This window comes from Fistularia commersonii, chromosome 15 (genome assembly GCF_037954325.1).
Source record: "Fistularia commersonii isolate RoL2024-O1a breed Wild chromosome 15, RoL_Fcom_v1.0, whole genome shotgun sequence".
NCBI classification, from domain to species: domain Eukaryota; kingdom Metazoa; phylum Chordata; class Actinopteri; order Syngnathiformes; family Fistulariidae; genus Fistularia; species Fistularia commersonii.
This window is the reverse complement of record NC_141298.1, coordinates 11,880,710-12,017,500: the sequence shown is the minus strand read 5'-3', so window position 1 is coordinate 12,017,500 and position 136,791 is coordinate 11,880,710. Positions and strand designations below refer to the sequence as shown.

Genomic DNA, 136,791 nt, shown 5'->3' with positions numbered 1-136,791 from the left:
TATGAGTTGACAGTAGCAGTTAGTATTACCGTTGGTAAGTAGCATTGATTAGCAAGATTAGTGAGTGGTAGTACTAGTATTAGTTTGGAGAAGGGGTTAGTAGCATGAGTAGTTAGTAGTTTTAGTAGTAATGGTAGTTGTAGTTAGTTGCATTAGTAACAGTAGTTAAAAGCATGAGTTGGTAGCATTGGTTAGTAGTAGAAGGGGTAGTAGTAGCAGTATTTAGTTGCATCAGTTAGTCGTAGTATCAGTTGATAGTATTAGTTTGTGGTAGTATTGGTTAGCGGCATTAAGTAGCGAGATTAGTTTGTGACAGCAGTAGCATTAGTTAGTGGTATTAGTATGAACTGCCCTCCATGTGTCCACATGTTGACATGAGCCCCGCCCCCCCAGTGGGCTGGTCCCCCCCCCCCTCCGGTGATCAGACAGGGCCCCGTCAACCAGAGCGTCGCCGTGGACGACACGGCGATGCTGGGCTGCCGCACGGCCGGCACGCCGCCGCCCGCCGTCCACTGGAGGAAGGACGGCGTCCCCGTGTCCTTGCTGGACCCTCGCACGTCCCTGTCCGAGACCGGCGCGCTGCAGATCCTCCACGCCAAGGTAGGGGGCGCCGGACGCCGTCGGCGGCGCCGGCGTTCACATGCCAGCTAACCCGTGTATGCCCCGCCTCCTTCCCGCCAGCTCGGAGACACGGGCTCGTACACCTGCGTGGCGTCCGGCCCCGGCGGCGAGGCGTCCTGGACGGCGTTCCTGCGAGTGGAAGGTCAGTCCGCGGGAGCTCCCGGGTCAGCGCTAGCTTAGCACGACGCGGTCGCTGATTGGACGGTGTCGCCGCAGAGTTCGTGGAGGTCGTCCCGGAGACGCAGCCCTCCGACGCTGGCCGGGTTCCCGCCGCCCCGTCCAAACCGGAGGTCAGCGACGTGGGGAGGACCTCCCTCACGCTGACGTGGAGCGCCGGCGCCGGAGAGGAACCTTCCTGGTACCTGATCGAGGCCTTCAGGTGCGTAGCCCCGCCCCCCCGCCGCGCTCCGGACAGGAAGTTGGCGAGCGTGACGCCGTCCCCGCTCTTCCCCCCGCAGCCAGGCGCTGGGCAGCCGCTGGAGCACCGTGGCAGAACGTGTCAGAACATCCACCTTCCAGCTGAAGGACCTGCAACCCTCCACCCTCTACATGTTCATGGTGCGCGCCGCCGCAGGGGGCGGAGTCAGCGACCCCAGCGACATCTCAGACCCCGTCACCACCCTGGGTCAGTACTACTCACTAGTACTACTCATACTACCAATACTACTCACACCACTAATACTAACAATACCACGAATACAAGACTGATATTACTGATACTGTCAAAACTACTAATTCTAATACGACCAATACAACAATAGTACTAAAACTACAATACTGCTGAAGCTATTAATACTACTACTACTAATACTACCAATACCACTAATACTACCTGTACTACCAATACTTCTGATACAGCTAATACTGTCAATGCTGCCAATACTACTGATACTAATAATAACAATACTACAAAAAGTACAATTCTACTGATGCTACTAATACCGATACCACTAATACTACCAAATACAACTAATATTAGTAATACTACTGGTACCAATGCTACTAATACTACTTAATACAACTAATATTGGTAATACTACTATTACCAATGCTACTAATATTACGACTGCGACTACGACTACTAATACTGATACAACTACTCCTACTACTACTTATACTCATACTAATACTAGTACTAATACTGCTGCCACTACTACTACTTATACTATTGCTTTCACTATCACCAATACTTTTACAAGTACAGTTACTATTACTTTTTTATAAGTATGATTATTGCTACTGATACTAATACTTTTACTGTAACTGTTACTGTAGTGTTTACGTTTAAACAAAAATAAATTTACGTTTGATTTACGTTTAAAATTTTAAACAAAGTACCTTCTCCACCTTCCTTTGTTCCTTCCTCCCTCCATCCACCCATCCCTCCATCTGCAGCACCAGACAGTGCCTCCACCCTGCAGGGCATGGACCCACGTCACATCCAGAAGGCGCTGGCCGACGTGGTGATCCACCTCAGCACGCCGACGCCGCTGTCCTCCTCTGCCGTCCGCGTGCAGTGGACGGTAATAACACTGTAATAAGCGTGTAACAACACTGTAATAAGCGCGTAATAGCGTTGTAATAAGCGTGTAATTACACTGTTATACCGGTGTCATCGAGCGTGTAATAGCTGTGTAGGTCCCGGTAACGGCACCCTGTGACCCGCCACAGGTGGAGCGCCATTCCCCATACGTGCAGGGTTTCAGGCTGCTGTACCGGCCGTGGGCGGAGCGCGGGCAGCCTGACGGCCGCTGGATCTCCACGGACGTCCGGCCGCCACTGGGGGACGGCGTGGTGGTGGGACACCTCCGCCGAGGCTCCGCCTACCAGTTCAAGGTCCGCCCCTTCTTCGACGAGTTCCAGGGCGCCGACAGCGACGCCAAGGTGGTTCGGACGTTGGATGAAGGTGGGCGTTGCCACGGTGACGAGGAGGATCTCGTTTATTTTTTTTCCGGTGAAACACGCTGTAATCTGATTGGCTGCCGCGCTGCATGGGAAGAGTGATGTCACAGCTCCCTCTGCTGGACAGGCAGGGCAACTGCAGCAACCCAAATGTCAGAAAATGCAAATTTTCTGACATTGATACGGGATGTTTGCGTGCTGACATGATGTATCCGCCTGTCATCCAACACTGATATCTCCCGGATGCCGGCGCCGTTACCGCCGCCGCCGCTGAGCAGACTTCTCTCTTCCCACTTCCTGTTTGCCCCCCCCAGCCCCCGGCAGCGCCCCGCAGGACGTGACGGTGACCAAGATGGACGCCAATGGGACGGCCATCCTCGTCGCCTGGAAAGCGCCTCTGGAACCGGAAGGGGGCGGAGTCATCCAGGAGTACAAGGTGACAGATGCTGATTGGTCGCCACAGAAGCATCCCATAATACTCGCCGGCAACGTTTCCTTTTCATTCACCCTTTGAAAAGGGTGATGGCCTTAGCAAGATTAGCAGATAGTAAGCTAATTAGCATAAGGCTCATTATATTTCACAGATTTTGAACCTCCCCTTTATGGAGTTGGTGCAGTCCAACACACACACACACACACACACACACACACACACACACACACATACACACACATTTTCAAATGAAGTATTTTATTTTCAAAGGTCAAAGGTTAACTCCTGATGTTAGATCACCATCCTGCCTTTGTGATGTGAAATTAGGCTCCGCCCCTCCTCATCTTCCACACACACACACACACACACACACTAGAAAAGCAGTAATCCATTAAAGAAAAAGTATTTATTTTGAAAGGTGGGCTATAATTCTTGATAATCGCTATCTTCTTGTCATCATCTGACACTAGGCTCCGCCTCCTGCCCATCTTCCACACACACACACACACACACATGCACACATGCACACACACACATGTGTAAGAAAAGCAACTACATAGTATGAACAAAATATTTTGTTTTGAAAGGTCAGGTGTAACTCCAGATATTAGACGTCGCCGTCTTCTCGCCATCACCTGACAATAGGCTCCGCCTCCTGCTCACCCCCCCCCTTCCCAAAACAGGTGTGGTGCCTCGGCAACGAGAGCCGTTACCACGTCAACCAGTCGGTGGACGGCTCCACCTTCTCGCTGCTGCTCCCGGCCCTGGCGCCGGGGATCCGCTACAGCGTGGAGGTCGCCGCCAGCAACGGCGCCGGGCCCGGGGCCAGGAGCGACGCCGCCCTCTTCCAGCTGGGTGAAAACGGCCATTTTGATTTTTATACTCTTTATATCCGACTTTGTTTTCATTTAAAAGTGTCAGAAGATGAACGTGCGTGCGCGCGTGCGTGCGTGCTCAGACTCCGCAGGCCAGATGATGGACATCGGCGAGGAGGAGATGGAGATGGAGGAGGACGAAGACGACACGCTGACCCAGATCTCGGCGGTGGTGAAGCAGCCGGCGTTCATCGCCGGCATCGGCGCCACCTGCTGGCTGGTGCTGATGATCTTCAGCGTTTGGCTCTACAGGCACCGCAAGAGGAGGAGAGGCCTGAGCAGCACCTACACCGGCATACGCAAAGGTGTGTGTGTGTGAGTGTGAATGAGTGAATGCGTCCTCCTCCTCCCTCTCACTCTCAGATATTTCCATGAGTATTGCAGCACTGGATACTCACAAATACTACCTACAAGTACTAAAGTACTCCTGAAATAACCTTCTCCTCTGTCTGCCCCACAGTGCCCTCCTTCACCTTCACACCCACAGGTGAGTACTCTTATATTATTATTATTGATAATAATAATGATGATACAATGTTTAATAATTAGAATCAAAACACCATGAATAACAACAATAATAGTAATAAAGGTACCAATAATAACAATAATAATAATGATAATACAATACAAAATAATAATCAAATGCCGTAAACAACAACAATGATAATAATAATAATAATAATAATAATAATGATAATAATGATGATAATGATAATAATAGCAATAATAATAATAATAATGATAATAAGGCTAACAATAAGACTAATCATAGTACTAATAATAAAATGATAACAATACAATACATAATAACAATCAAAATGCCATGTATAACAATAATAACAACAATAATAATAATAATAATAACAATAATAATAATATAATAATAATATATAATAGTAATAATAATAATAACCCAAATAATAACATAAATACATAATTGTTGAAAATATAGTTAATTAATAAATATAACGACAATAATATGGTTAAAATACCATTGATAATGGCAAAGATTGTAATAATAATAATGGCGATGATAAAGACAGATTAAACGCCACCCTTCACGCCAAAACAACAGCAACTGTATCAACATCAAATTTATTCTTATTTTCTTGATAACCCCCTCCTCCTCTTCCTCCTCCTCCAGTTGCGTACCAGCGAGGAGAGATGGCGTGCAGCGGCGGCGGCGGCAGGTGAGCCCCTCCCCTTCCTCCCGCGTTGCGTTGCAGTGCCTCCCGTATCCGCCGGAGGGCAGCGTCTCCCCGCGCTGACGTTCCCCGTTGCAGGCCGGGCCTCCTGGGCGCCGCCGAGCCCCTCAACCGGCTGTGGGCGGCGGAGAGCTGGCCCGCCGCCGGCCCCGCCCACAAGGACTGCGCCATCGGCTGCTGTAACCACGGCAACGGAACCAGCGACAGCAACATGACCACCTACAGCCGCCCAGGTGGGTCGAGGAAGGGCGGCGGGGCTACTCTTGCGGGACCGCTCGCTGACCGTGTGTGTGTGTGTGTGTGTGTGTCAGCGGACTGCATCGCCAGCTACGGGAAGCACGGCGAGGGCAAGGCGGCGTCCTCGGACGGCGACGTCTACAGCGACGTCAGCCTCGCCGGCAAGCTCAACGAGATCAAGACCTTCGGCGGCCTGTGCTACGGCGGCGAGCCGGGCGGCGCCTACGAGCCGGTCCCCTACGCCACCACGCAGCTCATCCAGGCCGCCATCAAAAGCAAGGCGGCGGGCGGCGTTCTGGAGCCACTGGACGGGCCGTGGAAGCAGCCGCCCGACCCTCCTCCCATCCCCGAGGAGGTGGCGGCGCAGATGCAGTACAGCATCATGGAGCAGAGCCTTCTGGGTAAAGGTAAAGTGGGCGGGGCTTGCGTCCGACCGCCGCCATGTTGCCGCCGTCCGTCTTGGTTCCACCTTTCCTCCGCCCGCAGAGCACCTTCAGGCCGCCGACGGGCTCCTCCACGCCAAGACGGCCGCCTTCCCCCACGGCACCGCCGGCTCGCACCACAGCTCCGACAGGGGCAGCACCGGCACCTCTGGTAACCATGGCGACCACGTACATATCTAGATTAGGGAAATACGGCCGGCGTTGACCCGTCCCGGTTTCCCCGCCGTGGGTTCTCCTCCCAGGGAGCCAGAGCCATCAGAGGAAGGGACCCCGCGTCCAGAGGACGCCAAAACACAACGCCGCCAACGCCGCTTGGGGGGAACCTGCGTCACCTCCTCACGCCACCGCCGCCGCCGCCACTGCCTGGAACTATGATGAATACACTCTCGCCAGGGACAAGAGGTGTGTTTGTGTGTGTGTGTGTTGAGCGTACAATGTGGTCATAGCAAGTGAATCCGCAGTGCATTTGGATATGTGCTGGAAGAAAGAGTGTAAACATTATTATAAATATGATTACAGATGTGAATATGAACATTGCAATAGAACAGTGGCAGTGCAATAAAACATTCGAGTGAAGTTTGGTGTGCAGGTGCAAGGATGAGTGCAATTCAAGTGGGCAGTAGACTTTACATGTGCATTAAATGTATTTAGTGTGATTTCAATGCAAAACAGTGTAATAACAGTGTAATAGCAGCATAATAACAGCGTAATAACAATGTTATGCAGCATTTGAGTGAAGTTTGGTGTCCACCTCACAAGGTGCAGGTGCAAGGGTGAGTGCAAATTAAGTGGGCAGTGGACTTTACATGTGCTTTAAATGAAAAGAATGTCATAACAATTCAAAACAGTGTAATAACAGTATAATAGCAGCATAATAACAGTGTAATAACAATGTTATGCAGTGCACGGCATGAGCGAGCCCATCATGACCGTGAAATGTCCATGTCCTGTCAGTTTTGACCCGCAGAGGAGGGCGGAGGGATGCCCGACGCCGCCCGTCAGAGGCCCGGCGTCGGCCTCCGTCTCCGCATCCTACAGCCACCCGCCGAGCGAGAGGCCCCGCCCCCTTTCCCCCGCCCACACCTACAGCTGCATCCCCCTCTGCGCCGACCTGGAAGAGGACGGAGACGACGGCGAGAAAGACGCCGGCCGCCGCCCTGCGCTCCTGGGCCCGGCGGCCACGCCGGCCTCCAGCGCGGGTGACCTGAACGGGTCGGCGGCGAACAGCTGGGGCTCGGCGTCGGAGGACGACGTGTCGTCGGGGCGCTCCAGCATCGTCAGCACGTCCGAGGGGTCTTTCTTCACCGACGGGGACTTCAACCAGGCGGCGGCCCCGTGCGCCCGCGGGTACCCCGAGGAACCAGGTGAGCCGCCGCGACCCCGTCCAATCGCTGAGAAGAACGCAAAGAAGAACGGTTGTGTGTGGGCGGTGCTTCCAGGCCGGCGTCCCAGCAGCCCCATGTCCACCGACAGCAACATGAGCCCCGCCGTCACTCACAAACGGCCACGCCGACACAAACACGACCCTCACAAAGACGGCTGCAATGACGGTGAGCGCCGTGATGATTTCCGCTTTTCCAGACGTTACGGGAATGACGGCCGCCCTTTGTATTTTTTTCAAGCTTTATTATTTTTTGCGCTATTGATTCATTATTTTTAGCTGTTATTCGATACGGCTAGATAGTAAAGATAATAATAATGGTTTATTTCAGGCGCCTTCCTCAACAGTTATAGATAAGATATAGTAAAAACAATTAAAGCGGTCATAGTAAAAGTGAATAAATGTGACAGCCGAGTCTGACAAGAAAAAAAAAATAACAGTAAAATTAAAAAAATGATAGAATAAACCTAGTGGACAAAACCCTCGGTGCACCATCCGCTCATTAACAAAAAAAAAAAAAAAAAAAGAAAACAAGATGGCGGTAAATTGTTAAAGTCCTTGTCCCTCTGCCTCAGACTCCTTCATGCCGCTGAGCTTCGCCGGCGGCCCGACGGCTCACGCCGACCACAGGGTCCGGGGCGCCACGTTGCCCCGCGTGGGCTCGGTGTTGGCCCGGGGCCGGCGGGGAAGCACCGGGACCCACCGGGTCCGGGAGGGAACGCCGGAGGATTCGGCGGCGGCGGCGGAGAGGGCGGGCAGGAGGAGCCGGCAGCGCTCAGGTCCGCGCCCATTGTTGGTTGTTGTTAGCTAGTCTGGCGGCGGCGCTCACCGCGTTCTCCTCTCAGCAGACGGCGGGGAGGTTCTTCTCTACAGCCGCCCGGCGTTTCCGTCGGGACAGAGGCCGCCGGACCGGCCCGGGACCTCCAGTGGAGACCCCAGGACCCCCAGGGGGAAGAGGTGAACCTCCATCTGGATTAGCAGCTGTTAGCATTGACCGTTAGCGTGCATAACAAACCGTCTAGATGGTATTATTAATGTGCCCTTCGGTTAAGGTGAAACCCCTTCACGAAAAATGACCTAAGCAAGCTTCCACTTGGTTAGCCTCACTGCTTCTCGGACAACCAGCCGGTCAGCTTTGCACGCTACGCTCTTTCAAAAGCATCACCTCGGTTATTACGAGGTTAGCTTAGCGTGCTACACGATTAACCAGGAGGGTTTTGAGTCGACACGTTTGCCGACCTTCATGCTACACAGGAAGGCTAGCCTGGTTCCTAATAGAAGATGCAATCAGCTGACGCTAACTCCAGTTAGCCTGGTAGCACTATTAGCTTCTCAAGCAACGGTTTCATAGAAGCAGTCGCAAGAGCTAGCGCTACACTTGCTCTGAAGCTGTCAATTTCCTGTCCAGCGGCACCATGCTAAGCACTAGCCTGGCTAACACGCTGCCATTCTTTGTCTCCGCAGTTCCTGAGGAGCTAAAAGCGAAAAGGACGACGGGGAAAAAGACGCTAGTGGAGGAAAAGCCTACAGTGCCGCCCCGTCCCTGTCGGGTTTGACCTGTTTTTTTCTACTTCAACTTTTGGTGTTGGGAAGCGAGAAGAAAGGAAGGACCGTCTTCAAGGTCCTCCTCCGCCGGCGCGCCGGGGGGGGCGGGAACCTTCGCCGACGGCCGCGCATCCACGGGAAACGTCGTTGTTTTTGTTTTTCTTTTTTTACTGTAATTGATATCGATCGGATCTCCTCGGCTTCCTTGGCGGAGGAGCTCCAGGAAGCAGGAGGAGAAGGACACGGCAGCGTTAATGTCTCCGAAGTGATGTACATCTCTGTCTGGTTCGTTTGTTTGTTCTGGTTACAAAAGCACAATCACTTAACTTTATTATTATTGTATGGGACCCCCCCTTGGGTCTGGAGGGGGGTGGCCATCTTGGGGGGGGGCGTTGTGATGTCGGGGTTGAACGTGGACGGTGATTGTGCGTTCGCTTGTTGTTCCTTTGAGCTGCTTTCCATTGAGATGTCTTGTTGTGTGTTTTTTGAATTTGCATGCAGACCCTCCCCCACCCACTCCTCCACCCCCGCCGCAGGAGGAACCCTGGTTCTGGACCCGCTCCATTAGTTTGGGTCCTGTCCAAACCCAAACAAGGATGTTCTCATACCCGAAATTGGCTACTGTGTCGGGTTTCCACCAAATAAACACTTGAGTCAACCCAGAACTTTCTGGAGCTACAACTGGAGCCCCAATCGGAACCTTGCCGTCCAGGTGGCAACTGGACTCGTCCTCGTCCCTGGAGAACCTCCAACTCCGGTTCGAGAGAGCGATGCCCCGAATAGTCCCTTGGGGCACGTATGGCTTGGAGGAACTTTAGAGGAGGCTATCTTTGTCCACCTGGAAGGACAATCGCTCAACAGCCAATCAGAGCTCAGATCAGAACTGACTCAACCTCCGGGTCATGTGACCCACACCAAGCAGGTGACGTGGTGAAGTCTAGGAGCCACGACTGACCTTGTTGACCCCCATCGGTACCCTGAATACTCAAAGTGTCCCGGAGTCTAGGGTCATACGAGTCTAGCGGCCACTAGATCTCACCAGAACCCGGGTTCCGCAGGCGGGTCTCTGTCGGGTCCGGACTCAGAGCGGGTTCTCGATAAACCTCAATGGTCCCTTCAAGATCTTACGTGGTGTTCCCCTGAATGGAGTCCACCCCGTAGATGTTCCTTCACATCCCTTCTCCTTGCAGGTTCTTTTCACGCAGGAAGGTTCCACAAAACTAAAGCACAAAAACAACCTCACGTCTCCGTGTCCTTTGTTTCTGGTTTTCTTCATCGAGGGAACGGGCGGGAAGGATAGGTTACCCAGGACCCGAGGGTGTGGAGGTGATTCCGTCGACTGTTCCGATCGGCTCCCCAACTTCTTGGAGAAGTTCTACACTTGATCGGAGGGAAAATATATGAAATCCTCAGGCTGTTCTCTTCAGAGGTCTCCATGCACAATCATCTGCCTCCATCTAACCCTCTCCCCTCACACCTACTAACTTCCTGGCCTCTTTCCCTCCATCCATAAACCTCCTCTCTGGTCTTCATCCAGAGCTCCCCATCCCTCCTCTGTCCATGTCCAAACCTTGCGGTGACTTCATCTCCTGAACCTCTACCATGTGATTGATCTCTGATGGACCCCATCGTCCTCACTCCCAAAGAGGAACCGCCAACATCTTCATCTCTGCTGCTTCCAGCTCTGCCTCCTCTTTCTCAGAGTTGGTTCAGACTTGACCATTCAGAACTTGTGGAAATGCAGGTTGTCATGTTGGCTCAGGAAAGTCCCAGTAACGAGGTTCTCAATGTTCTTCTGCCTGGGTTCTCGTCTTCCTTCCGCAGTCCAAACGAAGACTAAGTTGTCTGCAGGTGTGAATGATGATTGACAGCTGACCTGCCCAGGTTAAACCCCGCCCCTCACAATGATAGCTGTGTTTGGCTCCACTGCCCAACATAATGAAAGCTCTCATGAACATCAAGACTCCGAGCAGAAGTCCATACCAGCTCCTTAGGTGGAGAACCCCCATGCTAACCGCTAACCGCTAACTGCATGGGAACAAGAGGAAGGAACTGTCTCTTTGAGATGGAGAACCTGAAGTGTCCGGTTCCATTTGGGAACCAGGATCCGTGAGCAGGAGCTGTGGAACCCAGAGCTCTTATCGGCGTCTTCACCGTCCGCTGAACCACGAAACCCCTCCGCCTTTCCCCGCCGACAGGGTGAACCTCCATCAAGGTGGACCCGCCGGGGCGGCACCGATCCACGGGTCCGTCAGGGTCGACGAGTCCCCGATGATCCCAAACCCTTCCGGGTCAGGTGCGCATTTGGGATATAATCTTTTTTTTCGGTCACTGGTTGGAAACATTCTAAGCCACTCTGAGGGCAGGGACCTTCTAGAGCCCTTCCAGAGAAGTTTTAGAACATCACCAGTGATCAATTAAATATCGGATAGCTATCACAGGGTCTGCTGTCAGTCACAGACTCACCTGTCAATCAGCAGGGTCAGCTGTCAATCAGCAGGGTCAGCTGTCAATCACAGGGTCAGCTGTCACTCACATGGAGGCATGTAACCTCCTATGGACGATGGAAGGGCTTCAATGAACCAACTGTTTTTGGACTGCGGTAGGAAGAACCTGTAGAGAACACAATGATAGAACCCAAGGAGGTATGGTGGAGAGCACATTGAGGACCCAGGCGGAGAACATGGAGACCCTATGCTGAGAGACCCCGGTCCATCAGGGGATGAGAAGCTGGAACTTCCTCATCTTGAGTAGATGAGAAGGTCGGCTCATCTCCACCTCAGCCCCCCCCAAAAAACATCTGATAACATCTGGGATGACTAGACACTAAAGAGAAGCTACACTCTGCTAGCATCTGTTTTTGCCGCCGTTCCAAAAACCAGACGTCAGCAGCAAAAGGAGGTTCTGGTATTCTTCTGTGGATCCTCAACCTGGAGGTCCAACCACTGATCACACCATGTGTCCAATTCTTATGTCACACGTATGGTCATTTCAAAGGTGGCTAATTTTGAGCTAATCGTTTTGCTTCGTTCAAGTAGCCGAGATGCTAGCTGGCCTGTTAGCGGAGGAAGGTTCTAGCGGTCTTCCAGACCGAATGGAGGCCCCGCCCCCTCGGAGGCTGCTCCCTGCTAACATAATTTTAATAAATATTGAATGCTACATTAGCGGAAATCGATGAAGTGCTGCGGAAGCGGGAAACACGGACGTCCGTGGCAGGGTGGGGACTCGACCTCGCCGTCCACGCCATCATGGGGAGGCCGCCATCTTGTTCTGGCTCTGCCAGGCGGAGAGCGGGGCGCGGAGAACCCGAGCGTGTCATCCGTAGCTTCCGGGTGAGTTAGCGGGCAGCGCAAAAACAAATTGGTTTTCAAAACATCTCCGCCCGCAACGGCGGGTCACCGACAACACCGGCGACCCTCTGCTTCCAGAACCAGCGTGTGTGTTTGTGTGTGTGTGTGTGTGTGTTCTCAAATGAAAACCTTCAGAGCTCCTCCTTCCGTCTGGAGATCATGGAGGAGTCTATGCTCGCCATCCTCGTGTCCTCAAACGAGCACTTCCTGGTTCCAGTTTGACTTCATCAAAACGGCGTTTGTTTCCAAAGCCTCAGGAGGCAGATGATCCTCATGTCCTCAGGCGAGGACTTCCTGATCGGTCCTGTGAGGTCGCCCAATCAAACAGCAGAACTTAATAAATAAGGTACTATTGTTTTTTTTTTTTTTTAAAGAGTGAAAGTTCATTGTTTTGGTTGATCTTTGCTTCTCACATCGCCGCCGGTGGCTGTGATTCCACGGAAGCGCCACTAGATAGCAGCAGAAGGGTCCGCCGGTGTGGGAGTTCAGCAAGATGAGGACCAGAAGGTCCTCATGTGGAGATGTTTGACCCACACTGCCATACACCAACGGCTCCCAGCAACCCTGGAGCACCTTCTATAATCTGCAATCCGAAATTTGAAGTTAGTGTTCCGTCATCTGTGATCTAAAATTTGAAATCCGTAATCCATGTAAAGCTCAAATTTGTAATCTGTAAATCAGAAACAGTGAGTCGAGATTTTTAATCTGTCATTTGAAATTCGTCCTTTGTAATCTGCAACCTGAGACTGAAATGTTTTTTTTACGGTACGATCCATAATCTGTAATCTGTAACGTAAAATTTGTAATCTGTAATCAGAAAAAGAGATCCGATATTTGCAATCTGTGATCTGTAATCATAGACAGTGATCTGAAAGGTTTTCATGCACAATCCATAATCTGTAATCCAAAATGTGATTGAAAATTTGTAATCTGTAATCAGAAATAGTGAGCAGAGATTTACAACCTGTCATCCTTTATCTAAAATCTAAAATTTTAAAATTTGTAATCTGTAATCAATAATCTGAAATTTGAAATCTGTGAGCTGTACTCAGAGACTGTGAATGGAACTTTGTAATGCACAATCGTAATCTGTAATTTGTAATCTAAAATTTGTAATCTATAATCAGAGCCAGTGAGCTGACATTTGTAATCTGTAATCTAAATTTTGTAACCTGTAATCTGTTGGGTTCTAAGTGAAGCCAACCTGACCGTCCCAATCACCGGGCGAATTTCAGTGTTTACCGAAGCCACGGGACAGGTGTGTGTGTGTGTGAGAGCCAGTGACTGACACACACACACACACACACACACACACACACACACACACACATACACACACACACACACACCATCTGTTACCTCCCGGACTGAGCAGGTAATGGCGCGGACGGAACCCGGCGACCTTGACGCCGTCCCGTTGGCGTGATCAACGGCGAGCCGGAGATTGATGGCAGCCCCCCCTCCCCCCCCCCCCCCGGCCGCCTTCTCGTTTTTTTCTTTTTTTTCTTTTCGGGATCCGAGGTTGCTGTGGAAACGTGTCTTCACTGGATGCCAACCTTGGGTTCTTATCAGGTTCCACATCCGGCGGCGCCCTTATCGCCTCGGGTTCCTGTTGCGCGTCAGATTCAGGCGGATTCTCTGGTGCCACGGCAACGGGACGACGGGTTCCATGTTCCGCCCATTCAGGAAATCAGAACCACAATCATTAATTTTTCTTTATAAAATGTAGGATTATCTCGAGAGTCTGCTAGTGAGGCCCCAAAGGTGCGGCGGAGAGGCCGAGCTTTAGCATCTGTGTCGATGATTACGCTAACAGCCTGAAGAGGTAATAGAGGTGTTATAAATGTGTAATAACACAGGTATTAACGCTTTATAATTCAAGGATTTTTTTTTTTTTACCCTGCCTCAGAACCAGAGCTAATACCAGCGCTTGCATTTTGGCTGTTGCCGGAGTGATTTATTCCCCACGACCGAGTGTGTCACGGCCATTAGCGGCGTTAGCACCAAGGTTTCACACTCACGTCCTTAAGGTTCACCTTGATGCTACCAGGCTAACAGTTTCCTGCAAAACCCATTCATTATGTGCTCCTCGCCGCCGCTGACTTCCTCTCGTCCAATCACGACGAGCGTTTTTTTTCCCGCTCAAACCGTCGTTTTTGTCCCCCCCCCCTAAATAAATGAAAACAAGCGTTGCCCTCCAGCGCTAAGGGCTATCGAGACTGAAGTAGGAGGCCAGCGTTGGTGGTGGGGAGGAAGGGGGGGGTGGTTGCCATAACAACCACCCAGCGGTGGTGGTGTCCCGCTGACGGATGAGATCCATCTAGTTTGAGCTAATGGTTTTCTCTTTTAAGCCCCGCCCCCCTCGCCGCCCCACTCCACCAATCACCCGATCCGGCTGGGTTTCGATCCGCCGCTAAGAACCAGTTACATTTGGGGTCGATGGCCCGCGATGCCGCATGGAGAACCTTATCGATCGGGATTGATCGGGATTGACGAGCCGGCCGGTGAAGCACCTGAGGCCGGTTGGGGGCGGGGCCAGAGTGATTTGCATATATATATAAAATATATTTTAAAAAAAATCTTGATTGAGCTCTTTGTTTATTGTTTTCAGCGCCCCCCCCCCCCCCCCAAGGTCACATGACCAAACTATCCAACTTCCTGTCAGCGGCGGGAGGTAAAGAGGCTATTTGAACGTTTTGTCAGGTAACGATCAGGAAAGGCGCTGCAGCGGGAAGAGATCAATACAAGGTCGGGAGATTTAGAACCCAAAACAAAAATGTTACTAGAAAATAAATGGATTGAAATGAATTAACATAAAATAAATAAAAATGAGTAGGTTGATTAACAATACATAGGGAGAAATTACATAAAATTTAGGTTAATAATTTAAAAAGCAGTCTGAAAAGTCATAAATGATGTAAACAGGGTTGAAATTGAATCATAAAACATCATCATATTAATCATAATTATACTGACAATATTTTGAAATGGAATACAATGTACTGTTATAAAAATATAATAAAATACAAGAAAACTATTTAAAAATAATGAAAAATGAAATATAATTCTGATGACAATTTAATGAAATAAAATATTCCTGTACTAAAACGAAATAAACATCTACTACAATAAAAGACAAGTATTGTAACATAAACCAAAACAGTATGAGGTGTTATGAATATGATTTCAATGACAATGCTACTGATTAAATTAAAATCAACTGTTAAAAAATATCAAAAAAATATCATAAAGCGAAAAGGTAATTAAAAATTATTTGAAAAAATATACATGTACCAAATTAAAATTGAATATGTATGTTACTGCAAGACTTTTTTATAGAAAATAAAGTAAAGATAGAAGAAAATAACACTACAGCAGCAACGATCAAAATACAATATAAGTATTATTACAATAAAGCTAACTATTCTAAATGTGTAGTAAAATAAATGAATAAAATGAAATAAAATGTTAAGATTTTAATTGAATAAATCATCCTGAACTTTATAAAATGAAATGACATTATAAAACTGATCATCAAATGAAATAGATTTGAATAAAATTAACATACAAAATAATAAAATTAAAAGATATGATTAAAATAATAAAATATGATATAGCTATTTCAAAATAAAATACGACAAAAAATAAAAAGAACAATTGAATGAAATTTAATATAAAAAATGTAAAATATTAATTAATTAAAATATCATAAAGATATACCGACATAAAATGTATCACAAAAATACATTATAATAAAAAGTAAAATATCAATAAAACAACGGGGCATGTAAATATTAAATTCCATACGGTTAATTGCAATGACTTTTAAAATATACAATAAAATGTGATTCAGCGATTACAAAATAAATATTATAAAAACTGAAAAAATTATATTGAATTAAATGAGCAATATATATACCAAAAATAAAATATATCACAAAGGGACGACATAAAAAAAAGGCAAATAAAAAAAAATCAAATGATATTTAAATATCAACTACCAATTAAAATAAATACTATCTAATTATTGCAAAAAAATTATAGAATAAATTAAAACCCCCTCCGCCCCCTCCCCGGGCAGCAGGGCGTAGAGGAGGGGCTGCACCGCCTCCTCCTCCTCCTCCGCCGCCGCCGCCGCCGCACCGGGCACGCAGCTCTCCATCCCGCAACTTGTCCCGCACGGCGATGGACGCACTTCCCCGGTGAACCGGGACCCGGCGGAGCGGAGCGAGAAGAAGAAGAAGAAAGAGAAAAGAAGAAGCGGAAGAAGAGGAAGGAGAAGAAGAAGAAGAAGAAGAAGAAGAAGAAGAAGAAAAAGAAGGGGAAGGAGACGCGGTTTGCGTGCGGGGGTGGGATGAGGTGATGCCTCCGCACAAAACCGCACGGCGCGGCGGCGGATCCCGCACGGCGTGAGAGGACCAGATCCATTGATTGATAGATTGATTGATTGCTCACCCCCCCTCCCCACTGAAGGAGGGATTGATGGACGGATAGAGAGAGAGGGGGAGGACGGAGGGGGGTCAATATGCCAGCATGGATCCGCTACAATATTTACTCCTCTGTGGACTTTTCTTCTGTGGAACCCACGGTGAGTCCTCCACTCCACCCCACTCCACCCCAACGCTTGTGACAACGTGAATTACCACGCATGAGGCGTCACGTCACGTGGTTCCAGAGTGAATGTGAAGAAGCAATATCTGCAGAGGCTTTCATGGGTTTATGTAGCCAGAAGGTGTCCATCCATCCATCCATCCATCCATCCATCCATCCATCCATCCATGACCCCTCCCCTCCTCCAGCCCGGGTTGTGAACTTTCCAGATCCTCCATCCGCTCCGTGCTGGTGTTGCCCCTCTGAGGAGGAACTTCTCCCCTGACAGGGTGAACCCGGTGTCTTCTGGACGCCTTCATCACTCTGTACCCTGAGTTCTGATTCAGGATCAATGAATGTGACGGTTGGAACCCGAAGGAGATCCCATGATGTTCTGAGGAACCCGGCGCAGGTTCTGAAGGTTGGAGGTCCATACCAGACACACCTCCACCTTCACACCTCCAGCAGAACTATTATAGCTATGGATGGATGAATGGATGTGTGGAAAGATGGATGGATGGATGGATGGATGGATGGATGGATGGATGGATCGATGGATCGATCGATCGATAGCTCTATTGATCGAATGGTGGGTGCATGGATGGGTGTAGCAATGGATGGATGGATCTAGGGTTGGATGACTGGATGGATGGATGGATGGATGGATGGATCAAAGGGTGGGTGCATGGATCGATGTAGCAATGGATGGATGGATGTAGGGTTGCATGGATGGATGGATGGATGGATGATGGATGGATGGATGGATCGATAGCTCCATTGATCGAATGGTGGGTACATAGATGGGTGTAGCAATGGATGGATGGATCTAAGATTGTATGACAGGATGGATGGATGGATGGATGGATGGATGGATGGATGGATGGATGGATGGCTGCGTGGATGAAACTGTTTTTTTCTTTGGTTTTTTATGTGATGATCATTGTGAAGTCCCTCCAGAATCTTCCAGGGTTCTCCATGTCCTCCTGCCTTGCTCCTCTCCAGGTTCTCCACCCTCCAAAGTCCAACACCCACAAGTCCATGAATTGCCCACAGGTGTGAAAGCGGTGCTGATTGACAGCAGACTCACTCATTTAAGCCCCGCCCTTCTATTCTCAAACCAGCCGCTATAGGCTCTGCCCGCCTAACCGCCATGAAGCCCACCATACCCAAACCTGAACCTCCATCAACCTGGAGCCGGTGGTCGGGCACCACCCTCTGTTTAATTACAGGGGAGGGATAGAGGGAGGGGTAACAGATCCACTGGAGGGGCAACGGATTGACAGGAAGCCCCAGGACCTCCTTGATGTTACATGACAGGCGCAGGAGCAGCCGCTGAGCCAGCACGCCGCTCGCCATTTAAATAATCTCATTTAAATTCCTGTTGTCTGTCAGCGCACCAGGCCGAGCAGAATGGGGGAGGCCGGGGAGAGATTACCGCAATAATCCGACAATTATGAAAGACCGGAGGGGTCGGACGTTAAACGACCGCACGCTATCGTACGCACCTGAGTGCAAACATGGCCGACAAACGGTGAGCCGTCGTCGCACTTTCCACCATTGTTGTAGTCCGGTCGGGCCTTTCCTCCGGCCCCTCCCCCCGTTACTGTCGTCTTCCTGTTTTGCCACGGCTTCTTGTGTCCCGCCTCCTGTTTCTGATTGGCTGTTGGCTACGTGATGGACAGGTTTGATTGACAGCTCTTGATGTCGGGGCCTGACTAGCCACGCCCACTGTTCCAGAATAGACACACCCCTTGCCTGCAACAAGCCACGCCCACTGCTTCTAATTGGCCACTTGCAACAATCCAATCAGGAAATGATTGGAAAATTCAAATTTTAAAAAAAAAAAAAAAAAGAAAAACTATTGATCCAGCGAGGGAAAATCAATGACAATAATCAATATGTGTGTGGATGTGTAACAGTTGCGTATGTTTTTTTATTTATTTATCTTATCCTGCGGTCAGAGGGGGCGGAGTCAAGCCCAGCTATGTCTGAACTGGAGGCGGGGCTTTACCTGGACTTGGACAATCTGTCAATCACACCCAACCATTCAGTCTTCAGTGAACCTGCTGACTGTGGGACTAAGGCGGAGAACATGGAGAACCCAGTGGATGTGAAGTCCACAAACGTTCTTTCAACAACACTCCCCACCCTACGGGAGGGCGAAAGCCGTCACCCTGAACGCGGCTGTCAGGGACGTCGCCCGGCGGGCGGCGCTCATGTCTCGGATTCCACCTGAACGCACCGCCAGCCCTCATCTGATCGGAGAAGTGAAATTAAACTGTCGCTGGGAGCGGGTAATTATCGGTAATCGCTATCGGTTCTGGTGTAATCTCACCACCTCCCCCCCTCCCGACCGCTGTGGTCCACCCCCCTACCCCCCAACTCCCCTGCCGCCCCCCCATCTTGAGACAAACATCTCCAATAACGGCGACGCTTGATGGAAGCTGTTAACAACTGAGCTAATGAGATGTAATGACTCCTGCGTGACAGAGTAAATATTACAGCTTGGGCGCGTGCACGGCGAGCAGCCGCCGCTGTCGACCTCACGCATATTAACCCCCCCATGTGGAGGACTGTTCCAGAATGGTGTTCTGTTTTGGTATGGGGTCAAAAAAAACAAAAACAAAAAAATAACATGCTTCTTCTTCGCTAATTTTTCACAAAGCTAGACAGGAAGGAGGCGGGAATCAAACGCCTCCGCGTGGACACCTCGCCGGCGCCAAGGGCCCCGGGGGTCAGAAACCCGTTTATCGTACAGGTCCTTGATTCCTAGTAACCCTTTATTACAGCAGGATGTGAGGAATTGGGCGTTTCAATGGATATCAGTCGCAAAGTCGTAACTGTCTGAGCGAGTGGGAAGAAGAGGAGGATCCTCCCCGTCAATCTAGAGTTCTTGTGAATTTCCAGGTTGTCGTAGTAGCAGTTCCCCATATATTTTTAAGCGCCATTTTCTTTTTTATTTACTTGCTTTTTTAAACATTTGATCCAATTATTTCTAGACAATTTTTTCTTTTTTTTTGAGGTTGGAGCTTCCAGGCAGAAAGTCTGGAGGAAGACCAGAGATGAGGTTTAGGGATGGAGGAGAAGAAGACAGGAAGCTGGTTTGATGGAGGCAGCTGATTGGCTGCGGGTTAGATGGAGGCATCTGATTGGCTGTGGGTTAGATGGAGTCAAATAATTGACTGTGGATTAAATGGTAAATCATCTGTAGGTGTAAAAAAGTGTGTTTGTTGGAGCCTTACTTGAATAAATAATATCACAGAGTTGTTCACACTTGTTTTATTGCTAACAACAAAGGATCATTAATTAAACAGCACAAATTATTCATCTTTGTCCGGTTCAGACAAGGTTCACCGTGCAATTACCTGGAGAATACCACCGCAAAATGCCTCACACTACTATGCAATTTATTCATCCCGTAACCGGGAGGTGAACTCTCTCCCGTTCTGGCTCCACGTCATCTCTTGCTCCTCATCTTCACTGAATGGTTCATTTAGCACTGAGGCTAATGGCGTCCCCCCCTTTCACCTCCCCCTCCCCCACAGGGTCTCGTCTCCGGCAGGAGGACTCCCCGCCCCGTATCGTGGAGCACCCCTCCGACCTCATCGTGTCCAAGGGCGAACCGGCGACGCTCAACTGCAAGGCGGAGGGCCGCCCGGCGCCCACGGTGGAGTGGTACAAGGACGGAGAGCACGTGGAGACGGATCGCGACAACCCCCGCTCGCACCGCATGCTGCTGCCCAGCGGCTCGCTCTTCTTCCTGCGCATCGTCCACGGGAGGCGGAGCAAACCCGACGACGGCAGCTACGTGTGCGTGGCTCGCAACTACCTGGGCGAAGCCGTCAGCAGGAACGCGTCGCTGGAGGTTGCACGTAAGTCTTACTTTTCCGTTTAGCGCCTTAAAGCATCACATGAGTTCTTGCAGAAAGGGCAAGCGAGTGTCGCAAATCCACGTGAAAAGACAGAACCTGGTTGTCCAGTTCTACCTTTCCACGTCGAGCCCTATTTCAGATGATACACGAGCGAGCAGCGGCGAGGAAAAACACCACTCAATGTGGGCGCCCTTCTGCCTCGACCGGTCGGGGACGCACACAGATCTTCTATTTCTTCGAAAACCAGTAGTGCTAATATTTACACGCTAATAGCTGAAATGCTACAATAGCTTTAATAGCTAAAACAGAAATAACAATGGCTGTTAGTCAAGCCGCACCCCAGGAGCAGATGTGAGGTTACCGTCATACGCTGATGACGCGGCCCGAGTGCAGGAAGGATAGGAACGAGAGGTGTGCATCATGGGGTATCCTTCGGCGAGAGTAAGCCAATGGCAGCAGGTCCTGGAAAAGCGGATTGCATTAATAAAATAAAACAACTTTGCATTTTTAGATTGTACTTTTTACTGTATATACAGGGATATCCTGCTGTTGCTGACTACTCCCACGTAGTCCTGCGCCTGTTTATATTTAGCTTCCGTGCATGACAGGAGAGGCGCGAATCGGGTGATGTCATGTTACGATTACATGCGCCGACGGTGTGTTTAAGGTGTGTTGGAAAAAGTGGAGTTTGTCTCAAATTAAGCGTGACATTTAATGTTGTGGTGCCAAAGGATCCCCCCTCTCCTGTTCCCCCCTGCATAAGAAGTCATCTGTCATAATACGAGTGGCATCACCTAGTCACTCAACCTGCAACCCTGTGCGAGTGTGTGCGTGTGTATGTGCATGCACACTGCACGTGCACGCATGTGTGTGAATATGTTTTCAGCCAGTTAGTGAGACCTGTTTAGATGACCTGTTTGAGCAGAGTATGGGCAGAACTGTGAATAGCTTCAGGGAGGGAAAGAAGTGTGTGTTCATGTGTGTGTGTGTGTGTGTGTGTGTGTGTGTGTGTGTGTGTGTGTGTGTGTGCATGGGGGGGGTTAACCCGGCTAACTCCCCTCCACTGTTTGGATTTGGAAAAGATGCATCCTGCTCCCAGCCAGTTCTCTGCCTGTGTGGGAGAGGCGCTCAGGGCTATCCACATTTCCATTATGTGCTAAACTGAGCTGATTCCTTGCCATGAACAAGATGCACACACGCTTGGACGGACACACACACACACACACACACACACACACACGCACACACACACTGTCTCCTCTGCTCCATGTTTTTTTTTCTTTTTCGCACTCTTGGTGAAACGTGGACGCCGCACACAAGTCGCAACCTCGGGATTCCTGGCAATCGGCGCGTTCATGCTTGAGTTCGACCACCCCCCGCCGTCCGAAGCCGCGGTGATGTGTTTCCAAGGGACCCGCCGACCCGAGCTTTATCGGCCCCGGTCTGACATACATGGATATAAACCCTGATACCAACACACACACACACACACACACACACCTTATTATTTCTGTTGTGATGTAAAATAAGATAAGATAAGATAAAAACCCCTGAGGGAAGATTTGTTTGTTATAACAGCAGCGGCGTCCAACATTGCTGGAAAAAGACAGCACAAATACAGACTGGTAGCACAAAATAACAAAAACATACATGTAGAATTATGAATCTGTGTTTTGGAGTCGGATTTGCAATAAATGCATCTCTACAGGGGGAAAGAGGAAATAATGCTCAGGTGGATGGGGAAGATAATAATAACCGTTTGCACTTGATACAAAGAGGGAATACGGTTCTCATAGCAAATAGCAATTTTGTCATCTGGGTGATGTTTTTAAACTGGGTTTAATTAAGTTTTCAATCCCATGACGAGTTTTAATACTAAGGTCTGGATCATCCCAATTGCAGTTGTTGCATTTGCAGTTTCCTATTCCTGCCAGAAGGGGGCGATAGCGAACATGAAGGCTAGTTGTCACCCGCCATAGAGTAACCGGAGAAGAAGTCGATAATAACGATTCAGGTGTAATTTGTGGTGAAAATATCTTTTTATTCAAAACCCGGGTTGTTTTTCTTTACACAAAAGTGGCGGTAAATGTCACGTCTCTGGCTAGAATGTTGTGAAATTAAACAATGTGCGCATACTGGACAGGAACAGGAAGAGAGAGCGGGGCTAATGGCTAGCAGGTTATTGCTAGCTGGCAGCTCATGCATGGCTAACCGGCCGCTAGCAAACCGATATGCTGCTCATGATGGCGGTTCAGATGGCAAAGAGGGACTATATTCGAGCTCCCGGGCTTATCAGGAGGGACTGGCGCCGTCCTGGAGACCCCACCTGGAGCCTTCGTTACCGACTGGCCGAGAGAGGGACCCCACTAGCGGCGAGAACGTCCAGCAGCACACCGTGAAGGTACTTTTCTGAACTTGGACTTTAGCTAATATTTGCTGCGTCACTCGGTACGTTTAGCGCCTGACTTCAGCTAACGTGGGTTTTTGCACTCTTGATTCACAAAGTTTAAACGAACATTTATGTTTTAGTTCTTTGTATAACAATATTTATGGTGTAGACTCGTGTACTACAGACCCATTATAACGAAAGTAATGTAATTCCTAACTAAATGCCAATGCTATTCATCAGTATCAAGTTACAAAGGGGCCTGTTGGGAGTTGTGAATAAATATATCATCGTAAAACTCAAATTCAGACAAATTGTCACCCACAAACCAAACAGAAGTTCAGAAGTTCAGCTGAGAGTGTGTTTTAAACTTAAGAAACAAGATGGCTTAAATGTTTTTGTGTATTATCGTGGTGGAAAATTATCTAAGCTGGTCAGATGTGCAGGTGCAGTCTCATCCATGGAACCAGAGAAACTTCCTCGTCCAATTTCCGCTTTAGCATTTTTATAATCCTTTTTATATTTTGAACGATATTTCGTGTCCAGTCAGTCTCTCCCGGAGTGATGTTACTATTATTGTTAATTTTGTTATTATTTTCTAAGTACATCAATAACTTGTAGTTCTATAGTTTGACCACCAGGGGCTGTTGGCTTCCCCACCCGGCTCTTCCGGCCTCAGGGTTTTATTTACTAGAGCGACAAAGTGAAACTATCAAGGCTAAATCTCTACAAAATGGTGAAATCTCGGCATACAAGGGACTAAATTATCCCACTGAGGAGTTGTTATTGTTAATAAGAGCTGCGAGAGCCGGCACAAATATCATTAATACAGACGCAACAGTCTTAGAGCCAGCGGGGAATCTTTCCAAACAATAACATGGGAAAAAAAGGAGCAGAAACAACAGCTGTGTTTTTCTGATATTTAATTACCAAAGTCGCTTGTGTTCCTTTGTAATTATCGTACATCTGAAAAGCAAAGGATCGCCGTGGTGTGTTGAACGAACAGCTGGGGTTCTAGAGGGTAATGTTGATTGGTGGCGTCAGCCCCGATGTCTGATGAGTGGGTTACGACACCGGCGTTGGCCCTGATCGGTTCCATCTGTATTCACGGGTGGATATAAGCCGCGCTGGATCTGATGGCTTCGCCAAGATGGACTGGTTCGCCTCAGCTTTGTAGCTGTCTTGGGATCTGTTTTCTTTCTTTTTTTTTTTTTATTTCTACCCTGTTCATGGGGAAATCATGAAATAGTAGGGGAAAACAGAGATAAGAGGTCTAAACCTAATGGAGACTCAGTTGAGACATTATCTGAGATCTATGGGTCTTCTGGGCGACCGACTCTCTCTTTGTCTCACTGTCTCTACCACATTTTATTTCTATTGTCTGCTTTTACTGCCCCCCTCCCGATTCCCTCCGAACAGCAACTCTATAATGGAAATGTATGCCCTTTAATGTGTGCGCTCGCTCGTGCGTCTGTTTGGATAGACCTTAATGCGCTCGATGCAAATTGCTTTTATACGGCGAGTCCGTCCATCGTCGTGTTTGATATTCGTGTTTGCATCCTTGCCTGTACCAGCCCCTGTAGTTTTCGCACGTACTAGCGTTGTGTGAGACGCTAGTCGAGTAATGCACGCAAAGGACACTGGAGAAGCAAATGAGAGCGGCGACGCCATGGCCGCTCCGCCGATTCGCTCGGCTGAATGGAGGCCGGCGACACGAACGCCACCACGGCTGTCAGAGTCGTTGTGTGAGGATTTTCCGCTCCTCCTTAAAATACTATAAAGCTCATTGGTGTTAGGTTGCTGGAAAACGGTTCATGTCTCAGAGATCATTATTATTTCTTCTTTATTGCCTTGAATTCAAATGCAGGGACTGTTGTTATTACGTTGTTTTAGAATATATATGACCAGCCTTAATGTTCCCCCGGACGCCAGCGCTTGAGTACCTGCTCGAAAGGCTCTCTTAGCGCATGGTGTCTTTGCTTTGGCGGCATAATGACTTTGTAAGCTTTGCGGTTTAGCGGCTATAAATCCAAACAGCCCCCGCTGCATCATTGCTCCCATCGTATATTTTTCAGCGCTTTAGCGGCTCCGTTCAAATATTTGGCTCGCTCTGTCTGCGCCGCGCCGTCTTCGCCCATGCAGATGGTGTCAGTGGGTCAGTGCATCTGCAGGTTATCTTTCATCAAGTTAATAAATAATAATAATAATAAAAAAACGACAGAGTGGGCAAGGCAGCCCCCTCCCCCTCCTGTCTGTAATTTTTGAATGCGGTGGCTACAGGGATGCATAATCACATGATTTCTTTGGGGGGTTGCGGGGATCCTTGCAGAAATGCTGAGCCCAGCTCAAAGGGCTCCGTTTGCTTAGTCCGCACACATCCTTAAATCTTCTAATGGGCTCCAGCATTGTACCTCAGCCAGCGGCTCAGAAAATGTAGCTAAATAGAGGGGCGGGCCCCTCGGGTGCATTTGTGCCGCACCGGCTCAATTTTGGTGGTTCGTCATGCATTTTATGAGCTTTTCCTCTGACAGACATGCGGAGGGGGACGTGATTCTGCCGGCGCCAGGCGGAACACTTCAGCTGGCCGCCGTTGAAAGGTGTCAGCTGATAATGCGAGTGGAATCGAACCCGGACCCCTCGCAGTTCCCTCACGTCCTCTGTCCATGACCCTAAAATATACCAAATGAAAGCAACGTGTAAACCCTAATTCAAATCAAAATGGAAAAATTCCTGTCAGCTGCAGGTCGCATTAACGAAGGGACCTTTTAATAGCTGGTTGTCATGGTAACACCGCCATCAAATTCAGGGGCCGATTGTTTTTTTCTTTTTTTTTTTTTTTTTTTCCCATTTTGTGTCCCGGCCAGTGATTCAGAAAATGAAGCTGAACACAGGCTCGGGCCCCGGGGAGCCTCTGTGTTGGATTGTTACCCATTCTGGTTCTGGTTCTGTCAGCGTTAGTCTGGATGGAATCCGGAAGGACGTTCTTCAGCCCGAGTGAAGCAGGAGTCCTTCATCTCCAACAGCTTGAAATAGCAAATTAGACCAAAAAAAATACTAAAATGCTCTGTTCCTCTCATGTTCGACCGATGCAAACGAACCAAAGCAAAAACAATAGCCCCAAATTAAATGTTCGGTCGGACGTGTCAGAGTTCCCGTCGGTTGAGTCACTTTATGTCGCTGTTGTCACGGTGACTGTGTTATCCAGCTCTAATGCGAGCGCAGCGAACCCCACGTCAGAACAAATCTTGCAGGTGGCGTCGTCACATTTCCATAACTAAACATGAAACCCGATCAATGCGCCTCATCCGACACCTGAGCAGAATTTATCTGTTTCTGAATATGTTCAGGTGCGAGGTGGGATTCATCTCAGGATCAAAAGATGGAGAGGAATAATGATATGTAAAGTATAAGTCATAACGATGAGCTACAGCATCCTGATTAAATCAGTGCCAGATTTGTTGTCTGAGATTTTATCTTGAAAGCAAACAATTTGATTAATTATTTTCTAAAAATAAAAAATAATAAAACACTAGGTGAACGGCTGGAATGTCGATAAGCCCCTAGCCCACCCTACGAGGTAGCTGAGATGAGTAGATAATTAATGAATTCTAAGAATATGACCAGTACTTTGCTGGTACAACAGCAAAATTTCAATGCCAGTTGCCTTTCCGTAGCTGAAGATTGCATGAACTTGCATACAGCCTCTTGTCCACTCCATTCCCTGCAGACTCGATTCAGCTGCCCGATGGCGTTGCGTGAAGGTTGTGGCTCCTTCCGCCGTGGAACGTCTCCTTCCAGGATGTATCGATCACTTCAACCCGCATATGAAACCACGTTTGACTCTGACTGGAAATGAGGAAAGTCGAAAAAGGCTTGTGGTGCTTCTGGAAAATACCCCCCCCCCGACTCCGCCGTCCTTGCCTCTATTTCCCGAACGGTCTTATTTGTTGCATATTTGACACCGGCGATAAAAATCATCCATTTCTCTGGGAAACGAGGCCGCGTCTATTTGTTATTACAAGGCCTCCCAATATTTTCCGCCCGACGGAACCAGACTCTCGGTGTGTGTTGATGCCGCTGCAGAATGAGTGTTTTTACACACTTTCTCTTAAGCTGCCATCACCTGCTGACAGGGCTCTGGGCCGGGTTCTCGCCCACGACAAGCAATTGGTCGGACCTGCGGGCCACCGGCAGGCTGGCACTAATCATCATCGGGGGAGGAAGCTGATGGAATTAGAACAACCCCCTCGAACTGCCATGAGAAGGGGGAGGAAGAGACCGGAGAGTTCATTAGGAACAAACTCTCAATGAGGCCGTCGCCGCAGATTACAGCTTTGTCCCGTTCAGCGTTTAAACTGTCCATCAAAGTTTAAAACAGGGGGAATTTTCAGCTAATATATATGTTTATTTCTATTTTTGCCAAATTGGTACTATATGTTCCTACTTGCCAGTGAATTATCCCAACCGACAAGACTTAAAGTAAGTCCCCTTGTTTAAGCTAGAAAATTATTTTAACAAGATGCATTTTTACTACAATATCTAACATTTTTAGATTGTAGTTTGACCCTTTTCGGTCCAATTCATTACTCCCCATGAAATAGCCAAAACCTACGCTAAGAATTTTGATCATGTTCTTGAAAAGATGTTCTTTTCGTTTATCCTGGTAATTTTGGCAGCATGTGTTGAACCCTCCCCCCCCCAGTCAGCCTTCCCTCAGAGCCGGCCGGCACCGCAGACCGCGTGGTAAACAACATTAGCCTAATTGGCATCATTTGAGAGTCGACGCCTCGCCACACACTCCGGGGTGTGAAACCGCATTCCCTCACAAAAAGAGGAGAGGGAAAAAAAAAAGAAATAAAAATAAAGCCTGGTATTTCTGCCCACCTCCCATGTTTTTGCTCCTGGCTGCGGTGCAGTGCGGGTAGTGGATTAGAAAGCCTCGGCGCATTTTGTCGGCGCTTCCAATATATATATCCTGGCCAGGGCTTTCTGAGTAGGGATTTTCTTTTCTTTTCTTTTTTTTCCCTGCTGCTGCAATAACTGAAAAATGAGGCTGCGGTCGGCCGTCGCGAAGCACCTGTCTGCCGCCAACGGTCGGATTCGCGAAGTGTTGCACGACCACTTAAGGTTCTGAAGCTCTTCTGTCGGGAATTGTTCTCTGGTGTTCTGGGAAGTGCCGACTTGCCATTAATCGTGCTTTTCACCGGTGCCTGGTGACAACACCCGAAGTTAAGTGGCTGCCAGCTTTCCCTGTGCGTGCGTGTGCGGGCGTGTGTGTTCCAAGGCGGATTGTCATTGACCACGTCGCACCATCTGTTGTCGGTCTGACAGGCCTCTGGTTTCCTCATCCCTCGGTTTTAACTCGCATGCGCCCCCATCTCGGATGGTGAGGTTCGCGAGCCCAGATGATCAGACCTGATCTTCTTGGCTGCTGAGGAGTTGAATTTATCCAGGGATTGACCTGGCAGCTGGATCCGAAACCTCTCTGCGCTCCATGCATGAACTGAAAGGTATATAAGGAAATTTATCATGAGTGTGTTCGCAAAGCGTGGGTGTGAAGTATGATTTTTGTCCCCCCGCACACACAGAATGTCATCATTTGCAAATACAGTGGAACCTTGACCAGTGAGTGCACTGAATTTGGAGCTTTCCGAGATCCGAGTTGTCACTCAGTGGATATTTTTGCTTTGTGATCAGAACTCAGATCTGAGTGAGAAGTGGGTGGGATGAGCCTTTTGACATCAACACGGCCGGCGCTGTCCGTGAAGTGGTGTTGAAAGACAGTGGGGAAAACCGCCTTCTGCTTGTTAGCCCAGAGAAGTGAGGCTTGCGTGTCACGGAATCGTCCGTGATGAGATGGAAAAGTTGTTGGTGAGATACAGTGACTGAGAGCATCGTTTGTGAGAAGGCGGGAGACATTAAAAGGGGATTTTGTTCGGCGGACGGCGGGAACGTGGACGGACGAGCCGTCAGAAGATTCACTCAAAGCCGGTTGGGGACGGGTTGATTGTTTTAACAAGAGGAGCTGCTTCACTGTGCTGAGCCTCCATGTTCTCCAGGTTCCCCGTCTTCCTCCCTCTGTCCAAAAACAATTGGTAGGTCCACAGAACACTCTACGACAGAGTGAACGATGGAGGTGTATTTCAGTGATTGGCAGGTGACCGTCCTAGGTTAAACCCCGCCCCTTGGCCTGATGGCAGCTGTGACTAATGAACAAATGAGTAATGTGTGTGGATCAGGGCATGGTCGACCTCCACGTCCCGCTTGTTCCACAGCTCTAGTCAGGACGAAGAAAACATTTCATTTTATCCGAAGCGCTCATCCTTACCAGCCGAACGCGTCCCTCTCGGAGCTGATTCACGGGATTGTGTTGTCACGGTAACACGATTTTGGACGAGCGCTTCGTTAAGAAGCAGTCAGTGCGTCATTACTTTATATTGAAGAAAGTTCCCCTTCCTTATCGACCAAATGTGACTCCGAACTGCTGCTTCAGGACCTTTTTCTTTTATGTACTCAATACCCCGCCTCGCGGATCGACCCGGCCGCTCTATCCTGTATCCTCCGTCCGCCTGCCTCACCAGCAGCCCCATCAAAGAACGCAGATCCCCCCCACAACCTCCTCCTTCACATTCCAGGAGCAACACGAGGTTCTGTCTGAGCAGCATCAGCTGCACCTACTACTCAGGGAAGCAGCTGTTTGCACCAATTGTGCCGCCACTGTTGTCCGTGTGTGTGTGTGTGTGTGTGTGTGTGTGAAGGGGGGGGGTCATTGTTGTCGGCAAGTGTTGTTGAAATATCTGGATGTTTTGTGTTAAAGAATTGTAATACTCCATTTGTACTGTGGGAATGAATAGTAGTCCTTCACATTTACATACAGCCTTCAAGTGTACTTCTACATGTACAACTTGTATATACCGCTGTATATTGAAACACATCCGCTGACAAGACGAAGCCTTGTCTTTTCACATTTGGGATGGGACTGCTGGTGTTTTTTTTTGGCCAAAAGTAAACGTTTGGTCTCCCGATGTCGGTTCAGTCTGGAGAAATTGCCGTAAAAGGGGGTCATAAGTACAGGGCAGGAAATTGGCCAAAAGGGTAAAAAAAGAATGATTTTTGCCATCCTCATCAGTGTCCCGTAGAGTCTGTCAAATTTTACATATGAAATGATTAAAAAGAAAACGATTATAGGAGCGTTCCATTTCCTCCAATAGTAAATCTTCACCGTGTAACTACATCATGCTACGATCTGGCTATTTTTCAATCTCTTTAATGCAAGTTAGAGACCAGACGCTCTCCAATATGTGCTGTGCGTCCGACCTCGCCATGACTTATCCGACTCTTCGGCTTCATATTTCAGATTCACAAAAGGTTGTGTATGGACGGACTTTCAGGTGGCATCTTCATTTCAGAAAGACGTTAACAAATTGGTCACGTTTTTGCACGACTAAAATTTTGAAGAAATGTCACACAGCAGTAGCCCCAACTCACTGTCGGAGCTTTTGGGTGTACCAAGAACCTTCTTGGGAGCAAGTCTGTTTGTGCATTCAAACAGCGTTGGAACTAGGAACCATGGACTCTAGTTGAGAGAACCTTTCCAGCCCCTACTCTAAAGGTATCATTAGCCTAATTGTATCTAAAGATACTTTTTGTGGACCCCGGAGCTCCATTTTGAAACATTTATAGAATAGAGGCATAGTTAGCTCACAGCGGCTGTCTTCACATGGCCAAGTAGTGCAGGGAGAAAATATAACACTTCAACCCATATGAGAGTCCATGGTTATTCCTCCCACAATGCATTTGGCTCTCCACGTCGTCCATGTCGTCGTCTTCTTCCTCTTTGGTGTTTGTTTACAAGTGTGGTGTTTAAGGTACCATGTTGCAGATGCTATCCCCACTGTGGGAGTTCCTAGATCGAAATTCAAACTGTTCTGTCCAAAAGAGGCTATTGAAGACCTTAGTCTGAGGACCTAATGAGCTGGACTTGGATTATTAGTTGACCAATTAATCTGATGATACTTCTCGCCTGAGTCGACGCATGAATAGTCAAAGAAACGCTGCAGATTCACAGCAAATAGACTAAAAGTTCATTGATTTTGGAAGCAATGTTGTTTGGTTTTCAGCATCTTGCGCAGAACCTTTTCCAAGGCTGTCAAAAACGCAGATCTCCGGACCCGTATAATGTTTCTCGTGTTTCACGTTTTGCTTTGTGTGTCCCGGCAACGTTTTCTGTAAAATCAGTTGTCGCTCGGGGTCGTCGGCAGCCTTTTCTCCGTCCCTGTAGCCGACAGTGCAGCGGGGAAGGTCGGAACCCTGAGCTTTTATCGCCGAACAGCCGAGGAAGGGGGAGAAAAGGGAAAAAAAAAAAGAACCCTCCAGAGCCCCGGAGTGCTTGTCTGCTAAGAGGTGAACTTTCTGCGGCTCAGGGCACTTAGAACCCAATTCAACATGAATGGAAGTCCCACAGAACCCTCGAGGAAAGCGTCTGAAATCATGAGAAAAATGCCCCGCTCAGTGAAGAACCCCCCCCCCCCCTCCAAGATCTGATTTATTCAGTCTTTATGTAATCAGGCAGCCGCATTAAGATTAGAACGTCTTTTCCAGGGGACGCCTCAGAACAAGACCACTCCGGTAACACGAGGCGAAAACCGTGACGGAAAAGTCTCAACCGCACAATTAAAAGCTTCAGGAGCCGTTTGAAAAAACATCCCATAATAAGGTTTAAAATGTCCGCCGGGGATGCAACACTTGTGCGCGCCAGGAAGTTGTTTATTCTGAGAGGCGAGTAAAACCGATCTAAACAACATTGGCACGCCGTGAAGGAGATCTCAGGTTATGACATTTCCTTCGCTATTGGACTGTTCTTGTAAAAAATCACCGGTTAACTGGTCGTCATAGAGATTCTAACAGAAATCATTATTAACGAAGTCTTCATTATTCCTTGTAAATATAAGATGCGTTACAAATTTGGGAGTATTCATGGAATGTGGGACAATTTCGTGTTTGAAAGAAAATCATCCCCTGAATTTGGTTTCCCTCTTAAGTTTATTATTACGCGAATCAGAGGAATGTCCATTCTGTTTGTGGTGTGCACTTTTATTGTGTTCTGTCTGCTGTGCTGTGATTTCAAAATTAATCTGGAGGTTTGTGTGTGTGTGTTTGTGTGTGTGTGTGTGTGTGTGTCTGTGTGTGTGTGTGTCTGTGTCTGTGTGTGTGTGCGCTTGTGCGTGTATTGTTTGTGCTGCAATATATCAACATCAATTAAAAGAAAAAAAATAAGTGATATTTATTCAGAATAATGTTGTTAATGTCTTATGTAAACACTGGTGGGCTGAGGATAGAGCCCTGCGGAACCTTCTTACTCTTACTTTTAGCGTTAGCTAAAAGCTAACGCTGGAAATTTCCAGTTCACCAGCAGTCTTAGCAGTCAGTGTGAGTGGCGTGTTAACAACAGTCTCACCCTGCCGGAGGCTGACGTTTTGACGTTTACTTTCCTTTTGTGCTACTTTTTTTGTCCTTGCTCTCACCATTGTTTTGATTACTTGAGCTTTATTTTCATTTTCTCCGGCTTGACATTTCAGCGAGATCTTTTGTTACTTGTTTGCGAAGCAAAACACTTGCACTGTTTTCTCTCCATTGAAGCTGATCTTGTGCTGTGGGGGGGGGGGGGGGGGGGGGGAGTTGCAATTCATGCATGTTTTCTGGCCTAAGACAGAGCGGCGAGGGGCTAGCATCTGGTGCTAACTGGACCATGCTGCCTCCTTGGAGGTTCGGTAAGGTAGCTAAGGGCTAGCATCTGGTGTTCACTGAGCCGTGCAAACACCTTTAAGAGCTCTGGTGCACTTCCTTACAGTTGGTTGGAAGGAACATATGTTTGGTGTGAAGAGGCAGACGTGACGGATTTAGTGTGCGCTAACTTCCTGTTCATGGACCATTGTGCACATTGCATTTACTCTTCTCTTTCTTCTTCTTCTTATTATTATTATTATCTTTGATGTTTCACGCTTAAATCTCAGCATCCATTGATGTTCTGCTTAAACAGCAACACACACTGTCTGAAAGAGCCCTTCAGATTGTTGTCACTTGGCAATGGCGCCTCTCGCACGTCCTTGAACCCTCCTCTCACCTCTGGGTCATGTTTCATTTTGCTCTGCACGAGTATCCGCCGTCAGAGCAAAGATGAGTCTGTGCGGAGATGAGACACGCAAATAGATATTTCACCTGCCGTCAAAAGTTTTTTTTTCATCCGGCGTTGGTTGTCGGCATATTCTCTGCAGGCGACGTCGGATTTCATGACTGCAGATGAAGAAGGGGAAGCGGGAACCCTGCTGCTGGACGTGACCGCCTCTGTCCTAAAACCAGGAAAAACAACGTGTTTGTGAGCAAAGCTGATGGTCGTACTTTTTTATTTCCCAACGTAAAGCGGCGGTTACATTTTGAAGGGAAGCGGTTGTCTGTGGGAACACAGGCGAGCTGACGCCTGTCTTTCTTTATTTTGACTCCTCAAATGTTTCCTCACTTTCATCCAATTTGGGTTTATTTTGCGATCAAAGTGGATTGACAAACGAACGAATAGCTCTGCGCCTGGAGACTCGCGTCCTCAGCATTTCCCTGATTTATGCTGTTTTTTTTCAAGTCCTTCTTTTAATTGTTCTTTGGTCATTTGTTCTTTTATAAGCATTTATCTCCCGCTGGTTGTCAGGTGCTCCTTCCAGTTTGCCATCATGGTTTTCCCGCGGCCGAGAAAACAACCGGGGGGAGTTTTCTTTGGATTGTGACCAAGTTCCTGACAAGAACACTGAATTAATAAAGACAGTGTCATACCAGGATGTGCAGTGCCTCATAGCCAGAAGGTCCCTGGTTGGATTCCAACATGGGGTCTGTCTGTGTGGAGGCTCAATGTACTCCCCGTCTGCGTGTGAATGCAAGGGTGAATGCTTCTTCTTCTTGTCCTTTGGGCCGCTCCCTTCAGGGCTCCCTGAACCCTATCCTCTGTATCCTCTTATCTCACTCCAACTAACTTCATGTCCTCTGTCTCTTCATCCATAAATCCTCTCTCTGGCCTTCCTCTAGACCTCCAGCTGCAGCATCCGTCTACAGATACGGAGTCACAGATTCACCGTTCCTCCTCTGCAGATGACCCACCCGTCTCAGTCTGGCCTCTCTGACCTCATCTCCAAAACAGCGTTATGAATGGTTATGAGGCCCTGTGATTGACGGGTGGCCGGTGCAGATTGAACCCGGCTTCTTGCCCAAGCCCAGCTGGGATAGGCTGCAGGACCCCGGCGACCCCCTAGTGCAGGACAAGCGGTGAAGATGAATAAATGAATGAGTGAGTTTCATGAGTTCTCTTTGGCAAGAGGTTTGCAAGGGTTCCTGGTCCCCTCTGACCTTGGTTTGACACAGAGCCCAAGATGGTTCCACCTCTGGAGAGATTTCTGACAGCCTCTGAACTGTTGAGCGTTCAAAACGAACCAGTCACGTAATCATTTATGAGTTGAGAGTCCAGCACAGGACAATTTCTCTCTCTCCCACGCTTCTTTTGAACTGTACCTCGCCCGACCAGCTGTCAATCACACAGTCAGCTCTTGTGATTCATTATTCAATTCAAATGATAGGAAAAACAGCATTAAGATGTTTACAGGAATAGAAAAAAACTGTCATGCTGTTTTTTTCCTCAAGGAATTCAGAGTAAAATTAAAAAGTGTCGCTCTTAACCTGGCTTGCTGGGGGTCCCCCTGTCACTTCTGTCAGTGGGACCAGTCAACCAACAATGCAAGAAAGCACGATTAACTCACAAAATAAAATGGAAAAAAAATGAGCCTGGACAGAAAATAAAATCCTGGAGTTGTGCCCGCTCCAAATCCTTCGTTTCATGGGCGTCTCACTTTTTGGGTAATTAATATTTGGCACTTTCTCATACCCGCGTCTGTGAAATAAAAGGGCTTTAAAAGTTGAAACTCCCAGGAAAATATAAATAACGAAATAAATAAATAAGTGACTTTTCCAGAACCGGGGGGGTCCAACGGCATTTGATGGCTTTTTATCTGCCGCTGCCAGTTTCCCCATCAAAACCACCTCCATAGGGGCTTTTTAGCACATAAACGCACTCTATTGTTTTATATCCCACTGATTTTCTGTCTTTGAAGGCTGCTGGTGATAAAAATAAGATGTCCTGATGGATCAGGCGCGGCTGAGCTGCTTGTTGGCATAATCTAATATTTGTGTTAAATCCCCACTGGGATGTTTGTCCTAGCTCCCATTTATTTATTCATTTTATCCAACGTTATTGCAACCTCTAAAATTTAAAAAAAAAAAAAAAAACATCTGCTGATAGAAGACTACTTTGTTTTTATGAAACCAGCCTTCAATCAGACCGCCGCTGGAAGTCTTTCAAAATAAGAGCCAGAGGAACGATAGTCTGGCAGGGCACCAGACGTTTCCCGCTCCCTTCTTTCTCACACCAAATCATCAAATTAGCTTCTGTTTAATAGTTTTCAGCGTTTGGCGCCGATGAGTCCGATGCTTTTGACAGATCTACAGGAAGCCGTCGTGTTTGGCAGCGTCAGCCGGCCGCTTATTGATTATCTATAGATCTTCTGCAGCTCACTGGGTCGGGGACGATGGGTTGAGAGGGGCGGGGTTTAAACCGGCAATCAAGTGCAGTCGTACCTTGACTGGCGACCGAGCTCATAAATCAATGTGACTTGTTTTTGGACAGCGGACGGTGAACCTGGAGAATGAGGTGGGCGCCGCTCATTAAGATAGTCATACCTTGAACTAGTAACTCATTATGCTCGTATATCAAATGAAATTCCCCCCCGTTGAAATGAATTGAAACACTTCAAATAGACTCCAGACCCCTGGCTTGGTTATGTGTTTGAATAAGAAAAATTGACTGTATAAATTATGCATAAGGTATGAAAATGTGGTAAACAATATGGGGGAATGCAAAGAATAATAGTTTAGTCTAACTAGTCACAGTCGGGTGAAAAGATGATACGTTTGACGGTGTGAAGACTGAAATGGACAAATATATCTAATATATGTAATATTTTTTTGTTTAAGGTCAATAAGTGATACCATAATGATATATTTGCAACATGATGGTTATTTTTTACAGTTGCACCATTAGTTTTTTTTACAATTGCACCATGATGTTTTTTTTTTTACAATTGCAGCATGATGGTTTTTTTTTACACCAGCAGTCTGATGTTTTTTTTTTTTTGCAATAGCATCATGATGTTTTTTTTTTTTTTTTTTTACAATAGCACCATGATTTCTTCTTTTACAATAGCAGCATAGTTTTTTTTTACAACAGCACTGTGATTTTCTTTTTCTTTTTTATGAAAGCACCCAAATGTTTTTTTTTAAATAGTTGCATGATCTATTCATCCATTTATTTATTTATTCATTTAATTATTTATCTATTTATTTATTTGTTCATTCATTCATTCATTCATTTATTTTCACAGTAGCAGCATGGTGTTTTTTTCCTGTGGTCCTCTAAGTTAGTGTATTTTTACAATAGCAACAAAATGTTTTTGTTTTTCTTTTTAAGTAGTTGTATAATGTTTTTTGATTTTTTTCACAGTATTAGAATGATGTTTTTTTCCTCCTGTGGTCCTCCAAGTTAGTCTTTAGCTCTCAAACAACGAGCTGGCTTTACATCCTCCCCTCTTCCCCCGCCTCCCCGTTGGCCTGAGTGCACGAGAAGATGTATTGATAGAGCATGAAAGAATAAATCCAATCAAACAATATTCCTTATCCTGTTCACTTAAACAATGCAGTTATCGCTGTGTGAGTGTGCACTGCAGTTTGCCAAAGATCATATCAGCGAATCTTTTCACTCGGACAGATCGTATCCTGATTTGTGTTGACTAAAGTAGAATATTATGTCGGCGTAAATAGTACATTATCGCCTGTAATTTAATGCAGCTGCGTCCTGACGCTGCCGACTGCAAATATCCGGCTAATACATCTCGTTGTAAACGAGCTGGCAGCGGCCGAAGCTTTTCCATTAACAGATCCAGAGTGAGGCCCCGTCACTTAACGTGTCCGTGACATATTGCTGCCGCCACCGTTGACGCGAGCGGCGCCGGAGGCTCCCGTGCGGTGATCCCCTTGGCTTCTGCTGGGCTTGGTGCCGCCGTCCAAGAGCAGTCAGCAGCTTCACTTAAGACTCTTAAATTGTCCGTAGGTGTGAATGACAGAGTGAATGGGTTGGATGATGGACACCTGAGTTAAAGCACTCCGCAGTGATACCTAGGACGCCTATAAATGTGAAATATTGCCCGCACAGAGTGGTAATATTGCGAAGTTAATGCCGTGACTTAATGAGAATCAATTCCTTCGTCGGGAAGTTATTAAAAAAAAAAATCGTAAAAGTTTCATTTTACTACTTTTAACTTTTGCTTTGTAATCCATTTAAAAAATCATATCTAATGGATTTATTTCCACATTCATGTAATATTACGGCCTCAATTTTTTCTTTTTTTTATATTTCCTATTTTCCAAGTGCTAACACACAAATAGTGCAAAAATTAATTTTAACTCAAAGAGGGCAGAACCTCCTCTAAATTCTTCAAAACTATGAACACATTTTCCACTTAACTCTCATTCTGCAACTCAGAATGGCCATTTTCAAATGCACTGGATGTGGTTTTCTGGATGAGACACAACAATCTGACATAAAGTCACATGTCTGCCATATCGAAACGCATTTTTGTCTAACATGACATAGGAAACCATTTTACAGTAAGACATGATGTTGCACTGACTGGTTTGGTGAAAAATAAAAAACCTAATATTTCAACACCTTGTGTATGTCTGCAGATACACTCCATGCACGTGAACAATCTTGAAAAATTCTTCAGAATTTGAACGATTGTAGTATTATTCTGTGTTGTGCATTTTGATAATGTCATATGTACTTTTGTTTTCAGCGCTTCATTTTGCAGGATATTTGAGGATATTTCGAGTGTTCGGTTTTGTCAGTTGTGTTACTTTTTTTCATCTAACCCGCTTAGTTTGCAAAATTGTGTTTGTAGTAGTTGGGAAAAAAAAACTGTATAAGAACTTTTTCGGGACCTCACTCTCCTACATTGGAATTTCTCTTAAATTTCTTTTAAATGCAATACGTCTAAATGTTGGGATACGACGATTGAAACAAGCCCGTCGGTAAATATTGCCAGCCGAACCCTCGTGCTAGTTTCTGCCATTCGTCGATAAGTAATGAACAAACACACAAGATTGTCTTTTTTTATTACATTAAAATCTGTGTTTGTTCTCTGTACATTAAGCGGGATTTAGGAGCCAGCGAGTGTGTCATTATCCACTGCGATAGCCGCGCCGTCTCGGGCGGCCGCGGCGAGGACTATCACCAGGCAGCCAGAGGGGTTTCTGTACGCCACTTTTATTATTCATGGCGTGCTCCCGACATCTCGCCCAATCTAGGCCAGAAAAAAAAAAAAAAAGGAAGACGAAGGAAGCTAAGTGTCCCGTTCCAGACTTCCGTTCGTCCACTCGTTCACCTCCATCGCGTCACTTTGGCCCGGAAAGGGTCAGGGGCTCGCATCCATCAACACAGCGCACACACACACACACACACACACACACACACACACACTGCATACACCTCTGCAAATGAAGAGAAGGGGGGAATATCCGGAAGCTTGTTTAATTCATGACTGAACGTACTATCTTTGTGTTGCCTCGCCTTGTAGTGCAGCGCGCCTTTTTGCTTTTACCTGGGTCAGGATATTTCATGGACAAAAAGCCAGGAGCGAGCGTTGGGGGTGGTGAATCTTTAAAGCGCTGTATCCTCAATGTGTGTCACCCCGTTCCCTGTCTGCGTCTGGAAGAAATTGAGGTTGCTGTTTGAAGGAAACGAAAGGGTTTTGTCATCCCCAGGAGGCCGGGTTAAATTGGCGAAAGAGTGATAAGGGAGGGAGCCCGAGAAGGAAATCTACATCGGAAAATCCGTAAATAGGCCGTTGCAAAAGAATCAGCAATAATAAAAAAAAAAAATAATAGAAAGATTTGGAAATCAGTCCAAAACTCCCTGAAAATTGTGAGGAGCTCCCTCCCTCTTGATCATCTCTTCTCCTGAGTGTTCCCAAGGGGGAACGCTCAGATCTTCTCATCTCGATCACTGCGATCCTCCTCGGCTCAGCTTCTTGTCACCCCTGTCAATCATGGCTTCCACTGACCTTTCACCTCCGGGCTCCTGCTCCTCTCTTATTGAGGAATCTTGGATTGTGCTTGTGAAACAGGTCTCTTCCTGCCTTCCGGATTTTCTTCATTTTCCCTACATGCTGCTTCTCCACAACGCCCAAATTAAAACTGCAAGGGACGGCCTTTAGTTGGCCTGTATCGGCACGACATCGTCGCTGCAGCCACTTCACAATAAATGAAGGCGAGCTGTGTAATTGCTTTTCTCCTTTTTCTTTTTTTGTTTTGCAGGAATGAGTTTTTTTTTTCTTTTAACCCCCAAACCTCGCCCCCAAAGACTCTCCAGGCTTATGTTTCCAGTGTTTCTGAGTCACAGAGATTGGCTTTGGCTGCTGTTTGTGTGTTTTGTTGCGGGGGGTTGTGGTTAATATTGTAGCCCGGCATCAGTGTAAAAGTGACGCACGCGACCGGTCTAATGGGATGTTTCCACAATAAGTGACTCACGGGAGTGCCGCCGCTTTACTGGCTCTGTTTTCCCGCCTCGCCCTAACACACGGCGTGTCGTCGGTCACGCCGCTGTCAATGCGGGACCTCGTGGAACCACCTGAGCCACCGGCGAGAGCCGTGACATTTAATTTGCGAAGAACAGCTCCAGCTGAAGGGGCAGGGGAGCGAGTCCTCCGGTCGGTCGCCGTCACAAGCACCATGTCCTTGTTATCCGTTCATTTGTTTGTCAGCAATGTTCATTTGTCGATCACAACGTGAGATGGGACAAGATAGGAAAAGCATCAATTTATCATTAATTATTACTTTATTCATGTTGGTGGATGGATGTGAATGGAGGTTTGAAACCTTATTTCAACCTGTGATAAGCTAGGATGCGGCTAACCAGGATGTGAATATTTAGGGACACAGGGACTTTATCAGTTATGAAAGATAAATATAGCAGGTTCTTTACATACATTGGAACTCTTCCCTATAATGTGATTTTCGGCGATTTTCTTAAACCGGAAGTCACACATTGTCACACCCACCTTCGCTCACACACGGATAAAATTACAATCTTGGACATTAAAACATAGCACAGTAAAATAAAAAATACATTTAAAAAAAGTTTCCAAAATGACAACACAAAATGGCCTACAACCGGGGAACGTAAACGAAGGTGCCCTCCTTGTTTGGCGCCGTGCAATGACATATCTGTCCGCTCGCCAAACTAGTTCCGGTGCCAAATTTTATGGCAAACAACGCACTTGGGAATGATGAGACTTTCTTAATAAATCTAAGGGAGACCAGGAAATGCCATTAGTGGAGGACCAGGAAGGAACCATTAAGGGGGGAGGGAACTTTATATGGATTGTGAAAGATATATACAGAGGTCCTTGATTTAGGCTGGAATTCTGTTCCCACGGCGCATCATCATGTGATTTTCTGCGTGATACAAACTCAGATCCTATACATAAGTATCTTTGTCACAAATAAAAGAAGATTTATACCAGGAAGCTGTAATGAGGGGCGAGAAGTTTCCAGAAAAACAACACAAACAAGAGAAAGCGGATGCAGCATAATCCAGTCTGGCATACAAGCAGCGAATGTAAACAAAGCCGTCTTTCTCCTATAGTGCCACGCTACATTGTATTCGCCTGCGAGCCAAACCAACTAGTTCCGGCATATTCATACTTTACTCAGGTCCTTCTTCTCGTCATTTGCTAGGAGACGTCAACACAACAAAGAAAATGTTGGATACGCAAAGTTTATTCGTACAGAATTGAATCCAGATTCTAGATTTGCAGAAACCTCCCAACTTCCTCTCCTGTCAATTAGCAGTTAGCCTTTCCCCCCCTTACTGTGGGAGGCTCCCATCACGCCGAGGTCCAGGTAAAAGCGTCGCTCCTCGGCAAGATGCACCAGCCCGGTTTTCTATCTCAGCTGATCTTTGAAATAAGAAATAATAATAATCATATCAGAGCCTGTGGTAACGTATCAGACAGGAAATGAAAAAAAAAGTTCATCTATGGATTTGGGTGCCTCATGAGGCGGTGCTTCGTCCATCTACCGGCCGCGTGGGTTGTATGTGCTTCTATTCCATGGTGATCGCCGATGCCTGATGCGCTCACGGTTTGTGCGTCACGCTCCGGTGGTTAATGTGCACCAGCGTGCCGGCGCAGATGTTGTCCACAATTGGGGGGGAAAAGGGGGACTGGGACAGCGGGAAGTGACCAACCGGCGTGGACGAGGGAGCGGACAGTGTGTTCCAGAGCAGATGTTGGCACTCTTTCCTTTTTTTTTCCCCCCTCCCCGTATCATTGTGGGATTCTAATCTGGTCAGTGAAGGGCGCACAGGAATAGGCAAACTCTTGAGTCGGGGGTTAGGGTCGGGGTGTATGTTTGGGGGCCCCTCCCCCCCAGCTGTTTGCACATCCTTAAATCGATGGATATGCAAAAAAAAATAGGAAAAGGAAAGGCCCCCACCTAGTAATTGGCTGGGAACCAGGCCACATGTGTATTGTTGAACCTGTTGAGATTATGCGTCGCGTCTAATCTGCTGAGATTATGCAGTGGAGGGATATTATGCCTCCATTTTCTCTGATTGCCTGCCACAGTATCCCGTCATTCCCTCCCAACCCACTGCTCGTTGTGTTTCTCCTTCCTTAATATTCCACTTCACTCTCTCTCTCTCTCTCTCTCTCTTCACTTTCCCCTCAATTCCCATCTGTTGTTCTGCACCTCCGACCCCCCCAACCCCCCCTTCACTTTCATTCTCTCCTCCTCCTTCTCTTCCTCTCCGTAGGGCCTCTGGCTTGCCTCCCCACAAGTGATGTTCTCCTGGCCAGATGATGCATGCATATCTCTTGTGTCTTCTTGATGCTAACTCACGCCGACGTTTGCACAGCATTGTGAAGGGAGGGCAGGGGGGTGTTGGGGGGTGGGAGTGGGGGTGGGGGGGGGTTGATTCTGCTCTCGGTCATATTTCATGTAATGATGAAAATGATGATGGTGATGAGGAGATGGAATGGGGGGAGGAGGAGGAGAGTGGTGGTGGTGGTGTCTATTTTTTGTCCTTGTCTTTTCTTCTGTATCAATCAGCGCAGTGAGATGTGATGGGGGATAATAGGGGTTGCGGCGATGTGTGTGTGTGTGTGTATAAGTGTGGTTGTGTGTATGTGTTTGCGGCTGGAGGCCTGAGTTAATTTTCCCCTTCCTGCAAACTTCAGCCGTCGTCGGCTCGCCGGCTCGCTCGTCACCCTCCACCTGCACCAGCACTCGGATGGCGAGGAGTGACACCAAAGTGCACGAACCCGATCTGCCTTCGTATTGATTAAAATAACAGCAGCTATGGAAGCCACATTTGTGAGAAACAAGCAAAAAAAGTGCTATAGTTGTTGGAAAATTCATCAGGAAGGGCCTAAATGACAGTGAGAGAGATCCTGAAAACACCTGCAAGTTACTGCAAGTTTAAGGAGAGAAGCTTATAGAGTTTTTTTTTTATTGAGTTTATATTTCTGGTGAATTGAGGTCGGTGTGCTTCTATTTGGGAGGTAATTTGCAGATATTTCCATAAAATCTGTTGTTTTTTGTGCCTTTTTCGGAAGGGAATCGTGTCTCTTTCGAGGCAGGCCGACCTCTTGTGGGGTTTTTTTTAAGCTAAGTTAATCATTTGGAGGTACTTTTCTTTTTGCCTTTTTTTTTTTTTTTTTTTTTTTTTAAGAAAAACTCAAATTCTTCTCAGTTTCTCGGCGCTCCATCGCAGATCCGTGGCTAAATCCTCACCCGCCGTCCTGTGCTTCGCTGTCGATTTCTGAACAGGTTTTTCTTCGGAGGGCTGATTCTTGTCCAAACCCTGGGGAGGGAGGACGTTTGCTGGCGGCTCCTGTCTTTTTGTCCTCCAGCAAAATGAAAGAGGGAAGGGAGGGGTGTATTTGTCTGCGCACGTGTGGGGACTCGGCTGCTCTGCAAAGCTGTGTCGGTGGATATAACATCTTTTGGAGGAGAGATTTCTCCGCCGTCCTCGCTACACCCTAATTAATCTGCTTAAACCTGCCAGGCTCGTCTCCAGCTCTCTTACCCACCAGAAAAGCCGGGCGGCTCTGAATCCGCCGAGGATTTTCTCCATGGACGCCGGTGGAAAATCACCGCGCCCGCCCCCCAGCTGACAGCTTCTCAGTCAGCCTCTGCAGAAACGCACATGAGGCAGAGGCAAACACACACCTCATCGCTTCCCGCAGTGGAGGGGGTTGTCACTGAGAAATGATATCTGGAGCGGGGGGGTTTATGTTGCATCCTCTCTGACAGCAGGCGGCTCCACCAAGCTGTGGCGGCGGCGTTAGCCTCGCCCCGGGGCGCCCGCCACCGTCGGAAACTGGCGCCGCCGCTGACAAAAGCCACGACGGCCAATTTTTTTGTGTGTGTGTTGTAAACAAAGCCTCCTGGAAATATCCAACGGAGCAATTTCGGACCCTATCTCGCTGCTATCAGCGGTTCGTGTTCTATCGTTTAAAGAGCAGTGCTTCTCCCCTGGGGTGCAGAATCCAGGAAAAAGTTTTACAATTCTGTTAGTAATTGCCAAATATAAAAAAGAAAGACCTCACAAGTGTGAAATTGAAATGGGAAATAGAGAAATGGCCCCAAAGTAGGTGAAAATCTACTCTACTTTGCGCAAATTAACCGAACAAATTGAAATCTGGCCGGAATTAACTTTGAATACTTCAGAAATGTACCAAGGACGTGGAGTCGAGTCACGATCCTCTCAATAACCTGAAAATTTGACAATAATACTTGTTTAGCCATTTACTACATAAAAAATGTCCGACACACAGGAAGAAACCCCAAATATAATCACACATTTAGGCCAAAAGTTGTATGTACGCGTACACATTGTGAACGGAATAAATTTAAATATATTATCGCGCTCTCGAGTGTGCAGCATTGTGTCCTTCGGCGGCGCAGAGGAGAGAATCTTTCAGGATTTTGGCTGCACTTAAGCTGATTGGGGCGTAACAATCGACGAATAAATGCAGAAAATGCAAAATTCAACGGCCACTTGACTGGAGCCGCCGCACGTGAGCCGGGATTACAGTGTGGGTTGCGATACGCCGATCCAGAACATTTAATCTAATTGTAATTCTGCTCGTCCATGTAATGATGTGTGTCAGCGGGGAAGGGGGTGATGGGTGGGAAGGGAAAACATATAATATTAGAAATAATTAAAATACCGCCCACTCCTTCTTCCTCATTACACATTCCAGTACGTATGAATATTCAGATGTTTTTCATTCCAGAGGTTTGGCTGCGGGACTGCAAGACATTTCCCACTCTGCTACGAGACGGAAGGGGTTGTGACACGGAAGCCTCGCCTTCCCGACTCACTCCGTCTTTGAGTTTATTTTCAGCGCCGGAGAGTAATTCGGCGGCTCGCCAAAGCTGCCGATTCAGCTGATGAGCGGCAAAGGGTGTTTTTAGGCACCCGGCGTCCTCTTCTGAGGACGATCGACCGACAACCCTCTTACCAAAGCCAAAGTTTAGTTCCCACACTTACCCTGAAGCGATAACTAACAAAGATAAATAAAATGTAGGATAACTAAACAGAAGCGCCGCTCCACAGAGGTTAAGTCTCTTATCGGGTGACGGGCAAATATTATTTAAATGAATCTTCAGCGATTAGCCTGGAGGTAAAAAAAAAAAAAAAAGCAAAAACAAAAGTGGAGCGGTGGATATGAATAAAACAAACAAAAGTTTTAACAAGTCAGGAGGGAACAAAAGCGTGTTCCCAAAAAACACTTTTATCAATGGTGGAAGTGACACCAAACGCCAGCATGCTGTCATGGCGGGCGGAACGAGAACGGAAAGTGAACGGCAATAGACACGGGTTATTCTCATGAAATATCCCAAATAACCTCTTTTATTATACAAACATATGCAAATATCTTTATATTCATTTTCTCCAAAATACACCTATGTTTATAATATTCATTATTTTTAATTAGGACTTTATCCTCATGGTATCACTGCTAGCACTCCACGTGCTAACTCAGCACTACATGTAAGCACAGGCACATTTCAATGAGAACCAGCATCGGTTCCCGACGAGTCGCTCCGGCGATCACGCCCGATAAGTGGCGGCTCCCGTGTTTACCGAAATGAAAATCTCATTTTCTGCACCCGTCACATGTGGAGCTTTTAACATAATCAAAGTGTGTTTAAGGGGCGTGTCACCCGCCGGGCGGGAAATGGACCAAGAGATTAACACAGGGATGCCGATCGGATCGCTTTTTTTTTTTTTTTTTTTTTTTTTAAAGCTTTAGTGCTGATTTACGGGATGTGTTTTGGAACCTGCTCGTTACCTGATGAGGGGAAACCACAGGAAGTAGGTTGCGTGTTAAGCTCCTTTGCTTTTGTGTATCTCCTCATATCTCTTAGCGTTTTGGATCGCGCTAACACTCATCTTTTTTATACGTCCTCATATGGCACTGATATTCGCTACACTGAACTATTTTGGGGATATTTTTTGCTCTGCCGATCTCCAAGCTAATCGTAGCCTAGTGAAGTGGCTATTTAAGTTAGCCATCAACACATGTGGTCGCATAAAAGCAGGTAGCATGTTGAATGTCTGCTGATTGGTGTTTGATTTAGCAGCCACTAACACGCATTACATATCAGAATATCGCAAAAGTTATTGTCATTTTCTTCCTCAAGAATTTCCCCCAATATCTCCCCCCCCCCCCTCCGGGGCGAGCGGGGGCTGGAAAAGTCTGGAAAGCCTTATGCTAAGTCCTGGATTTCCTCGAGGGCTGTCTGTCTGCCGCCTCCGATCACGTTGTGTTTAATCTGCGATAAAGATGCTCATCTGATTTCAATCTCCAAAAAGAGAAAAAAAACTGGGGAAAAGTAGAAGCAGTTGTTCAAATAGGATTAGGATGGTAATGGACTCTCTCCGGCAGTGCAAGGGTTAATGTATTCAGTATGACTGAATGAACCCTCTGAAAAAAGGCGGCGGTTGTTCGTGAGCCCAGCAGAAGATCCTACACGCTTTGTCTTTTTCCTGCCAGCGTCACGTCACACGGGAGGTTTTAATAAGTTATAAAATCTTGTAATAAAAAAAAATCTAATGCCGTAAATAGTTGATGCCGACATAAATAAGTCACGAAACAACACACGCAGAAACAAAAACGTGGTATGTGCCGCTGAGGTGAAATCCAGCTGCGTTTCAGGGGTAGAACATCTGGAAGATCACTATTGATGCACGTTGCCATGGAAACCGCAGGCCTGTCTTCCCCGACCCCATGTTTCCGTTCAGGCCCACGGCCAATAGTGATTGGTTATCTGGGGCTGAAGGGATCGGGTTGATAAGGGGCCAGACTAATGGCTTTTTCTCCATCCCGATTGGTCGAACCAGTCAACAACCCACTCAACTGGCCATTGGCACGCAGCGAGGTGGACGTAGGGGGCGCTGTGGGGAGCCCGTTAGCGTTAGTGCACTCGCGCAGCGTGCACGTGCTCCTCCGTTGCCCGAGTAGCAGAGTTGTTGTTTGGTAAGAGATGCGTTCATGTGCCTCGTCGCAAAGTGCCCCGCCTCCAGGGGACGCTCGTGTGAACTCTCTGTTCCGACAGAGCTTGAATGCACCGTCTGAAATACCGTGTCAGTATTGTAGTCGGCGCTCGTCAAAATGCTTCGCGGGATCGTTCTAGAAGCTCTACGGGGTCGATAGTTGTCGTGATGACTGCCATGACCGCGTGACTCCCGGCGTGGTCATCTTTCAAATGCGAAGTTGCCCACCCGCCCATCCCTCCCACCCCAGGACTATTCTTTAAACGCTCCATTTGAACGCACAGCGAGGAGGAAATTGTTGTTGCTGCGGGACTAATTTCTGCGGGAGATGGAGGCACCATGCTTCGCCCTCAGAACATTCTGTCCGACTCCCGTAATGAAAATGGCCATTAAACTTAGCTGGAATTGGATTTAAGCGCAAGAGGAACACTTATCTAGATTAAGGCCTACCTGGAATACAGCGACCGGGGCCGGCAGACGGTATCTCACGACAGCGTTTGCGGACGAGGCGGAGGATCTAATATTGTCCCAGAAAAATGTGGCTCTGCGATACTTTAGAAAATCTGTGTTTGTCCATTGTCGGCGAATAGAATAGGTTCACTCTGTTAATCTCCCCTAAAAGGAACAACGGACCCTTAAAATAAAACAAACATTGAGTCCTCATAGGAGGATATTATATTTGCGCTCTCCGACTTCATTCCGCTTGACTTTGAGTCTTCGTCCTCGTAAACAGGCTCCCCCGAGGCCTGGTTTTCGCGGTCCTTCCACAACTTTTCAGTCTTTTAACGTCGATATAAGTCTAATGGCTTCCCTCTTTTGCTGGTTTACTCGCGGCATTGTTGAAATGAAGGGAAGAGAACGGTGATAAAGAGGTTAAGCCTTGCCTGACCTTACCTTATCGTAAAAAGATATTTCTCGATTTCTTTGCCCCCGGGATTCTACTCTGCTTACCTCCGACGCCCTTGTCCATGTTTTGTAGATGTTTTATGGATGTCCTGAAGTCCCTGCCAGTGGCAGCTGAATCAAATGATGTCTCAAGACAGGAAGAAGTAGGAAAACCATCAAACCATCATTATGTATCACTGCATTAAGGTTTCTGGATGGATATGAATGGATCTTTGAAACCAAATTGAGCAACTGCGATTAGCTAGGATGCTGCTAACCAGGAAGTAAACATTATGGGAGGCGAGAACTTTATATCAGTTGTGAAAGATATATTATGTTGGAATTCTATTCCTTGTAACGAGAATTTGGACGATTTTTGGCCTGACACCCACTTTGCTAACACACGGCTAAGATTATAATCTAGGACATTAAAGCACAGCACAGTAAAATAAAAAATCAATTTAAAAAAGTTTCCAAACTTTGAAGTAGCGTGACGTAGACGTCAAACATAGCAAACACGCAGCATTTTTTTGGTAGAGGGTAGTACGTCGCTATGGAAAATGGCCTTGCGTTGGTCTGCGCAGTGTAAAGGTTGAGGGTGCGGGATTGTTTAACTGTATAAATTCCTTTTCTGGTGTATTCCGTGCCAGCAGTTTGTACATTGGCGTCCGTATCAAGTTACAACATGGTAATTAGCTGTAATTAAGTCCTCGTTTGAAGGTGTTCGCACTCAGTCACAGTTTCTGGCAGATATGTTTTGGGTTTCTTGCGAGGCGTCGGGTAATTGTTTTGCTGAATTTCATGCTTCTGGGTGCTGTTTTTCAGGTAATTATCCAAACCTTTTGGTGATTTTCCTCTCGAGTTGTAAGGTCTTTAAAAAGACCTTACAACACGCCGCTTGTTTTTGTCCATGCACGTTCACCTTCCAGAGGAAGAACGCGGTTACGGAGAAGAGACAGACAATCAGTTGGCTGATATTTAAATTGGACTGTGCAGAAAGAATTCCAGCTCATCCTCCTCCTTCTGTGTTTGCTCATTTAATCCCTGATTGGCGTTTATTGTCTGTGCAAACTGTGTGGAATAACAGTGGAGAGGAAGCAGCCCGAGCATCCTTGGCTTCCCCGCGCGCTCGCAGTGCCGACACTGCCAAACAAACCAAATATTTAACCACCCAGTCTCTAATTGCCTGCTTCCCACTTCAGCCCGGGCGGGGGGCGCGATGTAAAGGAGCTCGCGGATGGTAAGACGGCGGGTGCCTTTGGCCGGCGGAACACCACATTCCCGCCGCCTTCGTACCGCCGACCAGCACGGGAACGACCGAGCGAGACCGCAACCTTGAAACGTGACAGCGCAAGAAACCAGAAGCAGACTGGCGTTAAATGAGCTGAAAATAAAGGAGAAATTACCCCCGCTCACCTGCAAGCAATCTAAAAGGCAGCCAGCGGGAGGACAAGGAAAAACATAGAGAAAACATCTCGAAAATCCCCTGGGCCAGAATCAGAAAAATCACTGAAAAATAACCTGACAACCAGGAAGAAATGTCAAACTGACAGGAGGGAATTTGGGATTCTTAGCAGAGCTGCTCATCTGTTTCAGAAGAGCAGCTCTACATGGGCAAGATGGAATCAGAAATAGTGTGCTCAGTAAAGAAGTAAATAAATAAAGATGATATAACTTGTGTTGCGGTTCAAGATAGATCAGTTAAAAAGAGCAGCCATTGCTCTGCTAGTGTACAAGCACCTCTGCTAGCATATGAGCATCTCTGCGGGCGAAGGAGCTGCTCTACTGGTGCAAAGGCTGCTCCTACAGCAGCCAAAGAAGAGCTCCTCCGGTGCACGAGCTGCTCGGCCGCTGAAGAAGCTGCTCTGCTGATGAGGGTGGCGCTCCGCCCGTGCACGAGCGTCCCTCCGGGAGCATTGCCGGCCGAGGAGGCCCTAACCGGGCCGGTCCGGTCCCGCCTCTTATGTGTTCAGGCGCCGCGGGACAAAGCGCCGTCCCGCGATCGGGACGCATCCACGGGAAGGCAAAAACTCGGTAGCAGCGAACTCGGTAGCAGCGCACTCAGCGCCACTTAATTAATCGTAATGGATTCTGAAATCAGGCGGCCAAACAAATATCTTGTCCATAAATTACTCACCGCGCAGGGAACCGCACACGTGGCGCCGTTCCCGTGGGAGGATTTAGCCGCCGCTCGCTAATGGAGCCGCCACAGGGGGGGAAGGAGGGGAGGGGCCCACAACACGGACTGCACCTGGGAAGGGGCTCCATCCATCCATCCTTCCGTTCATCCCTGCCGTACAGAAGCGAATGGCTCTCTAGCGCCCCCTGTCTGCACACTGGGATTTGGCTCCTTTCAGGGCCCTGCCGTTGAAACTGCTGTTGGAGTGCCTCGTCAGCCGTGTGTGTGTGTGTGTGTGTGTGTGTGTGTGTGTGTGTGTGTGTGTGTGTGTGTGTGTGTGTGTGAGAAAGCCCTCTTATCACCTCCTCACACACCTGCCTTCCTCTAAGACTGAGCCTCCTCATCAAAGACACATCCAGCCATGTTTACCCCCCTCTGTCCTGTCACCCCCCCCTTCCCCCGTCTAGATGTTCTGGCTGTCCTCCACCCACCATCCCCTCCTTCACCCCTCCTCCTCCATCTTCTCCCCCTGTAGCACCATGTCCTCTGAGCAGATCACTCTCTACATCGCTCCATCCGCCGCCCGACCAGGCCTCCAGCGGTCCACTGAGCAGACTGTTCCACCCGTGCATGTTCAGCTCACCAGGGCACCTCTCACACACACACACACACACACACAATCCAGGGGTGTAGGTCGAGCTAATTGACATTTCACCTGAATTGTTTGTCCCACCTTGAAATGACTAAATGAAGGCAGGGGTTTGTGTCCGAACATGCTTCATCTCGCATCCCTCCTTCTTCTCCTCCTCAATTCTGAGGAAGAAGAGGAGGAGGAGGAGGTGGGATGTGATGTTTCTTATGAGATGTCCAAGCGCCCGCAGGTGAAAAGCCAAGCACGCAGGTGTGATCAGACCACTCTCCCATTTCTCTTTATTTACCTCCTTCCACCACTTACCGTCACCTAATTGCCCCTCCGCTACTCCCCCCACATTAACCCCCCCTGGGCATGATCCCCCCCAACACACACACACCTCTTCATTCTCCCCTTTTTTAATTAACTTCTGCCAAAAGACAGAAAGTCTCTGGATTTTCTAATTAACGCGGACGGAGGTTTTTTTTTTCCTTTTTTTTTTTTAAAGCTCCATCGGAGGACAAAAAAAAAAACAGAATCTCCAGCTTCTTTTGTTTCCCCTGGAGGCGAGGATTTTTATGTGTGTGTGTGTGCGTGTGTGTGTGTGTGAGAGAGAGAAAATGATAAACACATCGGTTAAAGAGGTTTTTATTTTTATTTTTAAAGCTGCGGTCATTTGTCGTCCTGGTCAACATGATTCGCCTCAATAGCGACGCTAACAGTCCTGCGTAGACCTTTTATATTAGCATCACACACACACACACACACACACACACACACACACACACACACACACACACACACACACACAGAGTGGCCTGTTGCCCCCCTCACCCCCGCCTCCCATAGCAGCAGCATTAATAACTGTAAGTGGATGAAGCTCCAGCTCGAATTCCGATCAAGGTTTAATAAGAGCGTGATTCAGTCGCTGGAGGCAGGAGGAGGCTGTGTGTGTGTCTGTGTGTGTGTGTGTGTGTGTGTGTGTGTGTGTGTGTGTGTGTGTGTGTGTGTGTGTTGTTTCCCAAACAGAATAATTGCATGGATACAAAATGAGACGTTTTGATTTTCTGTGGATCTGTGTTTTTGTTTCTCCCCCTTTTATGTAGAAGAGGGAGTTGGTCGGTCTGTCGCTTGTTTTTCACGAAATATGTTAAATTTCGCTGAGCCGGAGCCTCCGATCGGATGTCTCCGATGTTTTACCAGATCGGGGTTCCTCTTCCGATGGAGAGCAGAGGCTTGAATCTACGTCTGGAGGGCCGGTCGTCACGACACCCGCAAACTTTACATGGTGGAGTCTTGCTGTTTTACAGCAGCTCCTTCCTCGTCTACTGTAACAGGCAAACCTCCTCATTCATTCGTTCATTCTCGATACCGTTTAACCTGGACTCAGGCTCGTGCAGGGGTGCTTGGCCTATCCTGGCTGTCATTGGGCCAGAGGTGGAGGTCACCCTGGATCACAGGTAGACAACCATTCACCCTCTCATTCATACAACATATAGAGACACACACTCATTCACCCTCTCATTCATATGACATATATATATAAACACACAACTTTTCACCCTCTCATTCACGTCAAATAGGCATACAACCATTCACTGTCTTTCATGAGCCATATACAAACACACAACCATTAACCCTCTCATTCATACAACATATAGACATGCAACCATTCACCTTCTCATTTACCTGTCATTTTGAGACATGCAACCATTCATCCTCTCATCCCCACGGCAGAGACATGCAGTCATTCACTCTGCCATTCATGAGCCATATAGAGATACACAACTGTTCACCCTCTCGTTCACACACCTTATAGAGACATGCAACCAACCACTCACATGCATGAAACGACTTTTCATGCACTCATCCGCCGGTCATACACAGACATCCAACCACTCACCCTCTCATTCGGACACCTGGACAACGTAGGTTCTCCAGTGAACCTCCTGAACCCCAGGCGGACACGTGGAGAAGATGCAGACTCCTCACTGGAAGGAAGCCTGTGGGGATCTTTCTTGTTGTGAACCCCTGTCAGTTCATCTTCTTCTGCAAGGAACCAGGCAGGGATGGCTAGAGTAGGTTGTGAGTCTTCCAGAAGGTTCCACCGAAGACCCGGAGAGGTTCTTGGAACGGGAAAACCACATGTGGACTTTGCAATGTGAGCGTCGCACGTCGGCGGCAGCTAGCAATGCGTGCGGACGGCGTGCACGCAGGGCCTTCACGTCACACGCACTCACTCACCATTATTAATGGGCCTTTTTCACGTGTGATGTAATATTAAGTACCCGGGACGCTGGAACAGAGGTGACGTGAGTTCCAACATGCTCTTCGCTCCAGGCCATTAGGAGAGCACCCGACCCCCCCGCTGTAATCCTCTTAGCGGGGGAGGGGGATCAAACGTCACTTTTTTTTTCCAGGTCCCGACGTCGAGCGGCGCCATTAATGATATTAAATCGCTCGTTCTCAGTCGCAGCGGCGGCGGGGATAAATATTGCGTTGTCGCGCCAACATCATGTTCGACACAGTTAACCCCTTAACGGCCTCGCCGGGAGCTAATGCTCTGATTTATCGCTGGGGCCCCGAAGGCCACACCTTCATAGGGCTTGTCCTTTCTCCTTTCAGGGCTCCAGGTTTCAATGCCGTTTTTTACATTTTTTTGTTTAGCTCGTTCGAAAGCCGGCGCACACGAACACAAAAGCGTCGGGGGATCAATCACCTGAATGGCTATTGATCGTCCCAGAGGCGGTAATCTGTGATTATCCAGACAAAGCAATATTTGATATCTGTATCCCCGTCAAGATGATTGGCGTGCGTGTGAGATGACGCGCCATCGATCGCGTGGTACCAAGTCAAAACCGTCGAGTTGAAGAGCCGCATAAAAGTATATCATGCCTACAAGCGGTGATTATTGATCGAATGATTGATGTATTGATATTCCCGGACGTATCGTAACATCAGTAGCACTTTGCTTTTGGCAGTTTGATGCCGCTAATTCATTATTTATTCAAAATCCACCTAATTGTATTGATCCTGTCTGTATCAGCGACGCGTAATAGACTCTGAAAGAAGCTGCAGTTCATAAAAAATAATCACCTTGACGACGATCCTCAACCCGGGGAGCCGCAGCCACTGCCAACACCTCCAGCCGTGGTTGTTTTTTTTATTCTTTTTTTTTTTCAAAATGTCTACAGCCTCGCTGTTGATGAGCCCCCCTCTCACACACACACACACACACACACACACACACACACACACACACGCACACACACACACACACACACACACACACACACACACACACACACACACACACACACACACACACACACACACACACACACACACACACACACACCCCCACTCTGTATCTCAGCAGATGGCCTCCCTCTAACAGAGCAGTGACACCAGATGTGCAGGGACCAGCTGGGCTGAGTGTGCCAGTGGTTTCTCTTAATGAAAATGGTTTATTTTCCTCTTATGTGTGTGTATGTATGTATGTGTGTGTGTTGTTTACTGTGGTTCACTGGCATGTGACAGTTGTTGAAGTCTCTGTGTGTGTGTGTGTGAAGAGGCGGGTGGGGGTTCGCCGTCGATCCAGCCAGCCATGCGGCAGCTCAGCCATCAAGGTTGAAAATATCCAGCTCGTCTCTCTGCGTGCAAACATCTCGTTATCTGACACACCGCTGAGGCGTCGGCCGGCCCCTCTCACACACACACACACACACACACACACACACACACACACACACACACACACACACACCGTCTACAGTCTTAACTTCTTATTAAATACGGCATCCCTTATCATGTAAAAGCAAAGATTGTTATATTTCTGGCCTGCAGCAGTGACCTTTGACCTGGATAGCATTGAACTTGCTAAAGGTTGACCTGAAAAGTGGAAGGTGATGGAAACTTGACTAAGTGATCGGCCCCATTCACAACCCCCCCCCCCCCCCCAAGATAGTTCATTTATGTCTGTTTTTTTTTCCACAAAAATGTTTGTGCCCTTTGACCCTGAATATGAACAGATTTCCCTGCATAAAATCAATTGATCAATCGTGAAGACACGGGTATTTATTTGTTTATCTTTTAGAAATGCTTCACAATCAAACCGGGACGTTGTTGTCGGCAAGACAGCCGTGTTCAGCGTCGACCTTTGACCCGGATCAATAATGTACACAATGGAGGCGTCCCCCTTCCACAGCAAATTAATATATCTGGAAACAGACCGCTGTGGCATTCCTGGATCGCTAAGAATGCCTTGATTTTCGTTTTTTTTTTTTTCTCTCTCATTGAATCTCCCATCTCCCACCATCAGTGTAGGAACCCGGACGCATCCTTAACGAACATTTACATGCTGATAAAAACCCGGTAAATTAAGTTCTTTTGTTTTTTTTTTTTTCCGCTGAGAAACAATTCATTATTAACACCCCCTGTTCTTCTCTCCCTCGCCATCTTCCTCCCCCTCCGCTTGCGATCAATTAACTGATAAGGCCGGGAGTCCGATCCTGTTTACCGGACGGAGATTGAACCGCGTTGTCGTTGGAAAAGAAATGTCATGTTCCAGCCATTTTGAGATTTTTGCCGGTGTTTTCCGAGACGGCCGCGGTTTAAGCCGCCCCGCCCGCCCCCGCCTCTCAAACGGGGATTCATCTACCTCGGAGGGTTCTGAGAGGAATGCGGAGACACTTTTTTTTTTTTTTTCCCCCACCGCTCACGCTGCAAATCATTTTCAGCGTTGGGGGCCTTGAAGTAGCGCGACGGGGGAAGCGTAGCTCCCGTAGGACTCAGCCCATTACACCGTCCAGGGCGGAGATCCGACTCCAGATACCAGAGACTTTTAAGTTCCCTGGTAATTTATCTGCAGCCAGGATTCATTTTTTTTTTTTTTTTTTTTTTTTTTTTGCTGATACAATTTCTGCAGCTCAGCTTATAGCTGGTTTATTATTCCGCGGGGGTGTGTGTGTGTGTGTAATAACCTGCCCGAGCTGCTCGGGAGAGCGACCCGAGATAAATCATTAATATGTGTAATTACCAGGTTTATGGCTGCGGCCGGGGCTCCGGCGACAGGTGAGACCCCCGGAGTCGCGGCCAAGTGTTAGCAATACACTCGCGATACACTATTTCATCATCCGCCAAGTCGTTTTCACGTGCAAGGGACCTCCTGTGGCGTGGCGTGGACTCATGGCCATAATAGAAGTTAAAATAAAAACGGGTGGTGCCAAGAGCAGTCTGGAACTTCTGTCCAATGTTGGAACACCACCAAGCAATCAGCCAGTATCGATGTTTGTGTTGACTTTTATTTTGAAAGCACCGATTTGTAAAACCAGCAAAATGCAGCGGGATTACAGTGTTTGAGTCGCCACACCGAGGGCAGCGGTATTTTTTGGGGAGGTCGGGGGGTTGCGGCGATGCGAGATACCTAAGCTGATCATCTGGCTGACTTTTACTTTGCAATCTTTACATTGCAATTGCTTATTCGTCTGGCTCTGGAGGATTTCTGACCGCCGTGGCGTTCAGGTCCATGACTCGATTCTGTCCCCTCGTCATCTGGGGACCCGCCCTCCTCCCCGCTCCCCGAGGTTGGTCCCTTTGCACTAATTTGACATCGGAAAATGTGCGCAGCGGGTCGGAAGAGTCAAGGCAGCGTCCCGATGGCGCCCCGCGTTCATTTCCCATCCCTTCCGCTCTGCACGCCAGGCTGGCACTTACGTTCACCATTCCAGGAATTAGCCCATCCCTGTGTTTCAGCTGCTAATGACATTGCGGAAGCGGTGTTTCCCAGCGATTAATGCCCTGGAAGCCAGAGTTACGGGATGACGGCGGCTTCGGATATAAATGTTTTGTAATTCAAAGTTAGCCAAGTGCCGCCGAGGTCGTCCCGCTCCCCCGGCGGCGTGCGGAGGCTCACCGTGGTTAAGGCACGCCAATTACAGGAGGTGTTTGAGGGAAAGCGCCATTAGAGGAGCGGAGAGCGGCCAGGCGTCCTTCTCGCGGGGAGGGGGATTGATGGGACGCCCGCCGGAGCGTCCGCTCCCTCGTCATGCTCGGAAATGCCGCCACCATCACACGAAGCTGTGGAAGCTTTTAATTTGAAATGATGGGAATGGACTGTTTCCTGCGGGAGCAGCAGCATCAGCTGATTGGGGTTCTCGTCTTCTGCAAGACCATGGATAGTCCTAACAACCATGGAGAGGCACATCTTGTGTCCGCACAGAGGAAGGGCTCCATGAAGCTCTGCTGGTGGGGGATCTCCATGTTCTCCTGCTTGGGTTCTCTCTGAGTATGGCTCCATGTTCTCCAAAGCTCGGCTCTCTTTGTCTTGTATCTCCATATTCTCCTGGTGGAGCTATAGTCACTGGATTCTCCATGTTCTCCTGGCTGGGTTCTATCTGTTTTCCGTCTCCATGGCAACTGTTGGATGTCTGTGTGATTGACAGGTTGAACCCCACCTCCTGTCTCAATCACCCGGTGTGCAGGAGATGTTTATTTTCTTCCGTTTGTGTCGAGGTGTTTCAAAAGTGAAGCAGACATCGGGATTAAAGAATCAATTTTTCCCACTGATTGATTCCAGCTGATCAGCAGTCCGGGTGCTCAGAGCCTGATGTGCACCCTACAGGCCAGGAATTCATGTTTTCCTATGGCCTGACAAAGAGTAACATTGCTGTTCAGGATGTTTCAGTATTACTCACGAGGGTGTTCGTATTTGGAGTTTCTTACATTTACCATAGCATTAATCAGTAAGTCGTCTGCAAAGGAAAACTCACAATATTGATGTGATCGGTGTCCGATATGAGTGTCTGAGGTCGTCCAAAATATTTTATTATTAGAATTCACTTTCTGCTTCTTGTTTTTTTTAATGGAAATTTTAGCGTGTCCCTGCTTCCTGCTGCCTTGTAGCATTAAACTATTTCCTGGTCCTTCCTTTTTGCTGGTTCCAGTTTCTTTTATATTTTAGTTTTATTCTGAACTATTCTGATATTCTCAGCTGGTTCAGGTTAAATCTTCTGTTATTTTTTTCGAAACTACTTTTTCATTGGTACTCATGGCAGAAAATAGGAGCCGTTCATTTAATTATGTATGTATTTATTTCCAGTGTCTCCCCATTGTTGTTCTAGCGGAGCAGTTTCTGTGCAGAGGTGGTGTTGATGGAGGGGCTGGATTTTGAGGGAGTAGATGTGATTAATAGAGATTTGGGGTGAATAATCTCCTAAGCTGCTCAGTTGAATGTGTGTGTGTGTGTGTGTGTGTGTGTGTGTGTGTGTGTGTGTGTGTGTGTGTGTGTGTGTGTGTGTGTGTGTGTGTGTGTGTGAGAGAGAGAGAGAGAGGGAGAAAACAGGGTCACAGGAACGCCTACCTGAATCCACAACAGCCTTTTTTTTAAACCCTTAAATGCATCTTTTCTAGCTCCAGGACCTTCTGAGTGTCTCACCAGAATGTCTTCCGCCGCGTCACTTGCTGAACGTGGCTTCTGAAAACATTTAAGAGTTGATAAGATATCAGGCGCACTTTAGAAGAAAGTTGAGAGATGTTGAGAGAAGAGATGTGTCGCAGAGGTGGAGCTCAGGGTAACTAGGGGAGATGTGTGTCGGGGAACCTGTAATGTTAGCGCACACAGTGGGCAAACCCAGGGGGATCCCACCACGCTAGAACCTGCTAGCACCCGCTAGCGTAATGTTAGCGCACACATCGACCCCGCCCCAGGGGATCCCATTATAGTAGCACCATCTAGTACCCGTTAGCGTAATGTTTGCACAGACAACTGGCACAGTTCTGGGGATCCCACCACGCTAGCATAATATTAGCGCACACAGCAGGCACGCCCCAGGGGATCCCACCACACTAGCACCTGCTAGCGTAACATTAGCGCACACAGCGGGCACAGCCCAGGGAGATCCACCACGCTAGCACTCGCTTGCAGGCTCTTGCCGCCTTGCTCATTGAAAGGGCTGGACAGATGGCCATGGCGCTCTTGTTGAAGGGATTCCCTGCACCCACAGAGCAGAACGAAAACCTGCCGGGGCTGGAAGTCCTGGTTGTATCTCACAAAGTTGTGCATGTATTTACTGGAATATGTATAATATCATAGCGGAAAAGGAGAAACAGCCCTGCGGTTTTAGGTTACTTTCTGTACCCCGTGGGCCCTGGTCACGGCGTCACCGGTGATTCCTGGGTATGAACACATAACTCTCTGTGACATTGGGGTCGGGGGAGTAAGGGGGGGGGGCCCGGGGGCCATATCTGGACCCCCACCCCCCTCTGTCCAGCTCCGTCAACAAATACAATAATTCACCATGCTTAGAAACAGAGATGTTTCTATCTTTTTCATCTAAATTCACACAGTCCCTGAAATACCTTTTTTTTTAAAAAAAAAAAAAAAAAAAAAAAAGGAACCATTCGGATTCATTTGTCATTTGTTGATTATCCCGAACCCTTGAAATACAGTTTGGTTTAAAAAAATCGAAATTTGAGGAACCGATCAGTTGGTTATCCAAGTGAATAATTGCATTTTTGAACGTGCCGTGGCTCCGCCTCTGAGATGACGATGATACCATTAGTGACCCCACCCCACATCTGAGACCCCCACCGTGCTCAGATCTTAGCTAATAATCCCAGGGTCATCACAGGGTCAATGTCTGCTCTGTAATGTAGACAATCCAGACTGAGATTACCACATTAGTGTCAGGTGGGGGGAAACCTCAGCCAGCACCTTGTGCACCGCGGAGATAGGAGCTCAGACTCCACCATCCGTTCATTCATTCATTCATTCATTCGTTCTTGACTGTTATCAATGGGGAAACTGTTCTGGGAGCGCAGCATTAACCCCGCCCCCTCACAGGATGGCAGGCTGTGATTGGTTCCATCGTTTCCCAGCCGTTTCCCAGCCCCCTTTCCAGCTCTGTGATGTGAACAAATACAATCATTCTCCATACATAGCGATGTTTCTACCTTTTTAATTTAAAGTCATAGGACCCCTTCAATCAACCCCTGAAATTGTTTAAATTAAAAAACAAATATATAAAATTGAGGAACCAGTCAGATTCATGCTTTCATTTGTTGCTTATGTTGAATCCCTTAAATAGTTAAGATGAAAAAAAATGATGAACCAATCAGATCCATGCCTTCATTTGTTGATTATCCCGAAACCTTGAAATAGTTTAAAGAAAATAAAAAAATTGAGGACCCAATCAAATCAGATCCATACTTTCATTTGTTGATTATCCTGAACCTCTGAAATAAAGTAAAAAAATAAAATAAAAAAAACAATTAGATTAACAGTACAGTACGGCAGGCTGTGATTGGTTGCCGTTTCCTGGTGAGCTGGATGTTTTCATTTTACAGCCCGACACCAGCCTGTTGGGGGGGTTGCCTCGGGGCGGCGAGTGAATGGGGGCTGGTCGTGGAGGGCGGCGTCGGCGGCGGTTCATTTCCCCTGTTTGGAGATCAAAGGTCAAATCAGCGCAACCAAAGCGGCAAAGTGTGCGACATATTATCAGTGAAGGTGGGAGCGTGACATTACCATATTAATTAGTTTTCTTTTGTGGTGAATGCCAGCGATGGGGGCGGGGCGGCGAGTCTGCACGTGCTTTGTAGCCGCCGGCGTCCGTTCCCGCGCGTTCATACATATCTATACGCCGGGCAAACATGCACATATTGCCGGCCCATCTGTGGGGAGCCGTGCAAACAGGGAGGGGGGCGGGATTTGCGGCGGCGCAAACATCCGCCTCTCTGCTGAGCAGCCGGCGAGGTGTTTGAGGTGCGGCAGGCGCCGCAGATGCACAGATTATCAAGGAAGTGTGATATATAGATTGCCGCATGGGTGGGGGGGGGGCAGGCAAACAGACAAAAACAAACAGATTAGCCCTAAAATGTTGCGTTTGAAGTTGGGCTTCACTTATTCGCGACAAAAGGAGGCGGGGTTTAACACAGATGGGTCAGCTGTCAATCAAAGAGTAGACGGCTTTCCGAACCGAGGCCGTCGTCTCCCCGGGCGACGGCGCTTGAGTGAAACAAGGCGGATAAAAGGGGCTGAATTGAAATCCCTGACTCATCTTCACCGCCCACTTTGCCCTGCAGGCCCTCCTGGAGACCCGAAGCTCCAGACCAGGGTTTCTAGATGGATCCTGGAAACAGCGGCTATCTCCAGCGCTAGCTGTTGTTAGCAGCAGTGCTAAAATGGTGAAGAACATTTCAGATGAGGTTCTGATGGTTTTATGAATGAACGATGAGTTGAGGACTCCTGTGAATGACAGGTGACCGCGTCAAGGTTAAGCCCCGCCCCTCTGCCCCCCCCCCCCCCCCCCACCCACCCCAGCCTATATAACAAATGAATTAAGGGGCAAAACTAACCAGCAAACTTAACGGGATGCGTGGAATCCGTGACTTCCTGTCCGAGGAGGGGCGGGGCCAGGGGGCGGGGTCATAGTGCGGTGATGAGGCAGATTCCCAGAGTCACGGAGGAGGAATGTTCTGGGGCTGAAGGAACGCACGGAGACAGACGCAATTAATTATGGATGTGGAAATGTGGTCTTAGGGAACGCCGTTACAGTAACTGGAGGGGCGGCGGGGGGGGAGGGGCGGCGGGTTGATCCCCCCCGCCCCCCCCAACCACCCACAACTCCGGATTCCACTCCAGGACAGGAGAGAGGAGGTTAATTAAACATGACAGCGGCGCGGCGGCGACGGTGAACTCGGGGTGGTGGTCGACCTGCTCCACATCCAAAGGCCACGGGATGAATAACCAACGCCTGTGACTCCGCCCACCCCGCCAAAGAAGGGGGGGGGGGGGGGGGGGGGGGCGGGCGAGCAACACACACATCTGGGACACATACATACACACACACACATGGGTGAAATGAGCCCTTAGGTGCAAACATGACAGGAAGTAGTCGTTGGCGTGACGGCACCCGCTTTCATTATTGCACGCCTGTGTGTGTGTGTGTGTGTGTGTGTGTGTGTGTTTGGGAGGTTTAACCCCTTCCTGTCTGGGGGACAAGTCTGAGCCCAGAAGACTTGGTGTTTGAGGTCAAATAGAAAAATAAGCCATGTGTCCTCAAACAGCAGTGTAAAGTTTTAAAGCTGATTCTTTGTTTGAGTCTTGGTTTAATATTTCCATATTGTGTGTTTTAATTAAGCTCCTCTTTAGTTTTGAGACGGCGGCCGCAGATGGACGGAAATAGCGTGGCCGAGGGCGGCGCCGGCGTTTTATTTTTTCTTCGCCCTGCATTTGTTCCCCCGACCGTCACCCTGACGCTAATTGGACGCGACGCTAATGACGCCGAAAAGCAAAGCGGAGCGAAGCCGTGCGCGTTTTTTTTATTTATTTTTTTTCTTCCATGTTAAAAAAAACAGTCTGCGGCGACCGTACGTCTGGTGGCGTCTCAACCTCCTCGCCCTACTTCCTCCACCTTCCCGTTCCTGGACGTTTTTCCCCCCTGAAATGCCAAGCAAAGCCGTCAGATTGCAGAGACGGCGTCCGCGCCTCCCGCCTTCCCGTCCCTCGATTTAACGTTTTGCGGCGGGATCCTGATAGGTGATGCAGAAGGGCCCCCCAGGGGGACGGCGTGTAAACGCTCCTCGTCTCCACGCTGATCGCGGCCCTGACTGATTGCTGATGACTTTTTTAGGGCACGGCGACGTTAAGTTGTTTATTTATTCAAAAAAAAAAAAAAATGCAAATAGCCCCCTGCACTCTGCACTCATCCTCCTCCTCCTCTTCATCCTCCGCTCTGTCCGACCCCTGATTGCGCGTCGGCAAATCCGCTGCTGCGATGATGTGTTGTGGTCATCAGCAAAGTTTGCAATATAAAGACAGGGCAGCTGATTTTTTTTTGTTTGTTTATGCATCTCTTTGTGTGTGTGTGTGTGTGTGTGTGTTCATCAGTTTATTTTGCTTGTGACAGATATGGGACATGCTGTCTAGTTTGTGTGTGTGTTTGTGTGTGTGTGACACACCCCCTACAGGCTGTTCAGAAAGAATCTTCAGTAAACTCGCCGCCGTGTCACGTAGCATCTCCTGACCGTCTTGGACGGTCTTCATGGCGATAAATGAACATCCCAAAATACCCTTGTCTTTGGCGGGAGTTGGGGGGGGTTAAAGAAGCTGCAGATGTTTTGGACGTTTTCACAGGTGTGCCGGTCCAGGTGAATCCCCGCCCCTCGCTCCCCGCTAGCTGTTCTTCCGGGATCAACGTTCTGTTGTTTGCACCGCTCAGCCGCCGCCATGTTTGTCTTTAGTTTTACCGCCGACGTCCTTCGGGGGTCCGGAAACCAGCCACGCCGGTGTGTAGCAGTCCACGTGTTTCCATTGAAGGGGAAGCACCCATTGGCATTCATGTGTCTGTCTGAGACGCAGTGAAGGCGAGAAACTCCGCTGAAGGAGCGGCGCGGCACGGATGAAGGCGGCGTGCAGCCTGGTCTGCGCGGCGCTAAGCCCGTCTTCATGTGCGATTCCCTAATGGAACCCTGCCATCTGCTCCGCCGACCGGACGCCCGTCCCGCTCATGCATTATTCTGTTTCTTTTTCTGCTTTTGCGCTGTGTTGCCATACCGACACTCTTCTTCACGGGGCGGGTGTGTGAGGCGTGACACACACACACACACATTCACACTAGATCAAGAAAGCGCAGTCCTGTGTGTTTGTGTGTGTGTTTCTGTGTGTGTGTGATGCTTTAATTAGCCAGGTCCTGCTTATTCGCCGTTTGGTGGAGATCGATATTTTCTCCGGTAATCTGAGTCACCTGGCAGACTTGATCGGACTGGAATTAAGCCGTCTAGTCGTAAGTCGCAAGTGTAGCTGCTAACATCTGCCTTCATTAGCTAGCTTCGACCTCCCTGTCTGCTGTTTTTTGTGTCTTATGAGAAGGCTAACATATGCAGGAAGTCTTTTGTTTGTTTTCCTTATTTTTACTGTGCAGTGTTTTTTGTCCCAGATTAGGAATTTAACCCGTGTTACAAAGGTGGGTTTCGATTTACAGCAAAAATAGCATTCTATCGCTTTGTAGGAACGCAATTCCGACGTGCATTACCCTCGTGTGTCCACGGAGGCATCCAGCATTTTCTCTTCTTAGCCAGCGCGAGCGCAGCTCGTGCGACTAGCCGCTAATCATTTTGTTAATAGTGTTAGGAGCGACACAAATGCCGCCAACAATTGTGTCAAGGGTGCTAATAAGAAGGCCAGTTGTGCTAATAGCGCTAATGGTGCTTCCGGTGGTGACAGAATGGAAGAAGGTAATAAATTAGCATTTTGAGATGAAGAGTTACACACACACACACACACACACAAACACACATGCAATCTGTTTGCTAATCGCATGATTCGGCCTGTCACACGTCTTTACCGCCGATTGTGTTACGAAACGGAGCCCATTTTGCAGCCGCCCTCCCGTCTGATTCGATAAATTAAAAGAGGCGAACGAGCGAACCCCCCCGACGGTTTGTTTGAATAATTGAGCTGCTCTCAATCGGGTGGGGGCGGGGTGGAATAATTACCTGCCTACAGCAGAGGTGTAGCGGGTTGCGTCTCCTCGGGACGCCGAGATTCAGAGCCGTAGATTGGAACGCCGCTGTGGAGGAAACGTGGGCTGCATGATGGGGGTAAAAAAAAAAAAAGTGGAAACTGGCTGCCGTCAGCAGGGGGCGCCACTCAGCTCACGGCTGGTTTTTAGAGGGGACTACAACCCCCCCCGAGACTCTGGACGAAAAAACTACAAAACAGAAGAAGCCCCTCCAAAGCAGAGCATGATATTGTGATGTCGTGGTGCAGGCGGGGGGGAAAAAAAAACCCTCTTTGAATCCCACAAAAAAATCCCATTTCAGAAAGTAATTAGCCTTAATTAGCTTTAATGAGCAGGTTTCGCTCGACAACTAATTAACTTGTCGGCTAATTCCAAAATGGTGGACGCGCAGAGTGACAGTCAAGTGATTCGAACACATCCTCCTCCTCTTCGCCGCGTCTGAACCCAATTATTGGCGCCATAAATGCGAGCTGTCTGGACCCGTCACTTCCTGGCCTCACCTGATTGGACGAGGACTTGGTGGTTTGTTTTCAGGCTGAAAGGAGAGCCTGAAAACAAACATCTTAGTAAGTAACCCCCCCCCCCCCCCCCTCCTCCCCCGCCGTTTCCTGTGATGGCGCGGCCCGCCTCCTGCGAGTCTGTGTGGACTCTCCCGGGACGGCGAGCGGACACAACGGCCCGCCCGACAGACGCCGTTCGCCGCCTAGGCTTCTCCACGTGATTGACAGCCGTATGCTCTCCCTTGGCGGCGCCGGCGGTGGCTCCTCGGGGACGGACGTGGAGCGGCGGCAGTTTAATGAGCTCGGAAATACAACAAAAACAGTTTGTTTGGATTTGAGCGGTTCCGCATTCGACTGGCGCCCAGTTTATCAACGTCATCGTTTAGAACATAGAGGAGGAACATTAGAGGAGAGGAAGCAGGAAGTGATGGAGAACAGATGGAACACCGGAAGTGATGGGGGACGGACAGAATGCAGGAAATGATGAGGAACGGATAGAAGACGGGAAGTGATGGAGAATCGATGGAACGCAGGAAGTGATGTGGAACAGAATGCAGGAAGTGATAGGGAACAGATGGAACACAGGAAATGATGGGGAACAGACAGAAAGCAGGAAGTGCTGGGGAACAGATGGAATGCAGGAAGTGTTTGGAAACAGATGGAAGACAGGAAGTGTTCGGGAACAGACAGGAAGTGATGGGGAATTGAAGGAACACAGGAAGTGATGTGGAACGAACAGAACGCAGGAAGTGACAGGAAATGGCTGGAACTGGAAAACGATGGTGGAGGAGCTCCCAGTTGTCTCCTGGCTCATCCCGCCCAGCTGCTCCACTGCTGGTGCTTCTCCTGTTTGCTTTCTCTCTCCTCCTGAAGCTGCGACCCTGAGCTTCCAGAAGCTCCGGGGCCTCCACATTCAGCTCAGGATAATAAACCCCAGGTTGGGCCTCGGCAGGCGGCCTCCAGCGACGACCATGAATATTTAAACATCCTTCGCAGGAGCAGGCTTTTCAGATCCAACTCCAGAGTAGAGGAGCTAGTTTTGATTAACGTCCCACAATGTACATTCAGTGAGGATGTGAAGTTCTCCTCCGCCAGTAAAACCACATCCAGGAGCCTATGCCGATATAAACGGAATATTGTAAACGACATGAATGATTGATGGCGTCCGTCGCCCCCGACGACGTGGATCTCGACCGCCTCGGATTTGAACCCGCTCAGCTGATTCCTGCTCCCAGGAGGAGGAGCAGGAGGAGCAGCGGGTTCCAGAAGAATAATAAACAATCTAGGTATACATAATTCATCTGCAGCTCCACTGCGCTCCAAAGGGACTGGAGGGGTTTTACACACACACACACACACACACACACACACACACACACACACATACACATACACAGAAACCCCCAGGTTATCAGTTATTGATCTGTGATTGATCTGTGCATGATGAATCTGCAGGGTTTTGTTTTGTTTTCTTTGTCTGTGGGAAACGGGTTCCTGGGTACCTTCTGAGGTCGTGACCCCCTCCCCCTACACACACACACACACACACACACACACACCGCCCCTCTGGTTGTCCAGCGTTTGGCGTTTCTGGTTCTAACCGTCTCGCTGCTGTTCCTGGTTCTCAGTGCTGAGGGACGACTTCAGGCAGAACCCCCAGGATGTGGTGGTGGCGCTGGGGGAGACGGCCGTGCTGGAGTGTCAGCCCCCCAGAGGTCACCCCGAGCCCAGCACCTTCTGGAGGAAGGACAACGTCCGTCTGGAACTGAAGGATGACAGGATCACAGTGAGCTTGACCTCTGACCCCTGACCCTGCTCGTCACCCGAAGGATTGTGAAGGCTTTGTGCTTGCAGTGTGTGTGTGTGTGTTTGTGAGATCTGAAAGCGTTCCCCATAACATCCCCCGTTTTCATAAAAAGCGTCGAGGAGCTCAGCCATCCCATAATAGTCTCATTCCCGTTCCTCAGGTCCGCGGTGGGAAGCTGACCATCTCCGGTGCCAGGAAGAGCGACCTGGGCATCTACGTGTGTGTGGCCGCCAACATGGTGGGCGAGCGTGAGAGCGAGAAGGCCCAGCTGTCTGTCTTTGGTGAGAAGCCCCGCCCCCTTTCCCCCCGCCGGCGCCTCGAGCCGCCATCTTTGATGTTTTTTGTTTTCTTCTCTCCCAGAGCGGCCCGTGTTCGTGCAGCGGCCCGTCAACCAGGTGGTCCTGGTGGACGAGAGCGTGGAGTTCCGCTGCCAGGTCCACGGCGACCCCCCGCCCACGCTGCGCTGGAGGAAGGAGGACGCCGACGTCCCCCGCGGCAGGTGAGGGCCACGTGTTACCTAGCAACCGCTTAGTTGGATCCCGAATAATTTTAAAGTATCGGGACTTGAGCTAAAAATATGTGGGGGGGGGACAGTGTCAGAAGTGTCCTGAAAGATGCTCTGGAGGCGGCGGGAGCGTCACTCACGTGACTCCTCCTGGCCAATCAGGAGGCAGGGCCTTAAGCCACAGCCCCACTTTCCGACAAGTCCAACGCTGTCAGACGTCTGCTGAGGAGGTGTGTGTTCAGTCCACCTGTGTCTCACCTCCTCACTTCTTCATGTCCTACTTTCAAACTCCTCCTCCTGGAGGGGGAGGGAGGGCTGCGTCCATATCTGGGTCAGAGATGTGCCGCCGCTGCCGCCGCCGCCAGGCTCTCCGGACAGAACCCCCCTCCCCACCACCACCTTTTGGAAGGGTCTGTCTTGGAAATGTGACTTCTTCTCAACACCCCCCACAAACACACACACACTCACACACACACACGCCGCCATGGCTGGATGGAGAATTTCACGAGGTCTCTCACGCCAGGAGCAAACCCCAGAGTCCCCAGGAGACCCGGGCATTCGGTGTGCGGGGGCATGTCCACACACACACGGAAAAGACACGTGTGTGTGAGTATGTGTGTGTTTGTTTGGGCGTGAGGGTGGGAATGAAGCTCACACTGTCATATCTGTATGAGTGTAATAAGCAACTTCAAGTGCGTTCGCTTTTAAGACCTCAGCATCCTTGGTGTGTGTGTGTGTGTGTGTGTGTGTGTGTGTGTGTGTGTGTGTGTAACACAGTAATCGATGGTAGACACACACACACACACACACACACACACACACACACACACACACACACACACACTCACACGCATCAATGCCACTCAGACACATTAACTCAGAGTGGACGTCCTGTACATTGACAACGGGCACGCATCGACTATGGAGACAGAACCATAACCATAGTGGACACACGCACACACACACACACACACACACACACACACACACACACACACACGTCGATTGTCTTCAGCAGCATTATGAATTAGTCATCCCCTCCTGTGCCGCTCATTCATCAAGTCCAGTTTACTGAAGCTGCCACTCCTTTTTTTGCCCTCTCTCTCAGACTGCGTGTCTATATCCTTTTCTTGTACACACACACACACACACACACACACACACACACACACACACACACACACACACATGTATAGCATAACACTGCTCAGTGGGTGGCTTGTCGTTATAAATAGTGAAATAGTGGAACAGTGAGGGTTCCAGCTGAAAGCACCTTTCATTTTTCCTCATGCCTTCGTCGCGGTGTAATTGCCCCCCAACACAGACACAGGCACACACACACACATGCACACACTCCCCCTGCGTCTGCAGCGGAGTGTGTTGCAGCGGGGAGTCTTAATTGCCTCCGAAAAAAAGGGAAAAAAAAGACTATCTTTATTCTGTCAAAAGCGTCTCAACCTTCCTCTTTCTGTTTTCTAATAGGACTCCTCCGGCCCCGGCTGATCATCTCAGCCTGCCGGGTTTTATCTCCACACACACACACCGCATCGATCTCCTCACACACAAACTCTGTAACGAGTGGTGTTTGGATCCAAACAGAGCCACAACATGATGGGTTTATTTATTTGGTTTGATTGGAAAGTCGTTTTGCGGGAGGTTCCTGGAAATGAGCTCGCAGTGACTGGAGAAACCTTGCGGCGGTGCGGCGGTTGGCTCCGCCTCCTCATAACCAGAAAGCCCTTGATTGGATCAGAGAATGAGTGAGAGAATGAATGAACGCATGAGCGTTAAACCCCAGGTTAAAGGAGGCGGAGCCTCGGGGTTGGCCGTGACGCAGCGACGTGGCGATGACGCCGACGACCTGACGGACGCTTTTCGCCCCGCAGGTACGACATCCGCTACGACAAGGAGGACTTCCTGCTGAAGATCAAGAAGGCCTCGATGAGCGACCAGGGCACCTTCACCTGCTTGGCGGACAACCGCGTGGGCAAAGCGGAGGCGTCCGCCTACCTGACCATCCGAGGTGGGCGACAGCTCTCAGAGCTCATAACCTCCCCTCGCCTCACAGAAGACCTCGCATACGTCTTCTCCTCCTTCCTCCGCCGCCCAGAGTCTCAGAGCAATCTTCTCTTTATTGCGTCTTTCCGAGCGCCATCCTCCACCTCCTCCTCCCCGCTGTGTAAACGGGCCAAAATGCTAGCTTACCTTTACATACATCTATCAGCACAAGCATAGACGTGCGGCTCATGAGAAGATCTCCCCAGACCTCCAGCCTAGGAGACGTTCTCCCCCCCCGTGAAGACCACCCTCCTCCCCTCCCGGCGTCGTGAAACAGTTATTTGTGAAGCGGCCAAAGCCCGCCGCTTCCCGTCAGGGTCCTGTCACCCGCTCAGCCGAGCGAGCGCCATCCATCTCCTCCTCCGAAGGTCACGGATGGAGAGCTGACCCCGCCTCATCCATCTCTGATCATCATTCTTTTGTTCCCTCTCTCTCTCTCTTCTCTCATCCCTCCATTGTCGTGTCACCAGCTCGCCCCGTCGGTAAGTAAGAGCTGATCCCCGTCCCGCATGACGTCTGCAGAACCCTCCCGTCCCGGTACCTTCAGGTGGAGGCACCAGGTTGAGCGGAGGTTCCCACCCGTGCATGCGGCGGCGCCACCTCACCCCGTCACGTTCACCCCCTTCACCCGCGGCGCAGCGTTTTTTTTTTTTTCCCTCCTCCCCCTCTACTGCTCACGACCTTTGACCTTTGACCCCAGAGGCGCCCCAGTTCGTGGTGCGACCCCGGGACCAGATCGTGGCTCAGGGCCGGACCGCCGCCTTCCCCTGCGAGACCAAGGGGAAGCCGCAGCCCGCTGTTTTCTGGCAGCGCGAGGGGAGTCAGGTAAGGGGGCGCCCTGATGTGGATGGACGCCATCTTCTTCTGCTTTGTAGAACATCTTCTCTCCTCCTCTTCCTCCACCAGGACCTCCTGTTCCCCAGCCAGCCGTCACAGGAGGATGGGCGCGTGTCGGTGTCGCCGGACGGGAGGCTCACCATTGCCGGCGTGCAGCGCGCCGACGCCGGCTACTACATCTGCCAGGCGCTCACTGTGGCCGGCAGCATCATGGCCAAGGCCCAGCTGGAGGTTGTGGATGGTACGCTCGCGCGTGCACACGTGATCTCGCACACACACACACGCGCCGCGTAACTGGAAACACACAGCATGTCTGTTCCCAGCGAGCGGGTAGCGGTGTAATTACACTGCTGTATGCTCGTGATTACTACCAGTTCACTAAGTAATAGTGATCCCACAATCACGTTGCCGTGGAAACAGAGCGCAGAGGCAGTGGCGAGAGGAAGGGTGACGATGATGATGCGGCAGTGGCGGTTGGCCGCAGGAAGAGGGGTAATTAGCACGTCGCTAATCCTCACCTGGTAATTACAGCTCGGAGGCGCCGCCGGCGAATGGCGGATGGCTTCCCGTCGGAACGGAGTCATCTGGCGGATCCGTATCGGATCCGACCCCCAATTACCCCCGACTCAAACCTTCCCCCCCGTCTCTTGTGTCCCCCAGCCTCCAAGGACCGCCCGCCGCCCATCATCCGCCAGGGGCCCCGCAACCAGACGCAGGCGGTGGGCGGGGCGGCGCTGCTGGGCTGCGAGGCGTCGGGGGAGCCCCAGCCCACCGTCACCTGGAGGAAGAACGGCGCCGGCCTGGCGGCCAGCGACCCCAGGTTCTCTCTGCTGGAGCAGGGGAGCCTGCAGATCCAAAGCGTCAGGGTGGGTGCAACACGGCGGGTTTTTACTTTCAACTTTCCACGTGCGAGAAAAAAAGACCGCACCAAGCTGGCTTGATGAGGCAAAGTGTAATGCTTAGAGTGTAATAATGCTAATACACTGCAATAATGCAGTATGAGATGCTGATGGGCCAAGGTGGATTTGTTCAGATGTGAAAATGTAGCTGGACGCACTTCCATGTGACCGTATGCACACTTTTCTGACAACTACTTCAGGGTGCCTTTCAAAACAAAGAGACATTTCCTCGACCCAGTATTGAGGAATGTCAGTCAACACACACACACACAAACATTTCTGTTCACTCATTCATCCATAATGTGCTGCTCTCATTCATTCATTCCCTCTGCTGGGCGAGGAGGGGCGGAGCCAATCACAGGGGGCATTAGGCCGGGGGCGGGGTTTTCAGCTGTCACTCATCTGGCCGTTCACACCGATGGACTTTTTAGAGGCTTCAGGGGACCAATGAGTGTGTTTAGACGGCGGACGGAGAACCTGGAGAACCTAGACATGAGAACACGGAGATAGAAGCCAGGCAGGAGAACACGGAGAACCAGCCCGGCCCACCGAAGGATTAGAAGCTGGAACTTGCGATGAGCTGAAGGATCTGACCTCCCTTCTGTCTGTGAGAAGCAGTCGTTTCCTCCGGCGGTGACGGAGTGGGACCGTTCCCTCCGAGAACGTCTGACAGGTTCTCCGCTCCTCTGTGGAACGTGAGCGATGACATTGTACGAGAGGCGAACGCCAACGTTAATGTGTGTAATAAAATTACAAGTGCGTTCTGGCATAAATCACCCTCCGCCCCCTCCTCTGTGCTCCTGTGGACCGGTCCGCTCCCCTTCCCCTCCCCTCCCCCCGTTCCTGTGGACCCCCCCACTGATGTCAGCTGAGTGTAATTCAAACGGACACGCTCAGTCGGGCTGCTTTTAAAAGATGAACGCCGTCCATCGATTTTTATAAGTCGTTAAAACGCCAGCTGTTTAGTCCGTCCAAGGACGCCGGGTGGAGGAAGAGGAAGAGGAGGAGGAGGAGGAGGTAGAGCAGCAGCAGATCTCCCTCTCCAACCCACTGAGATATGAAGCACACAGGCGTCCGGTGGTTTCAGTGGGCCGACGGTTCGACACCCTGAAGACCCATTGGAGGAAATCAATCAGGGAAATGAACATAAAGCTCTTACAAGCGACCAACCACCCTGCTCCTACACCTGCTGCACCATCAGCTACACCTCCCACCTCTGACACCTACACCAGCTCCTCCAACACCTCAACCGCCTCCATCCTCTCGTCCTCCTGTGAGGAACCCCTGCCCTGCCGACGTCCCGTTGCCATGGGAGACCGTCTCCGATCCAGGTTCAGGTTGTCATGTGGGTGATGAGATTTGTGGTCATGGCAGCCGAGGCGCCGTCCCGGATGTCCCATAAGGGCGGTGGGTCGCCGAACCCCGTCCCTGTCCTCCCATTGGCTCCCGAGCCCTGCGAGTGACGGTGCTCTGTGTCGCCCCCCAGCTGTCCGACTCGGGCTTCTACACCTGCGTGGCCACCAGCTCCAGCGGGGAGACGTCCTGGAGCTCCTACCTGGATGTCACAGGTCCGACACCTGAGCACCACACACACACACACACACACACTCTCTCTCGCTCTCCCCTTTTTCTCTCCTTTTCCTTTTTCTCTGTCTTCTTCTGTGTCTCACCATTTGTCAATACCTCCCTTTTTCCCTCTCTCTCTCTCCGTCTCCGTCCCCCTCAGACTCGTCGGAGATGGTGGATTTCATGTCCAGGAACTCGTCGTCCCTCCCGGGCCCGCCCTCCAAGCCAGAGGTCACGGACGTCACCAGGAGCAGCGTCTCGTTGTCATGGGAACCGGGTCCGGAGGCGGGCTCGCCGCTGTCGTCGTACGTCATCGAGTCCTTCGGGTGCGTTGGCGAGCCGCCTCTTGTCCCGCCCCCTCAGAACGACCTCGCAGAGGACGCGGATTATTCCAAATTATTTTAATTTTCTGAATTAAAAAAAAAAAAAACATAAATGTTAATTTCACGTTTGAATAATTCGGACAAACGCAAATAACTTAATGTATTCCTAGTTTCATGAATATTTACTATTCATGCGTTATCTCCACGCTCTTCTTTATTCATAACTTGTAGATTCCAGTGCACTTTATATATTCTTATACTTCACTTTTACATATCATTATTTTATAATTACATCCCATTGCATATGTAATTGTATATCATTTTTAGATAGTTAAGAAAAATGTATCGATAAAGTTGGTAATTAAATAATAATCTTGAGAAGAAAATGAGTCCTTAGAGGTCAAGGCTCGAGAAAAGATGTGTTCCGCTGCGATTCTTCCCCGGCAACTAGAACATGGCCCGTCATTGGCTCTTTCCCTCACCCCCGCAGCCAATCGGTGAGCAACAGCTGGCAGACGGCGGCCGACCACGTGAAGACCACGCGCTTCACGGTGAAGGACCTGCGGCCCAACACCGTCTACCTCTTCATCATCAGGGCGGCCAACGGCCAGGGCTTGGGAGACCCCAGCCCCATGAGCGAGCCCGTCCGCACACAAGGTCCCTGGCTATGCCGGGCTAGCTTAGCTAGGCTTAGCTTGTAACTGATCTCCCTTAACTTTCTCCATGTTGTAGCTTGCTTGTTATGCTATCCTTTTGTCCAGGCGTGTGAATGACTTGTATTCTTGTACGTGTCCCTGTGATTGAGCGCCTCTCGTCCAATCCCACCAGGCTCGGCCCCCCCTGAAACCCTAACTGCTGGATAAGTGGTGCTCTGAATGAATGAATGAATGAGTGATCTGATAATGCATTAACTTATCTCTCCTATCCTTAACACACTCACTTCATCCCACCCGACCTCAGCAGATTTGCCCTGACATTCCTTTCCCTCATGGTGCCTCACCTTACCTCAACTGCCTTCTACTAGCTAGCTTATCCCCTGCCTAACATCATGTTGCTTAGCCTTAACTAACCTTACCTCTCCAAATACGACAAATACGACCTTACCTTGCCTTTCTTTACCCTACATTACGTAGCCTTGCCTTGCCTTACCTAACTCAACTTACCATACTTTACCCTAGCTTACCTTACTTTATCTTACCATAACTTACTTTATCTTACCTTACCTTTACATACTTTACCTTACTTAACCCAACCTCTCCTTAGCTTACCTCACCTCACCCTATCTCACCATACCTTACTTTGCCTTACGTGACCGTATTTAACCTTACCTTACTTTACCATATCTCACCCGTACATACTTTTGCTGTACCTGACTGAACCTTGCCTTACCTTACCTCATGTTACTTTACCCGACCTTACTTAACCTCACCTCACCTCACCTCAGACCTGGACAGTCATACACTCCCTGGTACTAACCCCGTCCCCTGTGTCCCTCAGACATCTCCCCCCCGGCCCAGGGCGTGGACCACCGGCGAGTGCAGAAAGAGCTGGGCGAGGTGGTGGTCAACATGCACAACCCCGTGGTGCTCAGCTCCACGGCAGTGCAGGTCACGTGGACGGTGAGTCACCGCCGCCGCCGTGCAAACAGATGTCAGCCTCGGCGAGGACCTGGCATCGCGCACACACACACACACCCACCCACACACACACACACACACACACACACACAGAGTAGACCTTGGAAGGGGCTGAAATCAGTTGAGAACATTCCAGGGCGATGCAGGAAGCCGACATCCATCACCATTAGCTGCTGCGGGTGTCGCGCTCCTCGCCTGACAAAGCCCCGCCCACCCGTCGGGGGGTTAATGCCAAACGCGCCATCCGCTTACAGTCCTCTGCCATTTCATGGGTGTCACCGTGACGACAGCGCGGGCATTACGCCGTCCTCCCAGACAGGCGGGATAAAGACGAGCGCCGGCAGGCGTCAAAACAAACCTCCAGAATAAAAAAAGCAGCAAGCTAAGATACTTTTTGGAGGGCGCAGCGACAAAGTCACTCTAGCAGGAGATTAAAAAAATAATACGACACAGTGAAAGGGAAGGAGTCAGAAGGTTGGAAGGGGAGGAACCCCATCCAGGTCTGGACAAGGACCTTCTTGGGCTCGGGTGTCCATCAGGGGCGTCAAACCTGCCTTATGGTGTGGTTCCTCAGGTGGAGAACCCGTCCCAGTTCATCCAGGGCTACCGGGTGCTGTACCGGCAGACGTCGGGGCTGCCGTCGCCGGGGCCCTGGCAGATCCACGACCTGAAGGTGGCGTCGGAGCGCGACGTCACGCTGCCGGGCCTGAGGAAGGGCATCGTGTACGAGATCAAGGTGCGGCCGTACTTCAACGAGTTCCAGGGCGCCGACAGCGAGTCCATGACGGCCCGCACCATGGAGGAAGGTGAGGAGGTCCTCGCACACCGTATGAACACTGGTTTTAAGGGTAGTAATGACTCATATAAAATTAGGGTAGAAATCTGAGAAGTTCTTTGGAGTGGATTGGGTTTGTCTTGAGTCTTTCAGTTTTTCCTCAAAATAGAATTTCTGTGTACTCTAGGGGATTTTAAGGTAAATGTTGCTTCTTAGGACACCTTTGCCATCCGTAGCGGCTGTCAGCCTCACGTCAGGTCACATGACCACCCACCCCTCTCCCCCACCCAACCACCAACGTCTGGCTAATGGTTCCCGTCTGCTCTTAATGCTGGACGTCCCATCAGTTGAAGCAGCAGCAGCTCCCGACGTCTGAAGGCCGGGCACTTAAGGCCTCACCGGACGCTGTCGAGTCACACTGTTCCAGGAAACGAGACTGCCCGAACAGGAAGTGGATTCCTTTTATTGTGAAAATATTCCTTCCTCCGTAGGTAGCTGATGCCGAGTCAGTCATTAAAAAAAAACAAAACAAAAAAAACATCAGAAATCTGTCAGAATCATCAAAGAAATCGATAATCGTCCTTTATTTTTTTTTTGCTCTTCACGTTAAATGGGTTAAATGCTCGGAAAAAAAAAACATCAGCTCACCCGTTTGAGGCCTGAAGAAGCAGAAGAAGGGCGTTATGAAGAGTCTGAAGGAGAAATTCAGATCCAACGCTGCTTTTTTTCTCACCCCCTGTGCTTTTATTTTGGTAGCCGCTCCTGAGCCGTCGATCACCGCCTCCCCGGCTGTCAGTCAGGACGCCGCCGCTCCTTCCCGGATTCAAAGGATCGTTTATTTCTACAAAACACTCTCCTCATGTCGCCACGCGTCCGTCTCCACCTCCGTTCAATCACTTCCTCAACCTCCGTCAAAATAAAAGTCCGTCACATCTTTGGATACTTGTTATATTTTTTTTAATATCTATCTATATATATATATATATATATATATATATATCTAAATCTCCCGCAGGTATAACTTGTTCTTCACACTACAGAGAGCGGATCCTGACGTTTGTGATCAAAACTCCCAAACCTGGACGTTTTCCTGCCTAGACGCGTGGCACCGCAACGCTCTTTGTTCGTCGTCCGCCTCCCTTTGACGAGACGGCGTTTGATTCCCCCCCTCCGCCGCCTGACGCTGCTTCGTTAGCTTCGCCTCCGCCGCTTTTAGCTCTCGCCGGCGACGCCATCAAACGTTCGTCCCTGCCTGACGCAGCTCCCGATTGGCTCCGACAGTCAGCGCGGGTCGGATATAGAATCTTCAGCCCCGGTTTTTGTTTGAACGTCATAAAAATAACCTCCCCGCCGCTGTTTTGGTGATTTTAATCCCCTTCTCCGTGCCGCAGGCTGTGACGGGTTTGAGTCGCCGTATCGCTTTCCCCTCTTTCACGCTCGCCGCCGCCCTCGAGAACTGAATTCTGTGGGGATTATAATCCATTTTGGTTTTTTTAATCTAGCTAAGGTAGAGCCAGAGCTCTCCGGGGGGGTAGGTGACACGGGAGCCAGTCTTAGAGAGGGCCCTTCAAAATAAAAGCAGAAGCTGTCCGATTAGTCCGATGGACTCAGTTGGGTTTTTAATGCCCTTCGGGTGTTAGTGGCTTTGCTTCCAGTCCACCTTAAATCAATTAACACGTGAATTCTTTTACTGCCCTGAATTGGGGTGCTTCCGAATCCTCAATCTGAGCCCGTCTCATTTCAACTTCCTGTTTCCAGCGGTGCCAACTTTCAGATAATTTGAGTGGGGTGTCAAATAGCGAGATTTAATGAACACATTGAAAGCTGTAGTTCCAATTCCGACTTGAATAAATTAACCGGTCAATTCTTTGACTGCCGTGAACGACGGATCAACAAAATCAGGGTGATGCGCTTTTGTTCCTCGCCTCATGTTCACCTCCTGTTTCCTGCAATTAGACCTCTGAAATAAATGGACCCACAGGGGGATGTGAGCGGCTCTTTCTACAGTCCACCTTAAATCTATTTACTGGTCGGTTCTTTTTGTGGCCCTCCCATCACATTGACAATGCGCTCTCTCAGAATCTTGAATCGGCGCCTGCCTTGTTTCCACTTCCTGTTTCCTGTATCACAAACCCTCAGGTTTACTGACACTGTCGGGTTTAATATTTCTTCAAAGGCCTTATTTCCTGTCCACCTTAAGCCAAATTAACCGGTAGAGTCTTTTAGTGCTCTAGCCGTGAGATTGATTGGATCACGCTTTTATTTTCAAAAACTGAAGTTGGCCCCGCCTTATCTCCACTTTTCCTGTGACTCCCTCCTGGGATTAATTAATTGAAAGGCCTTGGTTTTCGGTCCACCTTAAATCACTTAACCCACCAATGCTTTGACTACCCTGACCGTCAGATCCACAGAATCGGGGTGACACGCTTTTCGCCCTGGCCTTGTCTCCACTTTCTGTTTCCTGCATGGAGATGTTTGAAATTAATTGACCAACAGCGGGGTGTGAACTGCTCTATCTCCAGTCCATCTTAAACCACTCTGCCAGGAGAGTCCTGGTGCCGTGGCTGCGGATTGATTGGCTCAGGGTACCTTCAGAAGATAAAGCTGACGCCTGCCTCGTCTCCACTTTGTTTCCTAATGCTCCTGGGATTAATTGCCATCATTCCGGTCCACCTTAAATCAATTAACCTACCCATCGTTGACAGAGGAGATCAAATAGGTCTTTCCTGACACGTGACGGCAGCCGTCCTGACCTCAATATGTGTTGTCTGCAGCCCCCGGGGCGCCGCCGCAGCAGGTGGCGGTGGCGGCGGTCGGCAGCCGGAACAGCACGTCCATCAGCGTGTCGTGGGATCCCCCGCCCTCGGAGCAGCAAAACGGCATCATCCAGGAGTACAAGGTTAGCTCCGTCCCCTTCCTCCGCTCTAGCGCCGTGCCCCGCCCTTGTAACCGCGGCAACGCCGATCCCTCCCTCTGGCCGGCAGGTGTGGTGCTTGGCCAACGACAGCCGTTTCCACGTCAACAAGTCCGTGGACGCCACCGTCCGCTCCCTGGTGGTGGGCGGGCTGCAGGCCGGGGTGCAGTACTGGGTGGAGGTGGCGGCGGGGACCAGTGCTGGGGTCGGCCTGAGGAGCAACCCCCAGACTGTTACCCTGGGTAACACACACACACGCACACATTTGTACACACATGCACACTTGCATTCATTCACCTCCTTTATCTCTCTCTCTTTCTCTCACAACTTCTCCCCTTCCATCTCTCTCTCTCTGTCTGTCCGCCTCACTCAACCCTCCTCCGCTCCTCCACTCGTTCTGTTCCCGCAGGTGGTGAGCAGTCAGAGGTGATGTCGGGCTCAGAGGGTGCTAGCGGTAGCGGTAGCGGCCTGTCGGAGGTTGTGCGTCAGCCTGCGTTCATCGCGGGCCTGGGCGGGGCCTGCTGGATCGTCCTGATGGGCTTCAGCGGCTGGTTGTACTGGAGGAGGAAGAAGAGGAAAGGCCTCAGCAACTACGCCGGTAGGAGCCCAGAAGGTCAGGGCCGGGCCGCACCCAGAGGAACCTGGTAGAAGCCTGGGTCCATTGCTTTAGTCTCAGACACCTTGAGCTTCTAGAAAGCAGCTCTCCACCTGCTCATATCTTCTCGTTGCTTCATTGATTGTTTGTTTGATTGATTGGTGACTCACAATTTATTCATCCATTCTAATCCCAAATCTTCTCCTGTGTTGCAGTTCAGTCCTTCACCTTCACCCGTGCAGGTAACTGTCACAGGAGCATACTACTACCACCACCACCACTACGACTGCTGCTACTACTGCTAAGACTACTACTACTACTGCTACTGCTACCACCACCACCACTAAGACTGCTGCTACTACTGCTAAGACTACTACTACTACTACTACTACTGCTACCACCACCACCACTAAGACTGCTGCTACTACTGCTAATACTGCTACCACTATTACTACTACTGCTTATGCTACTACTGCTACCACCATCACTGCTTCTGCTACTGTTTCTCCTACTGCTATTTCTAATTCTAATGGTACTACTGCTAACACTACTACTAATACTATCACTACTACTACTACTACTACTACAACTACTGCTACTACTACTACCACTACTGCTTGTACTACTACTACTACCACCACCATCACTGCTTCTGCTACTGTTTCTCCTCCTGCTATTGCTAATACTACTGCTAATACTATCACTACTACTACTTCTACTACTGCCACTGCTGCTACTACTGCTACCACCACTGCTACTCCTAATACGTGCACAGCTACTACTATGGACACCATTACTTCTACTACTACTACTTCTCTTATAAGTACCACTGATGATACGACTACTCTTATTTCTTCCTGCTACTGCTCTTCATATTAACCCCGATAATACGAATACTAATATTGCTTTAAGTATTATACTTATAATCTAGACAAACTAGTCGTCGTATTACTGCTGATACTCCCATTCTTAGTATTACAACAGACAATACTAATAATAGCATAATACTTGTAATACTACTACTACTCTTAGTATCACTGCTGATACAACTACTACTAGAAGTCTTAGTATTACCAGTGATGATTCTATTCTAACTATGAGTATTACTGTTGATTGTACTCCTCCTCTTAGTATTACAAGTGAATATACTCTTCCTCCTCCTAGTATTACCAGTGATACTGTTGGTTGTGCTGCTGACGGTGTGTTTGTCCTCTCCTCCCAGTCACCTTCCAGAGGGATCGAGGTCTGATCAGGAATGGAAGGTAACGATTCTTCTCCGCCTCTCCAGCCTGTGTTGATGTGAGAGTTGCCATTGATTGTCGGCCTGTCACTTTGGAGGTTCTTCTGTAGAACAAAAGGAGAAGAACCCCTGTTTTCGTCCCTCCATCTTTGCAGCGGCCAGGAGGAAGGCGCTGATCGCAGCAGCAGTGGGCTGGGATCAGGAGGCGGAGCCTCACAGGAGAACGCCAGAATAATATACCACTTCAGTGAACCCCTAGTATTATGGGAGTGAAATTGTGATTATGCAAAAAGTAAAAGTCTGTGTCTCGACAATAAAAAGCAACCCTAAAAAATCCAAATGTTTTGAAGAAATCCCTCATATTTAGCAAAGTTGGGCCTTAAAAGTTAAATGTTATATATGATATGCCATAAGGAAAAAGTTTAATTCCAAAAAAATATATAAATCAGTTAGTTATTTATTAGGATGTCATGTGATCAAAATGGTCCTTTATTCATTATATACATTTTCATATTGAAATTATTAATATCAAAGAATATCATTTAATCATGAATTATTACTAATATTGACTTTTGTCAAATTGCATCCGTCTGAGTCCATCCACTCCTGATCCCAGTCCAGGTGTTCTCCCAGCACCGTGTATATATATGTGTGTGTGTGTGTGTGTGTGTGTGTGTGTGTGTGTGTGTGTTCAGATCAACTTGTTCCTATATTATTTGGCAGCAAACATAAGCGTGCCTGTTTGTGTGTGTGTGTGTGTGTGTGTGTGTGTGTGTGTGTTTGTGTGTTTGTGTTTGGACAAGCATGTTCCTATATCATTTGGTAGCAAACGCATGTTAATGTGTGTGTGTGTGTGTGTGTGTGTGTGTGTGTGTGTGTGTGTGTGTGTGTGTGTGTGTGTGTGTGTGTGTGTGTGTGTGTGTGCATGCATGCATGTGTGTGAGTGTTCAGATGCCTACGTTCCTGTGCCATGTGGTAGCAGACCTTGTGTGTGTGGACGTCCTGATGATTGCGCGTGTGCACGTGCACCTCGCCTGTTCCCGTCTCATTTGGCTGTCGACATATGTAAATGTGTGTGTGTGTGTGTGTGTGTGTGGGGGGGGGGGGGGGGGCGCGTTAAAATGGAAATGATTGGCGTGCTTGTTTGAACACCTTGGATCGGTGAGCCCGGCGGTTCCAAGCCCCTCCCGTGCGCCCGCTCACATGCACGCTGCTGGGAAACGTCCCTCAGGAGCGTGTACGTTTTATTAGCCCCCCACCGCACCCCACAAACCGCCTGCTTGGCTTCTGCTGCCTCTGTTGCTATGGAGACGCTACCGCGGTATAGCCGGCGTGTGCCAGAGGCGGGGCTGTGGTTCTCCATTTGAAATGTAAACGTGTTTTCGTGTCTTAAAAAAAAAAACAAAACAGTGGGTTTGCTGTACATCAAGGACGCGGATTCACGCCGCTGCCCGTCTTTTCGGTCTGACATCTTCTCCATCTTTTCCCACCAGCCGTCCAGGGCTGCTGAAGGACCCCGGCCTCCCCTGGCTGGCTGACTCCTGGCCCTCTGGCGGCCTGCAGGGCGATGGCGGTGGTCTGGGGAGCCCCAAGGGTGGCGGAGGGGGCGGAGCCAACTTCGGACGAGGAGGTGAACATGCAGGTGGCGATGTGGGGAGACATCCACACTGCTGCTGCTACTAATGCTAGTTTCATTATCATTATTAGTACTAGTAGTAGTATGGTCGAACCTTGAAGTCCGAATGCACCGACTTAGGAGTTCTCCGAGATCCAAGTTGTTGGTCAGAGTCAGATCTGAGTTAGCAGCAAGCGCGATGAGCGTTTGGGGCCAACATGGCCGCCGCTGACCGTGAAGTGGTGTTTAAAGACAGTGGAACGTGCCGCGTTAGCTAGCCCAAAGAACATCATGAAAAAAACTCAAGCGAGGTGTGAGTGTGTCGTGGATTCATCTGTGAAAAGACTGAGAAGTTGTTGTCGGTGAGATGCTGTGACGGAGACCGTCGTCTGTGAGAAGGCAGGAGACATTTAGGGGTATTTGTAATAAGGTTTATAGTAATAAATAAAGTTTAGCCACAAAGTGTAGCAAAGTGTACAAGGTAAATTAACAAACACATTGAGGCGTTAAGTGTGTAACCGTGAAGTGAAGTGCAAGAGAACCGATTGAAAAACAACGTATTCGTCCAATCTTCAAGGTAAACACACTTAATAAAACCCATTTCTGTCTTTATGTTCTCTTATTATGGCTTTGTGATCTATGAAGTACATCTTCTGATTTGAAAACATGTATGTGAAGCGGGTTGGCTGGAACGGATTCATCGTATTAATCCGTTAAATTAAATTAAAACTTTAGTTTCAATTAAATTAAAAATCTAATTCGGTTGGATATGCTAGCAAACCGAGTTACGGGCTCGCTGTGTCTTAACGATATGGAAGCAATCGGATGTTTCCTGGCCGGAGTGTCCGCGTGTGATTGGTCGGTGGCGTGCCGACGACTGCGCCCCCTAGAGTTCGCCTTTGAAAATCAGCGTCTCGTGTCAGGGCGTGGTGGGAGGCCGGGTCGGCGGCGGCGAGCTGAAGGTTAGCGCTGTCTCGCGCGCTAATTACGCTGGTGGACGATCACTTCCTTTCACATCACGGAGGCCGGTGGCGGCGGCGGGGGGCGCTAATGACCTTAACGGCGGTTTCCTCTCCGATCCCCCCCTGGCTGCAGACGTGCTCCCGTCGGCGGCGGTGGAGAAGACGGGCACCATGCTGTCTGACGGCGCTATCTACAGCAGCATCGACTTCATGGCGAAGGGCGGTTACAGCAGCCCGGTGCGCGGCGGTGGCAGCGGCGTGCCGACGCCGTACGCCACCACGCAGATCCTCCAGTCCAACAGCTTCCACGAGCTGGCGGTGGACCGGCCCGACCCGCGCTGGAAGGCGTCCCTGCAGGCCCAGCAGGAGGTGGCCAGCCTGGGCTACTCGCTGACAGACCGCCGGCCCGCCAGCGGTGAGACACGAAAACCAGGCAGGAAGTGGCGGGCGAGCGAGCGGGAGGGGGTAGTTATGCACATCCAGTCAGAACAGCCCCTCGGGAGGGTGTTTTTAATTACCCCCCTCTTCATGGCTCCCCACCCCGGGATTTATCCAGCCCAGAAATGTCACGCAATCATGACGCATCCCCCTCCCGCTCCGCTTGATTACTGATGGCGGAAGGGACTAATTCCTGCAACGGCGTGATTGTGCGCTCCCATCGCGGCTAAATGTCAGCCCCGGAGATAAAGCCCAGGCCGCTTTGAAAGTTTTATTTTTTCCTTCTTCTCGCCCGCGGTTCTGACGTCTCTTTAAGAAAAAAAAAAAAAAAAAATCCTGCTTCTGACGCTCGGTCTCCGCAGGGTCAAAGGTCGGCAAGAAGAAGAAGGCAAGGGGCGGAGCCAAGGGCGCCAAGATGAGCGGGTCTTGCTGGGCCAACGTGCCGCTGCCCCCGCCGCCCATGCACCCCCTCCCCGGCACCGAGGTCCACATGGACCGCTACCCCACCCAGGACACACCGGCAGGGGGGTGAGACACACACACACACACACACACACACTCAAGAAACACTCAAACATAGAAGTTTATCTCATCTGTGTGTGTGTTTGTGTGTCCATCGGCAGCTATGACTCCAGCAGCTGGGCCCCGCCTCTGTCTGTGCCGGCCTTCCACCACCTGGACGGCGAAGCGGAGGAGGACAGAGGTCCCACCCCTCCCCTGCGTGGAAGGGCCTCCTCGCCGGCGGCCGCCTTCCCGCCGCCCTCCTCCGCCACCCTAAGCTCCGCCCACCACGAGGAGATGCAGTCCATCCTGCAGGCGCACCTGGACGAGCTGACCAGGGCCTACCAGTACGAGGTGGCCAAGCAGGCCTGGTGGGTCTCCTGAGCTTAAGCTCCTCTGATTAGCCTTAGCTTCTCCATGTGTTCTCCTGCACGGGTTCTCCATGAATGAGAGGGTGAGCGGGTTGGATGATTGACAGCAGGCCCATTCATATTAAGCCCCGCCCCTCCCCCAGTGAATGCAGGGATTGGCTCCACCACAGGAAGCTGAGATGACCTCCTGTGACGTGAAGAATCTGCCACCATACGCAAACACACATACACACACACCCTCGGAGTCGAGGTGTGTGAGGTGCTGTTGTGTTCTTGCAGCAGGATGCGACGCATTTGCATATAGAACATCCTCTGTGTGTGTGTGTATGTGTTTGTGTTGTGTGTGTGCGCATGTGTCAGCCATAACCAGCGGTGCGCGATCCCAAGCGGCGATTACCGAACAGAAAGCCGGCCGCCGACTCGTCAACCTCCCCTCCGTTATTAGCCGCGACTCGCGGCGGAGGGTTAATGAGCACCTGTCGTCCACGGCGACGCTCCGACTCCGCCGAAAACGACGGGGTAATTCCGCCGCCGCCATCACGGTGTCCCGTCCAATTACGGCACCATTGTGTGTCTGCGGCGGGCGGAAGCGGCGAAATCACCTGTTGCAGGACGCTGCTCGCCTCCATCTTTTCCTCAATATGACACACACGTGCTCCATACGTGGATCATAACATAATGAAAGTATCGGATCAATTATATAGACAATTTGACTTTTCCTCGGCTTAACCTCCTGGGTTACACTTTTCAGCAAACCACACTGTCTTCTTCTTTGACCTTGTTATAATCTTCTAGACTTTAACCTGATATAATCTGGATTTCCAGTGGATGTCATCCCCATGTCAACCTGATAAAAATTGGGATTTTAACTTGTTGTAACCCGGATATGAACCCTAATGTTATCTGGATATCATCCTGATTTCAACTGGTTCTAATCTGAATGTTAACCTAATCTAGACATAATCTGGACTTTAACCTGACCTCATCTTGGTTTTAATTTGATATCACCCGTATATTCACCTGACATATTTGCCTGGATATTTTTTTTGCCCCATCAAAGTGCAACAACGGGTTTATTGACTTTATTTAATAACTTTTTGCTTAGCAGTATCATCTTTAGCTGTAGTACTTACCTATTAATAACATGTTATTACACAGTTTTTTTTTTGACACCACCTCAATCAACATGCTGCAGATGTGCACATGTATGCAAATTGCAGATTTAGAAGAATTAATAAAAGTTATGAGGCAGTATTATTCAATGAGGAAGTCTGGAGTGGCAGAGAAGTAAAGACTGGTGCAGGACATGTATGCCAGCTGCGAGACAGTGGTACGGTGTGCTGTAGGGGTAACAGAAGTTGAAGGTGCGGGTGGGACTCCATCAGGGATCAGCTCTGAGCCCCTTCTTGTTCGTAGCTGTGACGGACAAGCTGACAGATGAGGTTAGACAGGAATCTCCATCGACCATGATGTTCGCAGATGACATGGTCATCTGTAGTGAGATCGGAGAACAGGCTGAGGAAAATCTTGACAGGTGGAGGTATGCTCTGGAAAGGAGAGGAATGAAGGTTCGTCACAGCAAGACAGAGTATATGTGTGTGAATGAGAGGAACCCCGATGGAACGGTGAAGCCGCAGGGAGTGGAGATCAAGAAGTTGGAGGATTTCATGTACTTGGGGTCAACAGTCCAGATCGTAGGAGTGTGCGGAAAAGAGGTGAAGAAACAGGAAAAGAAGATAAGGCGGTAAAGAAGTGAATGCATTTCAGGCACCTGAAGAGCAGCCCGGCCGCGCCCGCCGCGCCCCTCCCGCCCATGGACTTCCTGTCCGGCACCCTGGGCTCGGACCGGGCCGACGAGGACGAAGAGGACGAACGCTACGCCGTGGTGACCCGCAACCTCTGCGGCTTCGACTTCCACGACGGCCCCGGTAAGACGGCATTTTAAATGTGAATCATCTGCTTTTGAACTGTTAATAAGCGTGTGATAAATGGTTTGTGAAGTCGCATAACAGCTGTTATTAACGCTCATGAACGTTCCTCCTGGCGTGTAGAGCGTCTTTTAGACGTCTCCATTTATAAATATTGGCCATCCTCAGAGGTCGGGATGAGGGCGCCGTTTTTAGCTCGTGGGTCGGCTAACTGTCGCTAGCAATGCTAACGTCCGTTCGGAATGGAAATGTCCCGTTGAAGGTCAGCCCCCGCCGAAGCAGCGCCCCGAAGGGCCGGACGCTCCCTGCCTCGGCCACCAGAGGGCGCCTCCGAGCGAGTCCGCCGGGACCCTGGGCCGCCGCCGGGACCCCAACATGGAGGGTGAGACCCCAACTTTGAGTCACCTTTAGATGTCAAGGTGTCACAGACCTGTTTATCATTACCTGTTTAGGTTTGTTAGCACACCTGTTTTATTAACCTGTTTATAGATATCTTATTAACGCATCAATCCTTTATAGTTGTGTTATTTATTATATGGTATTTACTCTCTATACACGTGTTATTAAGCCGTTTTTAGATGTCTTATTCACTGTTTATAGACGTTAGCTGTATAATCTGTAGATATGTTATTATGTGTATAAATGTGTTATCAACTGTTTAGTGTGTTATTGTTTATGGATGTGTTTTGAACTACTTTATAAATTTGTTTAGACTTGTTGCATTTACAGATGTGTTCTTAACCTGTGAATAGATACGTCATTTACAGGTTATAGATGTATTATTAATGTTAACAGACATGTTATTATGTGTTTATAGACGCGTGAAGTGTTCATAGATGTCTATAGATGTTATTTATTAAGTGTTAATTGTTGAACCCTTTGTTTCCCCGGATCTTCTTCGATTTCACATCTGATTTTCCTGTCGGAGTTAAAAAACCTTTCATTGCGCTTTTATTCTGAAACCCGCCCTGTGAGTTTCGGACCTGTGTCCGCCATTTGGCACCAACGGCATGTTGTGTGTTTCCCCCGGACAGCTCACCCCAAGGCGTCGGCGGCGGCGGGCGCGGGAACCCGACCGTGGGCGGCGTCTGCGTCCTCGGACCGGTCCGACGGCTGCATGGTGACGGTTTCCACGCTGGAGCGCCAGCACATGGCATCCTGGGGCGGCGGGATGGCGTCCGGACGCTCCACCCTGGGCAGGCCGTCCCACCGGAGGCCCGGCGCCGAACCCGCCCTCGCCGGGCTCCTCCCCCCGAACAGCACAGACCAGCGGGACCACTGTGAGTCGGGAGAAGCCGGAGAACCTGAGCTTTGAAGGCCGGAGTTTCACTCCTTTTCTCGCCTCTTTCAGAGTCGCCGCCCCTTAAGCTCCGCCCCCTTGTCCATACAAAGCGCCACCACTCCCCCTCCCCCCGCACACCCGGCGTGTAAAAGCGATGTACAGAACACGGCGCCCACTTCCTGTCCTCGCCGTCACCCGAGCGCTTCTGCTTCCCGTGTCCCGGCGGACGCCGGCGAGGAGGACGAGGACCTCAGACCGCCAGGGTTCCTGTAGATACCCGTCTTTTCCATGTTTGTGTTGCGTTGCTATGCAAACCCGACGCTCCACGCTGCCGCCGCCGTCGCCCCGCCCCCTCGCCCACGCCCTGGTCTCCTTCCCCTGGACGCTCACCTCGTCTCCTCGACGCAGCTCCTGTATCCTTGTACTTTTGCACAGCCTTTGTATTATCACTGTTGTTACTATTATTATTATTATTATTACTGTTATTACTGGGGGGAGAAAACAAGCACAAACTCCTGAGAGGAGGAGGAGGTCAAGCACCAGGATGCAGATCGTCACGGCAACCGAGTATCCCAGGAGTCCCGCCCCTTTTAATCCTTTTTTTTTTTTTTTTTTTTTAATCTTTTAATGACTCTTCAACTGGGTTTTGAGGGGCGTCCCCTCGTCTCTGTCCGTCTCATTGGTCCTCTGGCGTCCAATCAAAGTGGGGGGTTTATTTATTAATTAAATGTATTCAATCTCTACTTTCATTTTATTTATTTATTGTATTTCTTCGGAAATCCGATTTTCACGAATCTGGGTTCATATTTTTTTGTCAATAATATTTCATTTGAATTTTTTGAGCTGCAAATATAACAACTTTCACAATTACTATATATATCCATATCTCGGGAGTCCCGCTCCTTTTAATCCAATTTTTACAAATTCTTTAAATCTCTTTTCAGCTGCAGTTTTAATGACTTTTCAATTCTGAGATGTTGACGAGCGTCCGTCTTTTATATCCATCCTTTTCGTCCATCGTCATCCATCCGTCCATCGGTTAAAGTCATCCTTTGAAATTACAGCCAGTCAAAGACGTCCATCTCTTCACTTTGAGATTTTTTATTTATTTATCAAATAAATTTTAACTTTTTTTCATTTTTTTTTTATTCTCAAACTCAGAAATTTGCATAAATTTGAGATTTTTAGTTTTCTTTCATTTTTTTTTTTTTTGATCCGAAAAGTGACGGGACGGTGAACGGTGGCCGATGGTCCCGTCGTCATGGCAACAACGGCGGCGGAATCGTCCCGTTGCCACAGGACTTTCTCGAGGCATCCGAGGCCTCGCCGCCGCCATCTTAACCCCCCCTCCCCGCCTCGCCCGGACTGACTTCCCCCTCAGGAATCCAGAGCGAGATCCAGAAGGGCCTGTTCTTTGGTTCTCCTCTCAACCCCTCCATGGAAAAATAAAATGTGTAACATCAAGAAACGAAACAAAAAAAAAAAAAGAGACAGAGAGAGAGAGAAGCCTCCGCCGCTGCGTCACTTCCTGTCCTGGTTTACGCTTTATTACACTTTTCAGCAAACCGCACTTCTTCTTCTCCTTCTACTTCTTCTTCTTCGACGGGATCCTAGAAAATAAAAGTCTCCGAATTGAAAGAGACGGATGTCGCGGTTCTGACGATGAGACAAAAACATCCCGGATTGTATCCGGATATCATGGATTTCACCTTGTTATAATCTAGATTTTAAGATGATATAATCTGGATTTCCAGTGGCTATCATCTCAACATCAACCTGATACTAATACAGATTAACCTGCTGTCATCTGGATATTAACCCTAATGTTATCTAGATATCATCCTGATTTTAGCTGTTTATGATCTGGATTTTAACCTGATATAATCTAGATATAAACTCCACATTGTCTGGATATTTACTCCATATAATCCAGATATTGTTTTGATATCTGGATGTTATAATCTGGATATCATGCAGATGTTAACCTGATGTAAGCTAGATATTAACCTGATATAGTCTGGATTTTCACCTGATAGAATCCAGATATGTTTTTGATATCTGGATATTCACCTGATCTAATCTGTGTTTCATCCTGATATCATCTAGATATCCTCCTGATATAATCCATATTTTAACATTTTTTTTTTCCAGATCTTTATCTGATACAATCTAGATTTTAATCTCATATAATCTTGATCTTGGTTTTAATTTGATATCACCCGTATATTCACCTGATCTCAGCTGGATGTTGTTCTGACATTATTCAGACATAAACCCGATCCAGAAGTCATGCAGATGTCATTTCACTCTCTTCCAGATTTTAATCCCATACCGGGCAGAAATGAGCTGGAAATTCTTCACATTTCACCCCGTGATCTAGATACCATCTGGATGCCAACCGTATATAATCCAGATATTATTCCGATGTAATCCTGATATCCTCTTGGTATTTCCTCAGTATCATTTATATTTATCATATTTGCATTGAAGTCTGAACGTCACCTGCGCTCGGGTCTGGTCTCGATTTAATCCTGATGTTTTTCAACATGGCGGCGTGCTGAAGCGGCGGCAGGCGGCGCCAGCTGGTGAAGTTGAAGAGCGATGAAGACGCAGCAGGAACGTCTGAGCAGAAGAGGTTCACGCTAACTTACCGTCCGCAGAGAGGAGTTTGATTTGATCTTCCTTCTTGGTTTTATTTTCTTAAATGAATCTATTTTCACTATTATTTTATTTCTCCTTTTTTTAAATCTTATTTTACTTACATTTAATTTGCTGTTTTAAAGAAATATTACTTATTCAGCCTTTCATTAACTTTTTTTAAAATATTTTAATTTCATGTTTCTTGTTTCAAGACTTTATATATAGATTTGCTCCGACTAAAAATTTGGAACATTAAAAGATTTCATTTGAATCACAAACACTGAAAAACAAACTAAAGACTGAAATATAATAAAATCCCTTCAGATCAATGCAATTATAGCTAAGTATAATTTAAAAATATATTTTAAAAAACGTAATCCATTACAAAACAATTAATTTACGATTAAAATAGATAATAATTTTAAGTAATTTACTATTAACTTAGTGAATATTTATTTAAAACAATGACGAAATTAAAACGAGGAAAAACCAAATCCTCCGGGGCTGAAGGAGTGAAAGCAAGGAGTGACGTAACCTGACGGTGGCGTCTGGCGTGGAGGGACCGGCTCCGCCCCCTCATCACCTTTGACCCCTGAAACCCCCTCGCCGCTTCTGAGGTTCCATCCGAGTGCGTCGGATCCTCTCACTGTCAGGAGGACGCCTGACTCCTGACCTTTCATTAATTACACCGGTCCGACGGGGTGGGGGGGGTATCTCACACACACACACACACACACACACACACACACACTACTACCCACAACGCTCTGCTGGCCTTTATCTGCGACGGCGAGCGCTTTGTTTACGTGCCGGCACTTCGGCCTCAGCGCGCGGCGCTCCAACAGGAAGTGACCGAGCTAAGCTCCGCCCCATTTCATCGCCATTGACATCCCATAATAGCCACCGCCATCCTGACGGCCGGCCCGCGCTCCCTGACGTCTGTCGACGGTTCGGTTTCCGCTCTCCATCTCCGCCGCTGGCGCCTGTCACGTGGCAAGAAAGATGGCGGCCGACGGTGACGAGGAGATATTCGCTTCCTGCCAAATGTGATGCGTTGGTGGCGAGCCAAATCACCGGCTTCAATTAGCGAGAGAGCCTTTAATTACCGCGGCAGCAAACGGCGACCTTCCTCCACGGGCGCCGCCGTAAATCCCAGAGCCACATCACCTGAGAGATTCAGGCGGCGGCGGTGAAAGAGGACGAGCGAAACGGCGTCGTAAAGACCCTCTTAGCAGATTTCATCGCCGCCGATATTCGATCAGCCGTTTAACCCCTCCGTAGCCGGAACCGGACGTCAAATCCTCGTCGTTTCCGTCCCGATCTTGTCGAGTTTGCCCTTCGACGTCATGTATGGGACATGTGAAATGCTATTATCATGTTATTACATGGTATTACCGTGTTTATTACGGTGGTATTACGCTCCTGTCCTGGAATGTGAACAACTTGGAATAAAGTCACGGGTTCGATTGACTGATCGATCAGAAGGATCAATATCAGGTGGAGGCTCACCTACAATCTGACCTTTGACCTTTATTTACTTTAGAGAAAGATGTTTGTGTACATATCCCGCTGTGGGGCTTTTCGGAGTGTGTGTGATTGAGTTGACGTGAGGGGGCGGAGCTTAACCTGGATTGGACACCTGTCAATCATAGGTCCATGAAACAGGCATGACACACGTGCATGTGTGGAGTGCACGTTGTCAACATAGCGACGCCACACAGGCGTCTTGTTGTGTAGCGGAAACGCTAACCGCTACGCCGCTAATGCATAATATAAATAAATACAGGCTTTTCTTCACCGCGATGCGTCCAACCCGAGTGACCGTAAATGATTTCGAAATGAAAGCCCTGAAGGCTGTGAGCGTTCTTGTCAAGGGCGACGGAGAAGGAGGTCTTCTATAGGAAAGGACGCACTTAAATCCGAGCAGCATCGTCAACAGGCTCCCCGCGCCGTCCCAGCTAACAATGGAACGCGCGCCGGGGCGCGTAATTGTTTAGCTTGTCGGTTTACCGCGCGAACAGCGGGGACCCGTTTGCGGGCGTCCCATTTCGCCGGAATGGGCGGGGGAGATGTTTGGGATCCGCCGCCGCTCCATCTCCGCCCCCCCATGATGCTCCAGTTATTACTCCGCCGCGAATTGCCGCCCGATTACACCAATTTCCGAGCGCAGGGATGCTTTTATGGATTCCCGGGGGGAAAAAAAAGGCCCCGTGCTGAGACATCAGAGGGGCGTGTGGGTGGTCAGCGATCACGCCGTGATCTGTGTCGTAAACACGGCAGCCATTTTTAATTTTTAAAAATGCGCCAAGCGTAGAATCTGGGCGTTCTTTGATCATTTATTTTACATTTGGCCAAGCTTCGATGTAGTTGTTTGTCGTTCCGTCAATTGCCATGCAATTGTTGCTTGCCGACGGAAGGCGTTTAATCAGTTATGGTGTCCAGCAGGGGTCGCCCTTGACTTTTTTAGCATTTGTAGCGGTTTGCTACTTTGAAGAGGAAAAATAAAACATTTTAGTTTTCAAAATGGCCTCCTTAGCACAGTATTTGTGGCTCTTTGTACTCTGTTACTTTGAGGACTCAGTAACCAAATGTTCCTTTCGAAGTAAAAGTATTTAACGGCAATTAGGGGATAATTAAGTGATTAAAATAGTCTTTTGGTCGGTGTATTGTCATATTTCCAGTGTCCTCATACGAGGACACGGTAACTTTTTTTTCACTTTCTTCTCTGAGTTAGTTCTCCTTTTCTTCATCCTCAGGCTGTCACTTGAAGCCCGAATTGTGACGAGACTTTTTGACGAAAAGGCAAAAAAGGGTCCTGAAGTTCAGGAGCAAAGAGAAAAGGGGCGCTTCAGAGCTTGTCAGATCTTATGGTGGCTACTGGACTTGAAGGCTTCTTCTTCTTCTTCTTCTTCTTCTTCTTCGTCTCTGACAGACTGTGGGGGAGTGTTGGGGTCGTGGGGGACACCGGCCTGCGTATCCATGACAACGTCTCATGTGGTAGAGACACTGTAGTACACATGCCAGGCCAGTAGTCGGCGCTGTCGTCGAGAAAGCCAAGCGGATTCTGAGAGGATGTAGACTGGGAGTCATAGTGGACCGCCAAGATGGTGGCTCGCAAAAGCACGGCAACTGACTGCCACCATCTTTAGCGCGCCCCCCTTCTCAAAACGTCGGTGTTTTCCCCGTCTCCACGGAGACAGAGACCTTCTCAAACCTTGTCACTCCGGAACCCGATTCCGTAATCGCCCAACGAGCAATGGCCGGCTCCCTCGAGCCTCAACGCCGGTCATCTAATGGACTTTCTTTGTTTTACACCATCTCCACTCTCGCCGGCAGCCTGTTTGGGGCGAGCCATCGAGTCCAGTTGCCACCGTCGGCTTCGACAACCGTCTCCCTGGGAGTCGGAAAAGTTTTTTCGTACTGGCCGCGCTGTCGGCAGGCGGCGGATATTTTTACCGGGTCTAAATTTGGTTCCGACTTTTAAAAAAATAATCCGGTATCTGTCGGCCCTAATTAGCAGATTAGACCGGGTTCCCTTTGAGAGCATCCATACGGGTGTAGAACGTCAAGTCGGGAAGAATAAAGTGGAAATATTTGTGTGATTCAGCCTGAAAGCTTATTAGAATTTGAGGAGAATATATATCTATATCGTTCTTAACTATATAGAGATGAAATAGGTCACTTGTGTGTTTCTTGGAGATACAGCGAGTGCGTGAGCGGGGTTCTGCAGGAGCGTCTCGGGGGACCTTCGGAGCTGCCAAACGAGACAGGAGGGTAGAAGATAGGAAACACAGAGAGTCCCTGCAGTCTGGTTGTTAGAATCTCTCACACAGTATTTATTATCCTAATTGGTGGCGGTGTCGGGGCCCCGGTCGCGTGACTGACGTAGGCGAGCCGTGATGAATCGGGTTCTGACGGCTCTGGCAGGTGTTTACACTCCTAAAAAAAAAAAAAAAAAAAAAAGCAGTGTGTTGTTTTTGCGCATAATTAACATGCTGACGGTGAAATAAGATGTTTAGTTTCGTATCAGACAGGGCGCCAGTGTGTTTTGTGTGGCTCTCGAAGAAACCCCGTAAAGGAATTCAGAAGCTAAATGACTCATTTTATTAAATACCACAATAATGTGTGTTGTTGCGATAACACGGGTAATACTATAATTTGATTGGCGAAGAAGCGGAAGCTGTCGGATATTAGTTTTTAGCGGGAGCTGAAGCTAGTAGCTAGCAAGCAGCTAATGTTGAAGAACCGTAAAAGCACTCGTTAAGGGTGTCGGGCTCAGTTTAGCATTTATTTATTTTTTATCTTAATTTTTTAATCCGGGGGCGACAGTATGCGATGCCCTCCGGCGAACCAACCGGAACCGTGACGCTCATCGTGGACCGGAAACCCGAGATGACGCCATCGAGGTGTGTTTTAGCTTCATAATGCGGCCTCAGGGCGGCACTGGCCGGTGTCTCCCCTGGCCGGCCTCGGGGGAACAGAGCGTTGTCTCCCTGAGTCGGTCCCAAGCCCGAATAAAAGCAGGGCATCCGGCACAAAACTTTTGCCAAAACCAAACATGCAAATCGACCAGATCATACCGGATCGGTCGGGTCCATCGGTACCATCGGTCACAACGATGGTACCGATGACCTACGGGGAACTAATAGAAACTAGGCTACTGTAGGTCAAAGAAGGAGGAGGAAGGTGTGCTTGGAAGCAGAGGTGGAAAGGCAAGAGTCTGAGACTGAGAGTAGGGACTTTGAATATTGGGACTATAACAGGAAAAAGTAGAGTTGGTCGACATGATGCAGAGAAGGAAGGTGGATATACTGTGTGTCCAGGAGACCGGGTGGTTAGGTAGTAAGGCTAGAAGCTTAGGAGCAGGCTTTAAGTTGTACTATCATGGTACTGACAAGAAGAGAAATGGAGTAGGAGTTATCTTGAAGGAGGAGTTTGTTTGGAACGTCCTAGAGGCGAAAAGAATGTCAGATAGACTTATGAGTCTGAAACTGGAAATCGAAGGTGTGATGCTCAATGTTGTTAGCGGCTATGCCCCGCAGGTGGGATGTGAATCTGAAGAGAAGGAGAAGTTCTGGAATGAGTTGGATGAAGTGATGCAGAATATTCCCAGAAATGAGAGAGTGGTCATCGGTGCAGACTTCAATGGACATGTCGGTGAAGGCAATAGAGGGGATGAAGAAGTGATGGGCAGATTTGGTATCCAGGATAGGAATGCAGAGGGACGGATGGTGGTAGATTTTGCAAAAAGAATGGAAATGGCTGTAGTGAATACCTTTTTCCAGAAAAGACAGGGACAAAGGGTAACTTATAAGAGCGGCGGTTGGAGCACGCAGGTAGACTACATCTTGTATAGATGAGGTAACCTGAAAGAGATCAGTGATTGCAAAGTAGTTGTAGGTGAGAGTGTAGCCAGACAACATAGGATGGTGGTTTGTAGGATGACTCTGGTGACAAGGAAGATGAAGAGGACAAAGGCAGAACAGAGGACAAAGTGTTGGAAGCTGAAAAGGGAGAAGTGGTGTATGGTTTTCAGGGAGGAGTTGAGAAAGGGTCTGGGTGGTCAGGGTAAGCTTCCAGATGATTGGACAACTACAGCTAGTGCTATCAAGAAACAAGTACAAGAGTACTTGGTGTGTCATCTGGAAGGAAAGTAGATAAGGAGACTTGGTGGCAGAGATAAGCAGAATAGCAGAGATTAGTAAAAGTGAAGTGAGTAAGGCATTGAAAAGGATGAAGAGTGGAAAGGCAGTGAAGAGTGGAAAGGCAGTTGGTCCTGATGATATACCTGTGGAGGTGTGGAAGTGTCTAGGAGAGGCAGCGGAACATTTTCTGACTCGATCATTCAACAGGAATAAGGGGGATGTGCAGAATTGCGGCAACTATAAAGGGATAAAGTTGATGAGCCATCCAATGAAGTTATGGGAAAGAGTAGTGGAAACTAGACTGAGAGCAGAAGTCAGCATTTGTGAAAAGCAGTATGGCTTCATGCCTAGAAAGAGTACTACAGATGGAGTATTTGTTTTGAGAATGCTAATAGAAATGTACAGAAAAGGCCAGAGGGAGCTACATTGTGTTTTTGTAGATGTAGAAAGAGCATATGACAGGGTGCCAAGAGAGGAGCTCTGGTATTGTATGAGGAAATCTGGAGTGGCAGAGAAGTCTGATAGACTGGTGCAGGACATGTATGCTAGCTGTTTGCCAGCATGATGTTAGCTGATAGGGGGGGCTAATGTTAATTCTTAGCCAATTTAATGCTTGCTGCTAATTGTTCCCCTTCCGTTTTGGATTATTTATCTTAAAACGCTTGTGTTTAGAGACGGTTTTAAGAATGTCATTCTCTATTTGTTATAATTCTTCCCTCAGATAAAATCTGCAGATATATTTACCGTTTATTTCTCAACCTACTTAGCGTTTCCTGCCCTTTTGAGTTTCAAAAGCATCTTTGGCCATGTTGAATGTAGTCTTTTAGCAGCTCCAAAATACTAAAATTATACCAAAATCGTTTTTCAAAACAACCTCAAAAGGAGTCGTTTGACTCTTTTTGAGATAATGGGGGTTCGCTCCTCGACTAACTGGATTCCCAGTGTGTTATTTGAAAAAAAATAAGCGATTACATTGATAACATTTTCAAAGATTCAAAGTTCCAATCCTATATTTTCACATTAAGGAAAAGTGGTTCTTCGTAATGACATTCCTACCTCGCTGTCGGCGGCGAGCGCCAGGCAGAATAACAAGGTGCTCGTAATGCACGACAAGCGAGGACAACACTAGGAAATAAATAACTGGACAATAAAGGGCAGTGGAAATGTAAACAATGCAAATTTATATGACAATTAAATAGAGATGTCACATATAAAGGCAGTCTGTGGAGATTTTGAGATGGTTCATGAGTGGAAGCAACGGAGGTGCAAATTAAACGTGCGCGTGGTACATTACATTACATTACATTACATTACATTTCATTACATTACATTACATCAAATCTTTGTACTTTTTAAGACCTTAAAACACTTTATAGCCTTGACTTTGAACTTTATATTTTTATTTGTATTTCTTATTCTCCCTCCTTCCTACTATGATCTATTATTGTTATGTTTTACCTGAAACTCTGGCACAACAATTTCCTTCGGGATAAATAAAGTTGTTCTTATTCTTATTCTTATTACATTACATTGCATTACATTACATTCATTGGCAGACGCTTTTATCCAAAGCGACTTACAAGAAGTGCAATTTTAGTCACCGAAGATCCGAAGTACCAGTAGTTGAAAATCAGAAGTGACCATTCAACCAAATAGCCATCTCAGAACCAGATACATACATACATACATTTCTTTGTTTTGTTTTTCTGGGTGGGGGTTAAGTGCGATTAGTGGGGTAGTGCTTGCTGAAGAGGTATGTTTTCAGCTCACGGCGAAAGATGGGCAGTGACATTTTTTCGGGAGTTCTTTCGTTCCCGGTGGTAACGTAAAGACCGGAGTACAGCAGGCGGTTCAGAGTCTGACGGCGGTCGGGTAGAACGGGTTCTTCGACGTCGAAGTTTTGCATTTCCGAGTATCTCCGGCAGAGGTGTGAAGTCTCTGCGCTTTGAGGTTGGAGTAAGTTGTCCCGTGGATGGTGGACGCTCTGCAGAAAGAGGCGTCGAGGGTCCTGGTGATCTTCTCTGAAGTTTTCACCAGGGGATGCAGGGAATCGTGAGCGCAGCCGTGATGCGTCCGACGCTGAGGACCAGAGGCGACGCGCCGAACGTCCTCGGCCTTCTAGCTTCTAGCGACCGGGTAAAGTCCATGAAGTCTCACCTTCCTCATTTCCTCCATCATCTCCTTCTCTAACTGCTTCTCCATCAGTTCATGGTCTCGGGTTCCTCCGTCTTGGTCCTTTTGTTTTTCGTTTTCACCTCCTTAAAAATGGGAAATGTGTGAGACAGTAGTTTTCTGCCTCCCGGTGGCTCATCGATGAACTGCAAGCGTCTGTTTCCGTGTGATTCTAGAAACTTAAATAATTACTGATAATTTGAATTTAAAACTCACATTTAGATTAGTCTCCTCCTCTGAGTTTTCAGACGAGGCGGGATCGGGACGGGAAGTTGGCTTTTAAAACAATAACTCGAAACACAAACGCCAGCTGTCGTCATGTAAATTACCAATATGTGCGATTTCTACCTTTTTTTTTTTTGTTTTTGTTTTCTCGATTTTCACGGCTCACAATCCGGCGCCGTCTCCTCGGGTATCTCGCTCGCTCTTTCCCTTTTTTTTTGTTTTAGATGCAAATCAAACACCGACCGCACTTATACATTATTTATAGCCTTCCGTCGCGCACGTTAGCTGACAGTTCGCTTATTCAACCTCTGCCACGAGCATCTGCCTCGTCTGTTCTGATAATCTGCTTCCCGGTACAATTAGCGCGGCTTCGCCAGCCGACTCGCCGTGCACGTGGAGACGCCCGACAGCCTTCGCATCCAATGGGTGGAGGCGAAGGGGAGCCGGGGGGCCGCAGACATCTGTTTTAAGAAAAATAAGTAACATAAACCGCAGCGTCTCCCGACTCGTCGCACCCCGGGACCGTGCGGAAGCCCCGCCAGACTTCTTTTTATCGTCTCGCTAATCAGTCTCTCCCCGGTGATATGGTCGTCACCGTCGACGGAAAATGACGGCAGGTAAAACTGATAAATGGCGCGAGAAGCAAGAATGAATCGGCGAAATCCTAAAGAAAATTGCCCACGAGAGAATGTTACGTTTGCATATAAGCACAAACAACTGGAACAGGGGTCGCCGACCTTTAACCCCCAAAGAGCCATTCGGAGCCGGTTTCCACGGAAAAGAAAACGCCGGGAGCCGCAATTACTTTTTGAGGTCTAAAATAAAGGTAGCACTGTTTATATTGCTTTTTATTACCTTTACACTTTGTATTAAAAAGTGTGTTGCTTATGAAATCCACAGAGTGCTATGGAGAAAATAAAATATTATTTTTGTAATGGACACATTTTGAACATTTTGGGCTTTCAGAGCGGGTAGCGGAGCCTTGACCTGAATTTTAAAAATAAATCGGGAAAAAGGCACTGTATCAGTAAACGATAAAAAAATAGATATTTGCAAAATATCGTTATAAATATTTATTTTACCTGGTTAATTGGACTTCTGCTCCTGAACTTTTGCGCACAGCATCTGCAAATCGGGGCGGCGTTTTGGCGGGTACACCGGTTTCCGTGAGATTGACGTTTATTTTAAGCGTCGAAAAATAACAAATCTAATTTTATTTTAATAGTTCAAGATCCTAATAAATCTTCCGATTTAGAACTAAAATTAAAAAAAGCAACTAACACAAATAAAATAAACTTCAATTAAATACCGCATTTTCCGCACCATAAGGCGCACTGGATTATAAGGCGCACCTTCAATGAATTGCCTATCTTTAAAAAAAAATCATATGTAAGGCACAGCGCATTATAAGGCGCATATAATAGAAGCTACAATAGAATAGGAATGTCAACAAACAGTCAGATAAGTCAGTCAAACTTTATTAATAGAATACAAACCAATGTTCTGACAACTCTGTTCACTCCCAAAACAAGGGAGTGCATTCACAATGCGGAACCATACGTACCAGTAGCTTTGTTAAAAACAATGTATTTCCAACTCCATTTAATGAAAGCACCAAGAAGGACCGCCTCTTAATGCATTGATGTTCATGTCGCTAGCTAGCGCTGCTGCCTTCATTCAAATAGTGACTGTAGAGATGCTTCTAGTTGCTGCTCTCTGTTCTACAACCCACTGTTTGAGTTTGTCCTCCAACTGTGGACGTCTCGCTTTGTTTCCTCGGAAATCCTGTTTAGTCTTCTTTACTTGGCGCAGGTCATCTTGTTGCTTCCTCCACTTCTGTACCATCGATTCGTTAATATTGAATTCTGTCGCTGCTGCTCTTTTCCCCGTGTTCTGCTGTCTGATCGCCTTGAGTTAAAACTCTGCGTCGTAAGCGTGTCTCTTGAAAGGTGCCATTTGCCATTTTGGGGTCTTTCTACAAACACAAGCGGTGCTGGACTGGAATTCCCCTTTACCGTTTTTACCGCTGCTACTTCGGTGACCCCCCCCCCCCCACACACACACACAAGCACACACATACAAATGGAAATAAAAATGCACGCTTCACGCAGTCATATATCCCAGCATGCACCGCCAATACTTCTTCTACGGGAGAAAATGGAGTCGGCGGCTGCTTCCCGTAGTTGCGAGACCTCTTGCGGCCCAATATTGATCCATATATAAGGCGCGCTGGATTATAAGGCGCACTGTTGAGTTTTGAGAAGATGAAAAGCTTTTAGGTGCGCCTTATAGTGTGGAAAATACGGTACTTATAATTTATTTTCCCAAGCGACTCGGAGCCGCAGTGTAAGGATGAACACGGGTTGCCGACCCCTGAACTAGAAGTTGGCGTGGATAAATTAAAAAATGTCCTCCGGTTGCCTTAAAAAAGTGCAATAATAATACTTGAATTGATTAAAATCTGCAAATGACAAGAAATAATTGGCATAAAACCTGCAGGAAACTGCTGTAAATTCTGTTATCAGAGCCTGGTTGGATTCCTTCCCGTGTGGAGGCTCCGTGTTCTCCCCGTGTTTGCGTGGGTTCCTCACGGTTCTCCGGGTTCCTCACGCAGTCCAAACATGCAGGAGCTCCACGGAGACCCTGAATTGTCCAGATGTTTGGATGAGAGAGTGAATGCTTGTATGTCTTCACATGTGATGTGAATGAGAGTTAATGTCTGTATGACCTGAGTGAATCAGCCATTCATTCAATTCATTTTATCTCATTCTTTTTTAAGAAAAACTCAAAAAAAAAGATCTTCCGGCTTCCTGCCAAGCAGCGACTGCGACACCCGACGTGTCGTGACAGCCGCTAAATTGCGATGCGTAGGTAGAACCAAAAAAGATTCGATATCAACAACAATAAAACAAAAACAAAAACCTGTCAAAAGCGCCTCGTCTACTTCTTCTTCTTCTTCTTCTTCTTCTTCTTCTTCTGGAGTCTCATCCACGCACAACTGTTTGTCAGATGAATGCGCAGCATCCGAGACTTCAGACGCCGCTCGGTGATTCCATATTTCTGAAAGAAAACAACCTTCGTGAAGCGCTGACAGCATGTCGGTCTGTCGGCGACGACGCCGTTTCTGTTTCCGGTGTCACCGCGTCTGAACAACTGGAGGAAAGTTATATAAAGACCCGCCAAGAAGGTTCTCACAAGATCACAAGCGAATGGAAGGAAATACATAAACAAGACAGACAATTAGGAGGCGTGAAAAACAAGGGAAATGCCTGAATATTTATCAGAATATTATTAAATTAGAGTTATGAATATAGATGTTATAGAAAAGATGTCAACATGAGCAAGACATTTCAAGTGTATTTTGAAAGATATAAAAAAAAAAAAAAAAAAAGTCAGCCGAAAATAATAGAATTTTGTGCCCGATTTGTTCTGCGTCATGCTTTTCCCCCCTTAGCGGCTGTTGTGTCTTTTATTTTGTCAATCTCAGAAAAAGGAAGTGAGGTCAGTTCCTTCGTCGGCCTTCAAGGTTCACATCGCATTACATTATATTACATTACATTGCATTACATTCATTGGCAGGCGCTTTTATCCAAAGCGACTTACAAATGTGCAATTCAGTCACCGAAGATCCGAAGCACCAGTAGTCGGAAGTCAGAAGTGACCACTCAACCAAGTAGCCATTTTAGAAGCATATTCATACATACATTCATTTCTTCGTTTTTTTAGGGGGTGTTAGGGGCTTTATGCGATCGGTGAAGAGGTATGTTTTCAGCTCATGACGAAAGATGGGCTGTGACCTCGCTGTTCTGACCTTTTTCGGGAGTTCGTTCCACCATCAAGGAGCCAAGACAGAGAAGAGCCGAGACCAGTTCGGTCGGAAGCCGGGGGTTTAGGAATAGCATCGTCTCGAGTCGTCCTTCCCACGCCTGGACGATGAAGAGCCTCCACTGAACCTCCAGGTGGGACTGCAGGAGGAACCCTGAGGAAGACCACGCTGTAGCGGGGAGAACCTTGAGACTCCACACAGGAAGGAAACCTGCAGGAATCCAACCGGGGACCTTCTGGACGCTAACGTCTGGCCGCTAACGTCTGGACGCTAACGTCTGGCCGCTAACGTCTGGCTGCTAGCGTCTGGCTGCTGGCGTCTGGCTGCTAGCGTCTGGCCGCTAACGTCTGGCTGCTAGCGTCTGGCTGCTAACGTCTGCCTGCTAACGTCTGGTCGCTAGCGTCTGGCCGCTAACGTCTAGCTGTTAGCGTCTGGCCGCTAACGTCTGGCTGCTAACGCCTGGCTGCTAACGTCTGGCTGCTAGCATCTGGCCGCTAACATCTGCGCTGCCCGCCACTATTTCCAGCCAATCACACTCCGGAAATGTGTAACTCGGGCTAATGCTGGCCGACTTTACTCCCTAACCCTCGGAGCCTCTCATCCGTGACGTTTTCGGGTTTATCGGCGTATCTGAACTCCCCGACCAGTGAAATATTGTATTTTTGTAAACATCCAGACGCTCTGTGTCACTCGGCATAGCGTCGTAATGTTGTTTTATTTCATCAGCCCGCTTTTTCCCGGTTAAACCAGCGAACCCGACGCGCCGGCCTCCACGCACGGAGCAACCGTTTGTGTTTTTGCAGGAATTCAACGGCCGCTTATTAGAAGATCATTACGTTCGACGACGACGGGAGGGAGGCGGCGGGGGGGGGGGGGGGGCGTCTTTAAACGCAGCAGGTGAGACACACCTGCGCCGCCGCCTCACGCCGCCTCCACAAAAACGCACGGGCGATACGTTTGCCGCGTCTCCCGGCGCTTTGTCAGACATCGCTTTGCCGTTTGAAGCCCTCAGCTAGACGAGGCGAGGGAAACGCGGGGAGCGGTGACAGCCTCCGAGCCGCCGCCGCCGTGTCAAGACGGGAAAACAAAAAGGCGATACATGACGTGCACACACACACACACACACACACACACACAAAGGCAAGATTCCGACACGTTTGCATTGATTCCCACAGGAGACGGGCGGCTGGCAGCCTATTCTTAGACCCTTCAGACGCTCACCTACATTAAATATGGCGTGTTTTTATCCTCCCCTTTAAAGAAGCTCATCTGCACAAACGTCATCTGTTATTTTATTTTTTTGATCAGGACCATTTCTAAAACTTTACCGCAGGACAGACAGAGTTTGAGGGGAAATAGAGGCGCACGAACAAAGAGACGATGTTTGCACAAATAAACCGTACGTCTTTGTCTCGGTTTTTAAAAATAAAAAAATGCAGTCGCGTGATGCGGAGATTGTTTTTAAATTTCTATTTTTTGCCCAAAAAGGCGGTGGCACGGCAGGTTTGCAGGTTATTCTTACGCAGGAAATTCGTTCGCTTGTTATTTTCAAGCAATTATTGGCTTTTTTTTTTTTTTTTTTGCACAAAGTAATCCATTACAAATTATCCCACAGTTTCCTGCAGTTAGCTATTTATGGAAGGCGCGTGCCGATTTCTTTTGGGAATACAGACATTAAATATATGCAGAGTTTCTACCGTGTCATTTTTCCGGTTTTAGAATAAATGTGATGTTTTTCAAAAAATACACAGAAACATGTTTTAATGTCGTAAGTCATTTGTTTCAGTGGATTTTTAAATGTCAAACCCCGTCAGTGTCCCGGTTTAGTCCGACCCAAACAGTTAACACACACACACACACGCACACACAAGAAAAAAAAAAAAGGGTGTTTTATTTATTTTTGGGGATTTTTTTTTTTTTTTTCTTTCCCTCTTTCTTCCTCGCCGAATATAAGCCTCATCAGTCGTAACGGAGGGATCAGAACCCTCGGCGAAGCCTAAAGCGGCTTTAGGATGGAGATCCTCTCTCGGCCCGGACCTGAAAAACCAAATGTTCCACTTGACTTTATTGGCTCTGAGCCAAACAGGAAGTGAAGGTCGGCCCCGCCGCCTCGGATTAAACTCCAGCTCTTGGTGCTCGGCGAGGGGCTTTAACTGTGAAGGAGTCACGGGCGCTTTCGGTTCGCGGGCCTTCGACGTCGACGCGCCAGAACGTCGCGGTCCGGGCCGGCGCCCTTCCAGGTGGGCGTCTCGGCCGGGGATAAATCCTGGGAAATGGGCTTACGTCGGAAAATAAACCTCGTCGGATTGCGTCGGAAATGCAGGGTAATGTTGAAATTCACATTTCGGGTTAAATCGGAATCATTTTGTTTCGCTCCCGCCGCCATTGTTCGGTTTTCAGGCAAAGAACCTGAAAAGAAACTCCAGAAGTTAGCGAATCGCAGATGAGAAAATCGACCAAATATACAAATAAATACGAGACGAAGCGCGACAGTCGGACCGATAAAAGCTGGAATTGCCTAAAAATGAAAAGGAAATGAAGGTATTTCAGGTATTTCAACACAGATGTGGCATCCTGCTATGAAGTATTCGCAGGTCTTCTTCTCCTTCGGCTTTTCCCTTCAGCCAATCAACCTTCTCCATCTAACCCTATTCTCTGTATCCTCCTCTCTCACACCAACTACCTTCATGTCTTCTCTCACTACGTCCATAAATCTTCTTTGGTCTTCCTCGAGAGCTCCAATTCCAGCATCCATCTATCAATATATTCACCATCCCTCCTCTGCACATGACCCAACCATCTCACTCTATGTCCAAAACATCTAACATGTGCTGTTCCTCTGATGGACTCATTCCTGATCCTCTCCATCTTGGTCACTCCCAAAGAGAACCTCAACATCTTCATCTCTGCGACCTCTAGTTCTGCCCGCTGTCTTTTCGTCATTGTAATTGTTACATCATCGCTGGTGTCACCACTGTCTTGCGCACCTTTCCTTTCGTTCTGGCCGATAGTCTTCTATCTCTTGGTACCCCTGACACTTTTCTCCATCCATTCCGACCTGCTTGAACCTCTTTTCCACACTCTGTTGCTCTGGACTGTTGACCCCATGTATCTGAAATCCTCCAACTTCTTGATCTCCACTCCCAAATTGAAAATGAGATTCTTAAAACAAGACAATGAATCCAAAACGGTTAGCAGCGAGCATAAAAATTAGCAGCTAGTATAAATTAGCTAAGAATAAACAGAAGCTCCCCCTACAAGCTAACATCCTGCTTCCGAACGACCCCAAGTACCTGAAATCCTCCAACTTCTTGATCTCCACTCCCTGTAGCCTCACCGTTCCACCCGAGTTCCTCTCATTCACGTACATATATTCAGTCTTGCTGCGACTAACCTTCATTCCTCTCCTTTCCAGAGCATACCTCCACCTCGCTAGATGTTCCTCCACCTGCTCTCACTATAGATCACAATGTCATCTGCAAACATCAGGGTCCATGGAGATTCCTGTCTAACCTCATCTGTCAGCCTGTCCGTCAGAAGGGTCTCAGACCACATGAGTACCGTGGAGGAAATATCAGTACTGCCGAGTCGTACGTCTCAGGGTATTTTTAATTCAATGCTCGCCAGATATGTGAAATATTCATCGGCGGCGGCGAAGGGACTCCGATCCCCGGCCGAGCCTGACGCTAAGCCTCCGCGACGGGTCACGAGTCGCGAGGCCCTCCGCCTTCTTCCGATCGTCTCGGATTAACCTCCGTACCGGCGCCGCCTCCGGGGGGATCTTCTCGCTCCGGACGTCGGTCGGACATCTTTGTAGATTCTTCACTCGGACGAGAAAAGAAAACAAAGTTCGAACGATTATTATTCCGAACCTCTCGTACGAAGAAGCCGTCGCAACCCGTGGAGAAAATCGGACGAACCTCACGCTGAACCCGGAGGCTTCCGAGATCCGCCGGCGCGGTTTGACGCCCGGTATTACTCAAGAGCAACTTCGGCGGCGCCGCCATTCGTCACGCCGACACCTCGCCGCGTTACTTCCTGTATTCTCCCCCCTCGGAGGCGTCGTTATCCTTCCTCGCCGTCCGTTAAACCCGGGCCCTCATCCGTCACCGCTCGCTCTCGTTCCCCTCCTCCTTTGTCTTCAGCTGCGCCGCCATCTAGTGGCCGGCGGGAAACACCGACCCGCGCTTTCGACCGATGCGATCGGTAATCGAGGTCGTGGGTCGGCGGGTCGGACAATCGATCGGTCCGGAAGAGTCACGTGACGGATTTGTAATAAGAGGCCATTTATTTTGTCTGTTCGCTTTGTTAACTTACTTTTTTCCAGGCCTCCAAAGGGACTTTCTTGTATCCGAAATCTCGGCGCGTCCGTTATTTTGGATTTTTAAAGTGTCTCGCCGACTGGAGGTGACGGTTCGCAGACCTTGAGAAGATTTCTCTCGTCTCCGGCAGCCATTTAGCGGATTTCTATTTTTTAATCCGAGGCCGGCGGGCTTTATTTTTCTCATTCCACGTGTTTCTTCCAAACAACAGGAAGTCGGGGTCGATTCAATTTAACCGCGACATCGACGACGAACGGAGTGTTTTTTTAATCGTCTCCGTCACCGATTTAAAAATCTTCCTTCAAACGCATTTTTTTTAACTTTCGCCGTCCACGAGCAGGTTGTTACGGATGTGTTTGGTAACAGCTGATGCAGGCGGGGAGTCAATATTTGATCATTTAATGTGAAAATCCACACTTTGAGCTGTCAGAAGGTAAAATCCATGTTTAAACCGGCGGTTGCAGAGAAGTGGGGACGTTTTTTCTTCAATGAAACTGATCATTGCTGCCATCTTGCGGCTACAAAACCTCATTGCATTGAAACTCAAACCAGCGCTGCGTTTTTAGAAGCCAGAAGGTTCAGAACCCGCAAAGACCCTCAACCGCCAGGGAAACTTTACTTAAGAAAAACCGTTTTGCTTCAATTTTGATCTCATGCTTAAAGTGATCTTCTCCGTATCCACTGTCAGCTTTTTCTTTTTTCAAACTTATATTTTGTCCACTCACCAATTCTTCATTTATTTATTATCAAATTATTTCCTTTTTAAGTCTTTTTTTTTCCCCCTATATTAAATATTTTGGAAAATTATAATTACAAATAATTTTGGAAATTACCCCCCACCTGATATCTGTAACATAATACCTGGTGATTTCCTGGATTTTTGGATCATTTTTATTCATTTTTGTTCTTTTTTTTTTTTTCAAACTTATATTTTGTCCACTCACCAATTCTTCATTTATTATTTTCAAATTATTTCCTCGTGATTTTAAGTCTTGTCATCCTTGGAATTATTTTTTTCCCCTAAATTAAATATTTTGGAAAATTATAATTCTAGATAATTTTGGAAATTATTCCCCCCCTCAGAGATCTGTAACGCAATACCTGGTGATTTCCTGGATTTTTGGATCATTTTTATTCATTTTTTATCCTTTTTTTTTTGTCAAACTTATATTTTGTCCACTCACCAATTCTTCATTTATTTATTATCAAATAATTTCCTTTTTAAGTCTTGTCATCCTTGGAATTATTTTTTTTTCCCCTAAATTAAATATTTTGGAAAATTATAATTCCAAATCATTTTGGAAATTACCCGCCACCTGATATCTGTAACATAATACCTGGTGATTTCCTGGATTTTTGGATAATTTTATTTATTTTTTATTCATTTTTTTTTTCAAACTTATATTTTGTCCACTCAACAATTCTTCATCTATTTATTTTCAAATTATGTCCTCGTGATTTTAGGTCTTGCCATCCTTGGAATTATTTTTTCCCCTAAATTAAATATTTTGGAAAATTATAATTCTAAATAATTTTGGAAATGATTCCCCCCCTCAGAGATCTGTAACATAATACCTGGTGATTTCCTGGATTTTTGGATCATTTTTACTCATTTTTTTTTGTCTCCGTGTCAAACCTCTGCTGTCGGCGAGCTGTTTCTTGCAGGATATTTTTAGAGGGTAATATTTCCGACTTAATATTTTCCCGCGCTCCCCCCCGCTGCTCCGAGTTAGTTCCTCGCCGCCTGTAGCCTCATCAGGCCTATCGGTTGCCGGTTCCCGGCTGATATTAAGCTAATTCCTCCGCTCGGATGCCGGCCCTCCCACCACGCTAATGACTGCGGGCCTAATAACTGCCAGTATTAATGATTTATTGGCCGCTGGTGCTCCTCGGATCCGCCCCCCCTCCGACAGCCTCAGGCCGGCGCCGGAAAACGCCAGAACCTCACCGAGCAGAACCTGAAAATGTTAAAAAGGAATTCAAATTCCCCGCCGCCCGCAGGTGAACTCTGACCTCCCGACGCCGCCGGGCGAGTTCGATTTATTTTTCTACGGCGATAAAACCTGCTGATTTCTGCTCGACTTCTCCGTCATGAATATTTTATTCTTGATTAAAATGTATTTGCGTCTCGTTTTTGCCTTTTCTTTACTTTTTTGATTTTTATTTTTTTTTTACTTTATTAAATCATTTTTTTGCAGAATATTTAATATTTTCTGTCTGAAAGTGTATCGCTCATTTAAATTCAGAGTACTTGTTTAGTATTTGCATTTTAAGTCAATTCTACGTTATTTCACGGAGATTTTTTTATTTATCCAAATTCTATCCGTGCGCCCGGAGCGATGGAGACGTGCATCTCGGATGTTCTGGAGATAAGAAGGACTGAGGTGGACGGAAGAGACGGAGAAGATCTGGGAAGGAGGAGGGAGTTGGAGGAAGACCAGAGAAGAGGTTTTAGGATGGAAGTCTGATATTTTGAATATCGTAACGTTTGCTGATGATAGAAAGTTTTTGCGTCGGCGAGGACGTAAATAAAGTTTCACGAACCGTAGAGACGGTCGATGACATTACATTACATTACATTACATTACATGACATGACATTACATGACATGACATGACATGACACGACATGACATGACATGACATGACATGACATGACATGACATGACATGACATTACATTACATGAAATGACATGACATGACATTACATTACATTACATGAAATGACATGACATGACATGACATTACATTACATGAAATGACATTACATTACATGACATTACATTACATGACATTACATTACATGACATGACATTACATGACATGACATGACATTACATTACATTACATGAAATGACATTACATTACATTACATGACATGACATCACATGACATTACATTACATGACATTGCATTACATTACATGAAATGACATTGCATTACATGACATTACATTACATTACATTACATTACATTACATTACATTACATTGCATTTGGCAGACGCTTTTATTCAAAGCGACTTACAATAGAGGACATAGGGACTGCAAATACACTTGCAAATACAAGATGCACAGGAAATATACAGAACAGTAAGCTTGTTTTTTTTTGTTTTTTTTTTGACAAAGACATACACAAACGTACACACACACACACACTGCATAGCCTAACTTGCTGCCTAACCTGATCTGGGTCATCAGCGCAGTAAAAAGTCCTGAAAGAGAACAGTTTTTACCTGTTTCTTGAAGGTTGAGAGAGATGATGCTAGTCTTGTTGCTTCTGGAAGTTTGTTCCACCACTGAGGTAGTAGAACTGAGAACAGTTTTGCCTGAGATCGCTTAGAGCGAGCAGAAGTTACTGCTAGTAGGTTAAATAAACAAACTGTTTGATTGAAATAAGTTATAAATAAGGATTACAGCAAATTGTGGAATAAAAACGTGTTGAATCGAGGTTCGGAACTTGAAACTTGAAAACAAGAAGAAGTAAGAAGAAGAAGAAGAAGAAGAAGCCGATGACGAAGAAGAAGACGAGGTAGAGCTTGGACTTCTTTGTCGTTTCTCACTGCATCCGACATCCGACCAAAGAGCGCCGCGGTTTTTAAAAACGGCGCTCTGCAGGTTGCACCTGGTAATGGACCAATCACAGAGCACCTTGGAGGTCCTGTGGAACCGCGAGTGGGACGTTCTCAAACTGCCAAAAAGTTGGGTCTAATTTCTCCGTCGAGATCCCGTTTTGTTCCCGTGAAATCAAACCAATTAATCTCCAGGTTAGAAGGCGGAGGAAACGGCGGCGGAGCCTCAAAAGTCCTCCGACGGATTCACGCGATTTATCTCCTCGACGTTTGTTGATGATCGGGAAGGAGAACCGGCGGCGAAGGGCGGCGGCGGCGTCATGGCAACGAGCCTTTTTACCGATTTTTTTTTTAATTCTTTTTTGGCTCCGCCGTCTCTCTTCATGTTTGTTTGCCTTGAACTTCCTGTTTGGCAGGAAGTGAGTGGGTTTTAGACGCCAGTTTTGAGCGGAATGGATGCAAAGGTCGCTCTGATGTGACGACAAAGACGTCTGCAAAGGATCCCGGAAAGAGGGAAAGTCACCGCATCCTCGCTCGCGTCAAGGTCATTTCCTGATTTGATTTGATTTATTTTGGTGATTCCGATGCTTTTTGAGGGAATCGCTGCCGTCGTTTTTTGACCGTCCAAAATCGAGCAAAACATTTTATATTTTTTCGGGATTTTTGGTTAATTTATTGGCTGATTTGGGGGTTATTTATTTCTAGTTTTCCATTAATTTGTTAACCTTTGTTTAGGCTAACATTCTATTTATTAATCAGTCATTTATTAACATTCCTCTATTTTTAAACAAGTTATTCAAATTTATTCCTAGAGTTGCAGTCATTTACATGCCATTTTTAAAATAACTGGTTACCTTTGTCAATTTCTGATTAAATATTTTATTTCTTACTTTAGTATTATTATTATTTATTATTATTTTTGTTACATATTCAATCTTTTTAAATCAATTTGTTGCAGATTTTCAGAGAATTTTTCTCTGATTTTGTTCTAATTTCAAAAGAAATACATTTTTTATGGGGGCGCAAAGTTTTCCTTGCAATTGATTTTTGTTATTTCTATTATAAAGGAAATTATATATTATATAATTTATATTGATAATATGTATTATATAAGGAAATTAAGCTTTGACTCGATGCAAGTAGTTTCAGTCCAATGAGTCTTGCACTTGCTTATATACATCGGCACGCAGCTGGTCGGTAAAGATGAAATGTTTCCATACAGGCCAGTTTTTTTTCATTTTTAATAAGTATATATATTCATTATTTTCAGGTCACACGGCAATTAGCGAGCGGTGACATTTTCCCGGGCCGTGGTTTCACGGGCGTCTTGTTAGTCAGCCTTCTGTCGGCTGGCAGGAAAGGACAGCCCTGCCTTTAGGAGGCGCTCCTTAATGTCAGCGCCCCGAGTGAAGGATGTCGATCTGCAAACGTCAGGAAAATCCATGTCCATCTCATCGTGAACGAAGGAACAGCCAAAGAAGATCCAAACGGCCGACGGGAGCGGGTGGTGGATGGTGGGCGGAGCAGGAGAATCTCTAGGACCTTTAGAACCTGAGAATTCATGGCAGATTTTCAAATCATTTGTTTTTAGTATTAATATTAATGGTTTTGTAGCAGTCATGACTTTCCATTATTACCTTCCAAATGATTATTTTTCCATTACTGTTGCCTCCCTCCATCTCACTAGCAACCAATCACCTGCCTCCATCTGACTGGCAGCCAATCACTTGCCTACAATTTACACACAGCCAATCATCCGCCTCCATCTCACTGACAAGCAATCACTTGCCTGAATCTCACAAGCAACCAGTCGCCTGGCACTATCTAACTAACAGCCAATAACCTGCCTCCATCTGAATGGCAGCCAATCACTTACTTAGATTTTACTCACAACCAATCACCTGCCTCCATCTCACTAGCGACCAATCACCTGCCTCTACCTAACTGACAGCCAATGACCCGCCTCTATCTAACTGGCAGCCTATCACCTTCCTCCATCTGACTGCTAGCCAATCACCTGCCTACAATTTACACACAGCCAATCATCCGCCTCCATATCACTAACAACCAATCACCTGCCTCTATCTAACTGGAAGCCAATCCCCTGCCTCCATCTCACTAATAACCAATCACCTGCCCCTACCTAACTAACAGCCAATCACTCGCCTCTATCTTACTGGCAGCCAATCACTTGCCCATATTTTACCAGCAGCCAATCACCTGCCTCCATCTCACCGACAGCCAATCACTTGCCTCAATCTAACAACCAATCACCTGGCTTCGTTTAACCTGCGGCAAATCGGTTTCCTACATTTTACCAGCAGCCAATCACCTCCCTCCATCCGACTAACAGCCAATCACCTGGCTTAAATAAAACCAACAGCCAATCCTCTGCTTCCTCTAACTTCCTGTCCTCCTCCATCCATGAAGCTCTTCTGCATCAGTGGTCCTTTACCTCCAGAAGCTCCTCTGATGGCCTCCATCCTCCTGAAGAGGAACCTCTGCATCTTCATCTTCTCCAAAAGTTCCCCAGTTGTTCTTTTCCTTCTTTGAGTATTTCTTTTTCTCAGCGCAGGCGTCGGGTCTGAGGTTCTTCCAGGCGACCCATCGCCTCGGTCGCCTCCTGGAGTCGACCTTCACGCCTCCGGTCGCTTCTTTGTTTTAAAAAAGAAAAGAATAACGGCCTCCATGTCCCCATCACCCCCAAAAAAAGCCTTTTCGCCGCCGCCGGTTTTTAAATTTTCTCTATTAATTTCTAATCTCGACGTAAACGTCCACTTTCCCCTCGACCGAGCGAACGATAATTTAATTAATGCCGTTTCAGTTGGTTATAAAACAAAGATGATTTTTTTTTTTTTTTTTTTTTTTTTATCTATCTGCCGAGGATCTTCTCTTTGAAACGCCGTGGCGACCGACGCCAAAGAAAACGTCCCGTTAATTTACAGCGCTGCCGTCGGACGGCTTTTAAGGAGAATAAATCTTCCCCTCCAGGGGTTTGGCTCGCTTTTTCTTCTTCTTCTGCCGACGGCGCCTCGGAGCAGGTGAAGGAGAGGCAAACACTTCTTTATCGTGCCTTTCAAAGGAGCGTTCGTACCCATGATAAGTAAACGGCCAAAGCCAAGTACTTTTATTTCCCCAGACAAATACTTAATAAACGCGCGTTGATACTTTTTTACCCCAAATGACGTTTCTGTTTACTACTATTACTGCAGTTTATTTGTAATATTCTTCTTGTTTTTTTTCGTCCACTCGTGTAGGGAACAGATGGTATTTTCCGTCGTACGCGAAGAACCCCATTAGCCGTTAGCTAGGTTACTAGGTTGGTTAGGACTCGGAAACGTATCGTATTTTGATCGTTTGATATGATAAATATAATGAAACATAAATCGTAAATGCAGTGGTGGGCCGTCAGGGCCTGCAAAGCCTTCTCTGCTGGCCTAAAAACAATCTGAATCACAGACTGATTTTAATTACAATTGAATCTTAATTATATTTTGAATCTCAAGTCTGTCCGCTTCCTCTCCTAGCTTTGTCCCTGACTGTGCTGCTTCCAGACATGTATTTTCATTGAACAAAGACAAACATTTAACCAATCAAATTTCAGCTGTTATTTGTTGCCAGGCAGGGTCAAAGTCAAAGAAATCTGCCTGGAGGCCAGACGAATCCGATTCAGAGGCGTTCTGGCGAAAAACAAATGTGGATGAAACTGTTGCTTCAACCAATCAGATTTTGAGTTGTGACACCAAGGCCTTCGAGAAGGCTACGCTAACGTCAGTGTGTCACACGCCTTTTGACTGAATCGTCAGCGAACGTACTAGCCAGAGCAAGTGGGCCGCACTGTAGCGAGCTGCATGAACACAATTATAGTTTGTGAAAAACTTTCCTGGGAGGAAACCAGAGTGGATCTGGAACTTAGTGAGCAAGAGAGCAGGGAAACAAAGCTCCACAACCAAAAGCTGAAGAAAAATAGGGAAATCTTAAAAAGACTAACAGTTTTATCGCCATATAACAGTTATTAGGGGGATGGATGGAGCACTACTGAAGGCCTGGGTGTGAAATGCACGGGCCGCCACTGAATAAATGATATAAATCTATGAGTACAGCAAACCCTCGCTATAACGCGGTTCAATTTTTGCAGCTTCACTGTTTCGCAGATTTTTTTTAGTGCAGTTTCTTCGATTTGTTACTTAAAGAAGGAGGAAAATATCATATTGACTATTAAAATTATTATTTTACTGTACAATATTTCTAAAGATGACCAAACTAATAATATCACAACAACATCACTTTCAACATGGGTTTTACTTATTTTATTGCCTTTTTATATATTGTATAGTTTTTTTATGGCCTATTTGTATATTTTATATATATTTTATTGCCTATTTGTATATTTTATACATATTGTCTATTTGTACAGTTTTATATTTGTATTGTCTTCCCAGGACAACAGATGGAAATCAGCTATGAGCTACAATCTGGTACAAACATCTCTGCCTCTGTGCTTAATGTAATTGTACACTGTCCTGGTAAACTTTTTAAACAAACAAACAAACAAAGACCATCATAGATATTTGTAAGATAACATTTTTATTTTTAATATTTAAAAAAAAAAATGCACGGGCATCTTTAATTTGATTCTACAGTACAGTATTGTAGTCTATAATAATTGTAAAAAATAAAGCTGACTGCTTCGGGTTATTTTTAGAACGTAACCCCCGCAAAAAACGTGGGTTTACAGTGCATGTAAACACCGCACTTGTTTGTAATCATGAGATATTTACACAGAAACCTTTTTTTTTTTTTAACTTTTAATTCAATACATACCTGTAACATATTGGAAATGCATTTTTTTCCGAACAGCGCCTGTAACCAGGCTGATGAAAAAGATGAATAATCAGCCTGAAAAAATACATAAATGTGCCGCGTTGTTGTTTAAACCGCGAGTGTTCAAAGCGTGTGGAAGAAGTAGCGGCTTATAGTTCGGAAATGATGACCGTAGTTTTTAAAAAAAGCGCTCCACACTAGCGTAGTATCCGCTAGTGGGCGGGGCTTATTCGCTTCCACCAATCACCAAGCGGCTTTGAGTTCGGCATGGAGCCACGATAGTCCAGGACCAGGTCCTGGTTCTGGTTCTTCTGCCGTCCCAAATGAGCCTTGAAAGGTTCAAGGAACTGCGAAATGTTCCCCACAGTGTGGACGTGGTTGTTATATATTTAACTTTTGCACAGTTACTTTAAATTTTTAACATTTTAGTCTTTTCAGCCCTATTATTTATTACTGAATGACTTTTTTTTCCACGCTTGTTTTCATTCATGTTCTCCGCCACCCCCATTTTTTCTCTCTGTTCCTGTCATTCTTTTTTTTCAGAAAAAAGCTAATTAAATACCAATGCTGTAGCGAGGCTGTGATTTAAGTCCTATTAGTAATGTGTTTCAAAACATCTCACGTCTCGGTCATTTTTATTGACAGTAAGTGAACCGATATTCTGATCTTTAAAATTATACAACTACTGCAGTTTGAATTATAGTATTTTTTTATCTGCATTCACATTCATATTTTCAGTTTGATTTAAAAGTAAAAACCTTTAAATCTGGGATATTATTTTAGCTTCTAGCATGTAGCGAATGTTCCTTCCTTTTGCTGTTCTTGAAAAAGCGAGAAAAAAGCGCCACCCGGTGGCCAAAAGAAACCCTCCTCTGTTTGGAATCGACGCCAAAAACGTGGAGGAGGCGTGGGTTTCCCGTCCTCGCACGAGGACGCGGCAGCGTCTTCTAATCGTCTAACACCTCGAGGGTGCTCAAATTAATTTTCCCCACGAGAGTCTTCAGCCCGTTATCTGTCTTATTGTTATTAAAAGAAAGAGCAACTGAACCAGACAAATACAAAACATACAAAAACAAACAAAAAAAAAAACAAAACGATAAGATGCGCCACAGTGAGCGCGCTCCGTCGCTCTCGGCGCACTTGTGCGACCGCCGCGGCTTTTAATTGGCTGCCGGCGATTCCGCCGTTATCTCCCGGCACTTTAATTAGTTGATAAAAGCTAATGACTCCGTTCTTCTCGCCCCGCGATCGTGTTCATCTGGTCAGGCTCCTTTCTAAAAGGAAAAAAAAAAAAAAAAAAAAAAAGACGGCGTAGAGATAAGACGGATCCGGAGTCGTCGTCGCGCGAGGACAACGCGTCCGGAACGAAAACGAAAACCCGAGGCCGTCGGTTTGGTTGTCAAGCGGTAGTGTAGTGCACGTGCCTGGCCGGTAGTCTTGTTTTTTTTTTTTTTGACGACCCCCAAACCAGGAGTCCGCCCGGTGATTGATTGCAAGCTTACCTGTTGTGCTTTCCCTGTCTCCATGGAAACAGACCGGATTTGTACTGTTTCGCTTTCAGGCGCCGCAAACGGTGTTTTCGTGCGGCGCGTGGTTCGAATGACTTTGAGTAGAAACGATAATCTGCCAGGACTTAAATTTAAATGAGAAATAAAAAAAGCAAAAAAACCTAAATTATAACAACATCCCTGTGAATTTGCAAGAAAGAAAGAAGTTTTTTTTTAATTAAATTAAAAATCCGGGGATGCGAGGGGGGCATGAATGAACCAATGTGTATTTGTGCACATCAGCGCCCCCTAGTGGCCAAAACCCCTCTCCCTGCAAAAGAGGCCACATTATTATTTTTTTTTTCTTCTGCAGCTCTGAGCGACTCCAGCCCGTGGCACTTTATCAAAAACAAAACAAAAAAAAAAAACAGCCAAATAAGGCAAGATTTTCTTTTCTTCTTGCGGGGACGACAAATGAAATTAATTTGCACAATATGTTATTTCATGTACGTATGACTGCGCACCCAAACCCCCTCCCCGATTATATTACAGCTTTGTACTGGTGAGTGTTTTGGACGATAAGACAGGAGGGGATCCTGCCAATGTTTTGAAAAGGCGACGCTGAAAATGAGAGCGTGACGCGTCTTTTTTTTTCCTTTTTTTCCCTTTTTTTTTCTTTTTTCCCCCCATCAGGACTGCAGGGGCTGATTTATTTACCCCCACCTTCATGTCCGGGGAATCTTCCCCATGTCCAACAGCACAGGAGCATGCGTGACATTAAAAAAAAAAAAAAAAATGGAAAAATTAAAACGGGCTAATGCAGCAGGGTGAAGAAAAAGGGAGGAGGAGGAAGGGGGGGTTAAAAAAAGAAAGGAGGGAGAGAGGGACGTCGTGAGACGGAGTTGGCCGCCAGCACTTTCTCCGCCCCGGGAGATTTAAATAATAAAGAAACGCCGGGCTTCTGAACAAACAGGATAATTATGGCCCGCAGTCGCTCGTCTGCACTGCCGGGCGGGAAGAAACGCGCTATTACCGCCGAAAAAAAAAAAAAAAAAGAAGTGTGCCGACAATCAGGCGCAGGAATGAATGTCTGATGGAGAAACGCTCCCTCGGCCAATCGGAGCCCAGCGCCCCCCCCCCCCCCCCCCCCCCCCCCCCCCGCCATCTGTGGGGATTTTCTGCTTATTTTAAGCGCCGCCGTGCAAATTTGGCGGTAATTTTCCTGCTAATTTCCAGGCGCTTTTTTTTTTCCCCCGCCCTGATTTTTAGGTAATGTCTTTCACATGATTTTCTCTTTTATTACCCTACTTTTTTCTTTTTTTTTCTTTCATTTTTTTTTATTTTTATTTGGATCGCTAGACTTTTTTTTTTTTTTTCTAATTGCTTATTTCCTCATTTTGCTTTTCTTGATAATTTCCAGGAAGTTTCCGTCTTTTTTCCTATTTGGGGATTTTCTTAAAATTTATTTAAATGACTTCTTTCTGCTTGGATGATAATGTCGCGTAAATTTATGTCTGTTTTTTTTCTCATACATTTTTAGTTTCCTGCTGATGATTTTGATTAATATCTTTGGGATTATTGTAATTTCTTGCAAATCGTGTGTGTGTGTGTATGTGTGTGTTTGAGTCTTTGATTTAGAGATTTTTGGTGATTGTTTATTAAATGAACTGGCCGTCCCTCCAATCAGAAGACTTCCGGTTCAATTCCCGCCCACTGGTGTATGCGTGTGTGTGTGTGTGTGTTTGTGTGTGTGTGTGTGTGTGTAATCTGGTGTAAGGAGCATTGTAACTGCACAGCACTACCGTAATTTCCGGACTATAAGCTTCTAATTTTTCCACATGCTTGGATCACTGCAGCTTAAAAAACAAGGCGGCTAATGTATGGATTTTTTGTGGGCTAACGAGCTTCACGCCGCCAAAACATTTCGCCGTCACGTGAAACCGATAAAATGACCTCGAAATCCCGAGGCCGTTCAATTCCGACGCCGAAGAAGACAACTTCAATGTTTTTAGTGCGCGGGAGGAAGACCGAGATAGAAGAAGCGGGGATAGAAAATGGACGGATGGATGGACTTTTCCTTTTCTTAATAATGATTCATATATTTCATCAGCCGTGTTACAGGCACCCTTCGGGAAAACACACTTCCTGTATGTTACCGGTGTGGATTTCATTCACAGTTTATGAAAATGTTTCTGTGTAAATATCTAATGTTACAACGTGAACACCTGTGGCTTATAGACAAGAGTGGCTTATATATGGACACATATTTATATTTCTTTATTTTCAGCTGGAAATTATGATAGTAGTCCATCCAGTGGCTCCCGATGGTATGGCTATAATTATTTTGGCTGGCCGGCAACGGTTCTTCTTTAATTTTTATTAAATATGAACAAAATGAAAATTGCAATTGAAAAATTTCCTTTTTTTGGCATTTTATTTCAACTTTAAAATCATCAATGATCATATAAATGTACCGATATTATTTTGTATGTAATCATCCATACAAGATTAAACAAAAGGAAAAAAGAAGGAGTTTCTCTATTCATTATTGATTGAAAATAATTATTAAAATATTCAAAGAAAATAGTTTGGCTAAATAACTAAATAAATCTATGTGTACATAAAAGGGCTGCAGGTGTCCATATTGTAACATGAGATATTTACACAGAAACATTTTTTTTCAACTTTTAATTTAATACAAACCGGTAACCGCCACAAATACGTACTGGAAATGTCTTTTTTTTTCCGAAAGTGCCCGCAACACGGTGGAGGAAACAAATGAATAATAAATAAGACGAGGAAAAGTCCATCCATGTTCTATCCCCGCTTTGTCCTACTCCAGCTGATCGCTATATCGGTCTTCCTCCCGCGCACTAAAACCATCAAAATTCGGTGACGGAATTGAACGGCCTCAAAATTTGACGGTCATTTCATCGGTCCGATGTGACAAGGATGAGTGTTTTGGCAGCAGAAGTATTGGATTGGAAGTGATAGTAATACTAGTAATGGTAGTAGTAGAACATCCAATCCCCGGCTCCTCCTGATGATCCTGTTAGCGCCTCTGCTAACACAGCTACAAGGGCTTGGCAGCCGCCGTCTTCGCGAGAGCTTGTTTGCTCAGGTTTCCTGGTCTCTTCGCCGCGCCACGTGACCGCAAGTGTCGACTCTCGGACTTCCCGTCGGAGTCTCCGGGCCTCGGCGTGCGGCGCGGCGGCGCAGCTGCCAGGCGACTGTTGGGGCAAACAGATGGTCCGTAATGGAAAGAGCTTGTCTCCATTAGCCCCCCTGCCGCACGTGCTACCATGGCAGCCATCGCTTCCAGTTTGCAGCACTCTTCGCTTCCCGACAACAACGTTAACACGACACGCCGCGACCCGATGGCGCCTTTTTACCGCCAACGCGCTGGGATATTGTCCTTTTTTTCCCCCTTTGGTGAAGTCGCTTCCCCACTGGAGGTCATCTGGGATCACCTGAAATATCACACGTTTCACATCGGTGTGAAAATCGTACTCACTTTTTTACATATTTGTCATTTTTTTCCTATTTTTTTTTTTATTTCTCATCATGTGAAAGTTGGAAAGTGTCGTTGGGAAGAAATGAGGAAATCAGTGAGGAAGCATCTAAAAAAAAAAGAAGTCACCAAAAATGAGCGGGAATTTGATGTTTGATGTCGTTAGCTTGAACACGCTAACAGTCTGGTTTGCTTTTGATTTAATTCTTTAATACCAGTTAGTTACAATTATTTTTTACAAAATGGATTATTTCCTTCTGAGAGTTGGATTTTTCAGGTTTATATATGTTCATTCATTCATTCATTCATTCATTCATTATCGATAGTAGCCTATCGCTGCTGTGATTGGACGAGAGGCGCTAACCTCCGCGCCTCCCGTTTAGCTAGATCGCTAGCTGAACCAATTTTTATGTTTTGTTTTGTTTCCACTCTCTCTCTCTCTCTCTCTCTCTCTCTCTCTTTTTCTTAGATGTTTTCACCTCCCCTGGGAAAATGTGCCAGGAAATCACCTCAAAATGAACCCCGGGAAGAAAAAAAAACAAAAATGAAAAACAAAAGCAGAAATGAGGAAAACAGCAGAAACTATGTTTTAAACTCCAACGGTAAATGCTCACTTGTTCATGATATTCAGTTTATAATTGGACGGCGTTCAATTGACTCCTCTTTTCATGGCAGTAAATTAAATTTGCCTTTTTTTTTTCCCCTCGACACCAATTGACAGTTAGCCGGTGTTGTCACACACACAAACACACATGATTAAGAGACGCGTCATCTTTTTTTCCGTTTTTATATTTGTTCATTTAAAAAAAAAAAAAAAAAAAAAAAGCGTTAGCCCTTATTAGAGGACTTTTCTTTCCATGTCTGTGTTCCGGAGACCTTTCAATCGACTGACATCCCCGTTGCGACCCCCCCCCCCCGCCCGCCCCTCCACATAAAAAAAAAAAAAAAAGAAAGAAAACACGCCACCACCGCCTCCCCCTGCAGACTCTGCCTATTAATTATGAATATGTTTTCAGGGCAAAGAGCATCCTGATTCCTTCTGGCAAATGGAAAACCTCTTTGCGTCGCCTTCTTTTTTTTTTTTTTTTTTTGAAGTCTCAGATTGTGTCGCTCCCCCCTCCGCCTCCCCCCGTGGGGACGCTTCCCCCTGCCGATCTGCATCTGAAGCAATTAGAAGAGCCGGGAGAGCGACTCGGAGATGACGTGCACTTTAAAAAAAAAAAAAAAAAAAAAAAAGACGGAAAAAAAAAAAAAAAGGCACGAGTCAGGATGGTGGCCGGTGAGAGCTTTCATTCATTCATTCATATTCATCCATCCATCCAGTCATTCATTCATTCATTCATTTATTCAGTATCCACCTATGTGATTGGTTGAGACCTTCATGCAACACTTGGCGATTTGCAAGCATTCACCCTCTCATTTACATAAAAAATTCACCCTCTCATGTCCAATGGAGACACACAACCATTCACCCTCTCACTCACAAATACTAGGAGAGATAAAACCATTCACCCTCTTATTTTCATGGGATGGAGATACAGATATTCACTCATTCACACGCCAATAATTCACCCCCTCATTTACACACCATATGGAGACTTAAAAACATTCACCCTGTCATTCTCATGGCATTTAGAGAAGGGAGATATATAAAATGATTCACCCTCTCATTTACACACCGCAGTGATACAGACTGCAGGAGGCTTTAAGTGCAAAGGAAAATTGAGAGGAAGGGAAAAAAAAAATGAAAACACGGTAATAACGTAAAAGTAACCCCTATTTGGAGAAAGAGAAAGTGAAAGTAAAATGTTGGTCTGGTTACGATTCCAATAAGAAAGAGATAAACGACCCTGAAAACAGGAGAAAATAAGACGGGCATCAAATTATAGATGAAAGCCTACAAATGTTTCCCAAAAAAAAAAAAAAAAAAAAACCACAGAAGAAGAAAATGACGAGGAAAATCAACCGAGTGTTCAAATACCGGGGGCGAAGTCACGCCGTCGCCGTTTGAGCGCTTCGCCCCGCCGGAGGGAGGAGGAGGCGGGTCAATGGAGGCCCGCCGGCGTCCCTTACCTGGGAAATAAACATCGTCGGCCGCAGAAGGAGCTGGAAATGTGAAAACGGGCCTCGCTGCTTCGCTGGTGAAAGGAAGGAGGAGCGGCGGTTGTTGAGGGGTTGGGAAATCATGGGTTCCAGGGAGGAGGACGCCACGCCGGCGGCTCGCCGCTGGAGGGAAGCTCTGCCACGCGTTCACGGTGTGTTTAACACGTGAAGAACATCTGGGATTCGGACGTTCCCTTCGGACCTCCTACGACCGTGAAGCCGGAAGGTCTTCACACATGATATAATTCATACACATTTTTTATGCAGATTATTTTTTTCAGATTTCCCTTTTTTGAATGAATTTATTACATTTTACATGATTTTCTTGCCTTTTTTTTTTTTTTACTCTCAATTATTATTATTTGGTGAGTTAATCTATGTTTCCGGTGGCACGACAGCGCAGTGGTTAGCATCTCCTCCTCTCAGAAGGTCCCTGATTGGATTCCAACAGGGCTCCTTCCTGTGTGGAGCCTCCATGTTCTCCAGGTGTTTCTGTGGGGTTCCTCAGGTTCTCCAGGTGTTTTTGTGGGGTTCCTCAGGGCTCTCCAGGTGTTTTTGTGGGGTTCCTCAGGTTCTCCAGGTGCTTCTGTGGGGTTCCTCAGGTTCTCCAGGTGTTTCTGTGGGGTTCCTCAGGTTCTCCAGGTGTTTCTGTGGGGTTCCCCGAGGCTCTTCAGGTGTTTTTTTGGGGTTCCTCAGGGCTCTTCAGGTGTTTTGTGGGGTTCCTCAGGTTCTCCAGGTTCCTCACTCAGGTCCAAACACGTGCAGGAGCTTGACTGGAGGCCCTGCATGGTCCTGATGTGTGAATGAGAGGATGAATGGTTGCATGTCTAGATAGAACCTGCAAAAGAGAGGGTGAATTTATGTTTATATGGTGTGTAGATGACAGGGTGAACGGTTGAATGGATGATGGAGCGGCGTCGGGTCAGCCCCGCCTCCCGGCCAATGACAGCAGGACGCCACGGCGAGCTGACTCCGGGCTGAGCCTCATAGAAAATGAATGAATGAATGAATGAATGAACTACCACAAAGTCAAGTAAACCATGAAAATCTGTCAAATCGCATATTTTGAAAATTAACACCGATGCTATTTTTATTGTTCCCCCCAAAATTAAGAAAAAAAAAAGAAAAACCATTTGAACCCGCCAGGCAGGCCAGACCATCTCAGGTCCTGAACATCTTCACCTCAGCAGCATCACAACATTATTCTTTATTCCACCACAACAACAAAAAAAAAAGCTTGAAAAAAAAAAAAAATCACCTCGCTTTTAACCGATCAGCAAGAAATGACCTCATAAATCTGATACCTTTTTATTCAAATCTGTGCCGTTACTGCGCGTGTGTGCGTGTATGTGTGTGTGTGTGTGTGTGCGTGTGTGTGTGCCAATACATGAATCAATTGATAAGCCTTTCATCCCTCCTTGATTTAACAACCTGTTAAATATTGGATTGATGGAGGGATTTAGCTCCACTATATATAGACCCTGTGTGTGTGTGTGTGTGTGTGTGTGTGTGTGTGTGCGTGTCCAGTCTCCTGCCTCCGCATTGCTGTCTCGCATCCCCACGGCACCACATAGACTTGAGTGTGTGTGTTTACTTGTGTTTGCGTGAAACAGTTAAGATTAGCCTGCGGTGGTTGTTGTAAGACCCCCCCCCTCCTTCATGTCCGTCCTCCATCTTGCCCCCTCCTCTCGCCACGCCGCCGCCGCCGCACTCCTCCGACGGCGAGCCTTTTAATTGCGTTTCCATGTAGGTGTTTTGCGAGGGCGTCGCTCCCCAGGCAGCGGGAAGTGCTTCGGAGACGAGGCTGACATGCAGCGAGGGGAGGGTGGAAGTGCGTCAGCGCGGGCGAAGGCGCCGCGAGTGAACACGGTCCTGCGGCGGGGGGGGGGGACGCCGCCGTAACAGCCGCCGTATAAATAAATGCATGGGGTCGGACATTTTTCCTCTTGGATGGAAAGCCTTTAACCTTTTGCTCCATGTGGAAGCGGCGGCGGCGGCGGCGGGGGTGAAACGGCGGAGCTGTTGTTCGGCGTTTCACGCGCGCTTCCTGTCCGGGCGCATCTTCTGGCAGGTTACGCTGCACGCCGTCCAAACATCTGAAATCAACTATTTGAAAGAAGAAGCGGCCACCAGAGATGAAGGGGAGTCTGGGAGAACATCTGACATGGGAAGGAAAGGAACCTCCAACAGCGTGAAAGCCGTCAGGACATTTCGAAGAAGCGCTCCAAGGAGGAAGGGGTGAAGATGTGCACGGAAGAAGAACACGATGGTGGAATAAAAAGCACGGACTATAAGATGGTTGAGGTGTTTTTATCTTCTCCCTGCACTGCTTTGGTGTGTGAAGACCCCCGTTAGCCGTTAGCCGTTAGCCGTTAGCCGTTAGCCGTTAGCTACCCCTGCGCTAATTCTCAAAATCCCTCTTAGCAGGCCGGAGGAGCTCTGGTCGCCCGGTCGCTCCGTTCCTCTCCGCCTCCGTCCAGGAAACATGACGGGTGACCAGGATCGTCCTTAAAAATGGCGCCATGGTGGTCCAGCGGGTGTGTCTGCTAGCGGGTGTGGCTTCACAGCTCCACCGACCGTGGAGCCGAGGTCCAAAAGTTCCCGCGGCGGCTGCGGAGCGGGTTATTCTGTCGGGATGAGGAAGAAATGGCCATGAAAACGTCTCGCAAATTCATCAGCGGACGGACGGATGGCGAGAAAAGCGGCGCGGGCGTATCAGGAACCGAATGAACGGGAACGTTTTTATCGGAATTGTCGCCTTATTGAGGCCACAAATCAGACGCCGCCGCGCCGTTTATGTGATTCCAGCCCTTTAACGGCCCTCGGGGAAATCAATTCCGCCGGACGACTCGCTCTTTGGATCCCGTCCCCGTGTTTTTTCTTTTTTTTTCTCCGGGTTCTGGGCGGTTCCCCGACTCCCTGTTTGTTCCAGCGGCCCCGCGGCTCCTCCGCCATACATAATTGATGGACAAAAGGACAGAAAAAGCAGAGTGTGACAGCAGAGCGGCGCCGGGTATTTACTGGCCGCGGCGCCCGCTAACACACACTTCTGTTAGCGGGCCGCCGCTCTGGACGGAGGTGTTGGTGACACACACACATACACACACTCGGGAAGTGATTGGAAATCACTGACAAGAGGAGAAGAAAGGAACAGACAGGAAGTGATCCCTCCCTGGGGGCGGAGCCAAACACAGCCGCCACTGAGGGCAAGGGGCGGGGTTTAACCCGGGCCCATCAGCTGTCAATCATATAGAGACGTCCAATCATTCGCAGCGACAGGCGGTACAGTCTACAGGGAACCTGCCGGACGGAGAACATGGAGGGAACACACACACAGAACGCACAAAGAGCGGGAAAACATGGAAGCGGATCTGAAGAGCGAGGTGGTTCCAGCGGCGGAACCAGCAGGAACCACCGGTTCCTCTCGGCCTCTGTGGACGGGTGGATTCTTCTGCGTCGGAGAAGAAGAAGAAGAAGAAGAAGAAGAAGAAGAAGAAGAAGAAGAAGAGCCGCAGGCTGAACATCGTCAGCCCCCCAGCCCCTTTCATGTAACTCAGATACATCGCCGTGACAACGGGGGAATTGGAAACCCTCTCAGCGCCGAGTCGAGGAAACTTGTAGAAGTTCTCACGCGCGCCTGTGTGTGTGTGTGTGTGTGTGTGTGTGTGTGTGTGAGAGTCTCCGGCTGCTGCTCCGTCGTGACTAGAAAACGCAAGGAACGCAAGGAGTCGTTCGGTTAGAGGGGTTTCGAATCCCGCCGAATTGAACGCTTCGTTTGAGCAAGCGCGTGGCTCAAAAGACATCGGGCCGGATGTTTGACCCCCAACACCCCACAGCCTCATCTTCTCTCTTTTTTTTTTACTCCTTTTTAGGTAATTTAACCACTTTCAGCCATTTCATTCTGTAATAATAGTAATTAAGATTTTAATAATGTCATTTATCCGTCGTGGAAGAGCTTCTCGCCCTCCTTATGTCAGTAGTTTATTCAAATTTGATCACCAGTGTTTTCCCCCGGGATGGTAAATATCACGCCGTTGTTGTTCTATTAATACCAAGAGGAAAGGAAAAAAAAAAAAACAAACAAAACAAAGAAACTTCAAGCTCATCCTGCAGGGTGCTCGCAAGAGTGACACGGCGGCCGTGACGCCCGCAGCACAGGGAACGCTAATTCAAAGGCATCTTTTATTTTCTTAAGAAAACAAACATTTCGGCATCAATTACCGCTCTGTGTCTCCGCCTTGCCTCACACTGGATTATCTAATTCACTTCTTCTGCTTTATTATGATGTAAAATAATAATAATGTTTTTTTTTTCTTTAAAAAAAAAAAAAAGGCTGTGTTTGATTTGATGTGAAAGACAGCGCCGACTTTTTAAGTCAAAAGAATAGAGGTTTCTTTATTTCTTCTGATCCCGCTTTATTTCCCCGCGTCATGAAGAAGCTGCCGTCGTGTGAAGTTTAGACGGGATGAACGGCGGAGGAACCTGCCGGAGATGAAAACACTCGTGCCATCCCGGTAGATGAGCCGCGGCGGTGGCGGCGGCGGCGGCGGCGGCGGCGGCGTCCTGCTCCGTCGGCGGCGCCGTTAGCCGAGGGGGATTTTGACTCGGCTCCGATGTCCCGCTGACATTCAACAGTTCTCCCGGAGCGTCCAAAACGTTTCGCTCATTGTGTTTTGTCATTCATTCGTTCGTTCGTTATCCGTGATGCTAATCTTGCAGGGCAGCCGCTGCATTCACCCTCCACACACACTCTGTAGAGACACACAACCATTCACACACTTGTCATATTGAGACATGCAACCATTCACCCTCAATCACATATCATAGAGATTTTAAAACATTCACCCTCTCATATCACATAGAGTCATACAACCATCCCAGTGAGGTGCAGTCAGTAGAGGCAGGGGAGGCCGGGCCTCACCTGTCACCATGGAAAGAAAAAAATGCAAAATGAAAAAATAAATTAAATGGTTATATTTATTCAGTGATTTGAACTATGAAGTTATTTTCCAAGTAGCTTCACCATTTTTAGTTTTTTTTTTTCAAAATCGCTAAAAAAAATTCACATTTACCGTTCAAATATGAAGAAGAGACGTGGCAACCAGCTGAGCCCACTATGGATTGCGCAGTGATACTGCTAACTGTGCTAGCATGTTCCCCATTCTCTGTGGATGTCACTATTAAAAAAACACTTTTAATATATGAACTAAATTTCCGTACTTTAGCCGATGTGTTGAATGTTTTTCGTCAATAACTGTAACGTGTTTCTCGTAATCATAAAACGACTGGAAGAGACACTAAGTGAGGCACGCAGTGGCGGTGCCTCATGCCAGGGGGCGCCGCTGATCCCGGGGATCCTTCTTACTACTCGGCTGCAGAATAATAGAATTAGCAATAGCAAGCTACAGTAAACAGTTAGCAAGTCAGGTGCCATCCAGCTATTTTTTGCTCACAAACGGTGAGGGATAAACTTAAATCTCCTGGGCAGCTTCTCAACTTTTTGACCCAGAAGGATCTCATTCAAACTGTTCCTGAGGCGACAAAGTTGCTCCGGCCGTCGGTCACCGTTCCGGCTACGACGGCATCGGCGGAGCGCTCATTCTCGACACCGAAAAGACTCAAAACATACAGTCGGAACAGGACCGATCAAGGACGACTGTCTTCACTGGCAGTGATTTCCACTTGAGGCTGAGAGACTTTTAAAACTGAATAAAGATAAGGAAGACTTTCTACAAGCAAGTTATCGATGCTTTTCTTCAGACGGAGCGGCGCATGGACTTCATTTATAAGTAAAGGTGAGAAATAATAACGTTTTTTTACATGTGCTTTTTTTCTATGCTACAGTTTGTACATATAAAGAGTGCTAATATGATATTTTAAACAAAACACATCAACTGCTGCCAATAAAATAGAATAAGTTACTTGTGATTTTGATGACGTCAGTGCCTCACCAGCCATGAACCGTTTGAAACCGTTCACTCCCTCCTTGTTATAATCAGGTATGGACTGAAAACTATCCACCCTTTCATTGATGCATAACAGAGACATCCGGAAAATGTAACGTCTGGGTTTTCTTGTCGATCTTCTCCGAACACCTGAAGAATCCCCTTCTGGTTTTTCTTTTCGTTCGTTTCCGTTCGAACACTTTAAAAATCGTTCTGTATTCCGCCGCCACTCGCTGTTATTTAACGCTTGACGAGCGGGCCCGGTCCGTGGGGCCGCTTTTAGCTTTTTATTTTTATTTTATTTCCTCCTTCTCCCTCTCCACCAGGCGCCGGGAGAAGTTCGCTGATTTGAAAACGTGAGCGGAGGACAAACGCGTTTGTTTCCGTCCCGGGGCCTCTTCGGGGGGACGGAGAGCGGCCGATCGGAGTTAATCACAAATTAAAGCGAGTGCAGTCGGACAGCCGCGGAGAATTAGTCCACCGCCCCTCAACACTTCCACACAAAGAGAGGAAAATTAAAAAAGTTGGAGGCTTTTCAGAATAAACTGACCTCGCAGTTGTCATAATTCATGCATATTTTTAGGTGGATTTTTTTCTTTTTTTTTTTATTTCTTTTTTTGGTTTTCAAATTCTGATTTCATTTTTTTTTTTTTTTGTGAGGGGATTTTATGAAATTTGACACTAATTTTTTTTTACACTTTTAATTATCATTATTATGATTATCAATTTGGCGCGAATGGGTGTATCTATTTATGAATGAGAGGGTGAATGTTTGTATATAGGTCTCAAAATCTTTGTACTTAAGACCTTAAAGACCTTAAAACACTTTATAGCCTTGACTTTCACACTTTATAGTTTTCTTTGCATTTCTTATCCCCCCCCCCCTTTTTTTTTTTAACTGTTTTTGCAATTTCCTACTATCATTTATTATTGTTATGTGTTACTTGAAACTCTGGCACAACAATTTCCCTCAGGATAAATAAAGTCGCTCTTATTCTTATTTTTATGTATGACATGTGAATGAGAGAATGAATAGTTGTATTTATTTATATGAACTTTGAATGAGAGGATGAATGTTATATGTCTCTTTATGGGGTTTAAATGAGAGGGTGAATGGTTTTATCTATTTATTTGAAATGTGGATGAGAGGCTGAATGGTTGCTCGTCTCTGATTGGCTGGTCCAGAGTGAACCCCGCCTCTCGGCCAATCACAGCTGGGATAGATAAGCTCCGCCCCCCACCCACAGGATAATGAATGGATGAACTTCCTGTTCATTTGATGATTTCACACAGATTTACTCATTTTGTTCATTTTTTCCCCCCCGAAGCGATCACAAAAGTCTCGTTGAAGCCTTATTGATTACATCATATTGATAATATCCTATTGAGTACAGGGTATTGATCGCGGCCTATCGATGATCCCGGGTTGCATCTCGATCCTTCCTTTCCTTTCTGTTTCTCTGCTCACTCTTCCTCCTCCAGGTCGTCCTGGATTGACAACCTCGCTGTAAAACTCTGGCGTTTTGTTTTATTGTTCCGATCCGGCTCTCGCCGTGAATTACACATGTACGTGGCGGGGAGCGTCGCCGGAGTGTGTGTGTGTGTGTGTGTGTGTGTGTGTGAGAAAAACAACAGCGCGTCTCACAGTTTGCCGTTTTCTCCGCCCGCGAGCTTCTCTCCTCCGCCTCGGCTGCCTCCCCGCTTTGATAGCGCGTAAACCTCCGCCGTTTTCTGGAAAGGAGACGCTGAATATCACTTTCCTCCCTCCGGCTGGAAAGGCAGAGCGGAGGATGGTTGTGATGGGGGGGGGGGAGAAAGACAGAAAGAGGGAGAGGGAACTATTTTTATTTATTTCGAACAAGCGGTAATAAATGTGCACCTTATTACCTCCCCCCTTCCCACCGCTTCCTAAAGTACACAAAGCAGGGAAAATTCCCCCGTGGTGCTTTGGGTTGTTGCAGGGGGGGGGAGGCATGTTAGGACAGGCAACGGCTAAATTACTTTATTATTTCTTTTTTGCTTCTTCTTCTTCTTCTTCTTCTTCTTCTTCTGCCCCCTTCCTCCCCGCCTCATAGTTGTTGTAAAAGCCTGTAACGCCGGGGGGTGAATATGTAGAAGACAACGGTGAAATACTAATGACTTTGCTCTACCGATCCCCTTCTCCTCACCTGGGCCTCTTCTCCCTGCTCTCCGCCTTGCAGGCAACACATCATTATTTCTAATTTCGCGGGAGGAAATAATGGATAAAGAGGTGTGTGTGTGTGTGTTTATTGTTGTTTCGTCACTGCTAAGTCACTGTAAACATCTGGAGAGCTTTCATGGAGGTTCAAGGTCGGAGCTGGCTTCTGCTGGGGTTCTCTCCATGCTCTCCACATGTTCTTCGGTCAGGAATTCACTTCAGGTTCTCGACGTTCTCATGTTCTCCTGCCCGGGTTCTCTAGTCATCAGATAGGCTTGAACCATCTTCTCCTCAAGGGGAAGGGGTTTCACGTCTTCCGTTGGCCTGCAGGAGATGGTCCACCCGTCTGTCGAAGTGCGAGTGTCCGTCCAATCGGCTTCCTCCCCGGTCCTCCGTGGAACTCATGGAGGTCCCGGAAGCTTCTCAGGAACGAGGCCGACGGTACGGACCTCGGCACCCGAAACCGTCTCAGCACCTCCTCCAAGCGAGGATCTTCTTACGTTTCCAACTCAGGGGTGCCTGGTGACTGGTGGAACTATAATTCTTCTTCTGGACTGCAGATGCCAATTTTTTTAAAACCTATGGCGGTCACCGCTCAGATGTTTCCACAAAGAAGTCAGAGTTCTTCTGGCCTGCGAGAGTTTCGCAGAAGAACACCTCCAGTTTGGTCAATGGGGTTCTTCGTGTGGCAAAGTTCAGGGAAAAGATACAAGTGCTTCAACCCACCTGAGCGTCCCTGGTTCCTTCAGGGTTTGAATGTCGTGGCTCAGATGATCGAGGACCAGCGGGAGAGGGCAGAAGACTGGAGAGACCTTCTCTGGGAATCAGCCAGGAGTTAACAGACCTCCTGCTCGGAGCTTCCTCCTCTTCCTGGGTAGAGTCTCCACGTTCTCCTCGTGTCTGCGTGATGTTCCTCAGGGTTCTCCATGTTCCTCACGCAGTCCAACGACAGGGTGAATGGTCACAAAAAAAAAAAAACAAGCAAAAACAAACAAAAAAAACCTCTTAAACTTTACATGTTTCCACGGCAACAGCTCAGACAGCTGCTGCTTCATGACATGTTCTTCTTATGTAACGTTCCTGCTTTATACTTCCCTCAGAAAGGGTTTGGAGACGGAGTCACGTTTATCTCGCTTTCTCTCCATCCATCCATCCATCCATCCATCCATCCATCCATCTACTTATAGAACCGTGGCTGGAGATCATGGAAGTAAAACAGAGATAGAACCCAGGCTGGAGAACATCGCCCATATTTCTGCTCTCCATCACCACACTGTCCCGCATCATCGGCTCAGCGGCAGATCATGAGAGAAGATGCCCGCTATGGTCCAGCCCTGGACCTCCTGACCTTCTGGCCGGAGGCTCCAACCCCCCCTGTGATGGTCCTCCGCGCTTAACGCCACTAAAATCACTTTCCCGTGTTCCTCTCAGCAGATTAACAAAATCTGGGGCTCAGCGGGAGGAATTAAAGTCCTCACTAATCTGCTAAAAATCCCCGGCTTGTGGAGGGATTGAACCAGCAACCCTTCCATTAGCTAACGGACCTTCTCATCCTGGGCTGTAGATGCAGGTCCTCCCCTCCGCACGCTTCACTGGAGTCCACAGCTTTCAGTTGCTGCAAAAAAAACATATATATCTGTGTGTATGTGTGTGTGTATTTATATGTAAAGATAAAATGAAAGTACATTTTTATTTAATTATTATAAGTTTATTGTGATATTGAATTCATTTTTATTTAATAGACATCATAAATTTGCTGTAATGTTAAGTTCATTTTAATTTTATAATTGTACGTTTATTGTAATAAGTTGATTTTAATCTAATTGAGTTTGTGATTATAGTTAATTTTGATTTAATCATCTTATGTTTACTGTAATGTTAAGTTCATTTTAATTCAATAATTGTACGTTTATTGTAATCAGTTGATCTTAATCTAATTGAGTTTGTGATGATTGTTTATTTTGATTTAATCATCTTATGTTTACTATAATGTTAAGTTCATTTTAATTTAATAATTATCATAAGTTCATTGTAATATGTTCATTTGAAGTTCATAATCATCACAAGTTTGTTGTAATATTAAGTTAATTTGAATTTAACTATCATTATAAGTTTATTGTAATATTGAGATAATTTTAATTCAGTAATAATAAGTTTATTGTTATAAATTCATTGTAAGTGTGTGATTTGTCTCGGTGTTCGCTGCCATCTGCAGCGGTCTCTGTCTGCGCTAAGGATTCATATTACAACACTATAAGTTTATAAACAATGATTTTTCTTTTTGGTGTCCCTTACATTATTAATATCCTTCTTTTTTCAGGCTTTTTCTCGACAAATATCTTTATTTTGTGAGTTTTGGGAGGGGGGTGCGTGAAATAATTAATTTGTTTTCTATTTTTTTAAATGGGGAAAATTCATTTAGGGTACAAAAAAATCTACATAGGAACCCACTTCTGGGACCAATTAGATTCATATCTTAAGGAGCTGCTGTTTTTATAAATTTAATGTTTATGAATCAAAATACACACGTTTGAATTGCCATCGTTTTTGATTTTCTGCTAAATGTCAGGGCTTGAATCAGTCGCGGTGATGCCATTCCGACACGACGTTAGCTCTGCACCGCTAATCCTGCACGCGGGGTCGCGGCGTGGGCGGAGCCTATCTCAACCGTGATCGGACGAGAGGCGGCGTTCTCCGCTGATTGGTCACGGGGTCACTTATGGACCATCCAGGGTCACCACCAAGCACATGGACCCTCTACCGGCTACCTTTTTGCTGTGCGGCGCTCGCGCTAACCGCCGTAAACACGCTAATCGTCGCTAACGGGGTAATAACACGATATAACCCGATGTTTTTACATTATTTCGATGTTGCTCCCATCGCGTTTCTCGGGGACGGAGCCCGTGGAGGGCCATCTCCGTCCACGCCGCGGCATTTGCATAATGTAAAGGCCGCTACATAATTCATCCGGGTGCCTCCTGAATTATAAAACCCAGGGGCCGTTAGCGTCTGTTTGCGACGCTCCCCATATTTATTCAGGAGCCGGGGGGAAGAGGAGGAGGAGGAGGAGGAGGAGGAGGAGGAGGGGGTGGATAGAAAGTTTTTGTAATGTCTTGGGGAAAAGCCCGTAAAGTAAAGTGTACCCAATCCTCCAGGCTTCACTTTAAGTGACTCCTTAAAGGGGAAAAAAGGAATGTGGGTGGGAGGGAGGGATGAAAAGTAGCAAATTAAATATTTGTTTTTTTTTTTTTTTTTTTTTTTTTTTTTACACGACATTTCAAAACGCCGCTTCCCGTGCGGATGAATATTTCAGGGGCGGCGGCGGTGGGGGGGGGGTTTAATCGAGTGCGTCCGGATGTCGTGCGTCGGTGCGACGCCGCTCCCAGCTCGCCGGGAAAATGGCCTCCGTCCAGCTGAGATAATGGAATTGGTGTGTTCTCCCCGAGCGCCCCCACCCCCTCTTTACCTCCATCACCCCCCCACCCCACCCTTAATTCACTTAATAGCAGCGACTTCCTCGCCACGACCCTTTTTTCTCTGTTTTTTTTTCCCTTCCTCTCTCCGGTCTGGCCGGCGATCAGAGGATGGCGGCGTGATGGATGCGCTAATGCTAAATACCGACAAGGAGCTCGGGATTATGGTCGGCCGTGGATCCGAAGTTTTGCACAAAGTGCGCGTCTTCACGCGGGCGCGTTAGCGATTCCTCCCGAGCTCGCGCGAGCGCTAGCAGCTCGTACGGGAACACGGGTTTTTCTGTGGCGCCCCATCTGGCTGGCTTGGAGAAGATCCAGGGTCCTCCTGTGGGGGGCCGTTCTACTTGTAGGCCCTCAAGGAGCCGGAGAAGGTTGTCTACATGAGCACGAGTGGATTTAGTTCAGTTGTAGAAGACTGCAAACATGGTGACGGTTGTTAAAGTCAGCGTTAAAAGACCCCTCTGAGCTGTGGGAAGAGGGGATTTGTGTGTGTGCAAGTGTTTCAGGAACATCTAAGAGGGTTCAAGAGGTGGAGCAAGGGTCAAAGGGGCGGAGCCTATCACAGTTCAGGAAATAAGTCAAACGTTTGCCATCAGGATTTTTTGTTTTTTTAAATAAATCAAACTTCTTGTTCTCATGCTAATGCAAAATGTTCAATTCTGGCAAAACACACAAGAAATAGTTAGAAATTAAAAATGTCCAAAAACCTGATTGGTTTTCTGGATATTTTCGTTTTCTCACAACAAAGGTGTGACGGCAATGCTAACAGTTGCGTAGCAGCAGCTAACAGCAGAGCTAACAGTCAAAGCGAACCGCGCTAGCTCAGTTCGAGCCATAATGGCTGACGTTCCCAGGGCTTCTACTTCCAGCAATAGACCTCTGTTTCCATAGCAACCTGAAGATGCCGGTGGTCCGTCGGTGGCCGCCGGTGGTTTCCTGTGGAGCGCCAAGCTAACCGCTGGTTGGTTTCCAGTTCTCCTCTCCCACATGAATGAATTAAAAGCTCCTGTAAACACATCGGCCGTCCTCATGAAGCTCATGATGGTCCTGGAGCAGAATCTGCTCGCAAGATTAGACGACATCACGCTCCACAAGACCTAAACCCAGAAGGTCCCTGGTATTACAGACTTAATTTTAACTATAACATATTAAATTTATTAAATGAGTAAATATGAAAATAATGAATTAGCCCAGATGTGTGAATGAGTCAATGGTTTGAATGTCTCCATGTGACGTGTTGATGTGCGAGTGAACGGTTGTATGTGAATGAACGCGTAAACATGTGTTTTTCCTCTATAAGGAAAGTGAGTGACTTGTTGCGTGTTTCTGTGACGTATGTGTGAATGATTGTGTTTCTTTATGTAACTTCCTAATGAATGAGTGACTATTGTTCAATATATAGCAGGAGAATTTTTTTTTTGACTTTATTTTTATTTATTTTTATTTTTTATTTTTTATTTTCTTTTATTATTATATAAATCACTTTAAAAATAATTTAATTTATTATGTTTATTTATTTAATAATGGATTTTTTTTTTTAAGTTACACTATAAGGTCCTGATTTCATGGCGATTATTTCATGCCATTTCGTCTTTTTCTGTTTTGTTTTTTTTTAATCTAGAGTTTCTGCCCCCGGGGGGGGGGGGGGGCAAAGAAATAGAGCTAATTTCTGTCAAACCCTTTTCTTCATTTCCACTTTTCCAATTCTCTCGCCATGCATTGAACGCCACGCCGGCTATAAATACATCAATGCCAGCCGGTAGATTAAGTCTGTTTTTCTTCCCCTACGCCATTGGGAGCGGACGCCGTGAACGCGACTCATTGTTGGAGGTTTTAGGTCGGAGAGAGAATCGTGAGCGACGGCGGCGGCGGCGGCGAGAAAATCCCCCGTAATCTTCACCTCCAGTTAATTAGCGCAGACAAACGGCAGAGACGAGCGTCGCCCGCCATCTGACACGACTCCGATTCGGTACAAAGCACTTTGTTTGCCTCATTGTCCGACTAACCCGCACACACACACACTTGTCGCATAGATACCTTAGATCTAAAAAGCAAATGATTCTTCCAAATGAAAAAAAACAACCAAAAATATCTCATAAGGCATCACTTGAGCTGTTATTAACATCCGTCCGCTCCTCGGCATCTTCATCATCGCCATCACCATGGCGATGCGGTTTATACCACAAAAAGGATGCATATTAACTGACGGGTAACTCTGAGACGCCTGCTCGCTAACAGGAATGCAACAGTTTTAGCAATTAGTAAATGTCAACGTTTACTAATTGTTCGTCATTCATTCATTCATTCATTCATTCATTCATTCATTCATTCATTTGTGTTTTTACTGAATGTAGTGGACACTGAATGAGATATTTACAGAATAATAATGTCATGTGTGTTTTTGTTGACATTTTTTAACCCATTCATTCATTCATTCATTCATTCATTCATTCATTCACTCATCTATTTGTGTTTTTACTAAATGTAGTGGACACTGAATGAGATATTTACATTATAATAATATCATGTGTGTTTTGTTGACATTTTTCAACCCATTCATTCATTCATTCATTCATCTATTTGTGTTTTTACTGAATGTAGTGAACGCTGAATGAAATATTTACATAATAGTAATGTCATGTGTGTTTTTTGTTGACATTTTTTAACCCATTCATTCATTCATTCATTCATTCATGCACTTCCAGTTTTTATTCATTGTTTTTATTGAATGGACAAGATTCTGCCATAACAGAACTTTGAGAAGCGACTCTTTTTTACAATTACAAGGCAACATGTATTTTATCACATTCATTAATAAATCGACTGATTTGTCTAGGTCTTGCCTTTGTGGAGTAAACAGTGAATAAGATGTTAACATGACAGTGCTTTAAGCAGCAGTTTAAGAACCGAGTCATTATTTTTTAAAGTGATAGTAAATAAGGCAACATTCATTTCATCGCATTCATTAATTAAGTGATTAATTCATTGATCTTGGTACGTATTGACTTTGTTTTATGGCGTAAACACTGAATACAATACTAGCACAACAGTGCTTTAAGAATAAAGTCATTATTCTTAACTCAAACCATTTAGGTAACTCATTTTTATCATATACATTAATGAATCAGTTTATGGCGTAAACATTGAATATGATACTAAGGTGACAGTTCGATAAGAAGGACGTCACTACTTTTAACACTAACTGGTAAGATTAATTTCATCCTATACATTAATTAATCAGTTGATGACTCGATTAATTAATTTCTCAAATTTCTTATTGTCTTTGTTTTATGGCGTAACCATTGAATAAGATGCACCGACAGTGCTTTATCAATTAAGTCACTATTCGGAACACTCATGAACAATGACGGTAACGTGAATTTGTGTTATATAATTGAATTAATGGATTGATTCTCATTAACTAATTAATCTTTGTACTCATTACCTTTGTTTTATGGAGTAAGCATTGAATAAGATACTAAGACATATTTCCGCGTAGGCGCTCCGCTGCTTTAGCAACGGAGCCCCAGAAGTGGTGACGTCTCGGACCGACTTTTCTTCACTCAGAGGAACTTTTTAAAAAAGATCTGCGGCGAATTAAAATGTAAAGATGTGCTAAAAGAAATGCCCGGCGTGTGTTTGAGCCACTTAGAGCTCATGAAATATTTCCCAGGGTGCAACCAAGCGGCCAAATGAGGCGAGCGGGCGACTCCTTCCAGGCCGGGGCCGCCGTCCTCACATTAGACGGCCCATCAGCGGACACATTTGCCAGGGCGGAGGAAGAGGAGGAGGACGAGGAGGAGCACTAATGGTGTGATTAGGCTGGAGGTGAATGTCACTTCTTGGCGAGGAGGGAGATCGGCCGCAGAAACGCCGCGTGAGGCGAGAGGATTATTTCGGGAGCATGTCGGAGGTGGACCTCAGAGGTGTGGATTCTGTCACATAAAGAGACGTTCAGACATTCACCCTTTCATTTAACCTTATATAGAGACATGCAACAATTCACGCATTCAATCATGCAACGTATAGAAACGTGCAATTCGTCACTTTATATACACATGCGACCGTCCGCCCTCTCACTCACATCACAACCATTCACACGTTATGTAGAGACAAACCACGATTAATCGTCCTTCAGTCAACATACAAAACTGGGACAAAGTCGTGGGCCAACATTGATATTTATTGAAAAAGAATCTTCCTCCGGAGATAACAATGAACCCGAACAAGTTTTGCCTAAAAACGAAATATGGGACAAGCATAGCTTAATAATATGGAATATATAACTTAATATTGCACACATGCAAAATCCTGTTTACTCCCTAAGTAGCAGGGTGCCAGTATTAGCATATGGTCGCTATGACTACCGTACACAAAGGAGAGGGCGTTTATGGGTCCTGTTGTG

General features: G+C 47.3%; 2 protein-coding genes across 3 annotated transcripts in view; both read left to right on the top strand.

Annotated features, from left to right (window-relative positions):
* LOC147226530 (roundabout homolog 1-like) overlaps positions 1-8,698 on the top strand; it is a 49,570-nt gene extending 40,872 nt beyond the window's left edge. Inside the window, exons 9-28 of the mRNA XM_086160239.1 lie at positions 380-600; positions 682-763; positions 838-1,000; positions 1,080-1,246; positions 2,017-2,144; positions 2,293-2,527; positions 2,838-2,959; positions 3,640-3,811; positions 3,915-4,136; positions 4,292-4,318; positions 4,976-5,021; positions 5,115-5,269; positions 5,348-5,680; positions 5,760-5,867; positions 5,959-6,118; positions 6,671-7,080; positions 7,156-7,266; positions 7,673-7,876; positions 7,946-8,054; positions 8,562-8,698. Of these exons, the coding sequence (XP_086016365.1) occupies positions 380-600; positions 682-763; positions 838-1,000; positions 1,080-1,246; positions 2,017-2,144; positions 2,293-2,527; positions 2,838-2,959; positions 3,640-3,811; positions 3,915-4,136; positions 4,292-4,318; positions 4,976-5,021; positions 5,115-5,269; positions 5,348-5,680; positions 5,760-5,867; positions 5,959-6,118; positions 6,671-7,080; positions 7,156-7,266; positions 7,673-7,876; positions 7,946-8,054; positions 8,562-8,568 (3,182 nt within the window). The 3' untranslated portion in view covers positions 8,569-8,698. The remainder of the gene's footprint in view (positions 1-379; positions 601-681; positions 764-837; positions 1,001-1,079; positions 1,247-2,016; positions 2,145-2,292; positions 2,528-2,837; positions 2,960-3,639; positions 3,812-3,914; positions 4,137-4,291; positions 4,319-4,975; positions 5,022-5,114; positions 5,270-5,347; positions 5,681-5,759; positions 5,868-5,958; positions 6,119-6,670; positions 7,081-7,155; positions 7,267-7,672; positions 7,877-7,945; positions 8,055-8,561) is intronic.
* A 7,713-nt stretch (positions 8,699-16,411) lies between these two features.
* Positions 16,412-87,207, top strand: LOC147226529 (roundabout homolog 2-like). Of its 2 annotated transcripts, none has more exons than XM_086160485.1 (27): positions 16,412-16,580; positions 20,128-20,454; positions 65,840-65,997; positions 66,179-66,299; positions 66,379-66,517; positions 68,410-68,546; positions 69,282-69,406; positions 69,488-69,659; positions 70,079-70,284; positions 71,804-71,885; positions 72,044-72,209; positions 72,697-72,863; positions 73,704-73,825; positions 74,418-74,649; positions 77,393-77,517; positions 77,603-77,774; positions 77,942-78,130; positions 78,343-78,369; positions 79,350-79,389; positions 80,861-80,997; positions 82,078-82,359; positions 82,745-82,910; positions 83,006-83,254; positions 85,022-85,182; positions 85,445-85,564; positions 86,217-86,462; positions 86,534-87,207. In XM_086160485.1, coding segments are annotated over exons 1-27 (4,125 nt in total). In that variant the 5' UTR covers positions 16,412-16,525; the 3' UTR covers positions 86,536-87,207. The 2 variants fall into 2 exon arrangements, with proteins under 2 accessions (XP_086016611.1, XP_086016610.1); XM_086160484.1 differs by having other exon boundaries at positions 80,861-81,009.
* The last annotated feature ends 49,584 nt before the right edge of the window (positions 87,208-136,791 follow it).

What these genes read in the sequence shown, in the direction of transcription:
- LOC147226529 (XM_086160484.1), top strand. Translation starts at nt 16,526, where the DNA reads ATGGATCCGCTACAATATTTACTCCTCTGTGGACTTTTCTTCTGTGGA. An exon ending in AGGCCTCAGCAACTACGCCG is followed by an intron (nt 78,131 to 78,342) that starts GTAGGAGCCCAG and finishes CCTGTGTTGCAG; the next exon opens with TTCAGTCCTTCACCTTCACC. An exon ending in CAGGACACACCGGCAGGGGG is followed by an intron (nt 82,911 to 83,005) that starts GTGAGACACACA and finishes GTCCATCGGCAG; the next exon opens with CTATGACTCCAGCAGCTGGG.